Source organism: Clarias gariepinus, chromosome 10 (assembly GCF_024256425.1).
Source record: "Clarias gariepinus isolate MV-2021 ecotype Netherlands chromosome 10, CGAR_prim_01v2, whole genome shotgun sequence".
Classification (NCBI taxonomy): Eukaryota; Metazoa; Chordata; class Actinopteri; order Siluriformes; family Clariidae; genus Clarias; species Clarias gariepinus.
In genome coordinates, this window is record NC_071109.1 from 10,896,590 (window position 1) to 11,040,768 (window position 144,179).

The window sequence follows — 144,179 nt, forward strand, 5'->3', positions numbered from 1 at the left end:
GTTAACGATTCCCTATGATTATTATATATCATTAAATAATTGAATAAAATTTAGGCTTTATCATATTTATTTACACCAGCCATAACATTATGACCATTATGACCATTTTCCTAGTAGGTCCCCCTCTTTGCCACCAAAACAGTAATGACGTGTGTTCTGACACCTTTCTATTGGAACTCAATATTAGGCAGGTGGTCGTAATGTTATGGCTGATCAGTGTATGTCGCCATTATACAGATTAATATTAATTTTCTCTAGAATAGATCAATTATGTTAATATCTGTATTTGTATATGTATTTTAATAAGAACTTAAAGGTAATGGACTAGACTGCGAGGTGAATGAATGTTTTACTGTAAATAAGATGCGTGATAAATGTAATTATTTATTGAACATGTATTCTAGATCATAAATTCATCATAAAGCATGGGCTCTCGTGGTTTATAGCTAATACGTTACACTGTTTGTCAAACACATGTATAAAACTTCAACAGTTCTGTAATGTAGTTATGAAGTATTCAATACGTGTAATGTAGCTGTGATGTCGCCTGGAACGTTGTCAGCTCAGTGCCGTTAGAGAGGCGGAGCCGCCTTTCCCGCCTGCGGCTCGGCTCGCGCTCTCACACGTCATTGGGTGGATGAACACAACTCGAGCACGTGTGCGCTGTTTTATCATTTCAAACTGCACGCGGGCGGGATTTTTCTGTTTGCCCTTTGCGTCACGTGAGTCTGCTTGCCCTCAGTGGGTGTCGGGAATGTGACAGCTTTGAAAAAAAAGCAGGCTGAGTGGTCTCGGTGCTTCAGCGGACCATTTGCATGTGAGAAAAACCCTCGCGATGGGGAACAACGAGTCATCGGCGCTGTTTCCCCAGCAGCTGATCTCCTCCAGTCAAGCGTACAGAGCGGAGTGTCAGGTCTCCATCCGGCAAGGTTAGTTCTGCTTGTTTACCTTTAAGTAAATGCTCTGACATAAATCAAATCATCTGGGAAATACAATTTAATTAAATGCTTGTAAATGCAATACTTACATTTTAGATGTGATAAGAGAATATTAATTCACTCCATGTGGGTATGCTTATAACTGTATATTGATCAGTGCCAGTAAATATTAGTGCCAGATTAGTACCGGATTAGTGCCAGATCAGTTCCAGCACAGTGCCAGGTCAGTACCTGATCAGTGCCAGGTCAGTACCAGCTCAGTGCCAGCTCAGTGCCAGCCCAAGTGCCAGATCAGTGCAAAAAGGAGCAATTGCCCTAAGCTTTCCAGCCACAAAGTCCCCTTTCCTCAGTACAACAATACAATCGTTTACAAAATTGGTTCTTTTATTAAACTATATCTTGGGAAGCAATATTTTGCCTGCAGTCATTTGTTTCCTCATTATGCAAAACTGACACATGCTGAGAACCATGTGTCAAAAGGAGGGATGGCAGATAGTATATCTCTGCTTTGGTGTACTAGAGGCGTTACTATTTACTTTCAAAACATTTTGTGTAAAATGTGTCATTTGTGCTACTAACAACATAGAAATTAAGGAATCAAGATTAGCCCGAGCACACATAATTCAGCAGGACATGTGAAGATGAAATGTGGTGTTATTGTGCAAAACATTTTGTACGGCTTTATCTTATATACAGGCCCATTAAAGGTGCTCCTTACACCACAAACTGCAGTCAAGGTAGCAACAGATTTGTGTGTTTTTGACAAATTTGGCAAAAGCGCTTACTCTTACCTTGTGGAAGGTAACCTACAATTGCATGTGCATTTGTGCATGACCTCTTAATAATGTTCTACTTTTGCACTTGTTATGTTGTTATTATTCTGTGCACTTGAATTCCTTGAATTGTATGCGGGGCCCATCAAACTTGAACTACCCCGGACCCCCCAAAGCTCTAAATCTGGCCCTGATATTGCAACCGGTAAGCTTTGTGAACTCTGTCATCTACAAAAATAGCAAGGACACATGTTAGACTTTCTAGATGCACACAGCACTGCACGCAAGACTCTACACATACAGATTGGAAAGTGTGTATTGAAACTGTAGCAGCATTGTTTACATGATTTATAAGTTGTCTGGATATCCCGATGACTCTCTGTGGCTGTGTATTTATGCAGTATATTTATTATACTGGGTTGTGCTTGACATTCTAGAGACATTTATGTTTGCTAAGTTCATGCATTGTAATCACTGATTAGATCATCCCTCTGTGTAATCTACAGTACATGGATTAAAAGCCCAATTATAATGGGAAGCTGAAAAGTTAGTTATGTTATACAGCAATAGCAAAGAAATGGATTAGGTATGTGAATAGTGAAAATGGATTGAGATATTATTTACTGTACTTAAATGCCGGATTGTTATTGTTTATTTCTGACTAGCATGCTAAATTTTGACATTATAACTTTATAAGTTACATTACTATATAAGTTCTGTAAGCCTACTTACTATATGGACTGATCAGCCTAAACAGTTAGTTAATAAGTCTATGTATTAGAAGTAGGAAAAATGGGCAAGTGTAAGGAACTGAATAACTTTGACGAGGGCCAAAATACCAAGACTAAAAATATTGTTGCACAAACGGTATAATGAAAATGTTAATCCTGGCGATAAAAAAGTGTCAGTGTATAGTGCAGTGCAGTTTCCTGGGTATGGGGCAGTTTAGAAACCAAAAGCAGACCACTCAGAGTCATCTTGTAGACCCTTATTCATCACCAAAAACACAGCAAATGGGCACATTGGCATGGAGCAATAGAAGGATGTGGCCTGGTCCTGGGAAATCGTGTCTTTTTACCTCATGTGAAAGGCATGGTGCTTGTGTGATGATTACCTGGGAAGGCGATAGCACCAGAATGCACTGTGGGAGTAAGCAAGCTGGCAATGCACTGGCTAATGTTCTGCTTTTAAACCTAGGTCCTTGCTTTTATGTAGATGTTACACTATTGCAGATTATCTACACATATTCTTGATGCCAGTGGCTTCTTTCAGCTGGATAATGCCCCCTGACATACTGCAAAATTGTTCAGGAATCAACTGAGGAATATGACACAGATTTTATGGTGTTGCTTTAGCCTTCAAGTTCTTCAGACCTCAACTGATCAAGCACTTGTGGGATGTGCTGGACAAATAATTCCAATCCATGGAGGCCCCACCTTGCAACTTACAGGACTTCAAGGGATCTGTTGTTAATATCATGGTTCAAGATACAAAGCTTTAGACAATCTTTAGAGGTCTTGTGAAATCCCTGTCTGTGAATCAAAGCTGTTTTGGCAGCACTACGGGGACTTACACAATATTAGGCAGGTTGTTTTAATGTTATGGCTGATTGGTGTATGGTCGTATATTTTCACAGTGTTTTTTAAAATCTCTTATTTTCTTCAAGTCTGAAGAAAAACAAAGAATGTCATATTTTCATGGGAATGTTTGTTCAGACTGAGAATGTTGTACCAGAAATTTTTGTAGTGGGACAGGAAGTATTACTCCCAGGGTACTAAACCACTGGCTTCTGAACTGCTGGAGCTGTCCGTTCCCAGGACCTTTCAGTTTGTGGGAACAGTAAAATAGAAACTCTGATGACTTACCAGCGTGATATCTGACCCCTGAAATGCCACTCGTCTCTCTTTTATTAACTTCATCAACCACGAATAAATGTAATAGGGACATTTTGTAAGTATATCACTACTATGCTTTTCATTATTTTCTCATGTACGGGTCATGTAAGTGCACGCATTTTTGTATTAATGCTTGTTTTTGTATGTCCTGAGCGCATTTGGCACTTTGGACTAAGCAGTATTAATGACTTGCCTTGTCACTATTATCCAGCAGATGGCATCTATGATTCTTTGACAAAGCACAAAACCATCATTCCGTAATAATTTTACTAATATGGTTAGAAAGATAAAATATGTGGTAAACCACCATTGGTTGTTTGCACAATGTTTGCACAATGTCATAGCTTGGATATCCTGTCTATTATGGTGACTAGGATCTTAAGTGTTAGGCAGTATGAGATATACTGATTTTCTAGACTTTTACAGAAGGTGTTAGATTTAGGGCCTGGAGCTGCACAATTAGATAAAAAAAAAAAAAAAAAAAACACTTTGCAATTATTTTGACAGATATTTCGATTGCGATGTTTAACTAATAAATGACCATTTTGTATTCAAACGTATTTATCGAGGCTAAATAATAATTGTACAAATTATCTCATTAAGGATTTTTGCCAATGTTTATTTATACATAATTTTATATAACTTAAAATGTTACTTTATTTTTTGCAAACATTTACATATATGGCATTTGGCAGTTGCTCTTATCCAGAGCAACTTATATTTTATCTTATACATATAAGCAGCTGTGGGTAAATGGCATTGCTCAAGAGCCCAAAAGTGGCAGCTCGGTGGTGCTACTGTTTATTTAAGTATTAGAGATAACAAATGCAATTTTTTTTCTCAGTTTAGATTTTAGAAGTATTTCTAGCAGCACAATCCCAACAAATTTGTTCTGTGAGACAAATAATGAAAACTAAATTCTTTAAACAAACAAACAAACAAACAAACAATTAAATACTACATTTAATTAATACTTAATTAAAAGGCTCTTGAAAATACTGCTTGTTTCTCTGTTCTAAATAAAAACTTAGACTGCTACAGGTGCGCCCTCTTGTGGTGAACAAGTTGATAAATATTAGATATGTTAGCTACGGAGAAATATTACGCGATATAATCGGTTAATTCATCATAAATCTGTTGTTTTCCAAAGCGCTTTAACATTGAAAACGTGTCATCACCATTACTAACAGATTCTCGATTTTCATGTAAAATCTAGTTGCTTTTGAACTGCCAGGCCATGCTGTTGATAAGATAAGATATGATAAGATAAAGTAAACCTTTATTCGTCTCACAGTGGGGACATTTGGGTTGAATTTTTATTGTTTATGCCATAATAGTATTATTATGTATTACCACAATGAAATAAAGCACTGTATTAAACTACAGTGGATATCACACATTATATGGTCATGTACACTCAAATTCTTTGTTTCAGTTAACAAATCCACTTTACTGACAACGCTTAAATATTTAAAGGGGCCGGCATTCTTGATGAGTACGGCTCTGTTTGCTTTCATATGGGAGCGGCCAAGATTTGGCTTCGCTTTCCTAACAGACCTGTTAGACAAGCTAGACATGACTCACATCTGCAACAGTCCTTGAATGTTACCCAAGAAGATCAAGTAATTATTTTGTGATATGTTGAATCTGTATCTCAAGACACAAGTTACAAGCAGTTCACATGGTGTGTATTAAAGCCAATTCACAGTGTTATGATCAGGGGAAAGTGATGCAGATGTACACAGCGGCACATGGTGATGTCTTGGATGTTAATGAACGTGACTTTGGCTTAGAGAAGTTCAGAAAGGAAGTGTGCTAGTACACAAGCCATGCACTCTTCTCTTATCTCAAACTAAACTTCCTTTCAGTACAAAAAGATTTCATGTTCAAAAGGGTCTCTGTTCTGGTTTTTTTTTGTTGTTTTTGTGTGGCTCTAAAAAGGGAGGGTGTGTTTTACAGCAAGCTTTACTCAGAGACATTAAGCTACATAGGGTGGTTATAAAGCATGCAGGATTGTGAATAGTGCCTTGGACTAAATTCAGCTCTCATCAATCTTAATACAAACTACATCAGACACGTGTCCAGCTAAAACAGACACTGAGCGAGGAGCATATGCCTGCCTACTGAGCCCACTGCTGATTGTTAATAATGTAAAAGGATCCTTGGAGTTATTAGTTCTACTATCAGAGAGGAAGCTGCCATATTTACAGCTCTCAAAATAGCCTTCTCAGCCAGCACTCGTGCTGTATCAGTGCCCTCTTCAGAAGTGAAGGGCCACGGGAAGTGTCTCTACACACGGCGAGGGGCGGAAAGCAGGAGGAAAGAATGGCACAGATGGACGGAAGCCAGTAGAAACTCAGGGGCTAAAGGTGAAAAGCCAAATGACCAACCTTTCCCGTTAATTCAGTCTCCATTGGGGGAAGGTTACGTGATATACCGTGGTCTAGAGATGATGGCTCATCATCCTTCATTCCGGTTAGATTTGTCAGAGAAAGGAAAAAAAAAAAGACAAAGCACTGGCAATGGGTGAACTGCCAACTGCCTGTTAGACTCATCACTGTGGTTCAAGGAGTTTCAGTAGGTTAACTAACCGCCAAGAAGATCCCTTGAGTTAAATTTTGATAACAATAACATGACTATTAACCAAAGTTCAATCTAAAATAAGAAAAAAAAATCCCATTTACCGTTGTCTAAAAATGTCTGAGCCTTCCTCTGACTTTTTTGACCTAATCTGAAAAAGGCGCCTTCACAATGCTGTTTGTGTTGGAGTGGAGCTTAGGATGAGGGAGCCAAAATAATCAGATCTAATCAAAAGAAAATAAGTGAGCTGCCTTGGGGTTTCCACTGGCCTTGCTTCTGATCGCATCTGCCAATATGCAAGCTGTTACGGGATTCACCCTAGAAAATATACAACACACTATCACTAAATGTTATTTCACACAATAGGCATTGTGTTTCTTCTAACGTCCTAGGAAATTTGTGCTCACTACGTTAAGATTCTTTATTTTTAGAGGACCGAAATGACCTTTTATATTCAATTTACATGTGTTGGGTCAGAAGCCAATAACCTGAAAAAGCTAAACACTGAAAAGTATTGGACAATTAAGCTTGGACTAAAGCTATATTGGACTGTAGTAATTAGGGGTTTAATGGTGTGTGTATTCAAATTTGTACCGTTCAGCACAGGACGTTGTGATCTGGTTAAAATTCTGTTCAATAGAACAGGCAGGACAACATTGAGGACTTCAGCGATATGGGTTTTGTACAGGTTTAAAAAGTCACAGAAACAACAAGTTTATTTAAAACAAAATTCCGCATTCCATCAAGTGCTAATTTCCTGGTACATTTAGTTAACTTATAGAAATTATATATCAAATATATATATATATATATATAAGTATATATATATACTGTATATCATGTCATAGCCTTATTCTAAAATGGATTGAATAAATTTTTTTTTCTCGTAAATTCAGTTGATTGGACATGATTTGGAAAGGCACACACCTGTCTATATAAGGTCCCACAGTTGACAGGTCAGAGCACAAACCAAGCATGAAGTCAAAGGAATTGTCTGTAGACCTCCGAGACAGGATTGTCTCGAGGCACAAATCTGGGAAAGGTTACAGAAAAATTTCTGCTGCTTTGAAGGTCCCAATAAGCACAATGGCTTTCATCATCCGTAAATAGAAGAAGTTCTAAACAACCAGGCTGGCCGGCCATCTAAACTAAGCGATCGGGGGAGAAGGGGGTTAGTCAGGGAGGTGACCAAGAACCCGATGGTTACTCTGTCAGAGCTCCAGAGATCCTATGTGGAGAGAAGAGAACCTTCCAGAAGGACAACCATCTCTGCAGCAATCCACCAATCAGGCCTATATCGTGAAGTGGCCAGACGGAAGTCACTCCTTAGTAAAAGGCACATGGGAGCCCATCTGGAGTTTGCCAAAAGGCACCTGAAGGACTCTCAGACCATGAGAAACAAAATTCTCAGGTTTAATGAGACTCTTTGGCCACTCTACCATGTAGGCCCTTCTCCCCTGCTCGCTCAGTTTAGATGGCCGGTCAGCTCTAGGAAGTGTCCTGGTGGTTTTGAACTTCTTCTACTTAAGGATGATGGAGGCCCCTGTGCTCATTGGGACATTCAAAGCAGCAGAAATTTTCTGTAACCTTCCCCAGATTTGTGCCTCGAGACAATCCTTTGACTTCATGCTTGGTTTGTGCTCTGACCTGACAACTGTGGGACCTTATATAGACAGGTGTGTGCCTTTCCAAATCATGTCCAATCAACTGAATTTACCACAGGTGGACTTCAATTAAGCTGCTGATGCAGAAACATCTTAAGGATGATCAGGGGAAACAGGATGCGCCTGAGCTTAATTTTGCAAAGGCTGTGAATACATAATTTGCTAAAATCTCAAGTTTAATCCATTTTAGAATAGGGTGACATAATAAAAAATGAGGAAAAAGTGATGCGCTGTGAATTCCTTCCGGATGCACTATACATATATATATATATATATATATATATATATATATATATATATATATATATGAATTATATGTAATCTATTATTTATATATCAATTCAGACTTTGCTATGTATAGTAAGTGTTTTAAAATTAAACAAATAAAAAAAAAATCACAGATGCTCTCTAGTATATTACCTAGTGTTGAAAGATGAATTTTGGTAACTAATAAATATATGAGACCAGAAATATAAGTTACCTTCATGCAATTGTTTCTAGTGCCATAATTTACTTTTAGTTTATATAAATTCATTTAAATACTAAATAGTACATTTAGTAGTTACATTTTGCAATTTTAATTTTAATATATGTTAATATATGTTAAAATAATCACAATGTGAACTTTGCAACCCTCGATATGTAGATGTAGGTTTTTTTTGTGCATTCATTATATATTCAAGAAATTATAGCCTGTTCACCACTGTTTATAAATTTGTACAACTTGATATGTTTACATCTTAAAATCATAATCAGTAATAAACATTCTTCACCGTTTCACCCCTACCAGTAGGTCATACAGAGCTTTCATCAAAAACTGGATATTTAAGAGTAGAGGCCGCCTTCATCAGCAGAGGTGGAGGGTGACTAAGTACATTTACTTTGTTACTGTACTTGGGTACATATTCCACACATTTGTACTTCACCTGAGTAGTTTTATTATAGGATACTTTTTTTTACTTTTACTTCACTACATCCTACAGCAAAAGTCTGTACTTTATTTCGCTTCACTACATTTTTGCATGGGGTTGCGTTAAATAACACCTAAGTGGTGCATTGTATTTGAAGCAGGAATATCGCAATTTAATGACTATTATGCCTAACTATGTGATTTGGTAGTGTAGAAGGTGTTTAAAATCAGAAGCAGAGCTGGTTGCAGAAAGCAAATTTTCACTGTCGGGAAACACAGAGAGAGAGAGAGAGAGAGAGAGAGAGAATTACTATGACAAAGGTCATAGTATGTCATATGTACATGATGTGTGTTTTTTATCCATGACTGTAAATCAGAATGCCTGCTATTTATTAAAAGGATCAGTTATCAGAGCGCTCTCTGACTAAGAACAAAGGTTTTATTTAAAGCAAACTGTTGCAACAGGTCTCCTCGACAGTTCGAGCCGAAGAGCCCCGTCTCTTTTCTACAGGTACATTATTCAGTATGGTGAAGCATTCTTTTGTGATGACTCCCTTTCCATTCCCAGGCAGATAATTCTCAAAGCCCTCTCTGTTTTTGCAAGAACACAGGCTCACACTCCCTAGGTCAACCCTGAACTTCTTTCCTTATCACTCACGCAGGAAGGCACAATTAAAAATTTCCATCACATCTGACACTGTATGAAGGCAAACTGCACTGTTATGAGTGTAAAAATAGTGGCTCATAATAATATGAGGGGTAGTGGAAAAATAAGCTGCTTGAAAATATAGAGAAAAAAAAAGAATTACAGACATGTGAATACAGTGTCACTTTAAGAAATCCAGGGAGGTGGATGCAGGGTCAGGCTTTTCTTTATTTCTAAGAACCACCATTCATAAATAGATCTATATGACTGTAGGACACAGGTGTGCTCTTACTATGTGTCTGTTTTTTCCTTTCTATAAATTGAGTACAGTTTGCAATATGATTTTGTACGCATAGAGCTAATAGTATGATGGAACATGTTTGGGATGACTGAAAACATGCTTTCTGTTTTATACTAGGAAATTTCTTTTCTGGGGAAAAGACAGGGTTTGAATTTATGCTGATTTTTCTTTTATAGACTGTCATGTTGGCTTCTCTAGTTGTCATTTTTTTAATCTGACATGAGCGCATATGGTGATTTAGGCAATGATGTCAAATCAGTCCTAATTCATGTTTTACGTGAGCACTGTACTAGGTCACATTTATATTTATTGAATTATGAAGTCAGATGTCAGTAGGGAAGTCACTGGCGTGTTTATCAGCACATGAATAGATGAATGTCTTTCATCGTACTATACTGAGCCAGTAAATAATCAGTGTCCAGAACAGCAGGCCAAAAGCAGCTCATAATGTCTCGACCCCAGCGAAGAGCCCAGTAGCCAGTCTCTCCAGGGGGCCCATTTGCTTTGGCAACAGGGTGTTGCTAACCTTGTGCAGAGTAGATGCCACAAGGTTCGCTTGACTAGTTTAAAGCTGGTATTAAAATAGCACTTGACAGAGGACAGAGCAGCTGGGCATGGCTGTGTGTGTGTGTGTGTGTGTGTAAGAGAGAGAGAGAGAGAGAGAAGTAACATCAATATAATGAAGCACTCAAATGTTGTATTTAAAATAGACCTTTACAATCATGTGATCAACATGATTCAGAATCATTGGCACCCTTCCAGAGAGTAATTCCTATTTTAATTATATTCTAATTTAAATCTGAACATTTGAAGATTGTACAGTACATTCTTCTCAAAAATGTTTAACTCTACATTTTTCCTAGTGCAATTGTTCTTTTATTGCAGTAAAATCTCTCCATCTTCCTTTCTTCTCTTATATTTCTATTTTTATCTCACGAACAGTCATAACAAGCATTTCACTGCATATCATACTTTGGTTTGTTATGTACGTGACAATTAAAATTAGAATTAGAATTTTTTATTTTAATTACAAAGATAAAACAATGATCACGTTTTCTGTTAGCTAAAGAAACCTTGTTCTGAGACAGCTGTCATTACCACTTTGTCTTGTAAATGAAAAATTTAAACGTTTTAGAAGAAAAAAACAATAACTTTAAGATAAATATGCAAAAATAACATCAGGCTTCTAGATGATGCAAAATGATTTTAATTATTAAGGCAACAATTAAAAATTTATTCAGACTACTGATACGGTGTCTTTCAGATACAGTATGAATCAGATACAGAAATAGTCTCCAACTGATATTTGGCAAACTTTTCTCTGAAATCGCCAGATTGTTGCATCTGTAATAATGACACTTATACTGTATATTCAAATCAACACATGTTATGCGCAAACACATAACGACAGGCCCAAACACACACACACACACACACACACAGCGCCTGTGCGGATAAACGGAAACACCTGTCTGTCTGGATTTCTTTTTTCTTTTTTTGAATAGAAGGTTAAAAATCCATTTCTTTCTCAACCTGTCGTTAGGTGTATGCGCGCGCATAATTTGACACCAAATTTGACGTGCCAATTTACAAACACAAAAAAGAACTACATAAAAATAATGAATACAAAATATAAAGTAAAAATAAAACGAATTAACCTGCACTTTACCTTTAAAAAAAGTAACAATTTTACAATAAATCTTTCCGTTTATGCGCGCAGGCGCTGTGTGTGTGTGTTTGGGTCTGTCGTTATGTGTGCGCCCAGGTAATTTGACACCGTGCCGGTTTACACACTCTCTCTCTCTCTCTCTCTCTCTCTCTCTCTCGCCTTTAGTGTGTGTGTGTGTGTGTGTGTGTGTGTTTGTGAACCGGCTCTATGTCAAATAACAGGATTTAATTTGTCGTGATTTGACTTTTTTTTTTAAAGATAAAGTGCAGGTTAATTTGTTTTATTTTTACTTTATATTTTGTATGAATTATTTTTATGTATTTATTTTTTTGGTCTGTGGAATGAATAATTTGAGTTTCCATTATTTCTTATGGGAAAATTAAATTTGGTTTATAAGTGTTTTGAAATACGAGCCCACTTCCGGAACGAATTATGCTCGTAATTCAAGGTTCCACTGTACTGTAGCCATAACATTAAAACCATCTGCCTGATATTGTTTAATTCCCACTTTTGCCACCCAAACAGCTCTGAAACATCCAGACAATGAATTCACAAAAAAATCAGAATGTATTCTGTGGTATCTGACAACAAGCCATTAGCAGCAGATTCTTTATGTCTTGTACGTTGCGAGATGGGGCCTCCATGAATTACAATCTGTTTGTCCAACACATCTCACAGATTTTCGATTGGATTAAGTCATCTGTCATGTTCCTTTACCCATTCATGAACGAAGTTTGCAGAGTGGTTCAACGTATTATTCTGTTTAAAGAGGGTATTGGCATTAGGTTATACAGTTGCCATGAAGGGGTATACTTGGTCTGCAACAATGTTTAGATGTACTGTAGGTGGTACAGAGGTACTGTAGGTGGTTTCCCAGCAGAACATTCGCACAGAGCATCACTCCATTGACCAAATTGACTTTATTCCATAGTGCATCCTGGTGACATCACTTCTTTAGGTAAGTGATGCAAAAACACTTGGGTGTCCTAATGATGAAGAAAACAAAGAAAATAAAGAAAACATTATTTGTTGGACTAGGCCACCTTGCACGATGACAACAGGCTATGATGCACTGTGTGTTCTGACACCTTTCTGTCCTAGTCTAAATTAGTTTATTTCAGCAATTTACGCTACAAGTGTTCTTGTGTAAATTTTTTACATATTGACTAGCCTTTTGCTCCTCACACAAACCTTGGGTGATTATGATCTGTTCTCCAGTTGGACCAGCTTCAATAGCTACAAAGCTCTGTATCACAATTTAGCCCCATGGGATGTAGTATTACTTATAATAGCCCTTGTTCAGGGCTTCTAAGGGGGTCAACGAAATAGGAGTCTGTGAGAGTGCTTATGACATACACAGGAAGACATACCCGTTTGGAGATAGAGTGGGATTATTAATTGGGAAAAAGAAGAGCGAAAACACAACCAGAGCTCCGCCTTTAAAAATAAAAATAAACTTTCTCACCCTCTCTGGACAAGTTGACCCTTACTAAGGCTTATGTGTGATTTTATGTGCTTTTTACAGTTTAACTTGTAACTGAGAGCACATTGTAGACTGGTGGCGTGGCGCTCTCTGTTGCTCAATCACATCAGCTGTTTTAGAAGACCTTAGCTGGGGCTTAGGCTTTTGTTTTTGCCTTGGTCTTGTTTTGGCCCTGATACCTTGCCGGTGTTACCTGATAATCGCATGAGGTATGCAGGTATCACTTAAGGACCCTTAAATAAACCCACCAACAGGTGTTCACGGTGATTGTGCTTACAGCGCTGTCGCCTGACAACCATGACAAGAGTTTATTATATCTACGGTACATTATTTTAATTATTAAAGGGTACTGATATATCTGGTTTTAACTGTACTTAGACAACATCAGCGTACAAGGCATCAGTAAACTGATGACTAACCAGAATATTGTTCAAATAGAGTTCAAACCCTAGAAACCAAATGTTGAGTAACGCGTTTAACCCTCGATCACACAGCTACATGCATGGTTTCAAATCTGCCTTCTTTGTTAAGTCACTTTCGGTTAAATCATCTAGCAAATGAATAAATGCTTATGGTTCATAGGATCTTCGCCAAAAAGACTTGTGTGACTGTGCAGAGTTGCCTTGGTTTCTTTCATACAGGGCACAGAGCTCTTAAGCAATAAAGGCTGACTCACTTTTTAAAACAGCCTACAGCATGATGAGATGTTGCAGACATGGCAAACGGGGTTGCCTGGCCTCTGACTGGATTACTGAAAGATTGAATTCACCTCTCATTAATCTCAAATTCATGTGGCTCTCATTAAATCTTACAATGTCTAAGCCCTGTTTAGAACACATGGCTACATTCCACTGGTTTGCAGAAGCGGAGGTCCCTGAAACAACAGTATAACTTTTCTCGATATTTTTTTGTGGTAAGTTCCCTCAGACGTACCCAGTCACCATTCACACATTTGGAACCTCATGCAGTTTTGCAGTTTGTTTTCCAGGCTGTGGTAGTCAGAAGAACGTTAACATGAGCTCGGAGATCTGTGGTGAACCTTGACCAAAGGACGTCAAATCCCGTTGACCGCCAGGTTGTACAGGTGCCAGTCTTATGCGTCTATGTGTGAGTGCAAGATTTTAAACAACAGTGATTATTTTGGAGAGATGGGGTAAAAAAAAATCGATTCGGTGATAATATTGTGATTCTTTTTTGTGGTAATTAATGTATCGCCACCTTGATTTTCCTTAAAATCATGTATTAATTTAAATTTGTTTGCATGTTGCAGTTCCCCTAAAATGCTACAGACGGTGCGCTCTATACTTCACGCACTGGCAGGCAGCACAGAGTGCGGTTTGTTTAAAATTGCAACAAAATTAAAAAAAAATTATATAGAATCTAGATATTAAAAAAATTATGATACTTATAGAATTGCAATACAAAGCGAATCGCCACCTAGGTATCGTGATAATATTGAATCGGCTGGTCCCTGGTAATCCAAACCCTGTTGTTTTGCATCAGCCAGGACAACACAAAATTCAGATATAAATATAGAAAAAGAAGGATTAATGCATCCAACACCAATGCATGTGACATTTGTGTTCTCATATTGTACGTAGTTATAGTTCATTGCTTATATTATTGACACTGGCAATCATACATCACCACTGCTAAAAGGAAAGTCCTTTCCTATTCTTCGAAATAACCAGAGGCACTAAGAAACTTCCTTTCATTCAATGAAAGATTGCTGATCTGTTTAAAAAGTCACCCAAATCATAAACATTGTTTAGAGTTGGTTGATAATAATAGCAGTAGTAGTCTAGGTTTGTCTACATTCTCCTGGGATTTGACCTTAGGGCTTTGTGTGGCAGCTGAAACATCAATGCTGTTTTGTGATTCTTTATGGGAGGTAGAACTTGAAACTGCATGCAGATGACATAAGAAGCTCCACACAGCGCATTATGTGCATTCTCTTTTGCCTTTGTAGTATTTCAGTGTAATTTTAGTCTAAATTTGTAATTAGTTCTTAATTATTATGTCTCCTTAGGCAATACCACAACAAAACGACCTCGAGTGTGATATTGCTTTTATATCATCTATGTTAACTTCCGGGATTTCAGGGTTGAATACCAAATAACATTAAATAGACAGCTGTATTTGTTTCACCAAGTAGTGCGCTTGAAATGGTTAGAGAGTGATTTGGGATTCAGCCTTGTTTTAGTAGCTAGGTAGCTCTATGGCTCATATTAGCTATAAAGAGAACAACACGGAGGATTCAGAGACACTTGGAACTAATTAGAAGCAATTACTAAGCAAAGAAAGTGTTGTTTTGGATTGCATATTATCAGTTGTGTTTTCTTGCTAAAAATGTTTCCATGACTTGTTGTTGCATGAATGTTGGTTTTGGCAGGCAGCTGCTCTGCCCTCTTTCCAGTACTGCAGACCGTCCCAACCTACTTTTACCCCAGCTGGTGACTAATAATTAGTGTAACTAGATATAGATATAGAGTGATACATATAGTTAATAACTCTCATTCAATCAAATTACCGGGTCAGAAATAACTGTTGTATGACAGATATTTTATTTAGTTTTTCAGAAATTGTAAGGACACTAGCTAAAGATTTTTTTGTATAAATCTTTTTTTTTTTTGATTGATAAACCTATTTTGTTCATTTTAAGCATTTTACCAGAAAAAAACCTGTTCCTAAATGACTGGTGTCATACCAGAACCAGGTCCCTTTAAACTGGTTCACTTACAGTATGGAGAGCAAATGCTGACGTGCTTTCAGGTTCATTTCTAAACTAAATATTGAGCTTTGCAGAAAGTTAATGACATCCTGGCACATTGTTATTTTATTGAAACAAGTTCAATATTTAAATATACTGGACAAAAGGATCAGCTAATCTTATTGTTTCCAGTGTTTTGAGATACCAAAGAACTCCTGACAGTTTGGACACAGCAGTTCAATAATTCATATGTACTTTACTGAATAAAAAAACATGATGTGTACTTCTGTAAAATAATCAGGGTGATGTAAAGTGCAGCACTTGTGGTTATTTTCCTATAACAACAAGTGTCCTATTCCTCTTATACTACTTTATGTTTATACATTAATGTTAAGAGTATGAAAGTGCTCAGTATGAAAAAGCTCATTTTTTTGCACTTTTTCACTGATTGGGGGAAAATAAACTTAGTTCAGGGAATTATGAAGAAGTGAAGGAGAATTGTAGCCCCAAATGGTTAACCACAAGAAATCCAGCAGAGCTACTCCTAACCGCTGCCATAACACTTTTGAGATTATCACCCCACACCACATCTCCTTGGCACCAATAAGAATTCACATTTTAAGAGTTGAACATTGACGCTGGAAACCCATCGCTCCAAATGGTGCCTGAACTGCGCTGTAAAATGTAATGATGTCAAATGGCCTTGTGTTTTCTTTTAATGGACTCATTAGTTGATATTTAACACTGAGCCACTCCATCATAGGGGTCTATTTTATATTACTTATGGTGGACATGAACAGCATTGTACTAGTCTCATATCTTTTACTATTTTTTATATGAGCACATATCTGACACATTTGACAGTTTCTGTTTTACAATGCAACTTTTTCCCTTTTTCTTTTTTTTTTATAAGAGCCTTTTTTGGGTATGTATATAAGCCATACACAGGCATTTTGGACAACAGATATATTTTAAAGATTGTATATGTAGGTTTCGTTTGTACTATTTGTTCATTCATAGAAGACATAAACGAACAGCAACTTTAACCTTAAGTTAAAGTAATAAAAAAGTTTTTATAATTCATGATAAAACATTGGGACAAACATAACAGCTTCCCCTCACATTGCACATGTCTCATGTTTTGCTAATTGCTTTATTTTTTTGGTCCGTCCATGTGCCATCTGGCACATTGGGTGGCAAGTACTCCCCACCCTGGAATTTTCCATGGAAGTTACTGACATACTGGTTACTGACCACGAGTTGGGATGCCAGCTTGATGCCGATTGTCATTCACACACTAAGGGCAGTTTGGGAACTAAGTAGCTTAACCTGAATGTTTTTGGATTGGGAAGAAACCGGAGTACCTGTAAGAAACCCAGCAAGCACGAGACCATGCAAACTTCATGCACATAGACTGTGAAGCGGGTCATTTTTAAAAATAAATATTAGAGTGATATGCATTTTATCTCCAAAATTACTGCATTCTGATATGGTGTTTGCACAGTATCCAAACTGTATCATGTCCAGTTTTACAGACCTAATCTGGATTTTATTTTATTTTATTTTTTACACTTTTAACTGTTTTAAAAATGTAATTTTTTTTTTTATCGCTGTTGTCTGGTATTTTTGTGGTGCTTTCCTATAATGTGCTCACATTTACTAGCCTTGAAAGCATTTTTCCAAAGTGATCCAGTGGTAAACATGCAGCGCTCTCAGTGCTCAGGCCAGTGGTTTGGTATCATCATTGTTTTCAAGTCATTTTTCAAAGTCACAATGTGTTGGGGACATTTGTTCATCTTATTTCATTGTCATGTAGTTGAAGTTGTTCTGGCATCAAAAATCATGACTATGATTATAAAAAAAGCTATAATTTCTGATGAGAAATTATGATTTGAAAAAACACCTAAAACCACATTGTTCCAATATCCGTAACGGTGCCAAATTATTATTAGCACAACATTATGACAACCAAAAATTCCAGCTGTTTTTTTTCATGTCCTTTGTAAGTACATATGTAAGCCTGAACATGTTTTTAAAAGGTTAGAGATGTGTTTGTTAATTTATAGATGAGATAATGATAATGACAATAAAGACAGGTAATTTCTACTAAAATCATTTCTGTTTCTACAGTTCAAACACTCTAATACTCTAGAGAATGAGCACACAAACAAGTAACAAATATAAGTGTGCCAAAAAAGGCTATGCAAAACGTGCAACTGTAATTCCAGTATAATATTGCCAAATAGGTAATTAGTTACTCTGGTTACTTGTTAAGTAAGTGCTGCTGTTAAGCTACACATATAGTATACTTCAAGCTGTAAGAAATTCTGTCTTTTTCAGGCTACATGTATTACACAATTAATTCAATTTTAATCAATTTTATTTATATAGCGCTTTTAACAATGGTCATTGTCATAAAGCAGCTTTACAAAAAGTTTCAAAAGAAAATATTAGGATAGGATTGATCGTTATCAGCATTTTCTGCTGTGATATGGGCCTGTAAGTACTGAGACTGAATTTTGAATCAGTAATTTAAAATTTATCATGATTCACTATTGAAGGTACATTAAGAATTTGGGGGGAAGTTCATGCAACTGTCAACCCTACAGTAAGAAGAAAATCAAATCAAAATCAAATCACTGTTGTCTACTTAGTTCTCTATCTATCTGCTCTAATGGAAGAAATACCGTAAATATAGGTCAATTTAGAGGCACTGGTGACTGACAGTGTACTGTTTCACAAGATAAATTATGATACCTATATTATTATTATTATTATTATTATTATTATTCATTTATTCATTTAATTTTTTTACCTAATGTTGTCAGCTATTTGTTTTTCTTTGGCAAGGGTTCTGCTCTTAATCTAGTCGTACATTTGTTTGAGTTTTTATTTTGACCCATGACAAAATCCATAAAATTTTCCTTGATGCCTTCATGGAAAATTTCTTTGTAACTACCAAAAAACCCCAAACATAGTTAAACCTTTACAGCAAGTAAAAATATCATGAATGTAGCCAAATAATCGACAGTTTCATTAAATAAAATTTTAGCAAAACAAGTATGAGAATATTAAGACTATTTTGAGACAAATTTTGCTATTTTTTAAATGTATATTTCCTCATTCTATTAGAAGATTTTGTTAGTTTTAAACATATATTTTTTTTGAAAAATTGCTTAAAAAATCTTAAATAAAAACAAATTAGTTATACAGCACTGTGCGAAAGCCTTAAACTTCTTCTCATTTCATTTTTTGCTATATATTAAGTCTTAATTGTTTTCCATGTAGATGTTTGATTTCTCATTTTTAATCACCAGTTTTAATTATGCCACACAGTGACCGATCATTAAAGCATAAAAAACATCTAACTTAAGTAAGGTGCAGGAAACAGGTGCAGATGGAGACAGAAGATCAGGCTGATGATTAGTATATGGTGATGCAGAATGCAGAGCAGTTGGAACAGACTAGAGGGGAAATGAGGCTGCTTCTGAGGTTGTTACAGAAACAACCAATTTTTCAATAGTATTTTTACTCAGTTTCTGAAATCTGCATCATTTAATTAAATTTAATATGAAGAAATCAGGGGTGGCTCAAGACTTTTGCACAGTACTGTATTTGTATAAATTTAAGATATATTTTCCCTCCACAGTGTACAGTGTTGTTATTTAAAAACAGTTTTCTATATTGATTTCCATATACTGTACACTCACTGTCCACTTCATTAGGAAAACCTGTATTGCCACAAGAGGAATCTGAGGCTACAGCGAGCGCAGTCTCACTTACAGTGGCCATTTAAAGACTGGAAAAAAAACATTTGTCCAGTCTTCAGCTGTGCATTTTTTTTGACCTTGCACACACTGTAGGTTCAGATTCCTGTTCTTGATCACTAAATAACTGCATGCATGAGCAGGGATACAGCTGTTTCTTTTAAAGTAGCAAGTGAATGTATTTATATTTGTTTCCTGTTGGACAGTTTGTATTTCAGTATTACTTTAAATGTCTATTCCACTGTCATAACCTGTTTTAAAGGCTAGAAGTTGTACAATATTTATACTCTGGGTTTTTACGTGCTTAATTGTAACATTGAATGACTCATTAGCATCCCTGTGCTCTCGATTAGACTAAGCGTGTATGCTTATGTAAACTTACTAACTGCTAATTAGTCCACTATTTAGCAAGCTACTATCTCCAGTCTAGATAGTAGCTTGCTAAATAGTAGGCTAATTCTAGACTCTTGCCCCTTCTTTTGGATGCAGTCTCTATCTACTTTCTACAAACAACCTTCTACGTGTCTGTAACCAACATCATTAATGAAATAAGATTAATAATTTTTTTTTTGCTCAATATGTGGTCCCTCAGACAAAGCAGGACACATTTGTTGTTTTTCTTTTTAATGGTTACATGCATTTCCTTAAACTTAGGTAGCTGTGCATCCGTTTGTCTTGCCAAAGAATGCAAGCACAATAGCACAGCTGGGGGAAATGAGGCCAGCGGTCTACATCTGTTAAAGACACAACCCCGTTCCGAGACCTGTTGGCAGTATCAGCCATGGAACCGCACAGTGCACACTGTTCCCCATATTTCTTCTTTTACCATGTCAGGCTTCATCTAGACTTATTGCCTTTTTTTTTGTTATTTAAAAAATATTACAAGCCAAGATTTAACTTGAATGAGCAAAGCATGTCATCTTATGTTGATTCATATAAGCCAGTATAGGCAATGAAGACGTTTAATGTACATTTCTGTGTTATTGCTTGTTTCAGTGTGTTTTTATAATTATTCATGGATTTTTTTTTTTCTTTGAACAGGCTTCATAGTACAACATCTAAGAAAATCCCATTGCACCGAGTTTCTTCAGAGCACATTGCAACACTTTGTGTATACTGCTCTATTGATTCGATCAGTATTGCGGGCTGAGGCTGACCTTTATTGCTAAAAGAGTACTGGATCAGATATGAAATATTTTCCATATGTAGTTTATGACATAAATGCAGCAGATATTGGTCGCATCACATTACTTTTTGTAGTGCATGTCTTCCCTCACAAGAAGAACACCTGAGGATGTCAGAATCGGTTCATAATAGGATATCGGCTCATATTTAAGCATTGTAACAAAAAATGGGAAAATGGGATTTCCATGTCATTTATGTTAGTATGAATTGTTTTTAAAAAATTAAATAAGATGGATATACTATTGTTGAATTTCATCCACACAGTATTTTAATTACTGACTGCTTGTTAGTAATAGAAATTATAACACATTGCTTTGCTTTTGTTCAATCAGACGAGTCCTATAAGTACTTTTTTAATAAAATAATAGGATAATATAGCAAGTCAAAATGAAGTCATGCTGCATGGATTTTTTTTTTGCTAATTAGATTTAGAAAATAAATTCTACTTGAGGTTTTTGCACATGTGTCTAATGAAAACGGTCCTCTCAGAGGGTGCTTATGACTCACTTTGCCATTAGATCTGCTAGTTGGGGTTTTGGACAAAAGTTCCCCACCACTCAGACAACCACATGCAATCCTCCCAATCGGCCATCTGCTTAGCATTTCAGGAGTGCCTTGGAAACCAAGCAGAAATCAAAAGACAGCAAATCTAACACTTTCCCGTCCAAGGACGATATGATAGGGCAAGCATTTCTAGCACATTCTGACAGCTTTGTTCCCTCAGAAATGCATAGTGCTTCGTTAGTAATGAATATCATCTGTTGCATTGGAAATTGAGTTTCATTTTTTTAACAATGTAAAATCATGAGAACTGTACTCACACAGATTTTGACCCCTGTCTATCAGATTATTCCAGACATGTTTATAGTGGTGCTATCAACTGTTCCAGCAGGAAAGCAGATACTAATGAATCTTAAAACTCAGGCCTCTATCAAGCATGGAATATGGACCTTTTTCCTTTTCAGCATTATAGTGCGGTGTTTGATTATGTGTACTGTTCAACTTATGCCAGGGAAGTTAAAAACCATTAAATGAAACTCTGTAGGAAACCATTCAACTTTGCTGAAGTTAATTTATCGCCAGTAATTTTACTGTGTGTCTAACGAGTTGATTTGGATGCGCTGCTGTGCTCAGAGTCAGGACTGCTCATCGATCATTAAGGGCAACTTATCATGCATCATATACATCCTGTTAGACTGGTAGTACAGCACAAACAAACAGCTGCAGTGTTTGTAATACATTGTTTACAACATGACCAACACTGCAGACACAATCGCTGCCTTACGTGTACTTCCTGTATAATCCCTATGGCGATTGTCGCGCTTTCTTTTCAAACCATGACAAAGATGTTAAAGAATTTCAGTTCAAATAAGGGTTAAAAGTAGAGTTATTTTTAAAAGCGATGAACTTCTTTTGTTAAAGAAAGTAGGAGCACAATAGTTTCCCTTATTCCTTTCTTTTTCCTTTTTTTCATTTGTCCATGCAAACTGTCAGCTGTTTTTTTTTTTATGCAATAAACGCAAAGCTGTTGGCAAATTTGTCTAGGTCACCTTTTCAATAGGCCAACTTCATCATCTTGGAATTTCGGAGCAGCTGACATATTTACAGTAATTCAAATCTTTGCTAATGGAAGGTTTGTTTAACTTATAACAATGTGTTTTGCCAATATATACAGTGAAAGCTTAAAGAGAATGGTTTCCACCTATTTGCACGCAGTGCTGACAACACTCTATCCCTAGGCTAAAGAAATTAAACATTTCTTTACTTTTCTTCCAATTTTTTAACGTCTTTGGAGAGTTGCTTCGGTTTGCCGGCAGTAGAGACAGGTTATGTTTCTCCATATTAGATCAACCAGATCAGTGGAATGTGTTTAAGGCCATCATAGGTTATTCCCTATGGGAATCTGAAAAAAGCCACTGCTCTTCTAAATGTCTATGCGCGCATGCTAGGTGACATGCTAGATTTATTGTAAGCGTATGGAGATACAGAGCGCTATTTACATTGTTGTTGAAACAGAGTGCACAAAGAGACGGACAAAGGCTGTTCCTTGCGGGATTTCCTATTCATCCGGAAAATCACTGACTGGACTGCTTCGCCACAGTACTCACGTTTCGACAGCAGCCTCCCGGTTTTATTCCATCATTTCCGGTGAGACCGATTCATCTCTCTCACACCCTCTTACAATAATCTGGACTTTGGACATTCTACACACTAACACCCACACAGCTTTCAATTGTATATATTTTGTAAATAGTGTTTTCTTTGTTGGTTTTGGCGCACCTTTTTTGTTTAGTTTCTGTATAATACAATTTTGTTTTTTTTCTAATTGATCGTGGTTTTGTCGTTCTTGTTCACTGGGTTTTAAAGCACTTCGACAAGACGATAAATATCTTTCCTTTTAGTGTAACTTCAGTTAACATCATTTTATCTGAGCATTACAAACTTGCAAAAGATCCCAGCAGTCAAGGAAGGATGGGATGGGGGCTGGGGTGTGGAGCAGGGAATTTCCTCATAAAGGACTTGTGTAACTCCCTAAAATGTCCACCATTCTTAACAAGCTTTAGGAGAGCATAAAACTTCAAACATAACTTTTCTCAATCATGATTTGCCCTTTAAGTTATTTTGTTAACTATTGTGTTTTAGAGCTCTCTGCTTGAAAGACTGCTGGTCTGTACATCTCAGTAGGAGTTTGTCTCTGTTCCAGAAATCCAACTATTAAAAGGCACTGCTGTTAGCAATTTCAGGGCAAGGAGCACAAAGCCAACCCATGCTGGTTATGGTGAATGTGACAGACGGATGTAACTTCAACAGCTGTGACACATGTAACAGCCTGACACGTCTGGGCAGATGACTTGAAATGCAGGTTCCAAATTTTCTGAGCAGCACAGGCATAACCCTCAATCACGCAAAAATATCACTGATATGTTTTCGGCATGCTGTGGGAGGGGTGGAGGTGGCAGTGGCACTAGCTAATTATGTATAGACCAAGTAGGCCAAATACATTTTCTATTTGATTTATTCCTATCACTTGATGGTATTACTAGTGTTTGGGATTTGGTCTAAGTAGAATATCACAAAGAATTCACGTAAGCCTGAACTAGATGTGGGTTCAGCAGGTAGCATTACTGCATCAGCTCCAGGGTTGTCCCACACATTTAGGATGATAATAATGGTGGGCATTATTATATATTATATATTATTGGGCATTGGTGGCTCAGTGGTAGTCCATGCACGAGGCCTGGGTTCAGAACCCACCCAATGCCCAAACCCCAGCCACTGGATGCAGTGTCAATCCAATGACTGGATAAAATAAGAGGGTTGCATCAGGAAGAGCAACTGGCATAATACCTGTGCCAAGTTGCTGTGCGGATCGAATGGTCTGCAGTGGCAACCCCTCGTTGGCAGCAGCCGAAAGACTAACAACAACATACAGTATATCATATTACTGCTTAATGACATCGTGATATGCCTATTAAATAAGCATATAGTGTAACTGTAATGTAATGCCACTATGCATATCTCCATGTAGCACTTGAGCTGGCGTCAAGGACTACAGCACATTTGCACTATTATTATCAATTAATTCATTCATTCATTCATTGTTCATACTTCATATCCTGCGAGGGTCTGGAGCCTATCCAAGGGAGCGAGGCACTAGGCAGGGAATACCCTGAATGGGGTGCCAACACATCACAGAGCACAAGGTCACGCACATTCATACATCCAAGCACACACTACAGGGAAGACAAAACAACCTCCAATGAATGTCTTTGGATTATTGGAGGAAAGAAGAGTACCCAGAGGAAACCAACTAACCGCAGGAAAAAAAACATGCAAACTATGCACACAGACCAGAGACGGGAATTTAACCCAACCTTGGAGGTACATGGTGTCAGTGCTAACACCTAAGCCACCGGGCTGCTGCCGTAATAGTAGTACCTCATGGCACATTGTATTAACTGCCACCTTCCAACTTTCGTGAAACAATAGATTACTCACTCACTCACTCACTCACTCATCTTCTATACCACTTTATCTTGTATACAAAGTCACAGGGGGCCTGGAGACTTATGGCATGAACAGGGTGCCAATTCATACACACACTACAGGCAATTTTGGATGTCTTAGGACTGTGGGAGGAAACTGAAGTACTTGAAGGAAACCCAACAAGCATGGAGAGAACATGCAAACTTCATGCACACAGACCCAAATCGAACCCTCAATCGTAGAGGTGCAAGGAGACAGTGCTAACCACTAAACCACCATGCCGCCGCACTATTATTATTATTATTACTAGTAGTAATTCATGGCATGTTTGAACTCCCAACTTTCTTGCTCAATAGATTGGATTACTTTTTAACTCTTTGCACTGTACAGTACAGTCAGACTGTGAATGCATGTGGTTTCCCGTGCATTCATTTATTCATTTATATTATCATGCATTTATGACAACCGACACCGTGCAGCTCCCCAATGCTTGCTGCGTGCTGGTGGTGTGCAGTGCGTATTGCTTTAAAGTTGTGAGAAAGATTTGAAGGGAAGGTGCGGGGGAGGAGGCGGCAGTGCGCCAGCAAGGGTGAACGGAGCGAGAAGAGCTGCTCTTCTCCACACTGGCACATGAAGATGAGAAGGAAAGCCACGGCGCTCCTCAGCCTCCTCATGAGCACGCGCTTAGCGTTAACGGTGCGCCGATCGGCTCGTGACCTTCACTCCTAGATGGAAGCACGCGGAAGAGTCAGGATCCACTTGTCACGAGAGGAGATCGATCGCTCGGAGTAATGGGGAATAGCGCGCCCAAACCGCTTACAGGTAAAGACACGGACACGCACGAGCGTGACACGCATTATAGAACGGGGGAAATGCGAGCGCGTGCATTCAGGAGCGCGCCCTAATTTCTATGCTTGTGCTTTTTTTTTTGCATTGGGAACTATATATGTGTGTGTGTGTGTGTGTGTGAGAGAGAGAGGGGGGGGGGAGAGAAGATAAGTGCGTGGGATGAGGAAGATGAGAGCTGACAGAGATGGCTCACCGACTGTTGATTATTGAGTGTTAAACCCATGCACAACCTCCAGCAGTGTTAAATCCTACAGTTTTTATACTGTATGAATCCAGCTGGAGTGGTATTCGGGAAGCACTGTAGATAATCATATAGGTGCTAATTCAGTACCAGAATCCCTATAGGTTCAGTCCCTTATCTCGCACCTTCAGGGTTGGGGGTTCGATTCTCATCTACAGTATGCTCTGTGTGCATGCAGCTTCCATGTTCTTCCCGTGCTTTGTGGGTTTCCTCCAGATTCCCCACTCAGTCCAGAGATTTGTGATTGCCCGTAATGTACGATTGGGTGCATGAGCAGTGTATGCGCCTGTGCCCTTCCATGGCTTGGCACCACATTCAGGCTGTTCTTCACCTTGTGCATTGAGTACACAGGAGAAGCGCACAGTAGTCAGGGGTTCCTTTTTTAGCCTCCTATAAAATGTTTATGTTAGACGGTGGATTAATGAGCCTGTGTTGCGAAGTGTTTGTAATGATGAATTTGCTGTGTTCACATGAAGATAAACACCGGAAAGAAAGACAGAAGACATAATTGGGTTTACTATAAGGGAGCCACATACCTTAGTAAGAGTTTGCACTAGCCAGTGTGTGTAAAAAGTTATCAGCGGGTAGAGGGTGGAGTTTGAAGATGTAGATTTGTCAGATATTATTTAATTGACTTGGGAAATAATCTGGCTCAGTCTTCAAATAACAACCCCTCCCTATTGTGTATACAGATTTGTCTAATGTAGGCCACCCAGGAATCGACTGTCTTGTAGTAAAAGGTTTTTAATGTGCAGGTGTCTTTTTCTATTTCTATAAAGTGTGGCCTGATGTGATGTCTTACTTTCCCTGCAGTTTTAAAAGAGCGCACGATGCACAAGAAAACATGTAGATGCGGAACAAAACACCACAGGTTATTACTTCACAGGCTTTTTATGGCAGTTGACTGTCCTTGTTCTTCCGTCTATTTATGTTATTGACAAGTATGTTCGGCTGCCAGCACTTATATTACCTTAACATGTATTTTTAGAGCAGCTATTGTTACTCTAATACATCCTTGTGATTGCGTGATTCATTTCGCTTGTGGCGCATAACCTCATATAAGGCCTATTACTGTAGAATCTATATGAGAGAAAAAGGAATCTAATGACAGTGTTCTGGATTGTCATAGCCTTGATTGATCTGATTCTAAATGCTGATTTCAGACATGGGCGTGGTTATTTTGGGATTTACCGTAATACTTAATACCCTTATATGAGAAAATGACTCTAAGAAGCATTAGTGCTTATTAGGAAAATGGTAAAGACGATATTAAAAGATGTTTGTGTTAAATATATATTAGAAATTATATTTAGAAATATGACTATGTATTAAGTAAGAGGAGAAATTCAGGTCAGATCTTACAAATGCCTCCATTGTGCTTGTACAGTAAGTATAACAGGATGATGTATATTAATAGCATAGCAAATAGTATTTATGTTTCAGGGATAGAGCAGAACTTTAATTTCAGCTCATGCTGTGCCGTTCCCATCCTACGGTAATCAATTGTGCATGAATAAATTGCATTTAATATTGCCCAATGATTTTTGATTGATGGCTCTACACAACGCACAAAGGACTAATAAGTGACTTACTATGTGACTGGCAACACCACATTCGCAATGATAAGCAGATGTGCATTTTTGGGAATTACAATAGAAGAATGTTTGGGTTTTGTTTTGGACGAGCATAGGGGGGAATCACTCATGGGTAATTAATTTTTGGTTATGGATATACTGTAATTTCTTGAGCTCGATTTGATGGGTTTTAAATTGATATTGATGGCTGAGACAGAATGTAGGATTTATTTAGGTTTTTTTTGAAAACCGCATGAGGATCTCACGATCATGGTTAAGGAGTTACTTAGTGGAAATAATTCAGATTTAATTCGATTCCACTCATGCAATGATTTATATTTGGAGAAAATTACAAATTATGATTGAACGATAATTATTTCCATTTCGTAGGGTTAGGCAGTACTACAGTGCTGGATGCAATGAGGCTACATTATGTGCATAGATTCCCAGAGGAGAGTTTATCACAGAAGTTTCCTTTCTAAAGAATAAAAAAAGTATACTCAGTGAGATTTCTCACTCTCTGGTGTCTCTGCCGTGACATGCCCTTTCTTTTAATTACCAGACCAGGCACTATAATACAGGAAACATTGGACTACAGCTTTCATTATGTCATGGTTCACATGTGCGTAGTCCAGCTGCAGAGTGATTTATAATTCAGACATAACTGTGGGTGTGATGGTGTTAGGATCAGGATAGATTTTTATTTTCTCCAATAACACAGATTTCACATGCATGCTTATTTAAATTCGGTGTTTATTAAGAAAGATTATTTTTTAAAGAAGAACTATTTAGGAATATGTGAGATCAGATTCAAACAGATTTCCAAAACATAGAAATAGCCCTTAATTACTTCATCACTATTATCTAACAACTAGCAAGTCTGGTAAAAAAATAGGGAAAAGCCTATTAATATATTGTTTAATTAAGTGAGTGATTGTCATACATAATAAGTACACATTAAACTGAATTATGTTCATTTGCTCAACCAATTAATTTATGATTATTATTGTTTTTGTTTTAGTGTTGTTGTTGTTTTTTTTTTTTTTTTTTAAAGACAGATATTGTTATAGTTTAAAAACTAATTATAGTTCAGTATAATAGTCATTATTGATCATTGAAACATACTGTATTGTGAATTTGTATCAGATCTGTTGTAAGGCATATTTATTTTAGAAGTAAATTTACAGATCACATGAGCCTGTGCAATTTGCGTTTCATTCGAAGCCTTGTGGTCAATTTTGTCTCCTTGGGGAAGTGAACTATGAAGCGATCAGCATTTTTCAGTTCCTTCATTTGTGAAATCGGTTACATTCGCTGCGAGAAAGTCAAGTTAAGTTTTTCTGACAATTGTCTGTCATTTCATTAAAATATACAACATAAGGTTAAAACAGAATGCGATTTTTCTTCATACACATTGCAAAGCATCTACCGCAATGCAAATGCGAAGCAATATCGGATATTTTGCATCACGTTAACATTCAAATATAACAACAAGTGTCATTTCGACTTTCGTGGCAAGTGATAACAAGGTCTGGTGTTGTTTCTTGACTGCTCACTATTCTTTATGTTTTAAAACCTGTTTTCGACACAACATGTTAAAGCTTGCAGTGGTTGCTCCTGTAGAACTCTGACAGATCCACAGAACGGCTTTCGCGAACGTACTCGAGTAAGGTTCGACAACTGGACTGTAGCCACAATGCCACAGTGCCTATTTGCCGTCACATCAAGCAGATCTATATTTGGAACGTGAGCAAAACCCTGCTGTGTTTCACAAGTGGAGTTCAAGGCTCTCGTTTCGCTTTCGCCTGTACACAGAGTGGCGGAAAAAGGGCCCTAAATCACACAGCTTGTGAGGAGGCGACTGGAGTTTTTTTTTTTTTTTTTTTTTTCCTGCCTTGCACCTCCGATCTATTTATGAAGTAAACCTTTGGTCTCCCAACAACATCTCTGCAGACTGAGATGTTTATCAAGTGTTAAAGAAAACTAAAAAAAGAAGGAATGTAAAGCCAATATTACCAGACTTTATATAATATTTGGATCATTTTTTTTTTTTTTTTTAGCATTTCTTTAAGAAACTACAGTACATAAGAATCAGATGAAACTAAAAAGAGATAGAATCATTAAATAAATCTGGAACACTAGTGAGTTGGAAGGGAGAAAATGTTCTGTAGCTCCAAGCGCCTGGTGTAATATGATTCAAAGCTGTCGTATACAGCTGTCTTACAGTTTTAAAAGCTATGTAAAGGATTTTAAACAACATAATCATATAAGACTTTTAGCTAACCTGCTTAACCGAATTATTCCTTATGTCCTGGTACTAAAGGAGAAAAATGACTTTTTGATCCTCTAACAGAACACAACATGACTGGAACTTGATTGGAGTCTGACTTGATTCACCTACACCCCTGGCTATGCTTCATAAATACCACTTTGAGAACCACTGCTTTAGAGGCACTAGGCCTGGCATTGCCATCCTGATGTACAGGTAGAACTGTAAGACATTAGTCATCAGTCTACCCTGGTATGATTTTTTTTTCCCCACACTACTTGAGTGTTCTGTTCTCATTGAGTTCAGTTTAGTTTAAAAAGGAAACTTGGTGCCTTTCATAGAGATTTTCATAGTGGACGGTCTTGTAAATCTCATAAGTTTCTTTGTATATTTCAGTTTATTCTGCTTTAGAATAAATACGCTAGCTTCCAGGTACTGAGGTTAAAAGTCTAATAGCTTTAAATGAAAATCTATTGCGCTAGCGTGTACAATCGCTTGTTCCACAGACAAAGTAGTTGGGATGGGAATCACGATGGACAAGCCGAAATGATATTATCACCAAACTTGGGTGGCGATTCTATTCGTCTTGCGATTCTGTATGTATTATGATTTTAAAACGAGTCCAGAGTAGCTATGAATTTTTTCTAGGTTGTGTTACAATTGTAAACAAACCCGAGAAATAATTTGCTCCCGCTGAAAAGAACGTTACACTGCCTGCAAATTTGTGAAAAGTTTAGAGTGCACCACCTGTAGGATTTTAGAGAAACTGCAACATATTACCACATTAAATGCAAAAAATAAAAATGTATAAAAAAATAATAATATATATCAAAATAATTTGGAAGTCAGTGCGGTGATAAAAGAATTACCACATAATAGTCTTGTGATAGTTAACTGAATATATTTTCTTAATTTATTCCAAATAGTGCACTTGATTAGGAGTTAGAGAGAGTTTGTAGATCACCTTAGTCGTTACACAAAGGCAATTTGGAATAACTTGGAAGCAATTACTGAGCATAGTGTTTACGATGACATAAAGTTAAAAGATGTTTTTTTTTTTTTTTTTTTTTGATAATAGTGCACTCGTAATTGGTTTTAAATGTGGGTTTTGGCAGGTAGCTGCTCTCTCCTCAGTACTGCAGACTGTAACGACCTACTCTTACCCACACTGTGACCGACAGTTAATGTCCTTAATAGTTTTTAGAACATATTGACACAGAGTGATACCTATCCCTGTGCCGTTGCTGTCCATTATTACCACTCGGAACTAAGTGTTGTACAGTATTATGCACATTGAATATCATGATTGTGAGAACTTGATTGATTGGAGCACTCAGACCATTTATAGTGATGGCCTTCCAGTGCAGGATCATGGTTTAGAATGTTATTACATTAAAACATCACTGAGATGGAAAGCACTGATAATAGGATTCAACACTGAAGCAAGTTAAGGGGCTTTTCCCGAGAACGGAACCACTGCAAGCCCCCGGGATCAGTTCAGCCTAGACTGGGGTCACTGCTAATTTTTTTCTGTTATTGTTGTGGGAAATACAATGCACTTATAAACACATTATTGTTTGCATTTATATAATGTGAATGTGTTTTATATGTGCAGAGATTTATTTGCATGGATATTTCTATTAGCACACTCGATCTGGATTTCTTCATATAGACACACCCAGCATGGATTTCAGAGCTCGGTCTATGTTTTGCTCAAGACCAGTTGTTCGCAGTGTACAGCGCAATTCTAACTGCTAGCGGCTTGCTCTGATTTTTTTTTTAAACGGCTATATTTGCCTTGGCTGCTGGGAGATCTGTCAATGCTGTCATGTCCATGGCCTTTAGTGGCGCTGATGGTATGCTATTGTTCCAGGCGTAAAAGCCTTTTCCATGCTGTTAACCACCAAGATCATGGCCAAAGGCAAATGTTCTCCTCATGTTGTCCATTAAAGTGAGATTGGGAGGGTATATTTATCTGGCCAGCATTAGCAAATGTGTGGGATGTCAGAGGGAGGGACGGGACGTTGTGGGAACTTTTTTCCCCCCTTCTTTTTCTCCCCCATCGGAAGCGAGTTACAGGAATAATGCTCTTTAAATACAGCAAAGTCTACTTGGACTAATAGGTCAGAGTCTCGAGAGATTCTAGGGATTTCAGTAATTGATGTGTGACTCATAAACGCATTGTTTTCTCTAAGGAGCAGCTGTTACTTTTTGCGGCTGATGTCATGTCTTATTAACAAAACGTTCAGCTTTGTTTTCATATTCTGGCACTGAATTAAAATATCGCATTTAATCCTTATTAATAGCAGGGAGTAACATGTGAACTCTGGTGCACCTCTTAGATTTTACAGTGTCATTTATTACTAAACAAAACATTTTGCAATTTGGCAAAGCACAACTATGTCCCATTTGATTTGTGTCTTTTTAAATGTACAGTAATAGTACTAAGTATACATATTGGGCATAAAATATATACTATAATAATGTTTTGTTATTCCCTACGTTTTTATAACAGTTTCTCAATTTCATCTTGTAAAAGCCATTACATTCATGTGTGCCTGAATTTTCTTTTTGCTCTAGTAGATGCAAACCTACAGCACCGCCCTGTGGCTAATCGCCAGTATTACATTCTTCCTCATGGCACGGTGGAGAGGCGATCATCTGCACTGGCTGTTAATCTGGAGTCTCCACGCTTCCACCCGCACGCCAAGGGCAAAAACATCCGTCTGGATGCCCAGCTGCGACGTGCAACACGCAAGAACAGCTTCTGCCATGGCCTGACGTTCAGCCAGAGGCCCATCCGTCTTTACGAGCAGGTACGCTTGCGCCTGTCGGGGGTGCACTCAGGCTGGAGTGGCGCACTACGCTTTGGCTTCACCAGTCTAGACCCGGGTGAGCTCACCTCATCCGACATCCCCAAATACGCCTGCCCGGACCTGGTCGCACGGCCCGGATACTGGGCCAAGGCCCTGCCAGAAAGGCTGGCTGCAAAGGACAACGTGCTGGCTTTCTGGGCTGATCGGCACGGCCGCGTCTTCTACACGGTGAATGACGGTGAGCCTGTATTGTTCCACTGCGGCCTGAGTACTGCCCGTCCGCTCTGGGCCATCATTGACATCTACGGCATCACGCAGGAGGTCACACTGCTTGGTAAGTGCTTGGTCATTAATCAAGAAGTGTAATAAGTATACGTCTCCCATTTGCTTACAACATTAAAAAAAAAAAGAGTAACATTTTGGAAGTAGAAACCATTTGGTTAGTGGACCAGGTAACAGCGTAGGTAATTAAACAGAAGGATATTTATAGCATGAGGAGACTTCTGATGAATTCTAACAGCTGTTCATAAAAGAGCCATACTCACTGTACAGTATTATGGTAAATCTGGACCCTTAAAAAAAAAAAATCAGCATAGCAGTTTGTATGTATTTCCACTGAGTCTAAACTGCTTTAAAGAGGCCCCTGAGGACGGCAGAATGCCAGAGGGACAGACGTCATGATGACAGAGGTGCCGATGGTCACTATCACGCCTTGACAGGCGAGCGGCTTTAGTGTGTGTGTGTGGTACAGTGCTGGTTCATATCCTGCACCTAAAGCAAAATACACACACAGTGTAGGAGGCCAAACAGCACTCTTTCACTCTCCTATCCACTCTGTCTCATTATTTATCTTCTGTCTGTCGGTCGGCGTGGCCATATTTGGTAAGAGTCGCCGTGGATCCCGGGAGAGAGAGAGAGCCTCGCTGGGACTGATATCCTGGGAGGCCACAAGTCTGCCAACTGAGTAAAACCAGACCCATGCAAATGTTGTGTCTAGCTTGTCAGTCAGGGCCTGCACCTTGATCCGCTTGTCTGATCTATTTCACTGGGAAATTAAAGAAGCAGTTTTACTGTTTTATTACAGCCCTCTGGTGACTGTATGATGTATTACAATCGTAATAAAACCTTTGGACATTTTGTACAACCTCTCTGTACAGTACAAGATGCATGCATTGTACATTGCCTTTTAGGGGAAACGGCACAGCAGAGAATCTCTCGTCCGTTTAGATTAATAGAGAAGTTTCTTTGTGGTAACTTATGATGTTAATATATCTTAGAAACATGTTGTTTATTTTACTTGTATTAAAAGTGTCACATGGAGGGTTCTTTTTTAAACAGAAAGTGTAACACCTGACCTAATGATTTTCTCTATTCTTCCAGAAAGCACGTTCGCCGACAGTACAAGCTGCCTGAGCGTGGCACGTCTCAGTGCCTACCTGCCTCCAAGCAACCATGACTCAGCAAACTACAGCAACAACCAGTTAGAAAGCAACCAGGCTGCCAAGATGGCTGCCTTGCACCTGAGCAGCTCCTCGCAGCTAAGCCCGTGCTGTTCCTCCTCATCCTCTTTCGGTGTTCAAAGGTTATCCCGTGGCCTTCCCTCTACCCTTGATGCCGACCTGAGATTTCACCCGGTGCGCGGCGGTGACGTACTCCTGTCCAGCGACCGCGCTATGGCCTGCGTCCACAATTCGGATGGCATGCGGACTTTGGTGTTCAGCGACAGGCCCATGAGGCTTGGTGAGACTATGTTTGTGGAGGTGAGTCACATGGGCCCGTCTTGCCTTGGCATGCTGCTTTTTGGCATGACTTCATGTGACCCGGGCACACTGCACGCTGCAGAGCTACCTGCTGAGCCTGATGCTCTCCTAGATCGTAAGGAGTACTGGGTAGTGCAGCGTGGACTCCCTGCGCCTGCGCCTGGTGACGTGCTGAGCTTCAGGCTTCTGCCCGATGGAGAAGTGCATCTTGGGATTAACGGGGTAGCGCGTGGACGCTTGCTGTGTGTCGACTCCTCTCAGGCTCTGTGGACCTTCTTTGCTCTACGTGGTGCCGTCAACCGACTCAGGATATTAGGCAAGTGTCAGTGTGAGGTGATCTTAAAATAATCATTAGCTTTATTCAAACATTTTTAAAATATTTTCTTTTGCATTTTATTTAAAATAACCTTTAGGCATAATGTTAAATATTAGTGCAGGATAGAGAGAGACAGGTTATTAAGTGGTCTGAAATAGAGCTCTGCTGTGAGAGGGATTTGCTTGTTCCTGTCATTCAGTTCTCTTGTCGCTGGAGAATAGGCGTTTCTGGCCTGCCTCATTAAGCAGGTTTTCTCCAAGGCTTTTTATACCCCCAGAAATAGCTCCTTGCTCATCCTTCAGTCTGCCTTATTATGGGATGCTATTTTGCTCTGTGTTATTGCGCCAAAATAAAACCCTGAGCCCAATTATGTGATTTGTATGGAGCGTAGGCTGGCCATGCGCTCACACAGACTGATACATCAGTCGACAGGGTATGCTGGTGAAAACGCAGTTAAACAAATGGCATGTCCTGTAGGATATTTAGTGTTCATGGCATTTAAAGTGTAAATATTGGTGTCACAGGGCTAATTTTCTGGCAGAGTAGAACATGTACATTGTGGCTATATGTAAAATGTAGGGACGAGTGTTTACTTCAGAATGATTCATCTGTAACTTGACGAATGAAAATCACCTAGAGCCGCTGGAAAGCACAAGGTTTAGGGATATGCAGATGCACGGAAACTAAGGTGTACACTTCGGAACTCTGTATGTTCAGGTGATGTGCATCAGGCGAATGCTGCGAATGGTTAGGAAGTCAGAAAGTTAGAAAGCAGGTGATTCTACTGCCAGTTTTGTTTATAAGTGAATGATGCATTTTTGAGTGAAAGAAGAATTGAGATGCAGCTCTGCTCATCACTGTGGGCATGAACTGAACACTCACTTCGTATAGGGTTATGTAACTATATATAGCAGTAGAAATATGACATTGCAGAGCTGCAACAATCCAGTATTAACTCTGATATTGATTTCAATAATAATCAATCAATCAAACTATCACTCAAGTAAGGTCTAAAAGTGAATGCACTTCAGTTGTAGATTCTCTCTTAGTATGCAGGGTCCACATTTGGTGCTATAAAATCCCAAACTTACAATTCTGGTTGACTTTCATACCTAATATTACAGAATCTGCGATTTAGACCCCAGCAGTAGTTACTCTTGATGTTTTCACATACAGTCATTCATGTATATCCACTTATTTGGTGGTGAAACCATAATAGGGGTCAGATCTTACAAAGGATATAATTTCATTATTAAGAACACAGCCCCAAGCTAACGAACACTAACTAATGTACACTATATGGACAAAACTATTTGGCCGAACCTGTTAATTATTGAATTCAGATGTTTCAATCAGGCCTCTTATCCCCAGTGAAGGGCAATCTTAATGCTTTAGCATCCCAAGACATCTTGGACAATGCTATGCTACCAACTTTGTGACAACAGTTTTGGGAATGCCCTTTTCTATTGCAAAATGACTGTGCCCCATTGCAAAGATCTATTAAGACATGGTTTGATGAGTTCGGTGTGGAAGAACTTGACTGGCCCACAAAGAGCCCTGACCTCAACCTCATCAAGCCCCTTTGGAATGAACTGGAATGGAGAGTCTCATTCTCGCAAGGCCTTATCTAACATTGGTGCCTGGCCTGATAAATGCTCTACAGAATCAATGGGCACAAATCCCCATAGAAACACTGCAAAATCTTGTGGACAGCCTTCCAAAAAGAGTAGAAGCTTTTCTGTTATGTACAGTGAAACCTTGGATTACAAGCATAACTTGTTCAGGAAGTGGGCTTGTATTCCAAAACACTCGTAAACCAAATTAAATTTTTTCCATTAGAAATAACAGAAATAGCAGGCACTGTGTGTGTGTTTGGGTCTGTCGTTATGTGTGTGCTTGCGCGTAATTTGACACCATGCCGGTTTACAAACACACGCACATACACATACTAAAGGCGAGAGAGAGGGAGAGAGAGTGTGTGAACCAGCACTGTGTCAAATTACGAGTGCGCACACACAAAACGACAGGCTGAGGGAGAAAATGCGTGCACGGATGTTGATTATACCAGTAAGAGACGCACACTAAGACCCTGCAGCGGAGATGATTACCCACAATCACGCAGTGCAAGAGAGAGGAAAAACATTAGCTCAGTTGTGATCACGTGACGCTCGGCGTCACAACAAAAAACGCATGCTACATGATACTAGGTACTCGTAAACCAAGACTTGCTCGTTTTTCAAGTAAAAATTTATTAAAAATCTTTGCTTGTCTTGCGGCACATTTACAAACCGCGTTACTCACAATCCGAGGTTTCACTGTATTTGGATACAATGTAATTGCAGGATTGCCCAAATACTTTTGCCCATACAGTGTATCTTAATTGCTTTATATATATTAAATATCTAGCTAGGGTCACCACCCCTTAAGTAGCTGGCTCGACATGGTGCAAATAAAATGCTTGTGTGACCTCATCTATGAGTGTGTGTGTATGTGTATCTCTATCATGAGATACACACTGGAGCACTGACTCACCATTTTATAGGATCCAGATTTCTTTCTTTAATATCTTGTCCTTGATTTTCATCCTTGACTATCATCCTTTAGGTGCTTAGAACAAGATATTTGATCAAATTGATTTTTATTTCATTTTGGTATCCACCAAATCTGGAATATGACCACAGAAAACACAGGCCAAATAAGCCTAACTTGTAAGTTTTGTAACAGTTATGCACAAGTATATACCAAACCTCAACCTTTCTCTGCGTAGTGAATTAAATTGTCTCGCTCTCATTTCTCAACATTCAAGGAACACTGCAGGCAAGTCCATCCACGTCCCCCTCTGTATCCCATGGCACAGCGTCTGATGACAGCGACTCTGACCTGACTTTTAGTGTCAATCGATCCTCATCTGCCTCTGAGTCCTCCCTCGGTAAGTGAACATACAGCGCTCTGAGTGTTCATTTTAGAATAATCTATCTGCTACATCTAGGCTTCTCTTTGTAGCTAAGCTTACACCCTTAACTGTCACCTTCTGTTCAGGACAAAAAGGAACCGTTTAAAATGTTTTACTAACATAGATAAGATTTTATTATCATTTTATGTAGCAAGGGAAAATTAATGTAAGTATGATGTTAAAAAAAGATTTTTGGTTAAATGATACAAAACCTTCAAATGCCTTTGAAGAGGAAGAATTTAACTGTTTCACTGTTGGACCTGAAATCCTCTGCCAAATAATGATTAATTATGATTTCTACATATTTCTAAAATAAAATAAAAATAAAATAAAATAAAATCTAAAAAATTAAAATCTAAAATAAAAATTTTTTAAACTCATTCTCATATTTTTTAAAGTAATTGTTTTAGCTCCTGTCCCATGACCACTCTGTCTTGTACAAACATATTTACTTTTAGTAGGACTCACCCATTATCGATACCTTTTTATGTTGTATACAAGGTCGTGGGGGGCCTAGAGCCTATCCCAGTAGATTAGGGCTCGAGGCAGGGTACACCCTGGATGGGATGCCAATCCATTACAGGGCACACACACACTCACATGCTACAGGCAATTTGGGAACGGCAGTTAGCCTAATCTCTATGTCTTTGGACTGTGGGGGGAACCAAAGTACCTGAAACCTCTCTAATGTTCACAGGGAGAACATTAGGGTTGGGTATCATTTGAGTTTTTTATGATAATGGTGCCTTAACTGTGCCTGAACCGATACTTAAAAAAAACCATTAAAGAATGCCTCAAAGTATGCATAAATATAGTAATTTGTATAAAATATAGTAATTGTATTTAAGTACAAACAACCAATGTTCATACTACCTAACACAAGTACAATAATGTAGCAAAGTGTGTTTAGCTTAGCTAGCTAAAGCTACTCGTTGCCAACAGAGCAAGTGTGACTACTGCATTCCGGTGCTCATCGGATGGTCTGATTTGCGGAGTTGTGCTTGTACTGTAAGTTGGAACGTGAAAACAACATGGACACTCGAGTTACTGCAACGATTAGTTGGATTTGTATTATTAAAGATTTCCGACATGTGTGCATTTCCTTAGTCAAGAAATTTCAATATTTCAATTGCATTTAAGTGGCACCGAAATCTGTGTTCTGATCGGGTTCTAGTACACACCAGTTATATAGGTACCGATGCCATATTAACAGCGGGTTCGGTACCCAATCCTAGAGATCTGAACCTAAACCCCGGAGGTGCAAGGTGACAGGGCTAATCACTATGCCTCTATCCCAGTAGGAGGATTGGTTTGTTTTTGGCATACAATAAAAATATAAGTGTGTGAAAGGTCCATTGCTGCTTGACGAACAGATCATTTACATGGGTAGTTCTGTAAACTGTAAACACTGTGTGTGTTTGTTAAATAACCCAATATGCACAGCTATACTGTACAAATACATGCATTTACTGTACACAGATACCGAGTAGTCATTTTGAACTGCAGAATAGCAGTAGTGTATTGTTAATGATGTATTTACTACTGTAACTAAATCCTGTGATCTATGTGTTTGTGCTCAGTAACAGCCCCCAGCTCTCCTCTTAGCCCCCCTGTCTCGCCCAGCCTGTCCTTTACAGAGATGCCACTGAACACCAAGAGCGGCGAATGCACCGTGTGCTTCGATCAAGAGGTGGACACTGTCATTTACACATGCGGACACATGTGTCTCTGTCACGAGTGTGGACTCAAGCTCAAGAAACAGATCAACGCTGGCTGCCCTATCTGCCGGAGACCCATCAAGGACGTGATAAAAACGTACAGGCCATGAGAGGACTCACAGACTCAGAACCCAACAAGCGGCTGAGAAACGGCGTTCTACTCTGAACCGAGTTAGCATTTCAGGACTGTTCTGTAGCTTTGACTCCTGTAGCGTAACCTCACTCTCTATACCCAACCCTATTCCCCCCCCCCCCCTCCTCCCTTTTCCTACCCAGTTCAAAAGCAGTGGATTGTTGTTGTATTTTTTAATTATTATTATTGTTCGGAACAGCAGGTTTGTCTGATGCTCGCTCAGACATTTTAGTGCCTTTAGTGACCTTCGTCTCAAAAGCAGCGCCTACCAACCTGACAATCATATTTGATAAACAGAGATATATAGTATATACAACTTTTATCAGAAAGACCCTGAGAGGCTTTTTAATCAATAGAACTAACAGTAAGTTGTAAAGAGATAATAATGAATAATTATTTTGGTTTGGTATTTTAAAAGTAAATCTATGTGTTTCCAGTTGTGTTAAATGGATAATAAAGGAAATCTGTTCATTTGTACAGTAAAAGATGAGAGGACATTTATTGCACTTGACTGGGTAAACTGTATCTGCAGATAGACGTCATCTGAAGGCATTTCTTTATGGACAGCGACTTTATTTTAGGGAGATACATAAACTATATTTTTTGTATGAAAGCTCATTTCATTATTATGGTTGTATGATTATGTGAAATGGTATATAACCAGTATAAAAATGCATTCTTTTATTAAGGAAACCCTTGCACATTTTTAATTTCACACACAATCTCTGCACATTTAATAGAATATATAAACATCAGGTCAGTGTAGAGGTGTAAAGTTTTAACCACACAGCACACAAAACGCTAGAAAAGTGTTCCAAATAGGCCAGAATTTCGCATTTTAATGTTTTCGAAAGTTGTTTTATTATTATTAGCACTGTTCCATCTCGTCATGTTCCAACTAGGGAACGTGGAGTCCCGTGGTGACTATTGTGTTTATTTACATTTTGTATGACCAGGTAGGACCTCCAGTCAATATTCACACACAGTCACACACTACGGGTAATTTGGGAACGCCAGTTAGCCTAATCTGCGTGTTTTTCAACTGTGAGAGGAAACAGGAGAACCCAAAGGAAACCAACCAAGCACATGGAGAACATGTAAACTCCATGCACACAGACCCCGACATGGGAATCGTACCCAGGACCTTGAGGTGCAAGCCACTGTGCCACCATTAGCACCTCTATAAACTAATAAACCTGCCTTTAACACATGACTGAGGGTTCTAGGCTTATTTCAGGGTTTTTGGAATAAATAAAGTTTTGCTTCTTTAATCTTCACTCTTTTTTGGGGTTAAACATTTTATACATTTTATATATATTCTCCCATTCATCTTCTATACCTCTTTATCCTGTAGACAGGTCATAGGGGCCTGGAGCCTACCCCAGGAGACTTAGGGCACGAGGTGGGGTGTCAATCTATAAACTGCAATATGCAGCTATAAAATGTACCATTTTGTATTCTAAAGTATTTATCTAGAATACCAGCAAATAATGGCACAACTAAACTCATTTTTGAGGATGTTTGCCAATAATTATTTATTATGTAATAAATGGCAGACTTTTATAATTAAGCACCAGTTCAGAAATATGAATTAGATTTTTATTTGATTAATTGTGCATCACTACGGCTATAATGCACACTAGATTATTTAGACTATGTGTTGAATAAAGCCTCATTTTTTAAATAACGACTCTAGATCCACCTGTCACAGGCATATTAAGGGCAAATTAATCTTTTTTTGTCATATTTAGACTCATGCAGAGAGAAATGTTATTTCACTTGTGTACCGAACATACTGTACATAGTTGTACATGAAGAAGCGGTAGGGTCAGTAGCTCATTATTAACAGTCAACACAAACTTTTATTTACTGCAGCAGGAATCTTCATTTCTTTATTATAGAATTAAAACCCAAACATTTTTTTTTTTTTTTTAATTGCATATTTTCACACATTATATGTCCAGCTTGCACATATGCTGACCATTTTAACACAGCTGAAGTGGTGGTGTTTCAACATGGCCCATGTTTCACTATGTAAGTGTTGACCAGCCTGTAAAAGAAAGAAAGAACATCGGAATAAGCACTCAGCTTAAACTTGCTGCAATGCAAAAATTAAATATGATTGTACTCTATATGCATGTATTTGTTTTGTTCCTCTGAAAAGAAAGGCATATTAGGAGTTGGTGAAAGAAAGGGCCCCTCAGCCAAATTTTTTTTGTTGTTGCCCTCTCAACACACTTTGGTCAGGAAATTGAGACCTGTACAGCCCTTGATTACCCAGTTCATGCGTATCAAGAACTGGGGCAAAAAAAAAAAAGCAGTGGTCCCCATGGATGCAATGGAGAACTGGGTTAGATAAGGAATGCAAGAAACAAGATTATAAGATTTTTTTTGTTGTTGCAATCAGTAGAGCATAGGTTCACAACCCTGTTCGTGCACCTAGTTTTTCTGTTCCCAGGAAACCTGATAGAAACTGTAAAATGTAAAAATGTAAAGGACAGGCTTGGGAAACTGTGCAGTAGGAACCTACCAACAGAGCATGCACTCATTTGAATAGGTCTTCCCATCAGCCCCGCACACAGGTGTATAATCACGTGTGCATCCCCTAGTCTCATACTTCTCGCAAGCAGGCTGTCAAAACAAACAGGCATTGCATTACGGCACACTCAAACCACCGCAAACAGAAGAGAAATATTGCTTCTTCACCCACCTCCACTTTATTAACAGGGTCTTTACCAGCAGCTGCTTTTGTCAATGCTAGAAAGAAGTAGTGGAAAAACATTCATTTCAGCCTAAAAACTACATACAGTATACTGTACACCAGTGCACTGGGAAGCATCAAGAGTGCATCCGTTTACATAGATTTTTTTAGTAGATTATTCTTGTTCGATCTAAACAGTGATCCTGCAGAGTATACAAAAAAAACATAAGCTGATGTTTTACATGTTTAATCCAGATCTTTATTTTATCTAAAAGATCTAAGACACTCACCAGCCACAGAGAGAAGTAAGAGAGCGATCTGCACAAACATGATGAACTGACTCAGACACTGAAAAGGTTGTAATGAGGGTCAGGTCTGTGCGCACAGTTATTTATCACTCTGCCAAAAGGCGGGGCTCGAATTTTGGCAAAGATCATGAAAGAGTCATTTCACAATAACATATCATATCTAAGATCAATCTAAGAGTCATTGATGTCTAACTTGAACTATTTTTTTGTGCAGAATAACAGAACACAATCATAAGAGGGAAAAGGGGGTTTAAAAACGAAAAAAGAAAAACTATAGAAGAAAAAAATGGGACATAGGAAATAAAAATTCTAGACCACGTCACTCATACTTCCAGAGCCAAAATATAGAATGGGTAAGTTCCGAGTACAAACTGAATGTGCAATTTCCCGACAAGGATCAAGCTTTAGGGAGCATTGCTGCTACCTGCTGGACTAAATCGGCACCGGTGAAGAGTCAATAAGCGGGATCTCGCAAAATGTTCGCGAGATCTCATGAAATGTTCGCGTGATCTCGCAAACAAACAAAAAAAGCAAAAAAAAAAAAATTCCTCGCATTTTTTTTTCAAGGTGGAATTTTTTTCCGCCCATGTCCCTTTAGGGGCTCAGTGGAAATAACTCCCAGCAAGAACAAAAAAAATTAATCACAAGTCCCAGTTTTAATTAAACACCACTCATAAAAAAAAGAATCACACTTATTATAGGGTAATTTGCACACGGCTAAAGTCACTAAAGAACTGGCCTTATCAATTCTCAAACCACTCATCATACCATATTTTTCACCCAACCAAAGTGGCTAATCTTTGCTTTTGGATAACCCAGATCAAATCACTGCCCCACAGGCTTGTACGGTAGGCACTAGCCATGATGGGTACATCACTTCATCTGCCTCTCTTCTCAACCTGATGTGCCCATCACTACTTTTCTACTACACAGTTACACAGTTGTTTAGTCCTAAAGCCTTGAGCTCTCTTGACATTGTGCATACCTACTTTCACTATTAAACATAGCTGTGAGTTCTACCTTTGTGTAGGAAATATTTGATTTTAGATGTGTTTCATGATATTCTGTGTGCATAAGAACAGTGTTTTTCTTCCTTTTCTCACGACAAGAGCTGCACTTTCAATTAAACATTCTATAGTAGTTTATGTTAAAGGTCGTAAAACTGTTAAACGCTCGTAAATGCAGAGCTACTCCTAAATTTATGTTCTTCTTCACCTTATCTTTTAAAAGCATTCCAGATCGGATGTAAACACTCCTGCATCCACCTTTTCTTTGGTTCTTTGTGTGTGTGTGTATATATATACTCCTGTCTCCCACAATAAACTTTGAATGTCTCACTGAGCACTGACTTGTGTGTATCATTGAGGGGTTCCCTGGATCCAGGCGGGACAGACAGAATACAGGCTGAGCACTGAGTAGACAAAAGGAGGTCTACCAAAATTCAAGAAATCCTTACAATTTGGGGGCTCGTCCGGGATACCTCTAATCAGGTGAGTGCTGCTTTTTTTTCTCTCTATAAGGATAGAGCAAGCACGCTCACTGTTTTTTGGTATCTGGACCATATACGGGGTAGGATTGTCTAGAGGCTTTTATGCCTGTTTAATGCGCGCTCGCTTCTGAAAGGTTCCTTGAACTGAAGCATAGTGTGGAAGCTGTATTCTGTTGCCCGCTCTTTGTTATTGTCTTTGTTGAGCTCTTTTGTTGTCTTTTTGTTGTATTGTTTGTTGTTTGTTGAAGATATTGGTTCTTTCTGTCGCGGGTTAATTCATATTTATAAAATGGGTAGAAATGAAAGCTATTTGGGATAAATATTTAGACATAAAAGAAACTAAAATACAAAAGAAAAAGATTCCAAAGGTCACACCCGAAATTAAATTCAAGCCGCCTGTTCTCTCAATCTTTTCGGATCCCTCCTCCATATCATGCTGACATAGTAATATCAGCATATAACCAACAAATTATTGAGAAAATCTATCCTAATTTGAATCCCACTAATCCTTTTGTGAGCTGCCCATCTGTGCCTGTCTTCCTTGTACCCACAAAACCGTGCTCACCTTCGCCGGAAGGGTGTGCCTCAGGAAAGGGAAAGACACCCAAGAAGGTGTCAGGACGAACTCCTTACAGCCCTCTTTCGGATGATCCCGAGGATACGGTTGGTGAGGATGATGATAACTCGGACTATGAAGGTCTGGATGAGAGGTCTCGCCCCAAACCTCGACAAGAAAACACTGCGTTTGTTTTCTCTATGGGACCAAAGGGTCCAAAAATCCTTCCACCATCTGTAAGCACGCTGAAGGACATTATTAAGATGTTCCCTTCTCCCAACAAACCTTTGCATTTTGTTGATATGCTGATAAAGGCTTCTAGGCACTGTCAGCTCGTGGGTGCGGATTATCTCTTCATTTTGCAATCAGTTTTGGGAGATGGATATGATGGGACTGATTTGATAAAAATGGTAAAATGCTTAGACTCTAAAACAGAGAAATTGGCTGTAGTGGAAAAATTTATGACATAGATGAAGGAGGATGACAAAAAAAGAAGGAATATCACTTTCATTGGGGTAATTCTAATGAGGCTATGAAACTCTTAAAAGATGAGCTAACTACTTATCTTCTCGCATGTCAACATGCTAGTTAGGATTTGTCACAGGTAACTAATTGTAGACAAGAAAAGAGTGAGACTACATTCAAGTTTCTTGAGAGGTTTCGAGAGACCTGGACCCTTTTGGTATGCCCGTGTCTGAAGAAAACCCTAACCCACTTTTCTTTACCACCTTCTTGAATAATTGTCGACATGAAATCATGAAAATTTTAAAGTTGTAATTGTCAGATCGTTCTATTAAAAAATTAGGTGAGCGTGTTGGAACACGGGAAGGAGATGGTATTTTAGAAAACAAACAAGTGGCATGTTTGTTTGTGGAGAGTAAAGGATAAAGAGGTAGAGGAGGTCTGCAGGGTCAGAGCACACCGTGTAGGTCTGGTAATTGTTATTACTGTCATAAATAAGGTCATTGGGCTTGTGAATGTCGCACAAAGGCCCGAGATGAGAAACGTAGTGGACAAAATGTGTATACTCAATTGAATGATGGTCAGTTGCATCATGCTAATGGGGTGTTTTCTCCTAATCCTTCAGGGATGCAGGTAGGAGTATATGATGCATAGGGATGCCCGCAGAGTTCCAGCCCCGCGATGTTACTTTGTACTTTCGAGTGATCTCAGGTTAACGAGTTGCCCTTTATAGAATTATGTATAGATGGTTCCGTATTCTCTTTCTTGGTGGATACAGGAGCTACAATGTCGCTCTGAATCGTGATTGAGATGCTGCTCTCGAATAAAAGAATAAGCTCTGTGGGAATTGAAGGGATTGCTCAACAAAATTATTTCACTTCAAAGGTAACTGTATCATGTCCTTTAGATAAGGGAATTTGTCTCTCTCACCGTTTTGTTTGTATGCCTGATTGTCCTTTTAATCTGTTAGGTCGTGATTTGATGAGCAGACTACACGTCCATGACTTTTTCTGGCGCGAACCTCACTGTTGTAGTGCCTGATTCAGTTCCTTTCTCCTACCTTACAAATATGCGTGTAAGTAATAAGTAATTGTTTTCTTTCTTCACAGAATAACTCTCATCCTGCTGCCCTTAAATGTGTGCCAAGCAGTCTGTGGGCTAAACACAAGGATGAGGTGGGGTTAGTACACTGTGACCATGAGACCATGTGCTCGCCTATCTCAGGGCTGTGGCCACCTGTACGGTGATGGTACAAGATGCTGAGAAGATTGTTCTCTCTCATCTTTAATTTTGTATGTTCTATATCAGGTTAAACAAGTGCTACAGAACCTTCAAACACATCATATAAAGGCTTAGGTCTGGGTATGAGATTATTCTTTGTTCTATAAGTAACTTAGAGAGAAAATCCACCTCTTCTTTTGACACCCTCGAATATGCTCTGGCGCGCTTGATCAATGCACATGACGATACGCTAGTAGAAACAGATTATGACTGCTGTTCAAAGATTTTTCACTCCTCTAGTATACGTCCTGATATGTCTTCTACATCAATAACTCTACGGAAGTGCAAGGAAATTTGCTAGCTGATTGTTGCTAATTAAGCAGCCCGAAAACAGATTTTTTTTTTCCTGATTAGGATTTGATCAATACATCTTTTTTTGCTAGCTCTTTGATTCCCGATGTAGATTTATGGTCTTTGCAAGCTTCAGCCACACTGAATGATTCCTCTTTTTGGCAAGCTCAAGGTGCCTACGTTGCTTCTGATAGTTTATGGTATTGTGCTGATGGTTGTTTGTGCCTGCCATCTCATTGTCTTCCGTTCCTCGTGCGTGAGTTCCATGGTATTACACATTGCGCACGAAGGGGGGTTAAAGAAGATATGAAAAAACTCTTTTGCATAGCCAACATGCTTGGAACAATTGATTCATTAATATCTAGATGCTTAGTGTGTGCACAGAATAGGTTCAAATTTCTTCTGGTTTTGGTCAACCAGTTTTCTAGGTGGCTGGAAGCTTTCCCATATGCTCGAGAGAATGCAAAGGTGGTGACCCGAGTCTTAGCGAAAGAAATAATATCTCGTTATGGCGTGCCTCATGCTATTGACTCAGATAACAGAACATGTTTTACATCACAGGTAACACAGAATTAGTGTAAATATCTTTCACTGTCCTGGTATTTTTACATTCCTTATCATCCACAGTCGTCAGGTATAGTAGAAACAAATAGGACACTGAAAGAAAAATTGACTAAAGCAATGCAAACTATGGGAGTAAAAACTGGGTTGATCTGTTACCTGCTGTTCTAGCTGAAATGAGAATGACACCAAGAAAAGGCGTGCACATGTCACCACATGAAATTATATTGCAGACCCTTTCCCGTGCCATGGAGAAAAGGTAAACCCGCGATAGGAACAACTGATCTTGATGTACATATTGCTGAATATTCTGCTGCTCGAATAGATACTCTAACAAAACATTATGAACAAATTGTTGATGTGACTTCAATACCCTCAACAAAACCCACACATCCTTTTAAAGTGGGAGATACTGTTCTGGTAAAACCTTTGACCCCCAGAAAACTTTGTTTATTTTACAACTAAATTTTACTAAGTGTTTAAGTGATCTCCCAACTCCCAATAAATATTTCAAAACAAAAGAGTAACTTCTATATCTGATTCATATTTATTTTCATAACTGCCGTTGTTCATGGCTGCTCACATTAAGGGGTTGCCATCATCTGATCAACACAGGATTATAATGCCAGATTCCTGGGTTGGAACACATGTTCTAAGGATGCTCTGCTTCTAGGCCATGCAAATGACAAGTGACAAGATACCAGCGAGCCAACGATGGCCATTCATTTAGTAATAGTACGGTTCTAAAAGGCATTTTATTAAAATTTATTCATGTATATGAAAAAGTCTTAGATGGTCAAAAGAACTGATAAAATCACCTGAAAGGCTCTTGTCACAAAGGAAATGTGTAATCCATGCTAAATTTTTCATTTTTAGTTGGATTTTATTGGTACAAATCAAATTCTGACCAGTAACCTGGAAAAAGTCCTGTAACCATGTGCAGTTTTGGGAAAAAGTTTTTTAATATGCCATAATTTATTATATACATAATTATATTTTTCACTGAAGTTTAAAATTTTTTTGTATGCTATTCATTATTGTTGTTCTTAGAAATATATATTTTTTTAATTGATCAAAATCTATATCAGCAGGTCAAATAAATAATCAAATACATAAATGAAGGAATCAGCAAAGAAAATAGCAATTGTGACATTATTTAGGGAATATTCAGTTTCACATGAAACAAATTTCAGTTTTACATTACCTCATTAATTTTTTTAATAACAAAATGCTTTCATTGCTCTGTACACATCAAATTCTTGTATTTTTCATATTTTTAACATTTAGCAAATTACACTGGGTGTTTCGATAAAGTGGTGTTTAAAGTCAGAAGGGTTTTCTTACTGAAAGTGCTTTTGTAGGTTTTAGCTGGCAGCTGCTCTACTCTCAGTACTGCCAACCATACTAACCTACCCTCAGTTGTTATGCTTTACTGTATATCACCACTTGTGGAATGTCTCTTATCCAATCAGATTACTCGGTCAGAACTTATTCTTGTATAATATCAAGCTGCTTATGAGCTCAGATGTCAGTACAAAAACATACAATTCTCCATCCAATCTAGCAGAAATGTTCTTTAATATATACTCTAAGTGAGAATAAAACCCCAACAGGCAGCATGGCGACTTAGTGGTTAGCACTTTCGCCTTGTACCTTCTCGGTCTGATTCCTACCTCTGCATGCATTGACCCTGTAAACAGGATAAAGTGGTATAGACAACAAGTGAGTGAGTAAACCCAAACACATACAGTGGTGTTCAAAATAATAGCAGCGTGTTGAAAAAAAGTGAGTAAAGCTGAATATCCATATAATAACTTAATTTTAATCACAGAAATGCATTTGACACCCTGCACGTTCTATTCTGCATCACAACATGAAGAAAAATGTGCTAACTGGGTTATTAGTTTAATGTAAGTGAAGAAAAAAATATTAGTCTGTTTAAAAAAATAGCAGTGTGGAGTTTAATTATTCTGCGAAAAACAGGTGTCAAACAAGTTCCCCTTATTTAAGGATAAATGCAGAAAATGTTGTCCTGTGCATTTCTCTCTGAAAAGTAGAGGAAAATGGGTTGTCCAGACAGTGTTCAGAAGAACAGCGTACTTTGATTCAAAACCAGAGATGAGAAAACATACAAAGAAGTGCAGAAAATGATAGGCTGCTCTGCTAAAATGATACCAAATCATTAAGCTTTAAAATGGAGACCAAAACCAGAAAGAGGTGGAAGAAAACGGAAAACAACCATTCGAATGGATCGAAGAATAACAAAATTCACTCAAAGAACATCTAAAGTTACGTGTTAGTACTGTTACTATTAGAAGACGGCTATGTAAAGTCAAGCTATCAGCAAGAAGCCCCTGCAAAGTCCTATTGTTGAAAAAAAGACATGTGCAGAAGGGGTTACAGTTTACCAAAAAACACATTGACTGGCTTAAAGAGAAATGGTGCAATATTTTGTGGACTGATGAAATCAAGATTGTCCTTTTTGGGTCTAGAGGCCGCAGACAGTTTGTCAGGTGACACCCAAACACTGAATTCATGCTTCTCGTACTATGGTGTTATGCCTATTTACCACATTTCAGGGATCATGGATTAATTTGAGTACATCAGAATACTTAAGGGGGGGGGGGGGGGGGTTAGGTCACGTTGCCTTATGCCGAAGAGGAAATGCCCTTGAAATGGGCGTTTCAACAAGACAACGAGCCCGAACACACCATTAAGCCAGCAGCATCTTGGTTCCAGACCAACACGATTAACGTTATGGAGTGGCCAGCCCAATCCCCAGACCCTAATCCAATAGAAAACATGTGGGGTGACATTAAGAACGCCGTTACAACTAACACCTAAATATTAGTTCAGAGATGCACAAGAAAGATTAAACTTAAAGCTTTTTTGTTTCAACAGTAAATTCATCACTTTATAAAGATGAATGATGACACTGCTATTTTTTGAACAGGATAATATTTTTTTCTTCACTTACATTAAACAAAATACATTTAGCACATTTTTCTTCATGTTGTAATTCAGAATAGAACGTGCAGTGTCCAATGCATTTATGTGATTTAAATTAAAAGTCATACGGATATGGAGCTTTACTCACTTTTTTCAACACACTGCTATTATTTTGAACACCACTGTATAAGGAAATATACAAAATCATTCTGACTTAAATTTGCTGCTCTGCACCGATCTAATATGCTGATACATGCCATTATTGTCTTCTTTGTAAACGAACCATGTTTCTACTCAGCTTCCCTGTCCTGCTTATTTTTGTGGTTTTCCTGTTTGTAAGAAACCTGATACAGCTAATCAGCCAAATAACTTAGAGCAGAAAAAGAGAACAATGCTAACTTAAATACAGTCAAAGCAGAACATGCAGTCATTTGGATAGGTCTTTTTTCTTTTTAATAAAATTTTATAACACCATACTTTAATGAACTGGCTCCATCAATTCTCAAGCAACTCATACCATTACCACAAAGTGGCTGATCTTTGCCTTTTGATAAAATTTTTACCATAATTACATTTTGCACATCATTTGTTCTTTAAAATCTGTTTAAGTAGCATGGTGATGCACATTTGCATTGAGAAACATTAACAATGCACTTATTCTACATATTGTGCTATAATAATCATAAAGAACACCCTTTAAGCATTTATTTTGGGGTGGATTTTGAATTATTAGTAATTAAATAAGCTAGTAACGCATCTTATTTCTAAAAAGATATTCTTGTTCATGTAACTAGAGCTGATGCAAATTATAGAAATTATATTGCAGACCCTTTCCCGTGCCATGGAGGAAAGGTAAACCGGCGATAGGAACAACTGATCTTGATGGACATATTGCTGAATATTCTGCTGCTCTAATAGATACTCTAACTAAACATTATGAACAAATTGTTGATGTGACTTCAATACCCTCAACAAAACCCACACATCCTTTTAAAGTGGGAGATACTGTTCTGGTAAAATCTTTGACGCCCAGAAAACTTTGTTTATTTTACAACTAAATTTTACTAAGTGTTTAAGTGATCTCCCAACTCCCAATAAATATTTCAAAACAAAAGAGTAACTTCTATATCTGATTCATATTTATTTTCATAACTGCCGTTGTTCATGGCTGCTCACATTAAGGGGTTGCCATCATCTGATCAACACAGGATTATAATGCCAGATTCCTGGGTTGGAACACATGTTCTCAGGATGCTCTGCTTCTAGGCCATGCAAATGACAAGTGACAAGATACCAGCGAGCCAATGAGGGCCATTCATTTAGTAATAGTACGGTTCTAAAAGGCATTTTATTAAAATTTATTCATGTATATTAATAAGTCTTAGATGGTCAAAAGAACTGATAAAATCACCTGAAAGGCTCTTGTCACAAAGGAAATGTGTGATCCATGCTCAATTTTTAATTTTTAGTTGGATTTTATTGGTACAAATCAAATTCTGACCAGTAACCTGGAAAAAGTCCTGTGCAGTTTTGGGAAAAAGTTTTTTAATATGCCATAATTTATTATATACATAATTATATTTTTCACTGAAGTTTAAAATTTTTTTGTATGCTATTCATTATTGTTGTTCTTAGAAATATATATTTTTTTAATTGATCAAAATCTATATCAGCAGGTCAAATAAATAATCAAATACATAAATGAAGGAATCAGCAAAGAAAATAGCAATTGTGACATTATTTAGGGAATATTCAGTTTCACATGAAACAAATTTCAGTTTTACATTACCTCATTAATTTTTTTAATAACAAAATGCTTTCATTGCTCTGTACACATCAAATTCTTGTATTTTTCATATTTTTAACATTTAGCAAATTACACTGGGTGTTTCGATAAAGTGGTGTTTAAAGTCAGAAGGGTTTTCTTACTGAAAGTGCTTTTGTAGGTTTTAGCTGGCAGCTGCTCTACTCTCAGTACTGCCAACCATACTAACCTACCCTCAGTTGTTATGCTTTACTGTATATCACCACTTGTGGAATGTCTCTTATCCAATCAGATTACTCGGTCAGAACTTATTCTTGTATAATATCAAGCTGCTTATGAGCTCAGATGTCAGTACAAAAACATACAATTCTCCATCCAATCTAGCAGAAATGTTCTTTAATATATACTCTAAGTGAGAATAAAACCCCAACAGGCAGCATGGCGACTTAGTGGTTAGCACTTTCGCCTTGTACCTTCTCGGTCTGATTCCTACCTCTGCATGCATTGACCCTGTAAACAGGATAAAGTGGTATAGACAACAAGTGAGTGAGTAAACCCAAACACATACAGTGGTGTTCAAAATAATAGCAGCGTGTTGAAAAAAAGTGAGTAAAGCTGAATATCCATATAATAACTTAATTTTAATCACAGAAATGCATTTGACACCCTGCACGTTCTATTCTGCATCACAACATGAAGAAAAATGTGCTAACTGGGTTATTAGTTTAATGTAAGTGAAGAAAAAAATATTAGTCTGTTTAAAAAAATAGCAGTGTGGAGTTCAATTATTCTGTGAAAAACAGGTGTCAAACAAGTTCCCCTTATTTAAGGATAAATGCAGAAAATGTTGTCCTGTGCATTTCTCTCTAAAAAGTAGGGGAAAATGGGTTGTCCAGACAGTGTTCAGAAGAACAGCGTACTTTGATTCAAAACCAGAGATGAGAAAACATACAAAGAAGTGCAGAAAATGATAGGCTGCTCTGCTAAAATGATACCAAATCATTAAGCTTTAAAATGGAGACCAAAACCAGAAAGAGGTGGAAGAAAACGGAAAACTACCTTTCGAATGGATCGAAGAATAACAAAATTCACTCAAAGAACATCTAAAGTTATGTGTTAGTACTGTTACTATTAGAAGACGGCTATGTAAAGTCAAGCTATCAGCAAGAAGCCCCTGCAAAGTCCTATTGTTGAAAGAAAAGACATGTGCAGAAGGGGTTACAGTTCGCCAAAAAACACATTGACTGGCTTAAAGAGAAATGGTGCAATATTTTGTGGACTGATGAAAGCAAGATTGTCCTTTTTGGGTCTAGAGGCCGCAGACAGTGTCAGGTGACACCCAAACACTGAATTTATGCTTCTCGTACTATGGTGTTATGCCTATTGACCACATTTCAGGGATCATGGATTAATTTGAGTATATCCGAATACTTAAGGGGGGGGGGGTAGGTCACATTGCCCTATGCCGAAGAGGAAATGCCCTTGAAATGGGCGTTTCAACAAGACAACGAGCCCGAACACACCATTAAGCCAGCAGCATCTTGGTTCCAGACCAACACGATTAACGTTATGGAGTGGCCAGCCCAATCCCCAGACCCTAATCCAATAGAAAACATGTGGGTTGACATTAAGAACGCCGTTACAACTAACACCTAAATATTAGTTCAGAGATGCACAAGAAAGATTAAACTTAAAGCTTTTTTGTTTCAACAGTAAATTCATCACTTTATAAAGATGAATGATGAAACTGCTATTTTTTGAACAGGATATTTTTTTCTTCACTTAAACAAATAATACATTTAGCACATTTTTCTTCATGTTGTAATTCGGAATAGAACGCGCAGTGTCCAATGCATTTATGTGATTTAAATTAAAAGTCATACGGATATGGAGCTTTACTCACTTTTTTCAACACACTATTATTTTGAACACCACTGTTTAAGGAAATATACAAAATCATTCTGACTTAAATTTGCTGCTCTGCACCGATCTAATATGCTGATACGTGCCATTATTGTCTTCTTTGTAAACGAACCATGTTTCTACTCAGCTTCCCTGTCCTGCTTATTTTTGTGGTTTTCCTGTTTGTAAGAAACCTGATACAGCTAATCAGCTAAATAACTTAGAGCAGAAAAAGAGAACAATGCTAACTTAAATACAGTCAAAGCAGAACATGCAGTCATTTGAATAGGTCTTTTTTCTTTTTAATAAAATTTTATAACACCATACTTTAATGAACTGGCTCCATCAATTCTCAAGCAACTCATACCATTACCACAAAGTGGCTGATCTTTGCCTTTTGATAAAATTTTACCATAATTACATTTTGCACATCATTTGTTCTTTAAAATCTGTTTAAGTAGCATGGTGATGCACATTTGCATTGAGAAACATTAACAATGCACTTATTCTACATATTGTGCTATAATAATTATAAAAAACACCCTTTAAGCATTTTGGGGTGGATTTTTAATTAGTAATTAAATAAGCTAGTAATGCATCTTATTTCTAAAAAATATTCTTGTTCATGTAACTAGAGCTGATGCAAATTATAGAAATTATATTGCAGACCCTTTCCCGTGCCATGGAGGAAAGATAAACCCGCGATAGGAACAACTGATCTTGATGTACATATTGCTGAATATTCTGCTGCTGTAATAGATACTCTAACTAAACATTATGAACAAATTGTTGATGTGACTTCAATACCCTCAACAAAACCCACACATCCTTTTAAAGTGGGAGATACTGTTCTGGTAAAACCTTTGACCCCCAGAAAACTTTGTTTATTTTACAACTAAATTTTACTAAGTGTTTAAGTGATCTCCCAACTCCCAATAAATATTTCAAAACAAAAGAGTAACTTCTATATCTGATTCATATTTATTTTCATAACTGCCGTTGTTCATGGCTGCTCACATTAAGGGGTTGCCATCATCTGATCAACACAGGATTATAATGCCAGATTCCTGGGTTGGAACACATGTTCTCAGGATGCTCTGCTTCTAGTCCATGCAAATGACAAGATACCAGGGAGCCAACAATGGCCATTCATTTAGTAGCATGGTGATACGCATTTGCATTGAGAAACATTAACAATGCACTTATTCTACATATTGTGCTATAATAATCATAAAAAACACCCTTTAAGCATTTATTTTGGGGTAGATTTTTAATTATTAGTAATTAAATAAGCTAGTAATGCATCTTATTTCTAAAAAATATTCTTGTTCATGTAACTAGAGCTGATGCAACATTGTGGGGGGGATGAGTAAGCAGGAACATACAAAGTTGAGAAAAAACCTCTAATCACTGTCAAGTCATGCACATTTTAAAACAAAAACACAGCTGCGATATAACTCAGATAAATTTCCTGCTAGTTGACAATTTCATTCTATTTATATAGCACTCAATTATTGTCAAAAAGCAGCTTTACAAAATAAAATAGCCATGTAAACATATGGACATTTTATGCTACATTGTACTAGCTAATTTCTGAAATGTGGGAGCCAGTTTGTGCTTAAACAGGAATTTTACAAAAGATTACCCCAAAGTTAATATAATTACAAAAAAAAAAAAAAAAAAAAAAAGTGTTGACATTTTATGGTGGCGACATCAGTAATCAATGTCAAAGCTTTAAAATATAAAAAGTAAAAAAACTTAAAAAAAAACAAAAAACCTTGAGCAGTAGAACTGAGTCTCATAAACAGGTCTTTGGAGTTTCAATTGGCCACAAGATTACCTGACTTTTTTTTTTTTTTTTTTTTAAGAGATGGCTGTAGATGTTGACAGTAACTCAGGACACAAATTCAGTAAAGTAAAATTAGACTAAAAACAGTCATTTGACAGCCATTAATTAATGTACTTATTTTACTTGGCAAAACAATAGGTGATCATTTATATTTAAATTTATTTTAAGCCTTTGGAAAATGGGAACCCTTTGTAGACAAGGATTTTCTCTGGTTTAGTGGGGTCACCATAAATCAGTAGGATTGAAAAATTGTACCAAGTTACAGCTTATAAAATTAATTTCTGAATCTTAAAGAAAAACATGTGCTGGAAAGGTTGTGTCCCAGAACTCTCAAATGACTGAAGTACAATTGTTAAAGCTGCTTAAAGGGACAGATGTCAATGTCTGAATACAATTCTACACCAAGTCTGGCCTTAAAATTCACTTTAATATACAACTGCAAGTAAAACAATGAAAAGATCAAATAAAAAAAAAATTAAAGGATGCACTATAATGCCAGCTCACACATGCAGAGAATATTTTAAAAGCTGAAGTGGTGTTTTCAACATATGCCTTCTTTCATTATGTAAGCATTAAGCTTATTGTGCCTGGAGGGAAAAAAAAAAAAAAAAAAAAACAGAGTTAGAGGTAATGCATTGCAATATTGCATGCTGTATTTTTGCGTTCTTTATGGATGTGTCATATTAAGGAGTTAAAAAAAAAAAAAAAACAAACAAAAAAAAAAAAAAAACACTTCTGCCCAGCTCCCGCATCCTGCTCTTTTTTTAGTGGCTTTCCATTTCCCTGGTACTGTACAACTAATTAACTGATCAACTGCTACAGAAGAAGAACAGGGTTTAAAAACGTACCTATTGTCAAAGCAGAACACGCACTCGTTTGGATAGGTCTTCCCATTAGACCCACACACAGGGGCATAATTGCGTCTGCATATTGGGAAGATGTATTGGTGACAAGTAGCCTGGTAAAACAAACAGGAGTTATGTAATAGCAAAGCCTAGTAGCACACCGATTATGGGTCAAATCAGTCATCCACCAACCTCTGATTGTACATCACCCACAACAGCTCCTGTTACACCTGAAGAACAGTGTTAGCAGTCAAATTATTCAAAAGATAAGTGTATATGCATGTGCATTGAAGAGCATGGACAATACAACCTGAGGCTTTTAAATATATTCTGGCCAAAAATGTTAAATACTCTAGATGTACCTCTTGTTTACTTAAATCATAACCATCAATACTATAGCCTACCAGTTACTTAAAATACATCTTCATCTGTAGAAAGATCAGAATACCAAGCAAAAGACCAAGCCAAGATCAATGGGCTAACCCAGACCTTTATGTTCTTTAAGGTCTAAAAGACTTACCAGCCACAAAGATAAGAAAGAGAACGAGTCGCACAAACATGATGAACTTGACTCAAATGCTGGGAAGAGGCTGGAATGAGGATCAGGTCCTGTTTCACCTCTGACAAGAAGGTAAAGTATATTCGTAAGAAACCCACAAAATACCAATAAATTGTATTTGGCACAATTGCATTCTCAGAGGCACGACCTTTTTTCACATTTAAATGGTTTTCCTGATCCCAGCACACCTGATCCAATCATTTAGATAATTAGCAGGCATTCCTGAGTTTAATTGAATGTGTTGAGTCTGAACAACATAAGAACGGGGAGAAAATGTGACCTAGTGTGATCTCCTTGCATGGCTCTGTGGTTTCTTGCTACACTTTGCAAAATTGTTTTTAGATCTGATTAAAATGTGGTATCTTGACACTTGTATGTTGTGAGGGACAGTACCACCCATGTGGTCATTGTATCAGCTAATGCATTTTGGTTGTGGCTCTATAGTTTTTGAGCAAAACCAATTAGTTGTTCTTTTGTGAATTGCTTATACAGTATTCATGTTGGCCTTACTGTAATATCATTCTTTCATTCTTTTAGCTTTGTGTTATTAACCACATAAATTAAGTTTCTTCTTGTTTTTGATATTTTGGTCTGTCTATGTGCCACTGGGCACATTGCGCGACAGATACTCCCCACTCCCCACAGAGATATATCCATAATTTTTATTGCAGTCACTAAAGGGGTTGGGTTACCAGCTCGATGCCCGATTGTCATTGACACACTACAGGCAATTTGGAAATGGCAATTAGCCTAACATGCATGTCTTTGGTCTGTGGGAAGAAACCAGAGTACCTGGAGGAAACCCATCAAGCACATGGAGAACATGCAAACAGGAATCGAACAGTAACAGTACTTTCTTAAAATTTTATATGAAATGCTTTTATTGTGTAAGTCACTGTCAAGTGACCAGTCTATGTGTTTTCCTGGAATGGATTTGTACTCAGATGTGACAAGGATCCCATTGGATGTAATGACCTCATCAGGTCCCACTTCACGTAGCTTCCATTGTATATATTGTTGTGTTTCTTATATTTATTATATGTGTTTATTATAGTGCAAATATCTTGTGTTTATTCTGTTGTTTTGTTCTTTTGTTTATTCTTACATTTCTTATTGCTGATGGTCTCTGAGAGCTACCAAACTAATTTTGTCGTATCACTACAATGACAATAAAGTCTCTTTATCTCATCCATACTGATACAGTTGCATCTATTGGTTTGAATGGAGGTCGATCTTTTCATCCACACACAGTTTTTATGTTTAATGACCTGTAGCTTTGCAGTTGATTCTTTTGGCTGGCCCCTATAACATAAGACTCATTTGGTTTCTCTGACTGGACATCTTGGTGAGGAGAGGCTGTGTGGGGTGTAAGGGGATAACATTGTGCCTGTCATTATTTGTTTGTGTAATGTACAGTCAATACCCATAATGGCTGCACATAGAATAATTATTTCCATCCAAACAAAATGTTATATTTAGGACTCATTTCAAAAATATTATCACAAAGGTTCATATGTATACTAAAAGTATAGGCATAGGGCTATGTACACCTATGGCATCCGCAGCGGGAATGTACACTCACTCACTTGCTTATCCTGTACAGGGTCAAAGGAGGCCTAGAGACTATCCCAGGGGACTAGTGGCACAAAGCGGGATACACCCTGGATGACACACACACTATAGGTCATTTTAAAATGCCAAATTAGCTTGTAAGTCTTTGGACTGTGAAAGGAAACCCACCAAGTACAGGGAAAACGTGCCCTGGAGGTGCGAGGCCACAGTGCTAACCAGTACGAGAGAGAGAGAGATGCTGCATTCCGAATAGCAAGTAGTTCCCTGCGAAGTGTACAGTACTGTACAGCGGATTCGGCCATGTTAAGAGAGAAATGCTCAGTTTTAAATTAACTGAAGCAAGAAAATACCATTTATGGACATGAAAAATTTCCCATAATTCATTGCGCCTCGCTGGAGTGTGAAAATATTTTTTTTTTTTATATATTTATTATCATTATTATCGAGGATGATATCATTTTAATATGATACAATAAAAATTCGTCATTAATATAATACTTTAATTATAAAAACCAATCTAATCAATAAGTCTGTACTATTACACATGCGTGTAACTGTAAAAGTAATGCACAAAGAACGTCTGTAATTTTACTTTAGTAAAATATAATAGTGTATGCTTCGTAATAGTTTTAGTTTTGTTTCAATAAATAACAAATATTTAATTTTTGTAACGTGAAAAATCCCCCAACAATTACGTTGCCAGGGTAACGCACGAAGGAAGTGACGTCTGCGTTAAAGGTTTTTTTTTTTTTTTTCGTCGAAGGAAATGACATTCCCTTCAGGGGGTAGGGAGTAGTGTGTACCCTTTGAAATATACTGTGGAACGGGACACAGCCAGATAGTTCCTGTGGGAGGGCCTTTTAGCCTGGACGCCGCCATTTTTTTTTTGTTTATTCACGGTTGCTGTGTTCTCGCTTCCGGGGAAGCACTAAAGCAGGAACATACCATTTATGAAAGCTTTATTTCATTAATTGCGGAAGAAATATGACTCGTGTTGTAAAATTATGACCTTGTTGTAGGTCTGACTTTCCTACACGGTAAGCAGCAAAAGTCAAATTACTACAAAAAGAGCTCGTGGGGTTTAGTGAGTAAACAAGTGCAGATCAAGATCCAGTGATCATTTTCTTAATGTCATTGGAACAAACATTGGTCCTGTTACTGGACAGTTTGGAGATCAGTGCTGCTATCCTAATAATACATATTCCTGCTGTAGATGGATTTATTGTGTCCTGATGATTGTGTTCCATAATTCAATGAACACTAGTTTGTATTTTTTTTCTATAATACTGTATGCTCTATATCAGATCAAGACTCACTTTACTGTTTACTGTTTTCATGATAAAGCAGTAGTTGAGCAGTTTTTACAATTGTTTATTATAAGAAACAATTAACCCTCTTGTTAGATTTACAGTGCTTGCAAAATGCCCTTATCAATCAGTATGTGACCTCACACACATTTCCTGCCTAAACACTAAGATTTAATTTTTTCGATTTTAGCATGTATAATGTAATATGGAATATAAGTAACTGATTTAGCAAACTAGCCATGTTCCTTATATGGTGGTATAGAAACATCGATTATCTATAACATACTATAACATATCTATAACAACTATCTGCACTAACGATGACTAGGTCCCTGTTTTGCCACCAAAACAGCTACAGTATGGCCAATCAAGGCATTAAAACCACTAGACCTTTGAAGATGTGCTGCGGTATTTGGCACCATGCTTGTGAGATGGATTGGACTAGTTTTTTTTCAGCACATCCCACAGATGCTTGACTGATGCTTAACTGAACAACACCTCAGACTTTGTGTTGTTGTGTTCCTCAAACCATCGCTCTTGAATCATTTTTGCATTGTGGCAGGGCAGGGTCATTATCCTACTGAAAGAGGCAATCACAGAATACTGTTTTTATAAAGAGATGTACTTGGTCAGCCACAATATTTAGGTAGGTAGTATATGTCAAATTAGCATTGAAATAAAGATCAAAGGCCTGATGTTTTGCAGCAGAACATTGCCAGGACCATCACACTGCATCCCCGCTCCCCATGCTTCAGTGAGCCATGACCCTGTCGCGGGCTTTCTGGTTTACCTTCCTTGGACTACTTTTGGTAAGTTCTAACCACTGAAACCAGGAACATCCCACAGCTGCAGTTTTGAAGTTGCTCTGACCCAGTCAAATCCTTACGCTTGCCCATTTTTTCTGCTTCCAATATGCCAATTTCAGGGACAAAATGTTGCATAATAAATGCTGCATAATTTATCCTACCTACTTCCAGGTGCCAATGTAACAAGAAACTCAATGTTATTCACTTCACCTCGAAGTGGTCATAATGTTATGGCTAATCAGTGTATACTGTAATTATAAGATACGATATATCTTTACTTGTCCCACAGTGGGTAAGTTTCAGTTACTGCAGCAAAGAAAAATGTGCGAACATAAAGGAGGGAAAGTACAGTGTATAAATATAAAAGAAAAAGAAAAATTATTGTTAAAAAAAATATATATACACAGTACAGTGTATGAATACAAAATAAAAAAACAATACAGAGGTTACACTTTCAATTAAATTGCATTAGATAATATAAACTGGATTCCAAAAATTTTTCCCTTAAAATGATGTATTTTCTCAGTTTAAACTTTTGTTCCGTGATTTATGTTCTATTCTGAATAAAATATTAGAAGTTGGCACCTCCACATCATTGCATTCGGTTTTTATTTTCACTATTTGTATAGTGTCCCAACTTTTTTGGAATCCGGTTTGTATAAGATTGGACAGTTTAAAAAGGTGTTATTGGACAGTTGCTATTGCACAAAAACTTTAGCTATTGTTACCATATTGTGGGATATTGTAGCTATATTTAAGACTGTAACAATAATATATAACAGTAATCACAGTGTTGGCAGGACAGGGACTGGTTCACTGGGAGCAGCTCTGATTGTACAGTCTAATAGTAAGTCTAATAAGATAACATTTTTAATACTACTTGGTGTCAGGGAATATTTGGTAGAAGTGTACAAGAGATATAATCTCACATTAAAATTTTTACTTGCTTTTTTAGGTTAATTGCTATATATTTGATCATAGTAATGTCAGCTGTAATAACAAACATAGAATATAGTCAATTGAATGTATTGTCTGTTAAAAATACTGTTTATTTGCTAAGATTTCTTTAGGATAATCTGCTGTTACATGTCTGTGCATCATTTTCACACCATGACATCATTGTCACATAATGTCACAGGTTGTAAAAACTTGAATGATTGAGGATTTACTGCCACTTTCTTTTTTTAAATAATGTTTCCCAGGTTGATGTGTGAAACAGCTAAGTGCCAAAGTCCTCCAAAAGTGGTAGAAGAGGATGGATCAAGAAAAGCGAGATAAGTTGTCAGAGTTGGTGGAGGAGCTGACTACTTCTGGTGAACCACAGCTGAATCAAGCAAAAATGAAAGAAGTGAAGAATATTTGCAAGTACGAAGATTTTTATTGACTGACTTGCATGGATTGTGATGAATATTAAAATCATTTTTTTGTACAAATCCAGTTTTCATACCAAGTGTGCACAATACCTACTATATACTGTATGTGATGTCATCCTGAATAACCCTTCCTCTGTACAGGCTTTCCAATGACTACATTGATCACTTCTATCACCTTGTCATGATCCAGCTGAATCAGGATCACGCCGAGGTTCGCTTCTCTGCCTTCCAGATGACTACTGAGCTTTTCAGTCGTTCGCATCACTTCAGAGCTCTTTTGGTGACCAACCTTCAGGAGTTCCTGGAGCTAACGGTAGAGACAGACGTTGAGCAGCCGTTGCCTCCGCCAAAAGAGGTGGCCAGGAAGTTGAAGACCCAAGCCATACAGACTGTACAGGCCTGGCAGTCTACCTATGGGGAAGCCTACAAGAAGCTGGCTTTGGGTTATCACTTTCTGAAGCAAGTTAAAAAGGTTAATTATGTCAGATGCTTAAATATAAATGACATGCCCACTTAGCCCAGGCTCACTGCTGTAAAAAAGATCATCAAACAAATTTTAATATTACAAGTGGTTCGCTGAAAATGGTTTTGTAACATGTCAATTCCTTTTTTTCTTGAATTTTTTTTTATATTGCAGCAGAACATGTTGCTTTTCGAGATCTATTAGCATGCTTCATTTGTCAGACAAGTTTTATTTAAATGTTTTATCGATTTAACAGGTCTGGCAGTAATCACGTCTGAGTGTAACACAGAAAATATAACTTAGCTTTCCAAAAAAAAGGCATTTAATTACAGTTCATTTATGATTTGGGGGGGGGGCAATTATATTTCCATAGCTTTCCCCCCTAATAAATAAAAAAAAATTTTAAAAACTAGTTTGATGATCTCAATCATTTAAGTGTGACAAATATGCAAAAAAACATAACTTCAGTTAAATACAAATGTTTATTTAGTTTGTAATTAAAGCAAGACTTTGAAGGATATTATTCCATATACTGTACAGTATAAATACAAAAATATTCATTTTGAAGTTATGCAACTTTATGCGGGTGCGATATAGTTACTCTTGTTCTGTGTTAAAAGATTTTCTATTTGTTTCTGTTTATATTGTGATACTAGGTAAAATAGCGAAGAAAACTTGAGAACAACGTAAGTGGATATGGATCCTAGACTTTTTGATAGGACACAAGTAGAATTGACAATAATTAAGCATGTTGTGAATAAGCATCCTGGAATAATCACAGTACAGTTTCTATTAGAAAATAGATTGGCTTCCTGTGCAGGTCCAGGCCTGCCGCAACCCTGCACAGGAAAAAGCATTATAGAAAATGAATAAAATTAAATGGTTGTTATCCATTAAATATATTTTTCAGGTCTTGTATTATTTTATGTACATGCAGACATGTTTCCTATCCATGTGCCATTCCCCCAGGTAGTTAAATTTTTTATTATGTGTCCCTCCTCATTTTCCACAGGTAGACTTTCAAGATGTTGAAGCTCGAACACTGTCTGAGCGAAGGAGACGGGAGGAAAAACAGCAAAGACTTGAGAGAATTTATAAGGGAAAGCTTGAAAAGGCCAAGCAGGAGATGGAAGGTAGTGCTTGTGTTGTTATAGCTTTAGAAGTAACTTAAACTATTATAAAACGAATATGTCAGTTTTTATTTAAGCTGCTTGAGTACATTTTGTGACTGCATTAACATTTTAAAAACAATTTTAAATAACTTTTCCCCTCAGAATTGACTCCGGAGATTGAGGAATCACTGACTGAGATGAACAACTGCCTGAGCTTGATCATGCCAGACAGTTTTAATTTTTTTAGCACAGAGAAGACCACTGAAGTTAGCAGTGAACAAAACAAGGACACAGATGTTTACGATGAAAAGCCTTGCTGCAGCAAAGACCTTAAAGAGGGTGGAAGGACAGCAGAGACAACGGAAGGGGAAGAGGGAGAAGAGGAGAATGAAGAGAAAGAGGAAACTAGTGGCGAGAGCGACATGGAGGAGGCTGTGCAAGAGGATGTGTTCATTCGCAGCTCTGGGCTGATGTCCCATTCTTATCAACTCGATCTGAGTGTGTCCTCAGGTTGGTTGACTTTTTGCCTCCTGTCCACATTAAAGTAAAACATGTCCACAGCCACAACTTTTTTTTGTTGGTTCTCGATGCAGTCGCCTCTTTGGCAAAATGTAGAAGACATTATATATGTCTGTATAATGTAATCATACAGAGCTGTGAACATTAACTGTATTTAACCTCTTTCCCTTTTATTTTTTTGCATATTTGTCACACTTAAATGATTTAGGTCATTAAACAAATGTTAATATTAATTTTATTATAATAAGTAAATACAAAATGCAGTTTTTACATAGTAATTTCATTAAGTAAGAGGAAAAAAGCTGACCAAACCTACTGTACCTGACTTTTTGTGAAAAGTAATTGCTCCTAAAACTCTTCTTATATAACATTACATTGACAACAATTATATACTGTATTTTAATTTCCCCAATACACCACAAGTTAAAATGAAAAAACAAAAAAAACAAAAGCAATGACACTATAAGCCTGTATCTGAGACACAATCTAAACATTAGAGCTCAAAGTAAATTGCAGTTAATAAAGTTATTTGTGTCTGAATTAGTTACTTTTTGGCATAAAGCAGGAGTTTAAAGCATGACTGTTACTTGATTAACTGTAACAAGATGTGCCATTTAGCACAAAACATTGGGCCTAATTTGTCAAGCTGAACACAAACAGATTTATTCGTAAATCGTTTGTAGGCACAATCACAAGAAATTGGGTATTCATGAAAATTTTATTTCAGGAAAAAAGAAAGTTTGTATCCTACTCTTACCGTTTAGTGTGTATGAATTAGCTTTGAATCATATAAATAATGAGTTTAATGATGAGTGCTCTATATTATGCTGTCAGGTTTAAATAGTCTATGTGTTTCATTTATACATACAAATTTAATGAGTAAAATTATTAAAAGAAATTTGATTAAATGAAACTTAAAGGTCAGTAGATATTAAAGGCACTAACTGATAAACTGTTAAATATGAATAAAGTCATTCAGTTAAAAAACGACATACAAAACATATACAAACCATATATAAATCAATACCATTTTTAGTTGTTCATGAGTGGTGTCCAGTCTGGTATGTCTCATGCTGCAGTGTGAAGTATGCTCTCTTACAGTATGTGCCATCATCAGGATTCCTGTGACGCAGGATTCACTGTACATGCCGTCTTATTCTCTTACTTACTGACATCAGGGAGGGCTCATTTAAACATTCTGGCTGTCAGTCATGTAGAGCCTTTTATGAATCCTGCAAAAAGTTTACGTTGAGGCAAATATTTACAACCAACCAAACTAAAAGTTAGATTTTAGTATTAAAGCCAGTGTACATAAAATAATCCATTAATTCATTTTATGAAAAGAAAGTGACTTATCCAGTATATTGTTGATCAAAGACAAGTTATTTTGAATTGTTTAGGTAAGTGTGACATAACATGGTTGATTTTCTTTTTCTTTTCTTTTTTTATCTCTTCACAGATTTGAATGTGAAGGAGACTGAGGAGAATGAAGCAGTAGTAAACACTATGAAAGATTTGCACAGACTCATCAGTAATAAATACCTCCCTGCCATCCAGTCCTGGATTCAGGTAAACCTACATAGACTTAATCCTATTACCTAGAATAAGATAAACTGAGGAAGTTCTAGTAACAGCATTTATCTTTTCATAGAATTACCTGATTTGCAGGTGTACAGTCGTGGCCGAAGGTTTTGAGAATTACATAAATATTGGAAATTGGAAAAGTTGCTGATTAGGTTTTTATAATAGTAATTTGCATATACTCCAGAATGTTATGAAGAATGATCAGATGAATTGCATAGTCCTTCTTTGCCATGAAAATTAACTTAAACCCAAAAAAACCTTTGCACTGCATTTCACTGCTGTCATTAAAGGACCTGCTGAGATCATTTCAGTAATCGTCTTGTTAACTCAGGTGAGAATGTTGATGAGTACAAGGCTGGAGATCATTATGTCAGGCTGATTGGGTTAGAATGGCAGACTTGACATGGTAAAAGGAGGGTGATGCTTGAAATCATTGTTCTTCCATTGTTAACCATGGTGACCTGCAAAGAAACGCGTGCAGCCATCATTGCGTTGCATACTAAGATTGCACCTAAATCAACAATTTATAGGATCATCAAGAACTTTATGGAAAGAGGTTCAATTCTTATTAAGAAGGCTTCAGGGCGTCCAAGAAAGTCCAGCAAGCACCAGGATCGTCTCTCAACGAGGATTCAGCTGCGGGATCGGAGTGCCACCAGTGCAGAGCTTGCTCAGGAATGGCAGCAGGCAGGTGTGAGCGCATCTGCACGCACAGTGAGGCGAAGACTTTTGGAAGATGGCCTGGTGTCAAGAAGGGCAGCAAAGAAGCCACTTCTCTCAAAAAAAAAACATCAGGGACAGATTGATCTTCTGCAGAAAGTATGGTGAATGGACTGCTGAGGACTGAGGCAAAGTCATTGTCAGATGAAGCCTCTTTCCGATTGTTTGGGGCATCTGGAAAAAGGCTTGTCCGGAGAAGAAAAGGTAAGCGCTACCATCAGTCCTGTGTCATGCCAACAGTAAAGCATCCTGAGACCCTTCATGTGTGGGGTTGCTTCTCATCCAGGGCAGTGGGCTCACTCACAATTTTGCCCCAAAACACAGCCATGAATAAAGAATGGTACCAAAACACCCTCCAACAGCAACTTCTTCCAACAATCCAACAACAGTTTGGTGAAAAACAATGCATTTTTCAGCACGATGGAGCACCACGATGGAGCATGGCACATAAGGCAAAAGTGATAAACAAGTGGCTCGGGGACCAAAACGTTGAAATTTTGGGTCTATGGCCTGGAAACTCCCCAGATCTTAATCCCATTGAGAACAAAAACCCACTAATTCTGGCAAACTCCAAGAAGTGATTATGAAAGAATGGGTTGCTATCAGTCAGGATTTGGCCCAAACGTTGATTAAGAGCATGCCCAGTCGATTTGCAGAGGTCCTGAGAAAGAAGGGCCAACACTGCAAATACTGACTTTGCATAAATGTCATGTAATTGTTGCTAAAAGCTTTTGAAACGTATGAAGTGCTTGTAATTATATTTCAGTACATCACAAAAACAACTGAAATAAAGATCTAAAAGCAGTTTAGCAGCAAACTTTGTGAAAACTAATATTTGTGTCATTCTCAAAACTTTTGGCCACGACGGTATTTTAATTTTGTATATATCTTATTTTCTTATACACAGTTTTATGCAACTGATGCAGCAAGCTAGTAAGAAAAATTCATACACTGTTAATTGACATTTGAATTTCTGTACTAAAACATAGATTTTAATTTACTATAAAGCAGCAGTTTTTTTGTGGGTACAATTACTGATCTGTATTTTTGCACAGTTCATCTTAATTCTATTCATTTTAAATATTAAAAGAAAATTAACTAAGAATAAAAAAAAAAATTGGTAATTTTGGTGTGTACACACCCTTCAAGTTGCCTCAGATCTTGAGGTCAGAATAAATATCTAAAGCCTCAGTTGAGGCTTTGGGACATTTCTCAGGTCAAGAATTGTCATTAAGCCTATCATGTGCAGATCTTAATACTGTAAATCTTATGACTCCTCAAAACTTTCTAACAGTGAATAACAACAGGCTCCTCTAAGTGGCTAACTGAGGATCTAAAAATTAATCAATTAAAGTCTTGCAGTTAGGTTGCAGTTAAGGTTAAAAAAACAAATCTAAAGGGAAGAATTAAATCCAGGAAAATCAACAAACTCTTGGAGTAAATTAAAAAATGCACGCTAAACAGATCGGCTTCTACAAAAAAAGAGTTATCCTATACTTTAAAATCTAAATGAACTACTGCAAGAAACACAGGCTGTAGATTTTGGATTGGCCCCTTACACTCCTCTCTTGAACATCATTACCTGACTTCATTAAGACTCAGTCTGATTCTGTTCCAAAGTTTACTATGTTTTAGTACCAAATTTAATGTCAAGTAACAGTGTATGAACGTTTAAAAAAAATTTTTTTTTACTAGCTTGCTGCAACATGTGCATAAAACTGTGCATAATTTTTTTTGGTGGTGCACACGTACCTTCATTCTCTTAAGTAAGAATTATGATTGAACTCCAGGTTTTTACAAAAGTCGGTGTGGAGGAACAGTTGATGAAAAGAACCACTGACCTCAAAAAGTCTCTTGAGAAGGTTATGAGGAAACATGATGAACTTCATATAGACTACAAAGCAAGGCAGAGAAGAGTGGTGAGTCACTTTAAAGTTTTCTTCTCTCTTTATGCAAGTGCTGACTGCCATAGTGTCCCTTTTTTTGTATGTTTCAATGACTTTGCCAGAGGAGGGCGCCATTTCACAACACATGAGGACGATGCTTTGAGGACCTGTTCAGGGGCAGATTTGCAATGAAACGATGGCGCTTTAATCTGAATTTTGCCATCTTTGCAGCATAACGATTTTAGGTCATTGATTCTGGAAATGCAGTATTGGCAAATGTTATAGATGCTGAATGTATCATATTTCACTAGAAGTCACATTCAAAGACATTAAAATTTCACTATAATTCCAGGCACTCAGGTAAATCTTTAAAATGATGGCAAATAATCCCAAGTAAAGTGCCACAGCAATGAACAAATTGAACACTGAGCATTTGCAATTGTGCTGACTCTATCACTGAAGCACAATGCATCAGAATTGAGATTAGCTCCCCGAGTGAGGCAGGAGGCTGTTAATGGAGATCGGCGCGCTGCGGGGGCTGAATGGGACACACCTAGCAGCTAGGAGACACATCATTATGACACATGATATCTGCCTTTAACTGAGCAAAAAGGAGCAAGCTTGTGAGCGTGAACGCAGGCAAGTGACAGTGACAAAGCGTTTTACTGCACCCTGTAACGGTTTATCACTGTCAGCGGCCATTTCCAATGCAAAAAGCCAAAGCTTTGTGATAAAGCAACAACTTAAAGTCCTTTATCATAATTAGTTTTTCCTTTCTACCCTTAAAAGCATTCTATTACTTTATTTCCTTTATCGTGGCCCCGACATGGGATCGAATTTCTTTTTTCTTTTTTTCAGCTTGGTAAACTCCTGCTGTTAATACTGTTAATACTGCTGAAATAAATAGTAATATTAAATAATAATAATAATAAATAAATAAATAAGTTTAATTCATATTTGTGTCATAAGTTGCATTCAAATTTTAATAAAATTATTTCAATTAAAGATGATCAGGGCTTGATTATCAACAGTAACTAGGGCTGCACCATTTGATAAAAGAAAATCACATTGTAATTATTTTGACTCATCAATTATTTTGATTTAAACTGCGATATTTAACCATTGCATTCAAACCTATTAATGTAGGCTAACCAGGATAAATAAATCACAAATTATCTCATCAAAAGGATATTTACTAATATGTATTTACTGTCTCAAAAGTATTAAAAAAAAATAACAAATAAGACATCTGAAGGAAATAAATGTTGTTGTTATTATTATTATTATTACTATTATTAGTTCTACTACTATTAACAATCATAATTAATGTATTTATGATTTGTTATAAACTCTTACAGTGTGCATTAGATAAATGTAGCGATTGACATTTCAGGCAGCAATGTTCAGCTCTGCTGTGCTGCGATCGTACACCCTCCATTTAATTATTAGTCACGGGGAGGGGTCGTGTTAAGCACCCTGAATTTGTAGAGCAGCCACCTTTTCAACTTCCCAAAAGAGGTGCACGTTTACCATTCGGCCAGGGGGAATACTGCATTGTTTACACCGATAAGGCATCTTATCAGGATGGTGTGGAGCAATAATTGATGGGTCTCAGTGCGTTTTTTTTTCTCCCCCTCCCATTGGCAAACGTAAGATAAACCATGTCTATCTAGGTTTCTTTCTTCATTCCAAACCTATCAGGGATTCTTTACAGTGTGTTTTGCAGGACTTGTAGAAGGGTAATACCTTATTAAGTTGGATGTAAGCAAAGGGCTTGGCTATAAAGTACACATGATTGCATTTTGGATCCAGGTTAGGGTAACTTTTTTGTTTACGTTTTTAAATCAAATGTTTCTTTACACGTTTATTCCATTTTGTACTGTACTGTCTGAATTATTGTTATTTTTTTAGCATCCAATGTCCCTTGTTTGTAATGCATTTCCTTGTCAAATGCATAGCTTGCCTGAATTAAACCCCAGGGGAAAACTCTTAGGGTTTCTCGGGGCTTTGAGGTCTCATTTACCGCAATCCCCAGGTGGCAGGAGGCTCTGAGAACGGCCATTAAAATGTGGTATATTAAGAGACCTCCATCCATCAGCTACTGTTTATCTACATCGCACACATTTTCAGCAACCATCACACCAATGTCACTTTTGCTTACCTTTGATCACTATTTAACCTTCATTTGACACAGTAGCAGTAGATAGACTTTTTTAAACAATTATAGAAGTTTTTTTTTTTTTCATTTCATTTAAACAGAGCAAAACTGCACTTGAAAACATTAATATAATTGACCTAGTTGCATACTGTTGCAAACATCTGTTTCAATGAATTTTTTTTTCTCTCTTTGTATTCCTGAGGTGCTTGTACTAAGGTTATTTCGATTAAAGGCAGACAATCCCCACCTACAAGAACATGCATCTCAAAATAGGCTTCTGCATTTTTACTACTATAATGTATGCAAAGTTGTGTGCTCCCAAAGTGAGTGCTGTCTTGAAGAGCCGTCTTTGTGGCAAAGGAAAGTTAAATTATCTCCAGAGACAATAGCACAAGGTTCTCTGTTTCGTGGTTGCCCGGTGCGCTTTCGTGAGCCTCCGAGCATTTCATTCCATTCAGTAGCTGGCGAGGCTGCCAGTCCATACACCTGAGTTATTGGTTTGCTGTAATAATTTGCAAGACCTTCCCGGTAAGAGAGGAAAATTAGCATATAAATAGCAGATGCACGGAGGCCCATCACAGCTGAGTACATTTAATTTTTGGTTTATAAGATTGAATGGGTTTTTAAATGCACAGCCATCAAACTTGGCCAAAGACAAATGAAGTCGAGAGTTCAGTTGTCCGAGGCTGCCTCCTTGGATCTTTTTCTAAAAGGATAACAGACTTGCTTAAAGGAGTGCGAGCAGCCGCTGCTTCCCTGGGCCTGTAGTAATTGAGATTGCTTACAGGGTTAATTAGACCATACAAAATATATTGGAGGGCACAGAGAGTGCTTTGGCCCTGCTGGAATGTGTTTTTCCTCATAAGTGGTGGATATTTAACCGGAACCTCATTATCTGCCCTCCTTCCTGCCAAGGAGATGGAGGTTGACACAGCCACCGCACAATCAATAGCGTTCACTGCAAATGTCTTTAAACGGTCTATTTACAGCACCTGTACTGTTTAATATTCACTTTTATTCTAATATGCTCTTTTGGTTAACGCTTGGAAGGCTCCTCTGAATTGCTATAAGATAACATCTTAGATAACTTTTTTCTTTTTTTTACATTAAACATTTATTTAATTGATTTCTTAAAATGCTTTTACGCTTTATGAAAAAGCTTTCAACAGGCATTTTATAAACTTTAAAAAGTGATTTTTATATATGGAAGCGGTCCACTGAAATGACTTGATTTTAGAAACCAGATATGTCACATTTAAAAGGTAATAAATGCCCAGAATTATTTTTATTATTTTATATTTTACATTAAACTTACAACTTACAACTTAAAATAAATTAACATTAAAATTAAAAATAGTTAAATAAACTTACATACCTTATATGCATATGAAGTACTTTTAAAAATAAAATGTAAAGACTTTCTTTTTACTATATAATTCAACACTTACATATATAGAGGTATGTCTACAATAAATATTATTAGCAGATACTGTCGTATTTAAAGTATTATTTAAAGCTTTTAGTAATATCCATCCCACTTCTTTATAATCACATCTTTATAATCACATTAAATCATGCACCAGTATAGTTTATAGTTAAAAACAGTTTCATTATAAGAAGAAATATATATGTGAGTGTAAGAACACTCTAACAAATAGACATTTTTATCCAGAAAACTGAGGGTGGAAAAAACATGGGGAAGAGAAGGGGGGAAAAATGTTTATTCCACAAAAGTTATCGAGGCAGCCAAACAAATCGTCTGTTTTAAATGCAAAGGGGACACTAAAAGGTGGAGTCCATATGTTAGCCAGGTCTTTGTCAGCAAAAAGCCACCATATAGAGAGCAATTCTCTGCAAAGCTTGGGCTCCTGCGGAAGACTTACAGCGCTGCCATCTCGAGCTGGCAGTGCAGATGTTATCATGGCAAAATTAAAGTGAATTAAAAATAAAATAATGTTAGCCGGGTAAGAATTTCAACTGTGCCAGTAATCTTGTTCCACAACTTTTTAATCCATCAAGACTAAAAAAAAGTGCTTTGGCTTAAAGAAGACTACACTTATAAACAAAATTGTAATCTCGTTTTTTTTTCAGTGATCGCTGGCTAGAAGGAAATAAAAAAACTAAACAAAAAAACTACTACAGTTTGAAATAATGCTTTAATACTTTAAGCCTTTTTTTCTTCAGTTCCAATTTAGGATGGATATTTACTTTTTGTGATAGTTTTGCTGTGTAAGATGGTGACTGTAGTACACACTTTTACATATATATATATATTTTTTTTATCTTTATTGAATGAATTAGCAACAAAATAAAAAACATTTATTTGGAAAAAACCCACATGTTATAAACACCCCTTAAAATTATCACAATTCTGTAATGTAATGTCTTTTTTTTTTACGTAGAGTCCGTGATTATGTAATGGATTTTTTTCATGTATGCAACCGCATTAAAGAGATTAAACTCTTTAGGTAATGAAAAGATCAGGATTGAGCAAACACTGCTGTTTTGCTACCCTCCAGTACAGAAATTTGTTCAGTTTATGCCTTGCTTTTTCCTTCACTTTATTTACCGTCTCATTACTATGTAAAACATTAAACAGAAGTGCTGAATAAGTATAGCTGGGTGTTCAGGTAAGGATGTGTTTTCTTGCACAGCTCCAGTAAAAGAGCAGCTATCAGCCTGTACCGTGTGCTTCACTCACCCAACGCCACTGCTGCAAGTAATTGAGACCTCATTCAAAGACAGTTTATACCTTAATCTGCAATTGTCAACACCGCCCGCCTGCAGTAATGAAAAACAAAATAAAAAAAGAGAGTGGAGAAATAAAAAGGAATAGGCAAAGCGCGTTTTGATCACCCTTTAGTGCCTGATATGGAGGTAATCATGAAGGCAATTAAGCAGAATAAATGGGGGAAAAGCGTGCTTGGGAACCGCATCTCGTGCAATGCCCTCAAAAGGGAAGGGCACACACATTATGTATACTGTTTTATGAAAACGACTCCCATATTTAAAAACTGGCATTCTGTTATGCATTGTAGCGCAGGGAACAGTTAAGCACCTTTTGAGTAAATTAAAAGGCATAAATTCTGTTTAGCGCCGACGCACTGCCTCCCCAAGCTCATGGCCTGCTGTGCTGAGCGGAGCGGAGGAGACGAAGGGATGGGGGGGTGGATAAGAGAGAGCCTTGGGTTGCTTTTCACCTTTCATAAATTCCAGCCTGGGGATTTTCTATAGCTAAAAAAATAATAATTTGCAGGTTGGCAGCTCATTGTTATTCTGCGTAGATTGATGGCGGTCATTTATCCAGCTGGGGAAGTTAAGCGCTCCTGTCATTCCTGAAGAGCATAATTGGGAGGTTCCACAGGTCAGCAGCAGTGACAGTTTTCTCTTTTGATTAGTGTTTGAGTGATAACAAAACTTACAGGCGGCGTGATGGATGAGCACATGCAGCCTCCAGGCACGAGAGGTAAAAAGACACAGAAGCTCACCTGCTACCTTAACACAGTATGTAATATGCATTACAGTTTAAATCTGTTCCAGAATTATTGGCACCCTTCTTGAAAGATGTAATGTTTTCAGTTGTAAAGATATATTTAAAAAAGTATATAATTAAATGTAAACCACACATTCCTTAAGTATAGCAAATCTTTTTCTATAGGCATTCCTAGAATGGTGACGAATATCCGGTGGAAGTCTTTCTTTGAGAAGTCAACATTAAAGATGCTCTTACACTCACTAAGATAATCACTAAGATGAAGAAAGAAATTTACATCCTTCTTACATGGTTAAAATCTGACCCTATGAATTTTTTTGAATATATTGCATATTTTAAAAACATTGATTTTTCTTTCCTAAATTTTGCATATACATTTCTGTGTTGCTATAGAAGTGTGAGTATCTTGTTTAGAAATGTTAAAAATCTGCCTTTAATCAACTTCTTGGCAGAAGCAACCAGATAGAATTTTGTATTCGAAACTTTCCCTTTGATGGAAGACAATCTAATTTTACATGTGTTTAATCTCATATTTGATTAAAAAAATTAAAAATTATTAAACCGTAGGCAATAAATAGAGCCTCTGGTTACTAAAGACAGTTAAAAAAGTGTTTACTTAAAAAATATATATATTTAATATATGTCATTGCCAGATGTCATTCACAGATTTTTGTATTGTTGCATGTACTATTTTTGCACCCAATATTTTTTTGTTCTTTATTTCTTTGGTCTGAGTCATTGAGCAGATTCATACATTGAGATTTAAATTTCACACCAATACAAGCAGTTTACAAAATGTCAGATGTTCTGCAGAATAGTTACTCACAAAGGTTTTTGCTTTGTAGGGAAAATGTGACAAATTAATATGAATGACTTTCATTCCGCACAAGTTGACCAAGATTATAGCATTCTTTGCAATATTTTTTTTTCATGTTTAAATAGTTTCTGAGGTATTTAATCTGTTTCAAATATCTCAAAATCTGATGTTGTGGAGAACTATGAGATTTGAGCAGTTGCCAACTTCCTAGTAGCCTTAACCCATTTCTAACAAAGCCTTACAGCAGTCAGAGCCTTACAACCCAGATCTGCTTCAGAGCAGCTTTTAGATGGCCTTATCTGGTGCCTGGTGTTGGGGTTGAGCTCCTTAAAGTGATTGCGTGATTCGAACACAGAGCTCAGACTGAGAGGTGAGAACTCTCATATCACCCAGTGAGCTCTTTTCTTTCTCAGCAGCCTACACAGAGCCGTTATCAGGTACACCTCCACCTGGGCTAGCTAAGATAACCCAATATTACCTACATATCTGTCAATCTCTTTGTTCAATTCCCCCCCCCCTTTTTTCGTACTCTTGCTGTTTTAACACACAGTTTGGATTTTGAGGACAGATTTGTGCAGCACTTGTATTCAACTACTTGTTCCAAGGTGGTATTGTCTGCCTCATGGTTCTCCTTGGTGATGATTTTTTACAATTTGCTGATTAGGTTTGAAAGAGCTGTTTATTCCCTCTACATTCTGCGAGAGAGAAAGACAGAGAGGGAGAGAGAGAGTGAAATTTGCTTAAGGTGAGCACCGTATTACGTAACCACAATTAGACGGAATAACATTAGATGGCCTACCACCAGGGAAAAAATGGGATGTGGTCAACTGGAAATTCTATTATGTGCTGGAATTAAAATGTAAAGAGGTCTCGCGTTACTGCGTAGTTTGCTGTTCAAGGTGCTATAAATCTGTGGAATTCCCCGAAGCCGTAGTCAATCCCATTTGTGTGTTAACCAGGGACAGGAGTGTTAAAGTTGTGAACCATGTATTGCAGTATGTGCGTGCAAATAACTTTGTCTTTGTGGTGTTACGTTGCACAGAAGGTCAGTTGTAAATATTTTTGTCTTTTTGTTTTTAAAGACACGTAATCACAGGTGTGTTGATAATGACACCCATTATAATCCGTGTCTTATTGCTTTTCCTCACCAGTTAAAGGCTGGGGAAGATGATGATGAAGAGGATGATGACGATTTTGAAGAGGTACCAGAGAAGGAGGGTTATGAGCCACATATTCCTGAGCATCTGAGGGCCGAGTACGGTGAGTTTGTTCAGGTGCAGATGAAGACACATGCACGCACACACACACTCACTCACAAACTCATTAGACATCAATAACTGCACCCAAAAGCCCAATAATCTCTAAGGCCAATTGCGGTGGTGGGTGAAGGGTCATTTGAATTTAAAACCACTATTTTTAAACTGGTTTTGAATAATAGTTTCTAAAAAAAAAAAAGTTTGTTTAAAAAAAATTAAATGATATACAATAAATTTGATATAAATATAAAATGTTAATATATGTATTTATTAGATATAATATAATAAATTAGATTTAATATAATAATTTTCTAAATCTAAATCTTCTTTAAAAATTAAAATTAAAATTTTATTTGTCACATACACAGTCATACACAGTACAAAATGTAGTGAAATGCTTACACGACTGCCAGTGACCTTAAAAAGAAAATTAAAGCTTATAATAAGTCATAAATATGAATAAAAGAAATACAATAGAAAATTTAAATAAAAAATTAAAATAAAATTAAAATATTGAAAAATAATGAAAATAGAAATAAACTGTATAAATAGAAATATAATGGTGAATATAATTTTCACCATAATCTATTAAAAAGCTTTAAGAGATAACTAGAGGTTTGTAATATTTTATTAGATTTTTTCTTTACAAATTACTATTAAATACCACATTCCTTTTAAGTACTACCATCTATAATAAACTCCAGTGTTAGTCCAGTCCTTTTTTTTTTCTTTTTTAAGAGTAATGAATTCGTTTCCATCTGGTTTAAATCAATTAAACCCCAAATCACCTGGGGCATCCAGTATAAATCTGTTTTGACAGCTGACTATTTGTTCAAGCAAACGACTCCATCTGTGCAAGGACAACCATATTGACAAGAAGCTGCACACACAAAGCCAGGGGGTCAAGCACATAACCTAAACACCAAAGACAGTATTTGAAAAAAAAAAAAAATCTTGTACAGTGTATAATTTACAGCTGTTTTAGCTAATAGGATCTACCGTATGCTATGAAACTATGTTAAGGAACACCCTGTATAATTACTGAAGAGCTTGTAATAACTGTATATACTGTGTTATGTGGTTTTGATTGTTGTCAATATTTGTTCATAAGCCTTCACGGTGATTAAATATGATGAGTCGTGCAGCAGTCGTGCGTAGCGAGATATAATTCTATTATTTGTTACATAACGCGGCCACTGTCTCTCTAGCAGTATTAACTAAAGACTCATTAGGGTGTAATTTCCATGGAGCCAAGCTGCTTTGATTAGTAAAGTATGTAATGATCAGTGTGTCAGCCATGCCAAATTAACAATGCAGCGGTGTTAATGAGCTCCCATTAGCTCAGTGTTGTAATTTACAACATCCACCTGCCTTTAGCATGGATGGGGGGGTCGGTGAAACCTTTTGGGAGCATCTATTCCCACACACAGCCAGGGCAGGTTTATTCAGAATGAAATAATCTGTTTTTTCTGAACAGGCTTGTGCTGAACACTTGAATGAATTGGTATGAATGAATTGGATTTTGTTTAAGGTAATATTTTAAAGCTTTTAAACAATAAAATGAGCTTGTTCCCTGGGAATCTGTTCATTTGGCTCAGTACAAAGAGAAATATTGTTTTATTTGGAAGGCATTTCTGTCCTTAACTCTCTTGCATTCTCTCGCTGTCCCTTTTGCTGCTGATCTTTTTATCTATCCCTTTATCCCAGCTTTTCTGTCAGGACGTTATCTCTTTCTCAAATTTACATTTTAATTACAAGGCCTGCTGAACTCAGAAAAATCAATAATGCCACCATTGGCAGCACCACTCTGTGTCTACTGCTGGGCCTCTCTATTTCCTCTTATTGATTTATCTCTTTAACACCTGCAACTTTATTGCTTCAGACAAATAGCTACCATTTTGGTCAATTTAAACAGAAAAAGAAAGGATTTAGTTGTATTTCACGATTGCGTGGACCAGATCCTGGCTATAATGCCATAAGTCATAGAGAGTCAATAAGACCAGATTAACTGTATGCCTGAGGGACAAGGCTTAAGAAAAAGTAAAAGCCTTTGCTAAACATTTTGTTTTAACCCTCAACCACAGTCTGTGTCCTACCCATAAGAAGATAGTTGGTTCATACTTTGTGTTTACATTGTGTGTACTTCCTGCACTGTAATCTACACTCATCATATCATTGATCACATTCTTGGACACTTTTAGACGCCACGTTTACAAGTGTGTTATAGTCAGAAGGGTCAGGATGGTTTCCAATGTCCTCTGACGACGTTTGAAGTTGCAGGCTTTGGTCGTAAACTTTGCATGGTTGATTGTCCACAAACCACAGAGTGGTCAGGTGTTCCCTAATCAGATGCTTAAGGGATTTTCACCACCCTTTAAAGTTCTAATTTGGCCTCACTTCTAAGCTTTGTGAAAGTGTGCAGGTTTGGAGTCAAGCTTGGATCTCAGTGTCACTCTTAAGCTCAGCTTAAGCTCCTGCATGCCCTACTAGACACCCCCCCCCCCAATTGCCCACCCAAGAGACATATTATAGGAGGGTTGCTGAAGTGCATGCAGTAATGTGAGCACCCTGTTAAAGATTGAAGGTTTTCCCTCTTATCTATAGTAAATTAAATTTGGCAAAGTTTTTTTGTCTTTTTAAAAAATTAACCAAATAGTTGTTTCTATTTGCTTAGATATAAAATTGAAGCATTCATAAAATTTCTGTATAAAATAATGCATTCAAATTATTCTATGTGTTCTATTGCAATATATTCCGAGAAATCTTTCATATGTTTTTTAGATGTTTAACACAATAACAATAAACTTAAAAATAATATAATTTATTTAATAATTTAAAAGCACCATGTCAGTAAAAGCTGATGCACACGTCAAGAGCTCACTGGAGGTTTCTCATTTAATTCTTTCAGGTCTCGATTCAACATCATCTTCATCTACTTCTGTGACTAAAATAAAGCCATCAAAGTCAGTGGAGAGACCTGCGGCTCCACCCATCTCCTCAACTCTCAGCCGACCTAAAAGCAGGAGAAGTGATGAAGAGCAGGACCCTACATGTGCAGCCGCTACCCTGCGTGTCCTAAAAGAGAAAGTGGCCACGGCGTCATCTGCGAGGTAATCAGGGAAACATCTCAGATTGGACTCCATATGTAATTGATTTGTAGTATTTTAAACTAGTTTATCCCGGTTACTTGATTATGAAATAAAAATGAGATTTGATCAATTTGAATGTTTAACTTTATTAATTACAAACTAAATTTTCATTAACTCTTAGGATATATACAGTACGCATGTGTGTTTTTTTATATATAAGACAGTTCTTATTGAATTTTTCTTTGCCTTTATCCTTTTGTGGTTCTAAAGTGTCTTTGGAGGCTCTGCTAAACCCACCACTAGTTCCATAGAACAGGGGGAGGAGAAGGAAAAAGCTCCTGTGATTCCATTTGGTCTGGATCTCTACTACTGGGGAGAGGAACAACCTACCGCTGGCAAAATCATCAAGTACAGCTAGTCCTTAGAATCTTCTTAAACAGAGCTTGGAGAATATTATTTTTCTTGATCATTCCTATATTTTCTGTAAAACCATTAAATTATGTTACTTTGACATTTCACAAATTGTTTCTCAGCTGTAGAATAGTAACTGCTTCTTTAGGAAATGTCAGCATTTCTGAGAGGTTCAGGTTTGTCATGTCCAGTGGCCACTAGAGAGCAGTGTTGTCTGCTCAAGCGCATTCAAAACCCTGTGCATCCTTTCATTTTAGATAGCCTCAGTTATACCACTAGCGCTAGATATGATATTTGGCCAGCACAGATTTTTAGAAAGTAGAAAAATGTGACAACAGATGGGTTTCTTTATATTTGGTATACTCAGTGTGAGAGTAAAATCCTTGTGTTGCGTCTGGTTCCCAGATACTCCTCCCAGCACCAGTTCTGGGTGCCTAATGAAGTAGAAGAGGAGGTTGAGAACAAAGAGCTGTCTGCACAAATGAAGTCCAGATGCATTACCTTTGCTGGACGTTTCCAACCTGTGGAGCACAAGTGCAAAGCCCCGATGCCCAATGGCTCGTTGTGTGAACGTCAGGACCGAGTCAAGGTAAGACATAGGGACACATAGCTATGTACACAACTGTGTTGCAAACGCAGGATATTGGAGCATTTTGTAAGCATTATTTTTATTTTTTTTAAGTGTCCATTTCATGGCTTCATAATACCTCGGGATGAGATTGGGAGGCCAATTAATCCAGAAGATGCAGCTCGCCTGGCAGAGGAAGAGTATAAACGCAGAGAGGAGCAGCCAGGTAGGACTTTAAATACCTCTTCTGTCAGTTGGTGAGATGACAGCCGGCTATAGTAGGACTTGCCTTGGATAAATTTACCATTGTGATTAAAATAAGCATATGAAAAGCCTTTTTTAGGAAATGTATTATTTCTGCCATGTTGATTGAAAATTATTAGTCCAAAGAATCTTTTATTGAATTCGTCTGAGAGAACTGATGTCATTTTTAACCCGGTAAAAGCAATTGAGTTTGGAGTAGGCCGCTGTTCCGGTGTCTTCAAATCCTTCTGTAACCAGGCCAAATCCTAAACACCTATTACCTTTACTCCTTCCTCATGGCACACGTTGAGTAGATAAAAGACAAATCACAGGGCATTGGAGGGGAGGGCCACTCCTGGAAAAGATGAACTGATGAAATCCCAGTAATCATCAATACCCTGATAATAGGATAGGCCGCATCTCTCTCTGCCCCTCTTTCTCCCCGGCAGACACTCTCTCTTTTTCTCTTCGGCTGAGTTGGGCGCTAAAAGCCAATTAAGCAGCGGCTCCGTGCTGTCAGTGGAGCGTCGGATGTGCTTTTCTCTGACTGCACTGACTTGTTAACAAACAGGTATCTGAGACAGCTGACTTCTGATGCCCGCTGACCACTGGCTTGTGAAATAGCATCTTTTGTAGCTAAGTACACTATCGATCCCCCACCTCAACTCCATCATGCCCACTGCCCATCTACACACCAGGCGTTACGGTAACCACAGAGGCACCCCCACTCGCTCTCATATGATGCCAATGAGTTTGTGGCTCCAACGGAGGTCCATCAGTTTACTTACTGACCAAAAGCTTCCCTGCTGGGCCATTGATTTCTGTTTCAGCACCTTGAAATAAATGTGCATCTTCACATCCCTGTTTGCTGGGTTTTTTTATTGAATAAAGGTGTTAAAATGTTTACTGAAAAATAAAAATCTAAACCACAAATAAATTTGGTTATTGAACTGTTTTCTTCTTTTATGATTGTATTAAATTTTGCTTTTTAAAAAATATATATATTTCTCTGTTTTTTTTTTCATGTTCTTTCTGGTCACATGAGTTTGAATGTACTTGAATGTACAAGTCAGACAAGCTAGGTCGAATCAAGAACAGATGATGTGGATTGTGTGATGATTTGTATGATTTTATAGTTTTTCCATTGCTTGACTTCAGGTTCAGGTCAGCATAGGCACATATGAATACAAAATATAACTTCACACAAGAAAATCTATTTATTTGCAAGTGAACAATTAAATAAAAAGGTTTTAAAAAATCTTGTATTTAGGGCTATGGAATGTATTAAATGTATGTGCTGGCAAATAATAAGAAGGCCTATTTGGTTATTGATTTGTAATGAATGCTGACACTTATTTTCTCTCATAAAATAAAATGCCACACCATGTGCATTAAGCAGCTGCCACCTGCTTAATGCACATGTATTTGTATGTGCCCATGTGTGTGTGGGGGGCCCTAGCCTTCCTAACACAGCTGGAGCTGACATGAACTGTTGACAGAGCAATCAGCCCTGCTGTGCTTCATTCAACAGCTTAACTTAATAAGAGGCCTGTTCTCTCATTTTCAGAAGAAGATTTGCGTGGAAAGTTTCTAGATCATAGATCTAGATCATCCTAACAACAGCAAAACCAGAATTTTTTATTAATTTATTTTTATTTTATATTATTTTCTTTTACGTTTATATTTATGAACCTAAGGTTAATATTAAATATTTATTAAATTAACTAAAATAAATATTTCCTAAAGAAAAGATTTAGAGGTTTGATGAATTGAGTTTAAATACGCCTGAGCAGTCTTGACTACATTTTGGTGGAGATAGGTCCTGCACTCTACCACTGCATGTAAAGATAATCGAAAGTCAGCTTTTATTTGAAAAATTCTTGTGGTTTGGCTTATTTTAGTTTATATTGTAATATTAACACCAGTAATTTCCTCTCTGTTGTGCTCAGACTGGAGAGATCCAGAGCTCATGAGGGAGATTGAAGCAGCCACGGGCGAGGATCTAGGCTCTTCTAAAACATACGGAAAGGGTAAAAAGGCTGGGAAAGGAAAGGGAAAGAAAAGGAAACATCCCAACCTCACAGACTTGAAGCAAACTGCCAATACATCTCGGTCAAGACTAGAAAAGAAGGTCTTTAATAAGTAAGCAGACTGTCCAACTGTCAAACTTTTCTGCCATAAGAAAATTTATTTGATATTTTAAATGAAATGATAAACTTTCCATTCCTGATATAAAACAGTACAATTAGCTGTGTTTATGTTGCTCTGATTACTGTTAACCATATTTAAAATTGTTTCCTGTGTTTTTGCAGAAGCTCTATGAGACGAATAGCAGAGGTCATGAACAAGATGGACACAAGAAAGCATGAAAAATTTGCCAACCAATTTAACTATGCATTAAAATAAGATTCAGGGTATTTTGCTGTCTAAAAACTGTGCTCACAGCTCCACACAAGTGTCCAAAAATAAGCTTATGTCTATGGTGCTTTTTAAAAACTGTGGAATTAATTAATATTTCTTTGTTTTGTGCTGTCAAATAATGTTTGCAATAATGTAATGTTTGATTTCTGTACATTTTATAATATCTTACTGTAAAATAATGCTTGCCAATATATTATTTCTTCTTACAAATGTAGTGAAGGTTATCCTTAAAAAATGTTATGTTATGAGATGCATTTCTTATAAACTGGATTTATTGCATTAGCATTTGTATTTAAAATGGCAGTAATTTAAAGTGATTTTTTATCTTAAATTTTCATATATCTATTTATTCCTTTAAATTAGTAATAATAATAAAAAGACAGTTGTTTTTTGACATCTATATTTGTACGAGATTTGTGTTTGATGGTGTTTTTCTGTTGTAGTCAGGTCCTTATAAGCTTTTCTTCTGCAGTTTTGCGTTTTGACTGTTTACTGTGGTGTTTGAAGAATCGGTGTCTTGGTTTATTGTGCAAATAAACTGCATTCAGAATAACTAGTCACAGTTTCAGAGTAGCGCATTACAGCTCATCTGGGATTTACTTGTGCTTTATCCGTGATTTGTATCTATTAAGGATTTCTGAAAATAGGGCAAAAAAAAACTTGATCTGACAAAAAGTATAGTTTTAATATTATAAAACACTGGATTCCTGCCATGTCTTAACCAATACCTTATAATGCCTAATTATATATACACAAGTTAATTGGTTAATGTGCTAACGGAATTGTAACAATTTAATGGGTTACGTTAATTAAGTTAATAATGTAAGGGTGATGTCCAACATAACTACAGTAAATTACATTATTATTATTATTATTATTATTATTTGCTATTTTGAAAAGAAGAAAATAAAACCCAGAATTTAAAGCACATTTCCTCATAATCTATTTTCGTATTTGGACAGTAAGTCGATTGGCATGAAAACTTCAAATAAAAAACAACTTCTTCTCATTTATTTATCTATAATTATTATTATTATTATTATTATTATTATTATTATTATAACTCCTTATTGTAACTATAACACTAAACTATGATTAGAACTCGAATTAAAGAATCGGTGTGTTCATTCAAAAGTGCTTTTTTGTAATCTGTAATTATTAAACAATGTCTAAAGAAGTCCTTTTACTCAAAGAAAAGAAAAATAATAAATCTGTAGCTTATAAAAGTAAAATGAATATAATCGGTATTCCGCAGTTACACATACGTCAGGAATCTTAAACAAATATTTGTTGACACGTGACGTAGGAAATTAATTCTCTTTTAGATAAATCCCAAATGGGTGTTCGATTTTCAAAATTATTTGGTGTTTAGTTCAGATTATAAAACGGGTCTGGGAAGGGTTGAGAACTTCGTTAAGATAAACTGTCTCAGGTCTGAGGTGACCATCGGATCCAAGCTACAAGAAAAACAATGTAAATACAATCTAAAAAGCACGACCAAGCAACACCATCACAAACTTGCAAATCCATCCATGAGCATTGTTTTCGAATAAAACTTGTGGAATCGAAGTAAAAATCAAACATGACCGCCTTAATAAATCAATTCTGAATTCTGAGTTAAAGTTTTTCAATGTTGGTTTTAATAATGTAGAACATACATTATTAGCCTAATAATATTGTACAGTATTGTATAAGCAAATTATATAATATTATTAAAAATGATATACAAATGAATGACGGTGAGATTTAAGAATGGAGAAATTGCCTCGGAAAGTCGTATTTTAAAAAACGGTTTTATTTAAATTCTTTTCAAACCAAACAATGAAATAGCATTTAAATTTCGAAATAAATAACCTAAACATTTAAAAAGTTTAAGATAAACCTTTCACAAATAATTTTCACAACTGTTTTCAACATGGTTCGGATACATATCTTTTTTTTATTATTATAATTCCCAACTGATTCCATACTATTTTTGCGTTTGCATTCAAAATTAGTGCCTAACATATATTCATGAGAATATTTACAGTCTGAGCCAGGAAATGCTCACATATAAGTGATTTAAAACCAGGCTAAAAGTAACGAAATAACACTTTCTGAAATCAAATGAAACGAATTAGACACAGGATAACTGGGGCTGTCTCTTGTGCGTCGACGTGTCGTGCGGATTCTTTTCAGGTGTCCCACACGCCATCGAGCCCATCAGCAGTTTCTTTTTCGAATTTTACCAAGTCTTCTCTCATGCATGGAATGCTTTGGAGAAGTTAAACTAGCAGAAAGTGCCTCGAATGAGAGCTACGCATCCCTCCGTCATCACAGAATGAAAAGTGCGTTGCTTATGATGTGCCAGTTCTGAGGGGTGTTTGAGATTTCGATGTATTTACAGAATAGTGTTCTTACAAGTGCGGCGTGTAAAAAGCCGGGGCTCCGTACGTCTGCGAGCTCAGCATGAACGGGGAGAGTACTGCATGACTGGGCAGGAAGGGTAATTGAGTCGTGCACACTAGTCCTCCAGGTGTGTGACTCGGGTAGCTGGTGTGCATTGATAGGTGACCGCTCATGGGTGGAGACGGACTGAGGGGACTCAGGCTGCCCAAACCGGCGCCCGGTCCGTTCGGTCCTCCTCCGCCACCACCCGTCGGAGCGCTAGTGTCTGCACCCGGGTTTTGCTTCTTCCACTTTGTCCGGCGGTTCTGAAACCAGATTTTTACCTGCGTTTCCGTTAAACTCAGTGACAGGGCCAGATTGAGGCGCTCGCAAACGGAAAGGTAGCGCGTCGACTTGAACTTGTTCTCCAGCGCCACAAGCTGCTCGTATGTGAACGCAGTCCGAGCTCTTCTGGGCTTTCCGGACTTCGAGTCCGAGCCGGAGCGTTTTCTCTTCGGCTTTCCTTGTTGGTTCTGTCCATTGGAGGAGGACTGCTGGTTCTGTTGGCTGCCGGGACTCGGGCTTTTCATGACCGTATCCTCGTCCTCTCCGTCGGCGTTTCCGGTGAGAGCGCTGCTGCTCTCCTCGCTGCACAGATCATCCTGCATCTCGCTGTCCGTGTGATTCCCACGCGTGAAGTCATTCTCACACTCTGAAGATCGGAACACGAAGTCATCCTCTGCTGAAAAACAATTTGCAGTCATGCATTATTTATATATTTTTTGTAGCCTAAAATTAAACCATAACATAAATAAATCGATATCAATCTAAGTGTTGTTAGGGTGAAGAATCGTAGGGCAGTTTTGAAAATGTATTGTTACTTTTGACTGTATTCATAATGCACGCATATGTTACATGTTACAACATAATATAGATTATATATATATATATATATATATATATATATATATATATATATATATATAGTTGTCTTTGAAACAATAAAAAAACTAACAGATATTAAAAAAAAAATCTTTTAGCAAAAAAAAACCCTGATGTTTTAAAAAGACTGTTATGAAACAGTCCTGCAAAATCCTGACAATCCAATCCAATGAAATACATCAGAGCATGACTAATGCAACAGTTTGTGTATTAATCAGTAAAAAAAAATATACACTAGAATTACACAAAAATGATGCACTATGGACTTTATATGAAATCTAGATTAACAAAACTAATCGAGCACAACCAATATTTCTATTTTTTCTCTTTTTTTAAGTGCATAAAATGAATTGCACTTGGATATAAAACTTTTATATACGTTTTAAATACGTTTTGTTTACTACTGCATAAAATTAATCAATGCCAGTTTTATTCTAAAATAAAATGCAATATTAGTGTTTGATACATAGATTAATTAGAAACAAAATAGCCCATTTAATGCATTCACTTTGCCGTTTGAACCTGGTTTTCAATGTGTAAGTTATTTCTTATTTTGGAATCCAGTACTAGCCCTCTAAGTTCTAAGAACAGTCTGTAAATATTATTTAAATTATTGTCCAATTAATTGCAGAAACTATCATAAATATATCCCTGTTTGAAGTATCAGTACATGTGCTTTCTAGATTTGATTGAAGGTTTAGTTCACATCAAGGATACTTTCTCTTTATTTTCACTATTATGCCTGAGACAAAGCTATGCAACATCGAAAGAAAAAACAATTAAACTCCTTCGATCAGTTCATTCAGCGCTGATTGGCGCGTTAAGGACGCCGGATAATGGGGAAGATCGGCCCAGAGTGGCATGTGCAACGGACAGGTCGATATCCTATTATCGAATCGAGTATATCTCTTTCAGGCAGCTTGCAAACTCCTCCTCAACATCTAAATTATAGGGTCAAATTTCGGATAATTACACGATTTAAGCCAGTTATACTTATTAAGTGAGATATCGATCACGACGCTCTAAAACTCCAAAAGATGCACAAGATAGAGCAACTCCATGCACTAGGTCCAGAAACACCACTCAATTCGTTTGCACACAGTCCAAACTTATTGTGCATTTCAACTTGCAAACAAGTTTTATTTTTACCTAATAATTGTCCTACAAAATATCGTTAGGGAATATGTTTTTTTTTTGCAAATTATTCCTTATTTATTATTGAATTATTAAACCTTTCTCCAAACAGTAAATACATTATTACACGGAGATAGTAAAAGTTCTCATACATTCACACTGACTGGAAGCGTTTAAAAATGCATTCAATCGTATATATTTCTTCTTTAAAAATGTTGTCGCTTCAAACAAGTAGTTATTGTTATTGTTATGTAATAACAAGTAGTTATTGTTATTGTTATGTAATAACAAGTAGTTATTGTTATTAAATTATGCAAATTAAGTTAAATTATTAAATTATTCGTTTTACTTAACCCTCCCACAACATTTACTCTAACTTTTGCTTCCACTATTCAAATTGAAAGTCCGTTTGTCAGAAAGTGCATATTTATTTAACACTTACTTAACACTCCAGACGATTTCTTACAGTCGTAGTCTTCGGGATATGCTTTCTGGTCTGCTGCATGATTTGATTCTTCGCCTCTGTTTTCAGTCCCAAACCCACAGCCGGAGTCACAGCCTGTCCGGCTGAGTGGCTGTCTTTTGCTCGTGAACTTATTTGGGTCCAAAATGTCCAGCACTGAGAAGGAGGTGGTCCGAGGAGCGCTGGGGGGCGGAAGTGCAGGTGCGTCCTGGCGCGCGGAGTTTTCTCGGCTCTCTGCCTGAAGTGCATCTCTGGCTGCGGGGCAGGAAAACACCGCCAACTCACCGGAAGCGATGCGCTTTTCCGCGTGCGCCTCCATATCCATGCTTTCCGGGGACGCGACCACGATGACTGCTGTTTGCGCTGCGATACCGGTCGCAGGCGGTTCGATGGAGATGTCGCCCACCTGCACTTTATCCCTATTCATAGCTTCTCCCACTAGAAAACGGATTCGGCTTAAAGCATACCGGGTATAAAAAAGTGTGTGGCGCGCTAGATTCCTCACACTCTCAGTTCTGTGTGCATCTAGATCCTGTTCAGGTCTGTGTGTCGAAGTGGACAAATGCCCGCTGGATGTTGATCTCTCTTGCTCTGATGCTTTTTTGGGGGGATTTTAACCACCACCCCCTTCTTCAATTCTCCCCTTCTTCACGCACTCCCCCCACGTTCCCGCCTGTGCGCCCGTTTGCGCGCTCATCCCTCCCCTCCCCTCCCCTCACTTCCCCTCCCATATCCTTCTCTTACCCCATCCGAAACCCACGCATAAGCGATACGCCTTATTTATGCATTCATATTCTACCGTGAGCCGTAATTGGCTACAAATTAATCCCGCGCCTCTAATAGCCTATTATCTCCGTCTGCGGCCGTGAGAAGCGGCGGAGGCGAGCGGCGCCTGAGCGATGATGTGGGCCGTTGATATACGCAGCTGTCAGCTCACTTTTAACGTTAAGACCATTGGACTGGAAAGTCACTAAATAGGCTTATTTTTTCACCTTCCTGCCTTTCTTGCTTGCTTCCTTCATTCCTTCCTTGTCGAACGGGATTGGGGAAAGGATAATAATTGTTCCAAAATACATTTATGAGGAAAAAAAAACAGAGGCTTTAGCTAAAAAATTAGGAATCAAATTAACTAGTTAGCATATTCAATTGAAACAAACGGCACCAACTGAATACCACACCAAAAATAATAGATTTAATGATTTTTTTGCAAAGAAAGATTGTAACAGTTTGCTGCAAACTGCAGTTGAATATCACTATAACATTGTCTTCCTGAGCGCTTTTAACAGCCTGAAGTTAACTCCTTATTCTTTCCAATAACCAATTATGTAGCCATTAAGTCATTAACAGACAAATTAAGCTCCCTGAAACACAGTTTCTGCAGGTCACCTCTAGAAATGCGCCATCTCCAAATGCAAGTTAAAATATCTCCTTAACTTTCAAACCACAAATTTACAAAGATTAGTCTAATATGGTAAAAATCGCCATGCAAAGTTGAACAAAATTGGATTTCTAGGTCGAGTGGGTGACACATACAAGGTCAGTTCTTTGCAATTACCGAGCGCAATGATCCTGTGGGAGAAAGAAATTAAAAGTTGGGCAAAATAATGGGTAAAACAATCAGCTGTAATTTTAGTCCGGAGGAACATGATTAGCCCATCACGAGCAGAGTCACAGCGCGGGAAGCACCAGCAACATAAAGCGGCGTCCAAGCTTTAATTCAACACCTATTAGCTCTTAATCAGATCTGCAGAGCAGTGAGACAACCACTTTAACGGGCTTTCCCCCAATTACAATCTATAAACTTTTTTATTATTAGGGCTTTGCTGAAATAGGAGCCAAAAAACAAACACATAAACAGAAAAAAAAATTGACATGAATAACAAACAACAAAATTATTGGATTACATATTGATGTTATTAATCTTTGAATGACATTAACCATCTCTGAGATCTATGAATAACACATTTCATTGCCACCAATATAAAAAAGACACTGTATGTATATTACATTATATTCATCAATAGGCATTTTACTTATCCTAATTTAGACAGTTTGACTCTCAGAATAACATAATTTATTTGTTTCATTTAGGTTGTTGTTAGTTGGAAAATTTCCCATTGTTTTCCCCTTTTGAATGCAATTGCAATGGAATTCCATATCTAATTTTAAATGCAAATAAACCTATAGTCAACGGTACAGTTAAGTAATACACTGTATGTCTCAATGTTAACCAAAACACTGACAAATTAAATACAAGCAGAATTATATACCTTTATATGTATATATACTGTATATACCCGGACATAATTTGTACTCAACCTTAAACTAAACCTTAAATCTCCTATTTTTTGCTTTAAAATAGTTTTTCGAATGATACCCATAAAAAACAAGTCATGTGATCAAAAGAAACCACATAGTACCTTAATCCTTAATTGCCTTAATCACACTGACATAAGTGAAAACAACCTCAGTTAAATTTGTACGCAAGCTATAAAAACTTACAAATGTCTCTACACACTCTACACAATACAGTTCACACAAACTCATCATTCTGGTAAAATAAACACATAAACAGACAAATACAAATAATACAACACAAAGTTGCTTTTGGAAACCTTCTCTATGTGAACATGGGATACATGGAAGTACTCAGGCTTGGAACTGAGCCAGACTGGAGGACTTGAATCACTAGGGGAGACATGTCTGTGTCATTAATGAGCTTAATTAAGGTTAATGTGCTACGCTGAACCCCCCTGATTATTGAATTAATCTGTTCACAGAAATTAATCATAATTACAATCAGAAGCTCAAATATTGTCCATCCACAAAAAAGTAGTCTCTTCTGCTTCTCAAGACTGGAAAGCTTTAGGTAAAAACACTTATTCTTTATGCCATTGATTAGAATGAAGCAAGAAAAAATGCCATTAATGCCATCAAACCCATCAGCCATAATCATGAATGGTAGTGGAAGAATCATGTTATTTTTCTATACCTTTTCCAGCATGTGTGAAACAGCAAATGACTCTGTCAAGCAGACAGCAGTGAGCTGAAAGCAGGTCTGTGCTCTTTAACTGAACACTACCATTCTTTCTTTACTGTAACATCCCCTGTCATTTTACTCTGTAGATAAACTACTGTGCTTTTAAAGAAGTCTGAGAAAAGACAGCCTTTAGTCAAGGCAGTGGCCACAATCTAACGATTTTAAATGAGCTCAGAGTGGTAAAAACCTGACAATTCCCCATCATGGTGGCAGATGACGGTTAAAATGACCAGAAATCAATATTCTGACCGGGTGTCTCCTACTGATAAGGGAGGCCAAGACAATGTTGACTATTAAACTCGACAGCTTGAGATATTACACTATTAGTTATGCTATTTTTAATAATCTATAATATTTGCGCTATAGTTAATTAATTATAGGGCTCAGATAATATCTCAAGCTGGGATGAGGTCGGAGGGGTCTATTAAGGCTGGTAATGAGAAAGGAGAAATCTAATCTAAGGGATGAGGGGGCTGTGAAGGAACAAATATACAACCAGTGACATCAAACACAGAGAGAGAAAGAGAGAGAGAGAGAGAGAGAGAGAGAGAGAGAAAAGAAAAGGAGAGAAAAAGAGACAGTGCTACCGTATATGTACAAATAATGAGGACTTTCTGTGTTCAAGGCATTATTTTTTTACAACGAATATAATAGGGAGTTTCCTAAAGGAAAGCAGCCACTGCTGTTTGATGCCAAGATGTGCCAGCTGGGGGCATACTTCTCTTTGTTCTAATGTCATTTCATGAAACCCAGTTAACATACCCAGGGGAATAATTACATTGCATTACTCTGTATGAATATGGATATACATATGTCTGGGATTACTGACATGATTTTGCCAACAAAACATTCAGAAATATATTTTTGAAAAATGTAGAAATGGTATGAATTGTTATTGAATTATCAGGCTTTTACTTTATTCCTAGGAATAGGATCAGTTCTTGGCATAAAAAGTTGTTTGCGTAAAATTTGGAACTTGATAAAAAAATCATTTATAGTTATTAAATGATCTATTTCCTGAAGTGTTACATTGACTTTAAAACACACATGAGACTCTCTGCTAGTGGTAAAATGAATATCTTTCTACACTTTAAGCACTAGAGCCTTTATTGAGATGAGAAAAATGTGTGGCCTCAGGGAGATCATTCTGATTACAGTTTGTGGGTCTCGGTTATTGTGTCCGCTTGTGATTACAGTGTCTCAGTCAATATGCAATACGGTTATTTGACTCAGTGATAAACATTCCCAGGCATGTGAGGCAAACCGACATCCTGATGACAAGCGGAATTTGTTTCTAACCAGTGCTGGTTGCTGATTTCTCCGTCTTCTCCACCATTTGTGTGTATTTATGCACAGCGTATGTGGTATCTACAGCTGCACTTGTGGCTTTAAATTTTGTCTAGTGCCAGACAGAAGTAGTTTAAATGCATTGGAACCCAGAGACCTATAAGCTTAATTAATAGACAGATTCCATGCAGTAAATCTGCTGACGAATCACACTTTTATGGCAAAAGGGTGAGAGGACAGTGCTCTGGGGTTCTGGGAAGTTCACATAAGAGCACAATCATCTGATCAATCAGTCAATATTCATTTGGGCCTGCACCATTCAGAGAGAACAATCATGTCACACTACACTAAATTTAAACGTTTCCAATGATGAAATTTCTCACGCTATTAGGATACACAATAATCACCAAATAAGACAACAAATAGCATGACAATATAATAAAATGATGTGGCTATGACCATAGCTAACAGCAATGTAGTGTCTGAAGAAAAGAACCACTTTTATAAAAATTAAGATATTATAAAATTCTACTAGAAATGCTAATTCATACAAAACCGGTGTCAGTCTGATTTTGGTCATTTCTAACTAATTTAGATTTTTAAGAAATTACACATTGCATTTTAAGGGACACACTTAAAGTACGTATTTGGTAACACTTTATTTGGAGGGTACCTACATAGGGCATTATAAGCATTTATCTGGGAGAATTAATCAAAAAAGAAAACACACATTATATATATATATATATATATATATATATATATATATATACAGTATATACAGAACAGAACAATCCTCATTGTCACTGGGTCATTTGTCTGTATATTTATCTCAATATCATAACTTTGCTTTTACTTATGGCACATTCATGGCAGTTGTAGAAAGTAAAGTAAAGAAATACTGTACATTGCAGACCTATAAAAGCAAATTTGAAAATTAGAAATAATTCATTTGGCCGGCATATGCTCTTTGCAAGCATTTTTCAAGTTCAGTAAGAAAATTCTGTGGAGAGATCAAGGGGTTCGTTCATGCATAATTTTCAACTTAATATTAACTTAATTAATAAAGTACTTTGTAAGGTCTTCTCTCTTTCACAAGAAGACAAAGCAACGCACTTCATAAAAATGTATGAAAAACTGAACTGAATTGTTCATCATAGTGGAGGTTTCAAGGATTCTGGGTAAATCTAGAATGACCAGAACACCAAACAAACAAGCTGTATTTACAGTAGGTCTTGTTCAACACCATACAACAAATTATATAAAATGTAAGTTATTCCCTTAATTTAAAAAAGAAATTTATAAAAAAGATTGATTTAGCAGCCAATAAAAAACATTTCAGCTTGCTGGAATCTGACATCCTAAAAATTGGATTCCTCTTTTATTGGATTTTTTCAGCTAAAACAAGCATGCTTTCCTTTTTATTTGCTCAGTGTTTTACCAAAGCTCTTTGGATTTAAAAGTGACACTGAGTTAGAGATGGGCTTACAGTCTACCCAGAAATCAATAAATGAAGCTAACTCATGAGGACATAACAAACATTAAGAATTCTTCTTTTTTTTAGTGTGTAAGTGATTGTACACTTTACAAATAAATACACGTAGACAATGCTTTGGATAAAAAAAAAGTTCAGTTTAGTATACACAATGCCTGTACAAAAGAAAACTGTCTTCCTGTGTGGGTATAAAGAATAATTTCAGATCTGATACTGCACAGTAGTCGGCTCATCTTACAAACGGTTCGCATGTCCATGTCAAATTCAATCAAGCTGCTGAAATGTTCTGACTGTGAGCTTTAGCATAGATAATTAAGACAAGATGTTCTTCTCTCAAGCAATTATATAATAGTCTGAACTGGTAAATTACATCAGTCACTTATTTTCCAGTTAGTGAATCTTTTTTTTTTTATTCGTAACTGTGCTGTAACCTGTATTTCAAAACAGCATTATCTAATTATTATTATAATTTTTTTTAATGATAAACTTTTTATGTATCTGTACATGATTTAAAGTGGGATTAGTGTTACCCCATTTTATTCGTTATTATACGCAATAAATTTACTATATTTCAAGTACAATTGTAGCAAGAATTAATTAGATCTATGAGCCGATTGTGAAAAAGGAAAGACCAATAAATCCAAGTGTAATCATCGGTGGTTTGTGATTACTGGCCTCATTTATGGTTCTACTGCCCTTCACAGGTTTTCATTGCTATTGTTAAATGAGATCACCCCCATTAAGAGCCTAATTAACAATTAACATAAACATAATTAGTGCGCAGTGACATTTCACTTGTTACATTGTTGAAATCTGTTTTTAGAAATTGCCCTAGGAGAAATTCTGTCACACTTGCATAATGGCAGCACTTTGTCACAGCAGGACATTGACAGTTTGCACTGCGTCTGGCGACATTGTGAACTGTGATGGAGCTGTCACTGAGAACGAAGAGAACAACGCTCACCAGATCATACCACCTTCTGCTAGAGTGTAAAGTAGTCACAAACTAAAAACTCTGACCAAAATAAACAACAGTAAGGTGCAAAGTAGAAGAGAAGTGTGGAACAGTAGTGTGGAACTTGAGACAGCTGCAAAGAACCAATCATCTCTTAAGTTAAAGACTATAGAGACTGTATACACAGACTATTAAACATTTTATAGTTGTTTTATTGTAGTGCAAAAATATTAATAAAAGGAAATCAGTCTTTATGTACTTCTCTTAAAAATTAATTGAAACTTTCTTTACTGAGTTGATACATCCAGATTAATGGAATCTGCAAAAAAATAGTTATTCTGTTATCAATTACCCTATAGAAGCTAAAAACACCCAATCTCTCAACAGGTTATAGGAGAAAGTTCTAAAATTATTCTTACAGAAAACTTGCATGCATATGAACATATATGTATGTTTATTGGAGTTGACTATACAAGTCCCATATAACAATGGTTGCATTACTACAGTATAAACCTTGCAGCTGGAACTTTTGTTGGAACTGTTGTCATAGAAAATCAGTCAACATGTTTTTGCCAAACACAATGGCGAGCTCTGTAGCACCATGATATGAAATCCAAATGTAGGTTACTCCTGTAAATAAAAAGTAAAAAATTTAACAACCCTCTACTTAAACAATGTTCTCTTTCAAAGACTTCACTAAACATATTTTGTTAAAGAGAACCTCCACTCTCAAGCCTTTCATTTTAAATAGAATGGCAGGACTATTTGATGCTCACAGACTAGATTTAAGGCAGCAGTGGCGGTAATCAGCATCTAAGGATCTGTGTCAAGCAGAAATCAGTTGCATAAAGTCTTGGAAAGCAAAGTGAAGAGAACCTGACAGTCAGCATTCACGTGCTGACAAAATCAGTATCTGCCCGTGGTAAACCGTTTGCCTTGAAGACATACAATAATATGCTTAGACAAGACAAATCTGACTGCTAACAACAGGCAGGCAAAGGAAAGTTGTCTTGTCTAAAGCATGACTGTCATACAATTGGTTTAAAATATCAAATCTACTCGTACCTCCGAGTCGAACTTTACAGAATTATGACAAATAACATTTATGTAACATATCATTACAGGAAATAAATGGACTATGTTTGCATTTACAGGGAATCTAAAAAAAAATAGAATATCATGAATAGGTTTATAATTTAACTTAAAAAAGCAAAACTCATATTCTAGATTCATTACACATGAAGTGAAATATGTCAAGCCTTTTTTGGTTTAATATTGATACTTTACAGAAGATTCTGTGTTAAAGCATATTCATGGAAAGTTGACTGGAAGTGGGTAAGAAAATGTGCAAAAGCAACAGGGATGGCTGGAGCCTTAAGATGATTGTCAAGCAAAGCCAATTTAAGAATTCGGGAGAGCCTCACAAAGAGTAGAGGCTGGAGTCAGTGCATCAAGAACAATCATGCATGGACATCTTCACAAAATGGGCTACAACAGTTGCATTACTGGTATCAAGACACTCCTGAACAAGAGATAACATCAGAATTGTCTTACCTGGGACAAGAAGCAAAAGAACTAGACTGTTGCTCAGTGTTCTAAAGTCTTCTTTTCAGATAAAAGTAATTACTTTGGCATTTCATTTTAGAAATTAAGGTCCCAGAATCTGGAGGAAGAGTAGAGAGACATAGAATCCAAGTTGCTTGAAGTCCTATGTGAAGTTGCTACAGTTGAGGATAATTAGGGATGCCATTATCATCTGCTATGCATCTGCTGGTGTTAGTCAATCAGCGCAGACATCTACAAGAAGATTTTAAAGTACATCATGCCTCTGTTGGTTGACCAGCTTGATAAAGTTGCTAATTTCCTTTTCCAGCAGGGCTTAGCACCTGCATACAGTGCCAAAACTACCACTACCTTGTTTGCTGACCATGATATCAGTGTGCTTAATTGGCCAGCCAACCTACCTAACTTGATCTCAATAGAGAGTCTTTGGGTCATTCGTCAATGAGAAGATGAGAAACACCAGACCCAACACCACAACAAACTGAGTGCTGCTATAAAAAAACAATCTAGTCTTCAATAATGCCACAGCAGTGCCACATGATTGTGTCCAAGGCATGCCACATTGAAGCAGCAATGTGTGCTAATGCAGCCAAATAGTCACTGTATAAACTAACATAATTTTTTAGAATGTCTGTATACAAAACCTTGTTTTGATTTCTCTTAAGTCTAAAGTGTTTTAAACAAATACAACTGAGCTGTTAAAAATTGAGGGCCTTACTCAAGTACCTTTACCAGTGGTTCAGGCTGAGCTTGAGGCCTCTCGCTGAGCTGAGACCTTTAATTACTGAGCCATGACTATCACATGCTTAGTGTTTATACATTTTCAGACGATTTTAATTACATGAAACTGACGGGAATCTTCCAAATTGTCATTGCTTGTTTAAATGTATACAATTTTATTTTATAAGCACAGGGTGGCATTAGAACAGTGCCACAGGCTGTACCTGTGCTTGTGTTTTTCTTGTAAAGTTATAAATCTCTGTTTAAAAATGATCACAATAGTTGGAGAACTGGTGGGTTGGTGGTCAGTGTGGTGATACGCTGCAATGTATCGCCTCAGTTGGGTCCTTGGGAAACACCCATAACCCTACACCTCATACAACCCAGCCACTGCATGCTGCATCGGTCCCAAGCCTGGTTAGAAAATTGAAGGGGTTGCGACAGGAAGGGCATCCAGCATAAAAACTCGTGACCCCTAGGATACAAGGGCCAAAGCCCAAGAAAAAAGACACACAGTACTATAGCAAGAGCTTCTTAGCGCAATTCCTATTTGTTTCATTTTTGGTCATTTGGTCAGAATGTCATTATGTCATCATGGTTTGAAACTTCAGGACTGTTGTGAGCTGGACAGAGATGGACAAATCAGTTAGCTAGAACTCGCATCCAAATGATTCTAGCTTCCATATGTCAGATGGGTAGAATACTGAGAATAATGTCTACTGAGCATACATTCTTTTTGGTATATGGCTTTTCTCTCTGTAATACATGGTTTAAATTATTATGACTGTACTTTCAACATACAACTATATCAATTCTTTGAAGTGCATTAGTCTTTAGTAGCTCAATGAAGCAACTTGAAATCATTTTTTGTAAGTCCAGAACAAAATAACTCTACAGTGATCATGCAACGATGTCAAACTCAAGCAATTATTTATGCAGAAGTGCTGGGCAAACAACACAGAGGGAGTTCATTGCAGGTGACAGGATGATGCCATGTCTGAGTCAATCAGTCTGCCTAAACTGCCTTTGCTGTAGCAAAGCTGTTTATCAAACATTGCCTCTGTCTCAGATGGGAATTTCCAGACGGTCAGCCATGATTAATATAATAGGCGGACCGAGGGCCAGTCTTGGAAGTCTATCAGTCTAAATATTTGAGTGACAAACAAAGATATGCATTGTGACAATTTTTTTTTTGTTTTATTTTGTTGTTCATATCCCAGACAGCTAATAGAAATGTTTCAACATTTGCCACATATCCAATGACCAGCACACTGTAGTGAATGAAAAGTAAAAAAATCTTGCAAATCCACTGTACACTTCATGGAGGGCAAGTACTTAGTGGGATTGTGTCAGTAAGGCCTGTAACGGCATCTCCTGCTTCATAGTGGCTCCTGTAAGAGGACTGGAACAGCACAGCCTGGAAAGCTTGGTCTCATCTTAAGCCCACTGGAAAATTTCTAATTTCCGTTTGGTGGGTGAGCTGTCTAATTGCTACTTAGTTTCACCAGTCAAGTAATTCAGCCCAATCTCTTAAAAGCAGCCACTAGTAGTTAGGCTTCCATGCCAAAGGCTCGGCTGAACAATACTGACATCTCATCACAGCTCTCCGGCTCTTGGAGAGAAGTGCGAATCAGGGCTCTCTCCTCTTGAATGGGCAAGCAATCTTCAGAAAATTAAGTCTGAAAAGCCAGGGAAGAGCCATGCGATTCATCATGACAGACTCTGTCGGGCAGAGGGCTATTAGAGGAACTCACGCTGCATGGTTGCCATGTTGTCATCTGTGCAGTGGCTGCATCAGAAACTGATGCGCCTACTAAGCCATGATGGTATGGGACGGCTGGCATTGACACGAAGTTGTGTGCCACCATACGACAACCGCGACTGTCTCATTTGTCAAATTGGTGAAAGAACGTCTCTATCTAAAGTGAAATTGCAGCAAGAAATGTATGCAGCATTCTGGGGGTTCAGAATTACATTCACTGTCATGTTAAACATGAGTGTTTTTTTTTGCGATTATAATATGTCTCATTAAGCTACAATGATACAACACCAGCAATGGAAACTAAACATCTAAGTATTATGTTTTTGCGAGGGGTATGCATTTTAGTATTATATTGTCCTTACACCACAAAGATGAGCTACATTAACTTTTTTGATCACTAACAGTGTTCTTTATTATTTACAACTTTATTCGTAAACGATTTTTATATTTGTGTAAGAAAACACACCGCCTGGCTTTTCTTTCAGCTTTATATCAAAAGTAAAGCTTTTACCAATATTATTGAACCTTCAACATTTATGCAAATATCCAAATAATGGTAAGAAATAAATGGCAGCCATTGAATAAAATAATTATAATTGTACGCATTTTTTCTCTGTACATTTTTTAAGTATTCTACACTGCAATATATATATATATATGTTTTTTTTTCCAGTTTATTTCTAGCAGTTCTTTTGTTCAACAGCTTCCATAGCATGTGTAATAACTAACCATTATTAAGATTCAGATTATTATTAACTAATCATTATTAAGATTAAGGTGTTTTTAGGCCTTTTTCTTTTTTGTCCTGTATAAAAAAAAATTTGAAAGTGGTTTGTCCGGGTCAAGGTTGTGACCATCTTGTACAATTCCTGAGACATGACTACAGACTGGATAAACTTGACTATCCTCTGCTTAGCTAAATGAGATTCCTAGCAAAAGATCCACAAATGAACCTCAACTCTTTTAAAACACCGTATTAGCCTAAATGACCCTCTTTACCTGTAAGGGAGCGTAGCAATCAGAAAGCACTGTGGCGTGGAGTAAGGGCAGGATAAGAGCTGCTTAACAATAGAGGAGCTTTGGCTTAGCTCAGTGGGTTAAAGAGGCCCTGTGAGGAGGAACCTATTGATTTTAATTACACCGAACAGCCCTTGGGGACACAAGGACTTTGGCTGTTTATTTAGCCATTGCTTCTCGCTGTGATTGTACGGGCTGAGATAAAATCAACCTCCTAATTATTACCATAATAAGCTAGAGAAAGGCTGCAGGCCCTGTCCTTTCTATTTAAAGACAAACCACTGAGAAGAATAAAAAGATAGAGTCGTCAAAATAGGCTTGGAAAGACAGCTACTTTAAACAGAAGAATTCATAAAACATATCTTGTATTTATATTCATGTTTACGTCTTAAGTTGTGAATTAAATGCAGTTCGTACAGATGAAGTTTTTCAAACCTACTACTACAGATAATGTGTAAACTGTGTAAGTGAACACAGGTTGGTTGGAAGGGACCTCATGTCATTGATGCCTCTTGCAGAGTATATCAAGATTTCTGTGCCCTATGACTGGACGAGGTTTATTCCATAGAGGTTCAATTAGATCAAGATCTTATAATAGTATGGACCAAGGTCAGATGGTAGCTAAGATTGCACTTTAGAGAATGCTGAGCAGCGAATTACCCGAATTTGGACTGACTGAGCATCACATTGCATTTGCTAACATTTGCAGCTAATGGAATTTTAATGGAAGAATATCGTGTATACTCAAAATCTAAAAAGTAACTGCAACATGTACGTGACTGCAAAATATAGAGGCCTATGCTTATCTTTATATCCATTAATGTATCTGTTTGTTTAATTAGCTTATATATATATATATATAAATATTTTTTTTTGCTTCTGATGCATGCACGTATCATCATTCAACAGAATTCTGTAAGCCATATTGTCAGTGCTCTCATGAATCAGAGGATATCCCAACACTAGCAGAGAACACCACATTTTAGGACAGAAGCCCCTATCCTTTAAATTCGACAGTGGCAAAAGCAATCCACTGTCAGACAAGAAGCCCTGTCCTTCAGTTTGAGTCAGCCACCATGCCTAACAGAGTGAAATTGACCTGTATTAAGCCCCCCTCACTCTGGCTAAATTATTTGATCATAGGCCCTGACAGTTGTTTGGGTCAGTAATTGCTTGTTTATTGGGCGAGAGGGAAACTGGTCAATGGTGGGCTGAGGACAGGCATGGAAGCTAACAGACAGGTCCTGGACCAGTGCTGGTCGCCAGAGATAAGCCATTCAGATGGGCTGCAGGGGCTCTATCTTACGGCTGGGAACCTGGTAATCTGCCCTCTTCTTGCCATAGGCATCCTAACACACACACACACACTGCAAACAGGCCTGAGAATATTACTGGCCTTACGGCTGACATGTACCTTGTACAATTTGATTATTTTCCACTTGCACAATTACTCTCAAATGTCAATTTCATGGCAGTCAGTTGGAGAGATTACAATTACAGGGCACTGGTCAGAGTTTTATCCACATTCCTCTTGTATGGGATAAGATTCCATGGAGTTTTTGTCCAACAGGGGTACAATATAACTGAGAGATATTTAAAAGGAACAGTGATTTTAATTGTTGTTTATTTATAGTACATATGCACCCATGGAAATTCTAGTCAAACACATTTAAATGGATGAATGAAACAACAAGTTTCCATTTTTATACAAAAAATGTCAGTATTAACAACAGATATGACTTCATTTAGCAAAGTGGCTTTACAGAATGCTACCATACAGTTGAGATACGGACAGAGCAACAGGCCAGCCGGAGTGATACATGCACTGTTCATGTATTTCGTGTAGCGTGAAGCATGATAACCCTTATACTGCACCCTTGCAGGCTAAGCCTAGTGATCATGGAACTACAGCTGCATGAAACACTCCCAAGGCTTTACACCCACAGCTCTCTGTATGTCTCTTCACTCTACCTCCCCGGATCAGATATAATGTTATTCTTGTGTATCATCCACAATAGTGTCAAACACTAGCTCTCTCTCTCTCTCTCTCTCTCTCTCTCTTTCTCTCTCTCTCTCTCTCTCTCTCTATATATATATATATATATATTCACAAGAATCCCATTTATGCACCTCTTAACCTACAGTATTTACTCAGACCATCATTTACAACCAAGAGCCTTTATGCAACACATGCAGATAGTGCTGGCTTTCTGGTCCCTGACATCAATAACTCTGGGTTATCAGTTTGGTCGTCTTGACGGCTTCACTGGGGTCCCTGTAAACAGCCTGGTTGTGTTCATGTGTTTCTGGTTAACATGGACCCTTTCTATCCACCTTCTCCATTCTACTGCACTTATAGTAGCACCATGGGCAATTTATCTAAATCTTCTTAAACAGTTTTATCAAATCTGGCAATCAGGCGACTGGCGCATGGCGGTGGCCTCAATCCTAAACACAGCAGTGCAGATTTTAATTTTAGAAAGATTAATGTGCTTCGCCATCCTAATGCTGCAGCTCTCAGTTATCTCTTCCGATGTCTATCAGCTAATTCCTACAGTTGGGCTGTAAATGACCTGCATTTGTCTGCACTTGAGGGCCAAAAACACAACCCCAAACAAGACACGTCAAGAGCAGAAGAGAAAAAGGAATTGAGCTATTTCCCCAAATTTCCTCTAAATTAGAAAGTGTCTGCCCCACTTGCACCAAGTACTTAAAAGGCTGAGAAGGAATCTTTTTCATTACTGGGGAACACTTCCCACTGGGATTTGACCAAACACTGAAATGCCACTGCTGAGGAACACAACAAAGTGCAATATTTACCCTGAAAGAAACACACACACACACACACACACACATGTGTATATATATAGAATATATATATATATATATATATATATATATATATATATATATATATATATAGAGAGAGAGAGAGAGAGAGAGAGAGAGAGACAAACACACCTTCAGACTTCAACAACATAGAAATTCTATAGTAGTAAGTATTCACAGGATTCAATAGCTAATAGATTAAAGGTTTAGCACCAATAACTTGAAGAACTTGTTTTCTGTATGATATTATTAGTCTAGTCTTTAACCAGACCATTTCAAAACTTGTATTATTTTATTTTCCCACCATTCTGATGTAGATTTACTGGTGTGCCTCAGATCATTGTCCTGTTACATCATCCAATTTTGACCAAGCATTAGCTGTCGGACAGATGGCCGCACATTTGCTTCTATAATATTGTTACAGAGTTCATGATTATTTTATTGACTGCAAGGTGCCCAGGTCCTGTGGCTGCAAAGCAAGACCAAATCACCACCCTTCCACTGCCATGCTTGAAAGTGGGTATAGGGTGTTTCTGCTGAAATGCTGTTTGGTTTTCCTCATACATACCACTAATTAAGGCCAGATAACTGCACTTTAGTCTCTTCTGGCTATTAAGCATTGTTCCAGATATGTTTTTTTCCAGATGCAGTTTTGTGAACCTCAGCCATGCTTCTGTTTTATTTTTAGACAGAAAAAGCTTTCTTTTGGCAACCCTTCCAAAAAAACATACTTATTCAGTCTTCTTCTAATTGTGCTGTCAAGGACGTTAACATTTAACATGTCCAGTGAGGCCTATAAGGTCTGAGATGTAGCTCTATAGTTTTGTTTTTCCTCCGAGCATTGCACGGTCTGACCTTGGGTCTGACCCTGGGGTGAATGTGCTGGGACGTCCACTCCTGGGAATCTGCCTTAAATGCTTTTAACTTGTGAACAATTTTTCTCACTGTAAAATGTTCAACTCCAAATTGTTTGTTTCCAAATTGTTTTATAATCTTTTCCAGACCGATGTGCAGCAATAATTGTTTCGCAAAGAAGATTGCTTTTGTCTTTCCCTCTTGGCATTGTGTTGACACACACATGAATGCTCCGCACACCTGTTGATACTTAGTTAATTAAGGGTTCATAATTAGCAGCACCTCAGAGTGAAACTTACTCTCTTAAATCCTGTGGAATCAGTTAGAGGGTAGTTTGTACTATTGTAGTTTTTCTTTTTGATTAAATTTTTGTTAAATAAATAATCAGACAGTAGAAAAATTTACATTTTTATTTTTTATAGAAAAACATATATAATTAAAAGAGAAGGTTTTTCTTTTTCATTCTAGAATTGTGGGTACATTTTGGGTCTCCGAGATAAACCTTTTATTATTTTTCAAAAACAAAATATTTATTAAAAGAGTTTTGAAAAATTACGCAAATTATATCAAGCTATCACTAAAAATAATGTTTATATGTGTATTTAGGAACATTTTGTCATGAAAATATTAAATTAAAGACTCCCTCTATACCTATTTTTGACTGTCTATGCCTCCTGAATCATACATTCAGCTTCAATTATCATGAAATAATTACGTCTAATTTTAATCTTTTTTGTGTGTTTACTCTACTAATTTATGTAAACAGTTGCATAAAACATCTACTTTCTGTATTATTTGTAATTTTAGTAATTAAAAAATACATTTTGTGTCTGTCCCTATGTTCTGGTCAACTCTGGTAACTCTTATAAAAAGGCACAACAATCTTTAAAGCACTGATAAAAAAAAGCATGTGACTTGCTCCAAGTGATGTCACTTCCTCTGGCGGGAAAATCTGGAAGGCACTGAGGTATGTCATTATTCCTCTCTCATTAATTTGTACAAAATGTGTAGGATACACCAATAGTAGATTAATTATTTGTCAAATCTGTTATTGTGATATTTCAGTGAATCTCTCATTCACTTTTTTAAAAACAATAATATGATGAAAATACATAAATTTCTGTTTTATACATGCCATGTGGTATCTGGTTTGAGGTTAGCATCTTGAGCTAAAGCACAAAATGGTGAAAAATGTCAACTCTGTTATTGTCAACTCTGTTAGAGGTTGACAGATTTTTCTGTTCGTACTTTGATTTTCAGAATAGTTTCTAAAAATCTTACAAGTTTAAGATCAGCAAATATTGAAAATATTAAATTTGAAGTGTGTTCTATGAAAATAAAAAAGTTTAACATAAAAAGAAAATACTATTTTTTGTCTTCTTTTTCTATTTGAAATGTAGAATGTTATATTTATAACATACAACATATATATATATACAGGTCCTTCTCAAAAAATTTGCATATTGTGATAAAGTTCATTATTTTCTGTAATGTACTGATAAACATTAGACTTTTATATATTTCAATTCATTACACACAACTAAAGTAGTTCAAGACTTTTAATTGTCTTAATATTGATGATTGTGGCATACAGCTCATGAAAACCCAAAATTCCTATCTCCAAAAATTAGCATATTTCATTCGACCAATAAAAGAAAAGTGTTTTTAATACAACATAAAGTCAACCTTTAAATAATTATGTTCAGTTATGCACTCAATCCTTGTTTGGAAATCCTTTTGCAGAAATGACTGCTTCAATGCGGAGTGGCATGGAGGCAATCAGCCTGTGGCACTGCTGAGGTGTTATGGAGGCCCAGGATGCTTCGATAGCGGCCTTAAGCTTATCCAGAATGTTGGGTCTTGCGTCTCTCAACTTTCTCTTCACAATATCCCACAGATTCTCTATGGGGTGCAGGTCAGGAGAGTTGGCAGGCCAATTGAGCACAGTAATACCATGGTCAGTAAACATTTACCAGTGGTTTTGGCACTGTGAGCAGGTGCCAGGTCGTGCTAAAAAATGAAATCTTCATCTCCATAAAGCTTTTCAGCAGATGGAAGCATGAAGTGCTCCAAAATCTCCTGATAGCTAGCTGCATTGACCCTGCCCTTGATAAAACACAGTGGACCAACACCAGCAGCTGACATGGCACCCCAGACCATCACTGACTGTGGGTACTTGACACTGGACTTCAGGCATTTTGGCATTTCCCTCTCCCCAGTCTTCCTCTAGACTCTGGCACCTTGATTTCCGAATGACATGCAAAATTTGCTTTCATCCGAAAAAAGTACTTTGGACCACTGAGCAACAGTCCAGTGCTGCTTCTCTGTAGCCCAGGTCAGGCGCTTCTGCCGCTGTTTCTGGTTCAAAAGTGGCTTGACAGGAATTTTTTGCAGGTGTTTAGAGTTAATTAGTTGATTCAGATGATTAGGTTAATAGCTCATTTAGAGAACCTTTTCATGATATGCTAATTTTTTGAGATAGGAATTTTGGGTTTTCATGAGCTGTATGCCAAAATCATCAATATTAAAACAATAAAAGGCTTGAACTACTTCAGTTGTGTGTAATAAATCTAAAATATATGAAAGTCTAATGTTTATCAGTACATTACAGAAAATAATGAACTTCATCACAATATGCCAATTTTTTTAAAAGGACCTGTATATATATACAGTATATATATAATTTTTCCCCTCTACTAATAGTTAACTTATGGATCAAGTACAAGGTTAGCTGATTCTTACAGGTACACCATATACGATCCATTTTAATTACTATACACTGTTAGTTGCACAGCCAAGAGTAAAATTAAAATGGCAATCACAATTAGAAAATGGGCAAGTCAATTACAACGAATTAGCCAGAGTTAGGAGCAAGGAAAAAATGTTTCATTTGCACTTTATTAATTTACAAAGGACACAGAACAACGACCAGGCTACATCGTCCTACGATATGCTGCAATAATCTTAATAGGGTTCTCCCTCATTCAATTTCTTCCTGTTCTTTAATTACACAATTACAGCTGGGATATAGAATGAATAAATGATGCACTCGGTTTAAGAAAGCTTCCATCCCAGTACATCTTTCTTCTTTGTAGAGAAACGAAGCCGCTCGCAGTGTGGCCAAGAGGTTAACACTATAATCCCATAAATTTACATTTAACAGCATGCATCTCAGCTTCTTTCCTTTGTTTCTGAAAATCACTTTGTGTTCTGTCGGCCCAGTGGTGTGTATTAATGCTGACTGCAGAACGTACCCTGGAGAATACCAAAGTAGGCCTGATGATTTTCTATTATCATAGGGTTCTTGCATTTTTTTCTCTCTCGCAGAAATACATCTGTAGCAGCGCAGAGTGTTTTGTGGTGAGGTTTGGCTACAGGACAGGGGGTGGTGGGTCACTGACTCCCTCTTATCTGCTACATAATAAAATTACCAGCTTCATCTGCTAGCCCCTGCGCTCTAAGATATGTTTAATTCACCAAACATGAAGAATTAATTACATATCTGCATTTAAAAGGATTTCTCAACCAGGCACAGGATTTAAAAGACTACACTAAGCATGTCAGAATGATATTACCAACAAAAGAAGCCTGGTGTAATACTCTCTCTCTCTCTCTCTCTCTCTCTCTCTCTTTTTTGTGAAGCTGCAATTTTGCTCTGGAGTTGCAAGCAAATGCTAGCCTTGGTTGGAATTCTTTAGTTCAGCTTCTGAACTGGAAAGGGTTACAATGAGAGAAATCCCCATCAGTGATGTGGTCAGTGGTCAGTGGAGGACTCTGACCTGTCTGAACTCTGATGACCTCCACAGCTCAATCTGCTCCAACTCACTCCACTCAAGCACACCAAAGCCTTGTTGCAACACAGTGTGCAAAACACAAGGGAATTGGTTAAATTGCTTAAAATGCATTTAAATAATTGGTTATAAAGTTTATATCAAATTGTTAAAAAATATATGATTTTGAGAAAATAGCTACACCACTTGCGAAAATAAAAGCAAATTATCAAATTGGTTGCCTCTCACTTTGTAGCGGTTGTCTATAAATTAAATAGTAAAGATAAGTGGTGTTAGGTCTGGTTGTAGTTAATTTGCTTAAAACCAATTGAAACAAACTTCAGTAAAATGCCTATGGATCCACATTTTTGTGCCACTTTGTATATGCGTCCATTCATCCATCTAGGAACCTCTGTAGTCCAACTAGGGACCATGGAGGCCAATAGTGACCATTGCATTTATTTCCATTTTGTACGACTGTGGAAGCCCTTACATTCTCATTCATCCATTATGGGCAACTTGGGAACGGCAATTTGCCATGATATTTTTTCAACTCTTTAGACTATGGGAGGAAACTGAACAACCCGGAGTAATCCCACCAAGCATGGGCAGAACATGCAAACTCCATGCACACAGACCCAATGTGAGAATTGAACCCAGGACCTGGAGGAGCAAGGTAAGAGTGCAAACCACCACAAATATAATATACAGTATACAATGTCTTGCAGCTCTGGCTCTTCTAAGCATGACTCCACAAGACCTCTGTTGGTGTGCAGTGGTGTCTGGCACCAGGACCAGCGCCGTGTTGCAGGGAGGTTAAATCTAACTTGTTTGTCCGGCACCTTCCATGGATGCTTGGTCAGATTAATATCTGAAAGTCTGGAGAGGTCTTAGAACTCTTTGCCTGTTTAGCCCCAGATGCAGAAGGCTGTGATAGTGCATATATTCTATTGTGGCCACCATTTACTTTTTGTGCTACATTGGCTTTTCTGAGGTTTGGACCAGATGGCCTTTGGTCCCCAAAGCCGTATGTGCCCATGATCCTTCCACCTGTTTACTGGTATATAATGATGTCAATGTTATCAATGTAGTCAATGTTATTCAGTTCACCTGGCAGCGGTGTTATTGTTAGTGTTGTGACTGATCAGTTATCAGTTCATGCCTCACAAGGGTCATGCCTCACAATTTGATGATTGTTCTCAGGTCAATTTTAAGCTCAGTGTGTCTGTGTGGTATTTTGCTTGTTTTCCCAATGCCCTTGTGGGATTCCTCATACCTTCCAAAAACATGCCAGTTAGGTGAATTGTCTTCGTGTGACTGAGTGTGTATGGCGACCTGAAACAGAACATTCAGATTGTATTTTCCTCTTACAGAAAGTATTCCTGACAGGGGTGCACTTTACCTTATAGGGGGCCTACTGCTAAATAGCAAATAACAATGATGAAGAGAAGGACTAATTTAATTATCAGAGGTACAAGCACATCACCTTATACATCAATTTAAAACCTTTTATTCTTTTTTAACACATACATAGTTTTTTTTTTCATGATCCAGATAATTTTTTTATTAACAATAATTGCTTATAATTAGGATAATAAACTAACAACATATTATCAATTATATAAAATAATCGTCAATTTCTAATGTAATTTTAGTTGCTTCTTTAAAAATCAATGCAACAACCCAAAACCATGAAGACAGTCCTATCCTCTGCTGATGCAGACAGCTGCTCTTGTGACTTGTGACTTCAGTCGCTCGATAGTTCAGGACTGGAGTTTCCTACAGTCTACCTGAGCCTCCAATAACGACCCAAACTCAATTTTACCTTTAACACATCTCCTGTTATACTGAACTTCCAGTCTCACACAGTATGATGCAGATCAATCCCTGCTATCCGTTTTCACCCAAATGAGGATGGGTTCCCTGTTGAGTCTGGTTCCTCTCAAGGTTTCTTCCTATTACCATCTCAGGAAGTTTTTCCTTGCCACTGTCACCGTCGTCCTCGGCTTGCATATCAGGGACAGTCTTTTGATTTTGATTCATACACGTTCACATCTCATACAAACTTAAATAATTCTTTTGATTGTCTAAAGCTGCTTTCCGACAATGTCAATCGTTAAAAGCGCTATACAAATAAAATTGAATTGAATTGAAAATCATCTGATCATTAAACCCACTGGCTCCTGAGATCCACCGTGACCCTGATTAGTCAGGATAAAGCAGTTGTTGAAGATAATGGAACTAATGTTGAAAATGATCCATTTATACACACAAAAAATAAAATAAAATTGCGATTACGGCGTCTAATGAAAACTGCCAGCTTTTAAAATGAGCTTACTTCACCCACAAACAAAAAAATAACAGGTTGTTTAGGTGTTAAATATAGAGGGACATTTGGAAAAGTGTTGGTTAAAAAAAAAGCCATTCAAGGCACTAACAAAGCAGGGCGTAATAGACTGAGCCTGCCATTATCCATTCAGCATGAGTAATAAATTACTTGGCTAAAGCATGCTATATACAGCAGCAAACTCTGATAGCAGCTGAGAGGGGAAATGAAATTCAGCTTTTGCTGAAACATTATGATTTATGTATTTGTAATATATGTCTGTGCTGTTTGTATGCATGTAGTTCTTTGTGTGTGTGTGTGTGTGTGTGTGTGTGTGTGTGTGTGTACTGAATAGTAAAAGAACTAGCAGGGTATAGCTTATTGATATAGATAGTGACATCAGCTAATCCATTTTTGGTAAGGCTGACAATGCAATTCCAGAGTCTTACAAATTACATTTAAGTGCATTAGGTACTAAATAATTTATCCTATTGGTCACCTTAAACATTTACAATTTTTAAAAATTTTATTGTAAAAAGAAAAAAAAACATAGAGAAACAAGCTTAATATAAACTTTACAATTGTACTATAATATCGTAAATACTAAAACACTCCTCTATATAGGTGAAGCTAAACAATCTTTATCTTAACAATATAAGAAAATCCATGCACCAAAAAATAAAATAAACAAATATAGCCACAGCGATCACTGTAGTAATGGGGATACACATCATAAAAGAAAATCCATATTTAGGAATTGAGGAATTAACTTTCCGCTTTCCTTAAGAGTGCAAAAAGCAGCATGTTTAGAGAGATAATACATTCTCATTAGAAAGCGAATTTTTGCAACAAACAAATTTTAGGGTTTTCATATCACATTAAGATTGAGTCCTGCTAAATCTCACACGATTGTCAGAGCCTTGCTGCCAGGGGACATGAGCTAATGGCTGGAAGTTAAAGTAGCTGCAGTCAATTGACCTGGGGGCAAATCACTTGACCCTGGCTCCCTCAGGCTTGCACTCAGATGAGCCTTCGGAAAAAGTGACATGTACATGCAATACATTTATACACAGCAAAATAATCACATCGGACACTCACACAGCACGTCGACACAAAAGGCCCCAGTAGGAAAAAACAAATGCACTGCTATTAAGATAAAGCTGGTTCTATCGTTAAAATGGGAATTCGTGATTTCCTTGCTATTGATACAAAAAACAAAGAAAAAGAGATGAGGATGAGGGTGTATCACTATCTCTCGCTCGGTCCCACTCACACTGCTGCTGAGATACCTTGCTTTCATGATCCAACTGCAGTCCAGGTCAGAGAATGTAGCCACTGCTGAAATTAATACAATGTACTATGTTTCATACTGAGGTGATCAAAGACAATATCAGAATGTATTACACAGTGTTTTTTAATATATCTTTGCAGAAGTTCGGCATTAGAGGGGGATTAATGTAGCCATGGTTGTCGTTGGGGTCAGGCACAGCGGGCTGGCTTTCAAATGTGTGTGCTGATCCCTACAGCCCCCCCTTTGTAATGATTTCCTGAGAGAGAGAGAGAGAGGGGGGGGAGGGGGGGTGTTTCGGGGGGCACCCGACACATTTAATAGTGTATAAGAGAGAATAGTCGGTATGAATGGAACCGAATGTTTATATCAAAACTTTCTCCACATTTAAAGGGATGCATAAGTAAAGGCATCAACAAAATAATAGTACTTCATATGAAAATAGTTTTTTTTGTAAAAATAGTTATGAACACTGAACAGATCTTAGGTAAAGGGAAATATTGGAGTGTTTACAGTTATGAATAAAAGTATTTAGATAACATATGCCATGTATTATAGTTCTCCCAGTGCACAAAACAGGTGATTTCACTCAATAGTTCGATCTGGCTGATGGGTCGTGCTGATTAAAAGACTGACTATGGGACTATGGTATTCAGCTTCTAAAGCCATGGCCTGGGCCATCTCCAGACCTAAACCCAACAGCTGATGGACAATGGTGAATAAGGCAGTGACAGTTAAGAAACCATTTTCTGTACATGATCTTCAGGCAGCAATACAGCAGCATGGATGTGCAATTGACACCAAAGTACTGTAGACGTGTTTTTGACCCAGCCGGATCCAGCAGGTTTTAAAGAATAATTATTTAGTAATGAACACTTGTGTTGTTTTATAGCTATATACAGTAGCTCTAACTAATTAGGCTTATTATCTTCGTTGTAATTATTTAAAAATTGGATAATGTCATTAAAACACTGAATTTCACTTCTGTGATAATAATTTTGTTCACTACTGTAGGTAAATCTTAAATTCTGGCTAACATGTTCTCAAAAAAAAAAAAAAAGAAAAGAAACATTGTCCTAAAAATGCTAAATAAATAAATAAATAAAATAAAATGCCAAACCAACAGACAGAGAGATATAACCCAAACCATAAAAATTAAATACATCACACTCTAACCTCAAACACAGGAGATACGTTGCATGCGGCAAACACACTGAGTTTTCCCCAAAGGTCAGTTTTTCAGTGACCTTAAACTGAATTTGTATTTGGATAAATACCTTTGTGTTAAGTTGTTACATTAAAGGGGAAAAAAAAATATGAAAAGACCTCAGTTATTTTTAGTGGTAATTAATTACGTAATTTAGCTTTAATGACAACATACTCAAGCCGGCATGGACCCCACATGTTTGTGCGAAACCTAATTTTTTTAGAGTACTATTTGAATATTTGAGTATACAGTATGTGAGATTGCATGGGGAAAACTTACATGGTCAATAATACATTTAAAAAGGGACTTAGAAACTGTTGTTAGTTCAAGTGGGATTTCATGTTTGTGAGAGGGGTATTTAGCATTTAATTTTTATTTATTTAACATAAAGCTTTACCACTTGCATGAGAACATTTTTTTAAATTAATCATTTTAAAATGAAAATAAACAATAAAAAGAAGATAAGAAAATTTTCTTTTTTCTTTTTTTTAATGATCTTGAATGAAATTCTGATGATTCACTTCGCCCTTAAAGTTGAGGAAAATTGCACTTTTTTTCTAGAAATAAATTTTTTAAGACCTGTGTTTAGTTTGAGTGAATGTTGTAAGATAAAACTTTAAATTTTTATAACCTATAAGGCATGACTCATGACCATGTGTTCAAACATTGATGCAAACATAATATGATTTTTAGAAATGTTTTTAAATGTATATTATTATTATTATTATTATTATTATTATTATTACAAGCCTTGCTACTGTTTTATGTCTTTCATCTTTCTTTAAAAATTATTTTACCTTCACTTATACTCATTATACCCCGTCTCGTGCCCTAAGTCACCTAGGATTGGCTCTAAGACCCCCGCGACCCTGAATACAGGATAAAGTGGTATAGAAGATGAGTGAGTGAGTGAGTTATACACATTTTAAATGCAATCTTATCATGGAATCTCCTTCAAAGCTTCCTAATAACTCAAAAGACATGAAATGGGAATGTCAGAATAGAAGTGAAGTACTTTATGCTCTATGCTCAATTTCAGTCATTCTCAAAATAGTAGACCTTACAAAGAGACTGCTAATTTGTACAGTATAAGACTTCTACATTACTTCTAAATCTGGTGCCCTCTAGTGGGAAATGTCACAGTCAAGTCAAATTGTCTGGTTTATCTGATTGAAGCAAACCAACATGTTGCAATGTTTCTAATGAGTGCTTAGAATAGTTGTAAAAAAAAAAAGAAGTCAGGTTACATTGAATATTGCTTTCAATCCTGTGACCTATTTTGTTTAGAGTTGGTTAATGCATTGTAAGTTTATGGTGGGCCGACTTTTCCTTATTTTGATCTTGTCTGTTCTTTTTTCCATAAAACGTGACAACACAGGTCCAGAAAACTGAAACGGAACTTATTTTTAAGAGCGCTATTAAAACTACACAGACTGTTAATATGACCAAATATCAAAAATCTACTACCATAAATCATATTTAATTACAAATTTATTAATTTTAATGAATAATTTAGTAATTGTAGCAGACCTATTCAATACAAGCATTTATAGTTTGTCTCCTAATAAAAGCCGTACTATGGCAGGTAGTAACTGACTTTGGTGCAAAATATGGGCTTGGTGCCAGTCCTCGTCATGCTTTGGCAAGCTGTGTTGCTTGTTTAGAGCAGAGTTAATCAGGCAATAATTATGACTGCTGTGAACAGAAGGAATTCCCACCAATTAGCCAGCCACGCAGCAGAGCCCCGGCTGAGACAAGAGGCCCCATGCTGGAGCTACAGACAGTCATTAGCTCACTGTCAAATCAGCATAGACTCAGAAACACAGGCTCGTCTGCTTTTTGCTGTGTTGAGTAATCCATGCTGGCTACGGACAAAACCTTGTCTTCATGATGCTAGGTTTTGTTTCTTTGGATTCCTGTACTGTATAGAGTGTACATGAATATATTTGAAAAATGAAGAGAAATCAGTGACGAACAGCATCCTGATTGTATACACTTTGTGTTGAGCTGACACAAGCAGCCCCATCCCTATTCAGCTTTATTAGTAATGTGTTTTAGCAAGCGCCCAGTGCAACAAGAACTTGCACACACAGATTCTGCCTCTCGCATGTGCAATCCCTCATGCCGCGAGGCCCCTGCGATAGCTCTTTCGTGAATCAGTGATCCTCTGTGTTCCAGTAGCGCAGGACTGCCAGTAGATACAGGCTATTTAAATGCTCCATTGGAGAGAGATTAAAGTTTATGCAAGGTCACTGGGGATGTGATAATTATAATCACAGGTTTTTGGCTTGGCAATGACAGCCATTTGTTATTTTCACTTGAGTAATTCCCGCGGCCTGAGGATGTTGACAAGCGTGCACTGATTTAGTGGCCTGCAGACCCCCTCCTCCCCCGACGGCTTCCCCCCCTCCGCCAGCCAGCCAGAGCTGAACCAGACCTGAGCCAGAGACTGACACTCCCAGTGGGACAAATGCGTCTCTCTCCCCCCATTATAAAAAAAAAAAAGTAAGAGGGACACAGAATTCTACAGACGTAGATCATTAGTAAAAGTACAGAGCTGGTTGCCTATTTAGTGGTAAGACAGTTTATTATTAATCTTAATAAAAATAATAATAATAATGATAATAATAATATTTTTTTATAAAAAATATTTTTTTATTTTAATAGTAAAAATATTTTTAATGTAATAGTTTTACAAATAAAATAATAAGCTGATTAATTAAAAAACTATCAATAATACATTGTCTGGCAACGATATTTGTCATTTTAACAAATTGTACAGTGTCATAACTGGGAATTGACACTACTTTTTTAAATAGTTTTCATTATTTGATTTACACCATATGGCTTACATTCACTAAGAGCATACTTGATATTGTAAAACAAAGTGCAACTGGCCAAATAAAGTTTGTTTATTAGTCCAAGGTATAGATTTGCAGCTTACTATATTTTGACTTTTCAGTAAAACTGTGGAACATATATCTCTTCACCAGCACACAGAGGACAACCAATTCACCATCAAGCTACAAAACAAAATAATAGAAAGAAAGAATAAAAAAAAAACATTCATTAGGGATTCAACTTCAAGGGCCTTAATCCCAATTGGTTTGGTAAAGAATCTGAAGGCAATACAATTGCACAATTTGCACACAAAGTGGTCTGAATTGATCTAAAATAAACCCTCAACTTTAAATGTGCAAAAAAGACTAGCAGATAATTACATCATTTAGGAAATTGATTACTGAGAAGTCAATGCAAGCACTTTCGGAAACTGAAGATAAACGACAACGGTGGCCATTTTAAGGGAGTCCATTGACGTTGACGATGACCAAAGAGAGATTAAATATTTCAAACGCCACAAAAAAGCTGAGGAGAAAAATCAAAGCGCTTCAGGGAGGACAATGGAAGACAGAATTAGGACCAACAAAAGATTTCATTAAGCCAAACAAGGCTTAACTACAAAATCAATATGTCATAATTAAAGCTAGAGGCATGCCTTTAGAGTAGAGAAAAAGGTGAGGTAAAGGGACTTATTTGGCCTAAATGATGGTCAGGGTTATTAAGATTAAATGATAAATGCATTTCCTGCACAAAAAAACTATTCAATACGTACTTTATTTTTTTCTCCTAGGCAATTGGACCTCTTCTTTTGAAGGAAGTATCTAAAAATAATAGCTGTGGATATTCATTGAGAATACAGATGAGACCTATGAAGTCCAAGGAAATACAGGTTATAGGAAGCACACTGAGCAGCCTGACAATTACCAATTAATTTACACTCATTTGTAACTCTAAGTCATATCAATTATCAGAATTGCTGTAATACTCATTTTACACACACCACAGATATCTGGTTATAGATAGGGGCATCTGCTAAATACATATATTCTGTGAAAGTAGATGAACTGAAAGTTTCTTAATAGCGAGATTCCATTTCGAAAGCTCTGACAGCTGTTTAAAGAGAATCTGGTTAATGTCATTGTGTTCGTCTCCATATAACTACAGTCAATGACATGCAGATATGGTTAACAATAGCACTTTTCATTTTTTTCCCCCAGATTTGTACGGTTTGAAAGGACTTTGAAGTTAATAATGTAAATCATGGATGAGCAGAATGGTATTTCATGAGCAGAACCTGGATCATTCTTGGTGATGTCTGCTTTTTAGGGCTCATCTGGGTGGAAACAGGTCATAATTTGAAAGGGGAAAAAAATCCACCCTGGGCAGAGAAAAGGAGTTTAATGTATTACACTCGAGTGGGAGTATTGAATAGCAGCACATCCAGGTGACAAACGCACATTTGTTCTGCCTCATCAGAATTTTATGAAAATGGTGATACAATCAAAAGACACTGTTAGTCTCTCTCTTGTTCGCATCTTTAGACGCATTCATTAATCTATATTTGTGGGGGTAAAAATTATTTTACCTGAATTTTACCCCTTCTCATTTAACTTCCAAAATGTACACGTGTACAAGATTTCAACCTGCTCTGATGTACATTCCGAGATAACAGGTCTGTCCTGTAGGTCACACAGTCTAAGGTTACATACACACCCCAGGGCCTTTATTCTGGTTGATGCACACATTGTTTGTGCAACACAATGAGCGTTTTATTTGTTCCTATTTCCATTAGTTAGCTGTTAATGAATATAATAATGAATGCATATTTGTTAGAGGAAATGAGAAGCAGTTAATACAAAAAAAATCTTCTTTAGGTTTTAGTATAAACTGATACCTTTGGGGGGGGAATATATATATATTTTTTATTGCTGCATTAACACCAAATTACCAACTAACCAAGGAATTACTTAAAAACTCTTCATGCCTATACCAGAAAGCTCTATTAAATGATAAATACCAGCTTAGGAATCAATTATAAAATGACATATGTACTCAACATAAAGCGTTGTGTTAATCTGTAGTGGATCATGAGAATCCCTCTACAGAAAAGCAGCTTTCATTAGTGGTCTGGCTGGTAGTTTGGGCTGAGGCAACCAATAGGGTGAGTGGAGGGGTATATCTCTACGAGAAATAACAAACGAGCCCACTCTACTGATAAGAAGAGCTGGTCGCCGGCTGCGCAATGATAGTGGGCTTCTGGTGCATCTATCTAATTTTCAAGGGTCAGCCTTCCTCTGCATCAGTGCTTTGCTGAAATGCAGAAATTAATGCTACCCCCAGCACACTAACATTATGGAATTTTGCTTAGCCTCTTAGTAGTGCATATTCCATTGTGGCGTGTGGTTTTTAAATTATATACTATCATCTCGCATTGAATTGGTGTGAAGTAATTTTCTAATGTAACACAAAAGATGAAGCAGTATTAAATGTTTGTGGCATCTATCCATACAGTTAAAATACCCATTGTTTTACCAGCAGTCATGCTTACAGCTCAGTATACTTTGCTCATCTAACAAACAATAAAAAAAAAAAAGAAACCTACATTTGCATTTATATTTTGCCATTTTTCAGACTTGCTGAACTCGACAACACACAGGGTTAACAAATGCTCATCCTGGTTATGCATCCTTAGAGGCAAACTTAGCAGGCCTCAGTGAGTTACGTTAACCCTTGCCTCTTAAAGTCACCACATTTTCTGAAGCATTAATCTATGAAATTAATCTAAGTTTGTATTTCACCCCGACACTGAGGGCTCTAACCTCTTTGCATGCTATTTTATAGAGAAGATTTTCTTGTTTTTCAAACTGTCAGCTTTTTATACTTCCATGACTAGAACTGTTTTTTTTCTTTCTTCCAGAAGCTGAATATAGTGTAATGGGGTGTAAATAACACTGCATATTAAATAATTTCTGAACGGATTTTATGAATTCATCATAATTTCCGACATAAAAAAAATGCAATCTTTTATATAACATGCAATTCCATTGCTTTTACTATACTGTATCTTTCCCTTTCCGCATAAAAAAAAACCTTCCCTTATAGGATGTGTGGAAGTAGTGAGAGAGCTAATGCCATTATCTCAACACCAAGATGCAGCCTGGATTAGTGACCAATGTAAATGAGATATGAGAAGGGCTCTGCATTAACAGCAGCCTTTCTTTAGCGGGATGGCTCCAGCAAATAGACCAAGATAAGGAAATCCCTGTAATTACATGGAGACACATTGGTCAATTCTGCTCTATAAGTACCTGAGCTCTCCAGCCTCGCCATGGGAGGGGCAGGAAAAAGCACCAGGAAGTGTTATCCTTGGCAATATTAAGTGATTCTGTGCGATCAATAGGAATACATGGAGCCGAATGTAAAGATGAGCACTGGACGCCTGGGCCTTTTGTGTCTTGCTATCACTCCATCATTTTTTGGTAATATCATTTCTGAATTAAATTTTATGGCTCATTACTTTCCTTGACAGACAGTCTGTAAGTGGAATCTAAAGTAGGTACAGGCTTTGTGCCAGGTCAACGTTGTTAAGATGTTATTTATTTCTAATTGTCTGATAATAAAATACTTGGCTCTCAGCTCTGGAATTTACATATGAAGACTCAGTCACCATTTAGTCAAAGTACTCTTAATGAACTCCTAATAGAACACTTGCTTCAGTAATAAGCATTAAAAGAGGCTACTAATAACAATTCAGGTAATCCTTACACTGACAGTACAAATATTGAAAAACTGTTATAAAATTTCAAAGCTGGGTGGGGTTTTGCATGTCAGGTGCTGAAATGAATACATGATTGGATTGACAAACAACCATCAATAACAGTGTTAAACATTCATGATGAAGATTTGATACAAAAATGTTGCCGATCAGTTTGTACATCTCAAGTGTAAATACAAAATGATTTTAAATAAAGCTTAATGACATAGCACTGCTTTAACCTCGAAGTAACTATTCTGAATATGGCATACTCTTGTTTGCATATTTGCACAAGCACTTTATGTTGTCAAACATAAAGACAAAAACTGTAAAAGCCGTTGTCTGTAAAAAAAAAAAAAAAAAAAAAAAAACCTGTGGATAGTCTTCCTTAGCTAGTTAGTTTTTGTTAATTTATGTTGTAATTTATGTTGCATGTAGCACCTTGGTCCTGGAGGAACGTTGTTTCGTTTCACTGTGTACTAACTGTATATGGTTGAAGTGACAATAAAGCCTACTTGAACTTGAACTTGAACTTGTACTTCACGGTGAACAAAGAAGCAAAATGTTAATTATCTGAATGTGTCCTAAACGTCACAGTAAGACTAATTCCAAAACCTACATTTCCAAATTTTTACTATCAATTTACAAATCATCGTAGGCATTTGGGAAAATCATGGCATGTCAGGTTGACCCGCACAGATTCATAGCGTGCCTGCATGGGCTATTTGTGGCAGACTTCTACCTTTTTTATGATGCGTGGGCTTGACATAGGACTATTGCTCATTTGTGGCCTTCTCTAGCCAGTTTTAGCGAATTGTAGCCATACAGTATATATGTTAACTTATACACCACAAGAGCAGTCGAGTAAATACCCTGTTTTTGACATTGTGGTTTTAGCAGCTTTAATGAGTATTTTTAAAAGCTCCTTTTATTCTGTTTGCTTAAACAATTTGGGCCTCATTAGCTTAGTATACATACATAACTAATTAATTGGGATTGTGCTGCTTAAGCTGTTTCAATACAAGTTAACTTGAGTTAACAGTGCATCTTTGTATCATTAATTATGAGTTGCTAATCAATAATTGATTGTTAATGTGATTAATTATTGGTTATGATTGTGCAAAATTTGTAATTCTAGTAGATATGCTGTAGATAATTTTATAGAGTGTTGGCATCAAGGCAAACCCCATTGAAACATCGAAATAGCAATGTATATGTTCAGCACCACTGCATGCCAGTTTAATGTAACCACAATATGTCAGATGGTTTGGGGCTGTGAAAACTCCAGAATGACTCTTAAAGCCAATATAAAATAAAATGCATGCAAATGAAAGGTTTTTATCTGCACACAGAAAATCCAAGGAGATAGAATCTTAATCAGAGATTAATATTGAGCTGTAATCTATAATGTAAGATATTAATTAAATTAAGCTGCAAGTGTAAGTGTTGTAGTACTTGAGATTCTTAGGACTTACAGCTACATGTCTGCAATTGTTTAAAAACATCTTTTGCATTTCAATATTACTAGAAGGCTAGAAAAAAAATAAACAAGCACAATTTGGGTGTCTAACCTGGGGTTCTAACCTTCCAACCCTTTAATGCAGGTTGTTGTGGCAGGACACGGCTTATAGTAAATCGTTTGTTGCACTATAAAATAGCTTTCGCCCTACACAGTTCTATTGCACAATGATTTTTAGCCATCGAGTGCTCAGTCTATTCCAACCTCACTTACTGGATCACGATGGTCAGTCATCCAAATAGCACACCGAGAACCAAAGTTGTGCTCTCTCTTCACAGATAACTTTGTGAACAAGAGAGCTGTGTGAGTCCCTTAAGATTCATTTTCTCTCAAGTCCATCTTATGGATTTTAAATTGAACCCATTCTAGGAACAAGATGACCTTTTCTGGATCCAGTTCGGCTCAACAGACGGCAGTGAATGCTTGTAAAGGGACTCTATTAGGATGACAATTCATGTCCTAGCTATGTAGGTTTCATATTCAGTATAAGAAATTTCTTTTCTTCCCAGGGGGTCTTACTAGGACAGATTAAACGAAAACGAAGCACAGGTTTCTAGACGTAAAACACATCAGAAATGAAAATCAGTAATGAATGAGAGAATTAGTTTTAGCTATTCTTGCCTCACTGTCTCAAGTTTGTGAATATGAATGCAAAGTACAAGATATTTTTCCCCCCGTGCCTATCGTGTGTCTATCGAGCCGCATGATGGCAATATTTTTTTTTTAATTAAATTATTCACTTTTTATATATTTTATCAATATTTTGAGTGATTTCCAGAAATAAAAACATATTAAAGACAGTGTAATATACATATTTTTTTAGTTCGTTTGCTATCCTTAAACATGGTCACAAAATGCTTTCCACTTTCTTGTGGATTCTCAGGTCCTTGGCTGTCACAAGGTCAAAGGGAAGGGTTTTAATTGCTGTGGGCTGCTATGCGCTTTCATGAGCTCCACCATGATAAATTGCTCATTGGTTGAAAAGCTAGTCTATATAAACAAGCTTATCTCTTCTCCTCTGTAATGAAAAATGAGTTGTGAGTATCATTGTTAATCACAGTAATTGTTAATGTTAAGAGGGCTGGATTTCCAAGTCTCCTCATTATTGATTTAATTTTTTATTTATTTTTTATTTTTTCACTTAACCACTCTGCTTCTATATCTTCTATATAATTTTCCTGATTAGTTATTTTTTGTCCTTTTTTCCCCATACAAGCTATCAGGAAAATATAAAGAATTACTTGCTAAGGATGCATGAAACATGAATTCACCGCAGATATGGTATAAGCTTGCTTATTTCTCCTTCACTGGCAGATTAGTGACCCCCACCACTGTTATCAGCAAATAGCCTAGCAATAGAAAAGGCTAATTAACTATAAACCTCTAATATCTAAATATCAGTTTTTTTTAAGCAGTTCATGTATTGTTGCACAAATAAGGGGTAAAGAACCCTGACATAGCCATACTGAAATTATATAAATCTGTGCTAAGACTACAAGAGATGCAATTAATTGCATTTACACAAAAAATGTCATTAATGCTATTCATTTACTAACACTGTGGCAAAGTGCCCATTTAATTAGCTATAGTAATACTAATAATATAATAAAAACTTGTAGTAAAACTAATACTAATAATACAAATAATTAGTAATTTTTTTTGTAATAAGCATTGTATACCTTTTTTTTTTTTTTTGCATAACTATTGGATTGGCATCCTGTCCAGAGTGTACTCCAACTCGTGTCCTAAGTCTCCTGGGATAAGCTTCAGTGTGAGTGAGAGTGAGTACTGAGCTCTAAAGCTTTGCATGCTGAACTAACCCTGTTAATACTAACTGTAATGCTTTGTGCCACTTAAATGTGTTAGAACACCTATTTGGATTAGTTTTCTATTTACATTCTGTACAGCAGGCAGACATTAATAACAACAGTCAGTTTCTGCCATCAAAATTATTTGTAAATATTCACGACTGATTTGCAACCTTATCAAGTATGTGAGAATCTAATAAAATCTTTTAATGAGAAATCATTTTGAATTGCAAGTGTTGGGAAATGTTCTTTAATAGTAACACGAACTAACCATTGTAACCACTATAAAATTCTGTTCTTATATGTACTGTATATGTTTTAAATGTTAAAAAATAAACATGGTCGTTTGGCTTATAAATGCTGGTAAAGTAAATGCAGCTAAAGTTGACCATAGACAAAGAGGAAGAAGATTATTTTAGCTTTTGTAATTAAAATAAATATTGTTTTGGATTAAAACCCTAGTGCAAGGCTGTTTTCTCCAAAATGTGCCAGAATATCCATATAATTATATAGCATGTACTGTATATAGCACGTATTCTGTGTATATTTATATATAAGTTTAGTCTTAAAAGTAAGACCAATGATTCAATATTTCATGCCACAAGAAGCACAATTGCATTGGTAATTAATTAGCTCACTAGCCGTTAAAACAAGCCTTGTGCTGTAACACAGCTGCTGCTCTGATGTTGCGCAATGGCAAGTAATTAACCTTTCTTCGGCAATGGGATTCGCTACAAGATCATCACCATGTTGATGAAATAATTATTATAAATTCCATCTCTCCGTTCTGTTGACATTGTTAATTACTTGTCAGTAATCAGCTACTCCTGACTGCACTTCCGTGAACTGCCCTGGCGCAGATGAGAAGAAACGTTCGAACCAGGCTCTACTGACTCTGATTTGGGTGCATTCCTTGTGACAGTGGCACCAGCACTCATAATTAATTATCTTCTCATGCAAGATTTGCTCCAGATCACAGACTCTCCCCCATCTAATGAGATGGCTTCTCCAATTATCTCGAGCAGGGAGGCAATGCTCGCTTGTCAATAAATCAGGGAAAGCGATGGCGGCTCATTGAGACTAAATTTCAGAAATTATCCTATTTACAGACATGCCAATAAAGCATAATACTGTGCTGAATACTCTTAAACATGTTCACTCATGTTTCTATGCCAGTGGAAAATGGTTTAAGAGGTTTAAGAGCCGGTTTTGTTTTGTAGGGAGCAAAATGAGGACAGTATAGAGGGCATTTAGCTGATTAATTTGCTGAACCTTTAGTTAAGGGGTTACAGGAAACAAGATTCATTTATAGCTCTAAAATATGGTGGATAAAGATGTTATCAGGGATGCCTAGGTATAAATAAATAAGTGGGAAATTTTTATAAATAAATAGTTACAGTTAGCATAATCATTGAGGAAGGGGGTGTGTACGTGATAAAAAAAATCTGTATTATTATGAAAAATATCACCAACTTTCATGTTTCTCCAGTAAGGCTGGTAAATGATACGGCCTGAGACAGAGGAGTATACATCCAAGTGACAGAAAACGGTGTTTGTGAAATGTCCTGATCAGAGCTGTGTATGCTACATTTACTCTGCTCTCCTCTCATCATTTTCATCATGGTAGACATTTCTCAATTCAACCATTTCCGACTGCCTGAGACAGTATGTATCTTTACATATTTGTGGCTGTGCGTTTTCATTTATCCGCTTTTTCCTCATTACCTCTCATTTCACGTTCTTTGACTTTGATGTAGCCTTAGGAAGGTGTATGTGGCAGACTTGAGGATGCCATCATTAAAATGGTCAAATTTAAAAACAAACAGCAAATCTACATGTCCTGGGTAATGTAGAGAAATACTGTATTTATTTATTCTCACTTTTGTAATAACTATTGGGGTTTACAGCAGTGCTATGCATTACTACACACATGAGTTGCATGAGTATGGTATACTCCATAAGTAAAAGACATAATGCGAAAACCCTTTAGCAATTCTAAATACAACACCCTGCCCAGAATAGGACTTAAGGTCTACCTGCATGATTTTAATTAAAGATAAGTTCCTCTTTGTCTAAGTCCATGCTTAGGTTACTAATCTGAATTCAATACATCCATATGTTGCACATAGAAGGCTAATGTGTGAACAGGGAAAATATTGAAACCCATTGCATTTAATTTGGCTCTGATCAATTCAGATTGACTGCACTTAACATGCAAATGCCTCACAGGTCAAATCTGCACTTTCTTCTGGTTTTGGCTTTAGTCATAATGAAAACCCTCTTTTAATATGAGCATGGTCTCTCTAAGCTTTTATATATTAAAGCACAATTTAAAGTGTTATATAATGCACTAGCGCTACTGCATGCTTGATTATAGATCAACACAATCATTTAAACAAAACCCTCCCTTACAGTTTTTAAAGCACATAATCTGTTCAATGAAATGCTATGTTCAATTACGTACATACTATGAAATGTTAAAGCAGGGATACAGATTATCACAGGTTATCAACTTAGTTACTCAGATAATGGAGTTTAAGCAATAAAAGCTTACTAATGTAAGTGTATGATGGTATTTAATTTGAATGCAGAAAACTGCTCTTTAATGCTATAAGGCATAAAACACATCCACTGTATGCTTGTATAATAATTTTAAATAAAACATAAAAAACAATATTTTTTCCTCCGTTCTGTTTATTTTTTACTGCTGAATTTCAGAGTATGTTTTGAATGATGGCATATTCATAGAAAATCAGGACAATTAATGATACAAACTAAGAGTGTATGCTGGAAGGCTGAACGAAAGCACCAGAATCAATAAAAAAGCCACAACCATGCTGTCTCTTTGATATTTTCCCAATTACACATTTCCACACTGCTGCTCTGTAAAAGCCTGTTTGTTAAGACTGTAATAGATGAACACTCAGCAGTGTTTGATCAGGAGTGACTGGAACAATCGCAGGGTTTACAAGGTAAGCATTCTCAAATTGATTTGTTAAACACCATTTTTAAAGACGTTTTGGTGCGCTGGCGGTGTAAAGGGCTGAGGCAGTGGTAATTACAGCCTGTATCTGTGAATAATTTCATAACACAGCAAGCTAGTTTGCCAGTTTTCAGAGGCAACAGCACTTTGTGTTTCCCACTGAGACACATCAAGGAAGCTTCAGATCTTTAATTTGTAATCATCAGCACTCAGTCAGACATATTAGTGACTGGAAAAATAAAAAGTGTGGATAATACTATTAACAACAACAAAAAGCTTAAATATTGTTGCTAGCTTTAGGACAAAAATGCGATCATCATGCTCCACAAAGACCTCCTAGGGAGAGCAAATAAGGTGGAATAAATGCAGAAACCCGAATCCTTTATTCCATTAGATAATAAAATCCAAGTTAGTATCCAAACAATTTCCATGTTATCCAGGAGACTAAATTTGAAATAATAACATGGTACATTAGCAAGTATAAGCATTTATAAATGTTAATTTTTTTGGATAAATTAACTAACTCTATCCATCCATCCATAGATCTAGGAAAAACCATGTTAGGATCTCCCGTCAACATTCACGCAAGCATTCACACACTTTGGGAAATTTGAAACACCAATTAGCCCAATCTGCATGTCTCTGGATTGTAGGAGGACAACTGAGTACCTGGAGGAAACTCACCAAGCATTGGGAGAACATGCAAACTCCATGCATGAAGGCCCGTTGCAGGACTGGAACCCCGGACCTGAAGGTGCAAGGCGACGGTGCTAACCACTAAGCCACCATGCCGCCAAATTAACTAATTATAGCTGGAATTTATTGCATGCACTGAGCATTGATGGCAGAACTATTTACTAGAAATCAGAAAGCTAGATCTATTGATATTTGTCACTTCTATTCATCCTACTTTAAAGATTTATACTCAGGAAACAGCATAACAGTATCAATTACCAAAGTATTTTAACAGTCACAGTGGTGCTAATATATCTGAGCTACCAGGCTATTTAATACCACACAGCACAATGAATAGCATGAACCCTCTACCCCTTTAAAGAAAAATAAATTCTCTAAAGTAAAGTTTAAAGAAAATGATAAGATAGTATTACCCACTGAATCTAATCTTCTGTCCTTTCTTAAAAAAAAAACTGATAATAGAAAAAAAGACAAAACATATGAGGAGGAAATACACTGCCCTTAAAATGTGTCTGGAGCAAAGGAGCAAATAAAAGAAAGAAAAAAAAAGTCCGAGTAGTTGCAAGGTCGCCTCTGGTTGGCCACTGTGAGCCACGGTGCTGAGCTTTTTCCTGAGTGAAATGGTGTGTGTTTATGGGGGAAAAGACACCAGTCTAAAGGATGAAATTGAACAGATTAGCATGAGCCGCTCTGGTTTTGATTGCCTTTGACTGAAAATATTTGAAAGCCACCAGGGGCCCCTCAGATGTTATGATATGGTCAATTCAACTCCCAATGTGTTTTGCCACAGGCTCCTGTTATAGAAATCGAATTGATATTTTGTAAACTTCATTTGCGGATAATGTGATCTGACAGGGACAAATGCACAGGCGAATTGTTTTCAAACCGACTCCAAATGAAACTTATTACAGGGTAAATGTGGATTTCTTTGTCTTCTCTCCTCTCTCTCAGCATTGTTCGCGGCTCGCTCTTAGACCCTGAATATGTATCCATTTTCAGGGTAATTGAATTGGTACTGTCATGTGTGGGGGCCAACAGATTCGCACGGCGGGGCGGATGGCCCGAGTGATTGAATTGAAAAAAAAAGGGAGAAAAAATTTCCTTCACCATGAGCCCACTAGGTCACAGTGTCATCATAAGATAGACACACCTCACTGTTTTCTGATTACACCGACGGCCCCAATTGTCTTTCCAATAATCTGCCCCTCTGATATAATGCAGACTTTTCCAATTCTGCCGCCTCTGGCCAGACCTCAGATGTGTTACATATTAATTTCCTTCCCCCGTAAAATTTGCTCAGCTTTAGTTCAAATTCAGTTAGCTGGATTGATGAAAGTGGCAAAAGGATACGACGTTTACTGATTCTCCCTTTTCACCTTTGATTAGCTCCACTTGTGAATTATTCCTTTGCTGTCAGTGTGCTATTAAGCGGCTGGAAAAGCCGAGCTTCAAGCTCCAGCCAGGAGAGCGAAAATAAGGTGGCCCACAGTCTTAGCACTGCAATCCTGCCACCAGTACAGGCTCTGAGACCAGACTCTTTACAGAAAAGACTAGATTTATACGCATTTGTAATTGTAGTTTTGTGATTACCTTTAAAATGACTTTAAAACATTTTCCCAAAAGGTTTAATTCAAGCACTTCTGTCTGTATCGTTGTTTGGTGATCAACAATTTTTCTGCTCATACTATTATTCCCCTTTTTATATTATATGACAAATAATTCATTCATTTCTATATTTTTAAATTAAACAAATAATACTTAGATGCACTAATCGTTAAAATTACACCACAACCCTTAGAACGTACAGTAGGAAAGCATATAGCCAGACCAATAAACTACATGCTTTCTTGATTTTACATTTACCTCCTCATTTAGCCTCCTTTGTTAGTGAGTAAACAGCAGCTTAATTGCCTCTCATGTTAAATTATTTTTTATGGACATTTAGAGGGCATGTAATTGCCATGGCAATAAACATCGACCTCCGTCTCCCGGACCTGACTGGAATCGCACTATAAAAACCATCTCTGATGGCAACCTGCCAAACTCCCTTGATGTTAGCGAGCAGTTTGTCATAAAATGCTAATTGCTTATTGACTAAAACCCTATATGGAGATAAGAAGACTGGGTACACAGCAGGCATAAAGCTGCCGATATCACGGATCATTTGAACATGTGATGAACTGAAAAGACTTAGAGGAAGGATGAGCTTTTGCTCGTAGCTCATTTAAGCATGCAGGGAAGGAACTTAAAGATTCGAGAAGCTGGACAAACATACAGCCAAGAACAATTCTAAAATACAGCTATATTTTGGACATATTTTCTTATTAGCTAAAATCTCTTTGACACATATTAAATATGGCAGATTTAATAGGAATACTTGTATCCCAGTCCATTAGCGCAATTATCCATTCTGACAGTTACAAAAACATGCAGATATAAAGTCATCCCAGATCTTGGCTGATACTAGTAGAACCTGATGTGGTTTCCTGGTACACCTCAATATTTGGCATGTTGTGTATTCTGAGATGCTTTTCTTCTTACCATGATTGTTTAAGAGTGATTATTTGAGTTATTGTTGTATTCCTACTAGCTTGAACTAGTTCAGGTATCTTCTTACTTGTCTCACTCCACAGAACCTCTGGCAACAAAACAATGCTACGGAAAAGAAATAAATCACACAGATCATACATTTGTGCACTGCCTCCATAAGTTTGGGTGACTGGATGATTTCATAAATGACCTGGGCCCGTATTCACAAAGCATCTTAAGCCTAAAAATTGCTCTTATGATATTTTCTTAGAATTTCCCCTTAAATTTAGGACTAAATCTTAGTAAAGATAGAAATTATTTACAAAATAACTTAGCCCTAAAAACAGCTCCTGCTGTACATATGTTCCCACTGAACATAAAGCTAAAAGTCAACACTGCTCTTCTGTCCAATTTGGTTTTCTTATTCTTTTACTTGTCTCCATCTCTCTTAGGTTGTTCGTTACTTACCATCCAAAAGTGCAACTTAAACAGACTCTCCTGCAACCATCTAAATTGGTAAAAGCTGAGCCATTTTGCTCGCATCAATCTGAAATGGATTACAAGTAATATAATCAGAATGGTAAATAAATGTAAGAACTTAAATATAGAAACTACTGCGTGGAAATTGGTTGCTTCAAAAGTAGATACATTTTCACCATAGTCTGTTTAATTTACTTTACAAATAAGTTATTTAGCCTATAACAGACATTTTGCATAAAGTAGACTGTAGTCATGATTGCACAATTTCTTTATACGATATACAAAATATAAAAACATTATGATTTTACTGTCTGTTCTATTATCATGTAGTCTATTTTTACAAAAAACACATTTTACGACCTTTGCAGAAGTCAGAGGTTATTTATTATTACTGTATCAATCAGGCCCCGTCCCTGAATTACTGAGACATGCCTAGCAACGGGGTCAACCACACCTCCTCACTAAGATAAAGATATTTATACTTTCCTTAGAGAGAGTTGCTGAGAAGTTTCCTAAATGACTTTTAGTCTAGGATTCCAAACTAGGACTTTTTAATCTAAGATAGGAGCTCTCTGAGAAAATTCTAAGAAGCTTTGTGAATACAGGCTGATGTACAGGTGTTCCCAATAAAGTGGCCAGTAAAATTCACATAACTTGTCAAGTGCAGGCTTTTTTTTTTGTCCTTTTTTGTTGTCTTTTTTTTTTTTTTAAATGTCAGCCAATTTCTAACAAAATACCATGATTTTTACAATATGACTTGATCAATGTACATTAACAGATCACCTTAAAATAATCCTCATACACAAGCAATAATCGGGGCATTGCATTAAACCAATACAGAAATGTCTAGTAATACTGTACCTTCCACCACTCACGAGCAGTCACAAAACACTGTCTTTACTATCCATGATCATATGAGTCTTTAAGAGAAATTCATACTTAATGGAATCGTAAAGAGCTTTTAATGATAATGTACCCTAAATTTCAAATGGTGTATTAACTGAAAATATTGAAGTGTTAAGCTAAGTGAACTGTTAATGGCTTTATCAGCTATGGATCTCTAATGTTTGCAGAAAAACTCTTACATTTAAACCAAATAAGAAAGCAATGATAAGCAACGAACTCAATAAATGTAGTTATAAAGATCACTAAGCACTTGTTGGGTTTGTTTTGGTTCACTCTAAAATGATAAATGGTGCCATATTACAATACCTAAAGGTAAAAATAGTACATGCTCTACAAATATTATAAACCAGAAGCTATGGAGGAATTCGAGCTTAGAAAATATGCAGTAGTGCTGCTCATGAGGTACTTTAAAGGTCCAATATATTTCTATTTTTTCAATTCTTAATTGGGCAAGGAATCACATTTGGTACCTATATATTGTGTATATATATGTATATATTGGGCAACTCACACATTTATACACTCACACACACTAAGGTGTAGTTTCATATAACTAGTTTTCTTTTTGGAAGATGAAAGGAAACCAGTGAACCTGGTGCAAAACCTATAAACAAGACAACATGTGAAACTCCAGACAGACAGTAACTTGTGCTCAAGATCAACCCAGGCACCCTGGAGCTGTGAGGCAGCAACAGAACCCGCTGTGTGCCCCTGTATCATGTGGTAATCTGAGCAAAGAATCAATTTTTATGAAATCACTAAACTTACTGCCTCCAGTTATGGCTTGGGAATAGTGTCCTCTGGCAAAATCTATACTTGTTTAATGTTATGTGAATATGCTGCAGCAAGCGGCTTACATTTGTTACAACCATTAAAAAAAAAAAAAAGTGGACTGACTAAATGCTTGGGCATCATCAGACTTTTATATGCTTGTAATACCTGCAATTTTAATATACATAGTGAAAAATATATAGTACAGAAAACTCATATCTGCTTATTTTACTCATAACTACTTTTTTTTTTAAGGTAGCACGCATGTGAAGTATAACATATGGTAGAGTCTGGACGTATGCTAGAGTCTCTGTAGCAGAGATTGTGATAAAGCCCCCAAATGTTATCTACCATCTACTATCTAAACCATCTAACCACTACTATGTAGTGAATTCTACTGTAAGTAAATGATATGATACACATATATCTCCTATGATCATCAACTGGTGACTAAAAAGGAAGACCTCCATGTTTCCACCCTGACACAAATCAAAGTGATGCATCTTCCAAAAGTGGGTGCATGCAAACAGTGCCTTGGGCAGACTTAGATTAATGGCAAACTTTTTCCTGTTATACTAGAGATCAGGATGCACAGAGCGCTTACTAGATAGAGATAAAGTTAAAACCACACAGATATATAGACCCTCACAGGCCATGGGGGGCTATTATTTCTGCTTTATAACTATTGAATAATTTTCCTCGAAGTGACCAGGCTTTTACAGATAAGAAAAAAAAAAAATGCGGATCTAATTTGACATTGTTCTCCTTAAGGAATGGCTTTGTTCACATGTGTGTAAATGACATCATCATTAATATTTCCATTAACTTTACTTGGAAATGGTTCTGTATTTTATATGCTAAATTTGTGCATAAGCTATCAATGCTTGACAAACTACAAACTAGGAAATACAATGCAAGTATGAACTAGAAAGCATTGTTTTCAGGAAAAGATGGTTAAGATGGCTTCTCTTTTCATCTTTTCTGTCTGTCATGGCATGGGACCAAGTGACTGGCACTGAAAAGACAGTGAGTGATACACTCTTGTAGCCTGGCACAGTGCCACCCGCTCACCTTCTCTTGGCATCGTTTCCATCACAAATGAAAAAAAAAGGCAGGCCAAAAACCAAGCGAGAGAAATGAGATTCCTATTTTTCCATTTATACAATGGTGATAGCACGTTAAAAGACAAAACATTCTCTGAAGATAGAAGATACAAGCTGGGGCCGATAAGGGAGTGTCGGGCCAAGTCACTGTGGTGCTGTGACTATTTCATCTTCCATGGTAACTTAAACAGCAGACAAAAGCCTTCACACTTCAGAGCTCACTGCCAGCATGCCAAGATTGACTGGGATTGTAATAATTCATAGACTTTCAGCCTCTTTTCTCTGAAGGTGAGTGAACGTATTAGACACTGATGAGGTAACCACTGGGCTTCCACTGATGGCCAGGCCTCTCCAGACTGCTGCATGTGGTCAGTTCAGATAGTCACTCACCTGGGGAAGAATAACAGAGCTGGCCAATGATGTGGATATCACTTACGGTTGCACCAGGGGAGCATGCCATACTGGTGGCAATAATGTCTTGGCGTGCAGCTTGTTTTTGTCAGTTCATTCATAGAGAGCATGTTAGGGCACCATGATATTGGAGAGATTTGAAAGGTGCACATGCTGAGCATGCCCTTGACCTGAGTTTATTAATCACGTGCTTTAGATGCGGAATAAAATCTCTTTCGTTACTAATGTATAACAATGTATATATGAATGTATTTTTATATATAAATCTCATATCCAGTTTTGAACCACCATACTTATCTAGATGTTAATGACTAAAAATGTTTTTTAATGGAAGCCTTAAGTCTAAATGTTTTATAGATTATATTATTATTATTATACTATCAGTAAAAAGTACAGCCAGTATGAGACACTGAGCCACTGTAATATTTCAAACAAAATAACTTGCCCTTAGTGCCATCTAATGATGCATTTCTGTGCATATTTAAGAAGTTTCAATCTTTGACTCTTGTACATTGATTTAGGAGGCGACACAGTGATGTAGTGGTTAGCACTTTAGCCTCGCTCCTTCAAGGCAGAGAGTTCAAGTCCCATCTTTGGATCTGTGTGTGAGTTTTAATGCTCTAGCTGTGCTTGCTGAGTTTCCTCCGGTCCAAAGACATGCAGGTTAGGAAAACTCACATTTCTGTGTGTGTGTGTGTGTGTGTGTGTGTGTGTGTGTGTGTGTGTGTGCCCTGCAATGGATTGGAATCCTATCCACCGTGTATGCATCGCATGTCCCGTGGGCTAGGCTCCATGCCTCCCGCGACACAGTATATAAGTGGTATAGAGAATGAAGTGTGTGTGTGAGAGAGAGAGAGAACATTGAGATACACTCCTACACTTTTCCTTTAAATCCACACTGTTACTTTTAAAGAGACTTCTTTTTCTCCTTGTTGCATTCAATTATCAATCATTTTGTTGAACAACTCTATACCTGCTCATACATACATTTACCCCATTAGCCCATTATTTGGCCAAAGCCCAAAGATACAGGTAAAGCATGTTAGTTAATGTTCTAATCAAATAGCCAGATTGGAAAAATATGGAAAATGGTTGCTGTTACCAGATGGACTGGTTTGAAAATTTCAGATCTGCTGATCTTCTGGACTCTATACACACAGTAGTCTTTAGACTTAAAACATAAACCACCCTGTATGCGAAGAGTCTGCTTGCTGAAACCCAGCATCAGAGGGAAATTACCAGACTGGTCTGAGTTGACAGGAAATCCATAGTAAATCAAATAATCACTCCTTACAAATGTGTTGAGAAGAAAAGCATCTCATCTGTGGCTGTCATGGGCACAAGCTCATCTAAACTGTAAAGTGATTTATTTATTTTTTTGGTCCAGTTTGGGTGATCTTGTGCCTATGACATCACCAGGTTTTTGTTCTTGGATGAAATGAGTGGAACTCAGAGTGGCCCATCTACTTTAAGGTTTGATGGTTGTAAAGAGTGATTAAGAGAGTTAATATAGACTTTCTGTCAACTCAAACCAATCTGGCCATATTCCCCTGACTTTTCATGTCAACAAGATATTTCCATCCTTAGAGCTGTCAGCTCATTGAGTATAAGTCTGCCCCCGCCCCCACACTTTTGCAACCAAAACATTAATGACCTATGTGTTCTGACTCTTTTCTACCAGAGCCAGCATTATCCTTTTGATTAATTTAAGCTAAATTATCTCTTCTATTCGATCAGAATGCACAAGCAAGCCTTCCTCATGTGCATCAGTGATCCTTTGACGCCCATGATCTTCTCACCAGTTTATTGCTTTTCCTTTTTTGAACCAATTTCCGACCTCCTGACCACTGCAGACCGAGAACATTCTCCAAAAGCAGGGGTTCTCAGTTGCCCTGACCCAGTTGTCTAGCCATAACAATCTGGCTCTTGTCCCAGTAGCTAAAGCATACTGTACGCATCCCCAGCAGAGATGCTTTGCCCTTCTGGGCCACCATAAATATCTTGTTACAATGGCACTTGGTAGTGAGTGGGATATATTAAGTAGCAATCAAACCTTTTTCCCTGAAGTCAATGTGTTGGAAGCAGAAAAAATAGGCAACCATAAGGATTTGAGTGACTTTGACAAGGATCAAATTGTAATGTCTAGACACCTGGGTCAGAGCAACTCCAAAACTGCAGTTCTTGTGGGATGTTTCCAGTCTGCATTGATCAGGACATGCCAAAAGTACTCTAAGGAAGGAAAACCAGTCAACCAGCAACAGGGTAATGTGCAGCTAAAGATAGCTCACATACTGTACTGTACAATAGAAGAGCTACAGTAGGTTAAATCTTCTATGTTTAATGTTGGTTCTATTAGATTGGTGTCAGAACACACTCTGTTTTATAAATGATGTATATAAACCAGCCTTATATTACTAATAACATCCATGACACAATCAATTTTTAACTCATTTTTAACTCTAATGTTTGACGTGAATAACTTTGGACCAGTATCTGCCTGATTTTTTTAATGTGTCTCTGCTTCATAATTAGCTGATTAGACTGTGCAAAAATATCCAGGTGTACACATGGATGGTGAGTGTATGGTACTATTATCTCTATTGTTAACAATTAATATTTCTCAGGCTTGCTTCAGGCTTGACTGTTTTTTTTTATGACATATACAGAATGCTTCTTTACCGGGGAAAGTTAACCTTGTGGCATTTGTATCTCTGTCTGCTCTTCTAAAAGTTCATCTGAGGCCAAGATGGAAGACAAGCAGTGGTGGGGGCTGGGCTGCTTATTTTTTTTCCTATCCCTGGGGAGGAGGTGCTGCTTGGCTTTATACTGGAAACCAGGGGTCATCAACTGTTGGACCCCCAGTTGGTTGCAAACCCAGAGAAGAAATTCAGGACTGAACACATAGCCCCGAAAACATACTGTAGTCGAACAAATCAAAACTGGCCTTAAAATAAACATACATTGATCTGTCCATTCATCATGGAAGATTCAGTTTTCATAGTGTACGTGTTTTCATAGTGTAGTTATGCTGTGTTGCACTTTTGTTTCTTTTTCTGGAAGATTTTTGCGGCTTGTATGTGCATTACCTTCGTTCTGTGTCTTCCGTATACTCTGTCTGTACACTGTAAACTATTGAGTTGATTGGTTCTGTTGAGTAACATGTGTAGCCACGCCTACCTCATGGGAAAAAGCGTTAAGGGGGTGGGGGGGGAGCATTAGGTGCTGTGACATAATCTGGCATATTACTGCTTCTATTCATTTTAATTAAATTTATGGCGGAGGTTTACTTTCGAGCAAATACCTACTGTAAGTACTGCCAAAGTTTCAACAAATTCTGTCCAGCCACATTTGCGTGATGCTGTGATAAAATCTGTCTAGACAGACATACAGACAGACATACAGACAGACATAAGGATTTTTTTCTGGGATAGGTTTTGGGTTCTCCAATGTATGAAACATAAAGATATTGGAAAAGCGAGTTCTGATCAATGCTCAGACAAAACATTTCTTTTACTGTATTTACATAAATTTAGCTAAAGGCATCTCATTGACAAGGGAAAGATTTTTCACAGATTTTCCTAATTTTATATTTTAATCCTCTTTGGTCTGATTACTGGAGTGGCAATGGTTTCATCTACTAACTAAATATTTAGAGAAATATGGAATTCTTAGATTTTATTCTTCCTCATTTTTAGTTCGAATAATATACTAATAAAATTTTTGTTGAATGCTATAAAGACATACACTTAAATTCTCATATATATATATATAATACAAATAAATAAGCAGTGAAAATGAGTCTCAGCTATAGTGTGCATATCTGTCCACAATTCAGTGCAAAAAATGAACAAGCAATATAGAATAAACAATATTAAATAGTAAACTGGTGTCGTTTAGAACATAGCATCTGTCTACTCACTAACTTTTTTCTCACCCCCCCATCTTATCATCATTAGCTGTTGGATACAGGTATCAAATAAGTAGCCTTTACAGTGGGCCATTAAAGTGTCATTTGGCCAACTGTGCATGAAGAGCTTTCAGATAAGGTGCAGTGCTAAGGCAGAACCAAGTTTTTGAATCATAGCCATCCGCAACGTGCTTAAATCACACTCCACACTAAAGCAGTCAAGGATTTCATTAAAGAGGAAGTCATTCAGCAAGACAAATACTTTCAAAATGGAGGGAGGGTAAACATCAACAGAATGGACCAAAGGGTTGAGATGTAAATGTACATTAAAGGATTTGTAATTACGGAATTTTGTAGCTCATTTATTTATTAATTTTCAAATAGAAAATTCCTGTAGGCTTTGAGATTAAAATAAATAAGCATTTACTATCATATAAAAAGAACAGGCTTATATGAAATAAATGAATTCTTAAGTAAATGACTACAAGTTTGATCTATTAATAGGTAATTAAAATGCTCTTTGAGAATGAAAGTGTACTTTATTTGGATAGAACTAAGAATAAAATATCCTGGATAAAAAACATAAACCATTTAAGACAGAAAAATACATTTCATGACAGAAAGTGAATGCTAGAATATTTTTATATTTTACATCCAACAGTCAAAGTTCAACTTCCTTTTTCATCTATAAAACATGACAAATGATATTTGAAGGGCGATACATCTGGTTCTATAAGTGATCGCACAGCTTTCTGATTCCAGACTAATTCAAATGTATTCCAGCAGCTGGCCCTCACCACTTTTGCGTGTTCTTTATCATTTTTGGAAGTGAAAAAAATGATATTCCCTCCAGGCATGTGAGGGTGAGATACAGGTTATGAATAGCGCTGCCTTGCTGAATAAACTGCCTCGGCTGACACAATCTGCACCGTGTTGTGACCTGCTTCACATTTGTTAAGAGCCACACACTGAGCAGAAGCTCAACACACTCCAAAAGCTCTCAATGCCACTACATTACATACATCAGAGCAGGGAGATAGCATCAGCCATACTACTCGTTCATGATGCGCTGCTTGTCAGCAAAGTAGCGCAGCTCTGAATAGCCTCCCAGCAAGTTTTTTAAACACACTAAATCAGTCCTTGAAAGAAATTTATATTTTTTCCACTGATAACCCCATTTCCAGCAAGTATTCATTGAAATGATATAATAACTGACATGGAAGGAACAGACAGTGCAAAAAAGCTATTTGATAAATAAGGTATTTGCAAGTTCCTTTGTGGCCTGCCCTTTTATGATGGGAGGAATTTAAGCGCTGCAAAAGGCCGAGTTAAATTGAATGCCAAAAAACTCCAAGCTTGTATGTCTAAAAAGAAATTCAATTAAATGGGATTTTAGTGTTCTGAATTCATGGGAGTCTTTGCTCAGCTGATAAGGGCTCCGCCAAGCCGAGACCACCTTTATGCCGGCGAACGATCTGTTCCCTCTAAACGTGTAATCCTTACTCAGAGCACAATATGGATAGCTGAAATATCAATGCACCCAGGATCCAATTTAAACACATCGAATCAACTGAAGGGGGACAGTTGGAGATGGACTTCCTGTGGCTTAGAGAAGACCACACAAGATTTAGTGGTGCTCCTGAAAAGGAGTAAAGCTTTAATAATGGTTCGTGTCCCACTAGTGGCAAACAATCTTTATTATACGTCTAAAGAGAGGATTTTTCCCCCCTATCTTCCTTCTGAATGCTTGAACAAGTAAAACAAAATGAAGAAAGTTACAAGGTAAAGTATGCATCACAGATTGCAGAAGCTAATCTACTGCTTATAGCTTCAAAGGGTAAACAAGGAAAGATCAATTTTTTTAATTCTTTAACAATTTTTAAAAACCTGAATGTAATTTTTAAGACTGGTGGAATAGATATTGTTACGTTGGATGTTTATCCATAAGGAGATTATAGATTTAGACCATGTACAGTATACAGCCAAACACAGCAAAACCTACAATCAGCTGCCCATAAATAGAAGTATTACTCAAATGGCATTACTGGGCATTACTTAGACACTTTAACAGTTTGCAAACAAAGGTTAGGTTGTTGTTTTTTTTTGTTTGTTTTTTTGAGAACATTAAACAATTTTATTTAAAGAGCATGCCAGACAAACTTTTCATCATGTTGAAAGGTGTTCAGCTTTGCATTGATTGTTTAATTTGATAATATGAATACACATTATATATAGTTGGTCTTCAAACCTAATAATATATTGGATATTTTCAAACCTCTCTGAAATAAGACCCATTTAAGTTCTAAAATCTATTTTAAAAAAGTGCACTGTCTAGCATAAAAGTCATTTTTTGAATTTAAATGTGTTTCAAAAGTGTCAAATTATTGCCCTGAATCAAGCAAAGAAAACAAGTGATGAGATTCCTGAAATGACTGGAATTGGGTTAAAAACTGTCCCACACATTAATAAAAATATGTGGGCAGAAAAAAAATCTGAGATCACATAAACCATTGGTGAAGTTGCATTGTAAAAGAATCGACAGTAGAAATCACAGCTATTTATAATATTGAAAGTAAGAGCATTTCTCCATGTACAAGGTGATGAGAAATCACAGGGGATTAAACAGCTGTGGGGCCATAAGAAAGAGTGATGGTTCAGGGTAAGGTGATGCACCCATCATGCATAGTGCCCGCTGTACAAGCCTCTGGGTGCAGTGTTATGATCTGGGGTTGCTTCACTTGCTTAGGTCTAGGCTCAGCAAAATTATGAGGCAATAAATTGAAGTCAGTTGATTACCTGAATGTACTAAATTACCAGATTATCCCATCTATGGATTTTTTATTTTTTTTTACTTTTCGTTTTGGGAGTACGAGGAACGATTTTCCCACATGAACTGGCCACAACTGAAAGTCTTTGGGCTGTGCTAGAGAAGACTTTATGGATTAATGACTCTCTTGTCATCAATACAGGATCTCTATCCATCCATCCAAGTACTTCTGTTGTCCAACTAGGGACCGTGGAGGCCAATGGTGACCAATGGAGGCCAGTTGTGACCATTGTATTTATTTCCATCTTGTACGACCGTGGTAGGACCTCTGGTCAACATTCACACACATTCACACACTTCAGGCATTTGGCAATGCCAATTGGCCTAATCTGCATGTTTTTGGACTGTGAGATGAAACCAGAGAACCCAGAGGAAACCCACCAAGCACTGGGAGAACATGCAAACTCAGAACATGCACACAGACCTGATGTGGGAATCGAACCCAGGACCTGGAGCTGCAAGGCAACAGTGCTAACCGCTAAGTCACCGTGCTGCCTAATACAGGATCTCAGACAAAATTTTTGGCAAATCTGGATGAAAATAAATCTTGTAAAATTTCATAAGATTGTTGAAACTATGCCATAGGGAATGCACACCATAATCAAAACTAAAATAGATCCAGAGTATGCCTTGTAATCTTTCTTTAACTGTGTTGTGAACCAAATTAATAGGAGCCACTATGTTTTGATTTTTAAATTTGACTTGTGGTCTAAATTTGATCTTCAGTGCATTAATGACATCATCATAAACCTGAGGAAGAAACAAATTCAGGACACAAAGATAATAAAGGAGGCCACTATAATTGCTTCAATAACAGAGTTTATGGAGAGCGTCCACCCCTTAACTGAGTAATAAAACTAAAGGGCTATTGTAAAATTGAGTCTGTATGGAATCAGGAATCAAAGACACAGGAAATTACACAATAAGAAGTAAGGTAAGGCATAGAAATAATAAAGATGGTTGTAAAACATAACAATAGAACAAAGGTATTGCATCTTTTGTTTATATAAAAATAGAAAATGAAGTCAAAATGCAAAATCAATGCAATTTTTACTGCAGTGATAAAGAATTACATTATAGAAATTTAAATTTACAATTTCACACGAATAATTAAATGTTTAAGATTAGTGTTAATTAATAAATTGTACCAGGTGCACACAATGACCAGTCATTAATGTTGCTAAGCTGTTGGAAGGCTGATTCTGTGCAAATGTTTTCACTGCGCATATAGCAAGTTACTAAATGAGCGCATTCTGTTCTATTTGAAGATTTAATTAAACAAAGCCTATTAAATTACTTGCTCCATTATGTATTTTAGCTACTTTAGTGTGCACTGTGAACGGCTTACCCTCCACCTTTTTAGCAGGCTGGATTTAAGTGCCTATTTGAAATCAATTTCTCTAATAATGACCCTAATGAGCTCATCAATTAAGCTTGCCATAATGGGATGTTAGTGTGTGGTTGAAGTTATCACTTTAACTCCGACGCTAATTTCCATGCTTCATCTATCAAATGTGATCGGCTAATATTGTTTTGCTTCTGTCGGAGTTGATATTCAGATCACGGGGACAAAGACGAAGAAGAGAATCAAACTCGTATAGTATAGAGTAGCCTATACAGTAGCAGAGGTTGGAAAACATTTTGCAGCTGGGACAGCATCAAAACATATTTATTTTATTAACACAGTCCAATGATTCAGAGATATCAGACTATAACTATAAAGATTTTGCAGGTAAAGAACAAAAATTCCCCCTCCAAAAAATTGCTGGATCTGATGGGCATAGAGTCAAAAGGGCGTCTCCAGTACTTTAGTTGCACTTACTCAAGTCATGCCTGTTTGATTGCTTTCTGACCACCATGTATATACAGTAAGAAAATGTTTTGACTGCAACTGCCTTCTTTACTATGGTCTAACAGTTTTCTACTGGGTTTAGGTATGGAGATGACCCAGGCATTGGCTCCAGAAGCTAAATAACCATAATCACCTATTTTGTGCAAATGGGGTACTATAATACATGGCAACATATATATTTATACAGTATATATATATATATTATATTTTTTGGTTTATCATTTTAACTATGGAAAAAAATAAACAAAATAAACAAATTTTAAAAATGTATATAAATCACAGAGCAGTGGATATTCTTACATATAAGTCCCCTGGGCGTCTTCAGATCATACTTTGGGGACCATTAGCCAAGAGAGCTAAATGTGACCCAGCTTGTAAAACCCCATCTAAAATCTTTTTTTGTGATTTATTCTTTTCTACATAAAATTATATGTAGTTGATTTGACACAAAGAACTCATTAATTTAAAAAAAGGAATCACAAATAATGACTTTAACTGGGTTTTTACACACTGGGTCACAAATAACAATGACGCTGGATATGCATGCATGTTCAAGCAGGAAAATGTAAAATTAGACTTTACAAATGTTGAATCTGTACATAAGTTTTATGTTTTTATTACTACTTTTATCTAGCGTACTGTAAGTGAATGGTGCGTATCAGCCCAGTATTCAACCCAACTTATGCAAATCAACCTTGCCTCATTTACATAAGCAAGCTTTTCAACGGCCGTTCCACATCAGGGATTTCATTATTTGCCTTCTTTCGGAGACGTTTATGAGCTCTGCCCTCTTCTCTGACCCTCACCGCACACATGCTCCCCAAAGTGCACCCCTGTAATGGCTACGACAGGCATATACCCCTAATGCAGATGTAATGTATGCTTTGGTTACCCGCCAAAAGTGATCTCTCAAACAGTGGCCCGCTGAGTATTTGTTTAACCCTGGAATTTGAAGGGCTACAAAAGAGCTGTTCAAATACACCTCTAGGTCAAAAAAAAAATTTTTTTTTTTTTAATCACAAAGCATGCCACAACACTTGCATAACACAAGAGCCAGTTCTGTAAGGGGAAGTTACATGAAGAGACCTATCTCCACAAGGCGGTTATTATATTTAGGATAAAATATTTTAGCCTTGTGTGGTGTACAAATACACCATGTTAAGCTCCATTTACTGCATTACTTATGATACAAAGATTATTAATAAGATATGCAGGGAAAGAAATAACCCATAACAGTTATTAAAAAAAAGTGTAATAAAAATGGGCATATTAGTGGAAAAAGAGGTAAGAAGATTTCTGTATAACCATGGAGAAGCACTGGCTTTCTTTAAATAGTTCTTTTAACTTGTACCAAAATTGTATATTAAATAAAAACTCTTTATTCATATATGTAAGTCAAAGAAACCCTTAAAATTCTAGTCATCCACTATGATATACATATATATGATTTATACAGCCAAAATTATTCATGACACTGTGATTAATTGATACTTGCCTGCGTGTGATGAATTGATTTATTACATATTTCCACAGACCCATTTATTATTTCATGGTAAACATGCTAAAAGGAAGTCAGAAAAAAGGCTAAATGAGCTCAATAAACAGAACTACTGTTCAGTTTGTTTAAGTGTATCAAGCATTTAAGTGGCTTTTCATTATCCTAGCTATAATTTGATTTAAATACAGGTAACTGACTCACCATATTTGCTCTTAAAATTTTAAAGTTTGTACACATATGAGATGATACAATAAAGTGTTTTCCCATTACCAAGACATTTCCCAGTACTGACATTCTAAATTAATTTAAAGGATTAAACAAATGATTACAATAATTATTAGAACATCTCTACATTTTAATATAGGTATATAACCTTTGCTTTTCTAGGCATGTACTTTTGCATAAGTCAACTAACCAGACCAATTCTACACATGCAAAACACTTAAAAAATTCAATTTAAGTAAAACACTGCTATAGAAAATGATGTGATTTCATAAAATTAACACAAATCAGTTAAAGAACAGTTTGCAAGCTGTTAGTAAACATAACACAGTGAAGGCAGAGGCTGTACATCAGTGAAGCCGTAATGAAATGCAAAACCCCGCCTCGCTAACAATTGGAGGCCTGTGTAGCAGCTTAGCCTGTTGGTCCAAGGCTATTCGTCATAATCAGCGACACTTTTCTCATTAGTAAAAAGCCATTACTGCTCGACTTTATCAGTCACCGAGCGTTATCGCTGCAGCGGCAGCAATCCTTGCATGCAGTACCAGGGATGGAAGCTCTCACTGTGCTTTAATAAGGCTCCCATTTCAGAAGTCTGCAGTCAGGTGTCAATTAGCACTCAGAGTTAGCAGAATTAAGCTGCGGGAGAACATCCGTAATGGCCGCTATCAAACATAAAGCTGCGTTCAATTCCTCATGATCCCTGTTCCGCACTTCTTTTCCATGTGTTTAGTATGTACCGGGCCAACCATGGGAGTTCTGAATAAGGCCATTGTTAGGCTGTCAGGAAGACAAGTGAGGTCCCAGTACGGCACTTTTGGGACGACGCCTCATAAGTACCTCTGAGGTTCACACCATGATTAGATCTGACAGCATAATTTCTCCAAGTTCTGAATGAAAGAGAGAGAGATGAGGATAAAAGCTGATTTTTATACACGGCTGAAAGATAATCCAAAAAGCCCAGTCAAAAAATCGGACTATTCCTGTCCTGATTGAAGTTATCGATTTCTAGTTACGTCAAAATAACACAATTTATTAATATAACCAACCACCCCCCCCCCCCGACGAACACACACATATCACACCATTATATCTATAAGTACTTTTTTTTTCTATTTCTTTATTTCTTTATTATTTTTTATTAATTTTTAATTTTTTATCTCTGTTAAAGAGAACTTTGCATGTAAATGCACATCCTGACAATGAAAGATATGCATTCTAACTCCAACATTGCATAATGATGAAAGAGAATGTAATCTTTGAGATGATAATACCCAACTGCAAATGAAGGACCAAAGATTCTCCTTTGAGGCTCTATTTGTTCCCATAATGCATTCGAGCAATGACACAACAATAACAACGACAACAACAACAACAAAAAAAAACTCAAAGTAGAAATTCTAATTTCACCACAGACTGTTCCTGAGACCACAGTACCATTCAAAGCAGGTAGTACTCATGTGCTGTGCCTATTTCGCACTGTGATTATGACACATGCACTCATGCACTCCGGCAAGCAGAGGTCATTATGGCACGGCCGACTGGTTTGTAGGCATGTAATTAATACTTTAACGTTAACATTTCGGCGGCCATGGTGGTGAGTGAGTTAATCACTAGGGGCTAGGGCTCTGAAATGACTCTGCTTTACGAATGGCTCCCCATCTCCCCTCTTAATCTGTATTTTACGAGTGAGAAACTTTGCATTATGCAAATCGCTGAATGGGAACAGGTGACATTTCGACGGCCAACAAGAGCAACGGCCCAGTTTGGTTTGGGACGCTGATTCAGACATTAGTATCTGTCAGTGCTGAGTGCCCAAGCTTTGATATGCATAGCAGGAAAAAATCTCATTTATCCAGCCCATTTTAAGGTGGAATGTTAGAGGGAATGTGTGTATGTTGTGGATAGGAGACTGATTTTGTGTGTTTGTGTGACTGTGTGGACCATAAGCCATATAGCCAGCTTATATACAGAGGTTTTTTTTGGGAATAGAAAATGATGATTGCTATTATGAGTGCTTATATATTTATATGTCTTCTATAAGCTTATAATCAACTATTTGTAATTGCATACTGGGAGTCAATCCAAATTTACAGAGTGACATAAAACATAAAAACAATAAATTCCATATTAATTTTATCCACAATGCAATATATTTCTTGTTTGATTACATGATGTTATATGTATGATTTTTGTTCTATAGTGATAAAGCATACTATATAACATTTCACTACAGCCTACATTATGGATTTTTCTTAGCATCACACAATCAAAAACGGGTGGTTGAGTGATTGCTAAAGTGCTTGTGCTTATTTTCCATTTCATAAATAAGAAGCGAGGAACTGTCAGGTTCCACCTTAAATGAGGAGCATCAGCCCAAGCTTGGTTGCCTCTGGCTAATGTTTGCGTCTAATAAAGAACAAATCAGCACCCAACTTGGCTCATCTGATCATGTAGTCAAAACTGATGATCAAAGAAGTCATAAAGATCCCATTTAATCTTTTGCCTATCTATCACACTGATGTCTTCATCCTCTTTGTGCAGCTGTAATATCAGCCCATTATGAAAGCAAAATAGATCTGGCGTGCATACAAGGCGA

At 37.1% G+C, this 144,179-nt stretch overlaps 5 protein-coding genes across 11 annotated transcripts; 2 read left to right on the top strand and 3 right to left on the bottom strand.

The window, feature by feature from the left end:
• Positions 1 to 666: 666 nt before the first annotated feature.
• On the top strand, positions 667 to 40,350 carry neurl1b (neuralized E3 ubiquitin protein ligase 1B). 5 transcript variants are annotated; one of them, XM_053506399.1, is made up of 6 exons: positions 667 to 928; positions 1,850 to 1,916; positions 32,022 to 32,591; positions 33,638 to 34,333; positions 37,140 to 37,262; positions 38,867 to 40,350. In XM_053506399.1, exons 1-6 carry the CDS (start codon positions 836 to 838, stop codon positions 39,112 to 39,114), a joined length of 1,797 nt encoding a protein of 598 aa, XP_053362374.1. In that variant the 5' UTR covers positions 667 to 835; the 3' UTR covers positions 39,115 to 40,350. The 5 variants fall into 5 exon arrangements, with proteins under 5 accessions (XP_053362374.1, XP_053362376.1, XP_053362375.1 ...); XM_053506401.1 differs by lacking the exon at positions 1,850 to 1,916 and having other exon boundaries at positions 668 to 929; positions 32,025 to 32,591; positions 38,867 to 40,349; XM_053506400.1 differs by lacking the exon at positions 1,850 to 1,916 and having other exon boundaries at positions 669 to 929; positions 38,867 to 40,349.
• A 409-nt stretch (positions 40,351 to 40,759) lies between these two features.
• On the bottom strand, positions 40,760 to 42,215 carry LOC128532174 (trypsin inhibitor ClTI-1-like). The gene is made up of 4 exons (XM_053506404.1): positions 42,129 to 42,215; positions 41,848 to 41,894; positions 41,668 to 41,768; positions 40,760 to 41,187 (listed from the first exon to the last, which is right to left on the bottom strand). The coding sequence occupies exons 1-4, from the start codon at positions 42,166 to 42,168 to the stop codon at positions 41,148 to 41,150; spliced, it is 228 nt and encodes a 75-aa protein (XP_053362379.1). The 5' UTR covers positions 42,169 to 42,215; the 3' UTR covers positions 40,760 to 41,147.
• A 13,444-nt stretch (positions 42,216 to 55,659) lies between these two features.
• On the bottom strand, positions 55,660 to 56,794 carry LOC128532203 (trypsin inhibitor ClTI-1-like). The gene is made up of 4 exons (XM_053506436.1): positions 56,617 to 56,794; positions 56,289 to 56,326; positions 56,100 to 56,209; positions 55,660 to 55,838 (listed from the first exon to the last, which is right to left on the bottom strand). Exons 1-4 carry the CDS (start codon positions 56,654 to 56,656, stop codon positions 55,793 to 55,795), a joined length of 234 nt encoding a protein of 77 aa, XP_053362411.1. The 5' UTR covers positions 56,657 to 56,794; the 3' UTR covers positions 55,660 to 55,792.
• Positions 56,795 to 59,120: 2,326 nt separating this feature from the next.
• uvssa (UV-stimulated scaffold protein A) lies at positions 59,121 to 82,961 on the top strand. Of its 3 annotated transcripts, none has more exons than XM_053506117.1 (15): positions 59,121 to 59,264; positions 60,240 to 60,343; positions 61,543 to 61,705; positions 61,855 to 62,185; positions 63,189 to 63,309; positions 63,451 to 63,798; positions 65,267 to 65,376; positions 67,902 to 68,030; positions 75,617 to 75,725; positions 78,630 to 78,831; positions 79,081 to 79,218; positions 79,627 to 79,810; positions 79,904 to 80,015; positions 81,982 to 82,174; positions 82,345 to 82,961. In XM_053506117.1, exons 3-15 carry the CDS (start codon positions 61,596 to 61,598, stop codon positions 82,436 to 82,438), a joined length of 2,181 nt encoding a protein of 726 aa, XP_053362092.1. In that variant the 5' UTR covers positions 59,121 to 59,264; positions 60,240 to 60,343; positions 61,543 to 61,595; the 3' UTR covers positions 82,439 to 82,961. The 3 variants fall into 3 exon arrangements, with proteins under 3 accessions (XP_053362092.1, XP_053362094.1, XP_053362095.1); XM_053506119.1 differs by having other exon boundaries at positions 60,243 to 60,343; XM_053506120.1 differs by lacking the exon at positions 60,240 to 60,343.
• A 1,747-nt stretch (positions 82,962 to 84,708) lies between these two features.
• Positions 84,709 to 87,854, bottom strand: nkx1.2lb (NK1 transcription factor related 2-like,b). Its single transcript, XM_053506426.1, has 2 exons — positions 87,339 to 87,854; positions 84,709 to 85,562 (listed from the first exon to the last, which is right to left on the bottom strand). Exons 1-2 carry the CDS (start codon positions 87,784 to 87,786, stop codon positions 84,850 to 84,852), a joined length of 1,161 nt encoding a protein of 386 aa, XP_053362401.1. The 5' UTR covers positions 87,787 to 87,854; the 3' UTR covers positions 84,709 to 84,849.
• Between the last annotated feature and the right edge of the window lie 56,325 nt (positions 87,855 to 144,179).

What these genes read in the sequence shown, in the direction of transcription:
- nkx1.2lb (XM_053506426.1), bottom strand. Translation starts at nt 87,786, where the DNA reads ATGAATAGGGATAAAGTGCAGGTGGGCGACATCTCCATCGAACCGCCT. An exon ending in GAAATCGTCTGGAGTGTTAA is followed by an intron (nt 85,563 to 87,338) that starts GTAAGTGTTAAA and finishes ATTGTTTTTCAG; the next exon opens with CAGAGGATGACTTCGTGTTC.
- uvssa (XM_053506117.1), top strand. Translation starts at nt 61,596, where the DNA reads ATGGATCAAGAAAAGCGAGATAAGTTGTCAGAGTTGGTGGAGGAGCTG. An exon ending in AAGCAAGGCAGAGAAGAGTG is followed by an intron (nt 68,031 to 75,616) that starts GTGAGTCACTTT and finishes TTTCCTCACCAG; the next exon opens with TTAAAGGCTGGGGAAGATGA. An exon ending in AACGTCAGGACCGAGTCAAG is followed by an intron (nt 79,811 to 79,903) that starts GTAAGACATAGG and finishes ATTTTTTTTAAG; the next exon opens with TGTCCATTTCATGGCTTCAT.
- neurl1b (XM_053506399.1), top strand. Translation starts at nt 836, where the DNA reads ATGGGGAACAACGAGTCATCGGCGCTGTTTCCCCAGCAGCTGATCTCC. An exon ending in CAACCGACTCAGGATATTAG is followed by an intron (nt 34,334 to 37,139) that starts GCAAGTGTCAGT and finishes TCAACATTCAAG; the next exon opens with GAACACTGCAGGCAAGTCCA. An exon ending in TGCCTCTGAGTCCTCCCTCG is followed by an intron (nt 37,263 to 38,866) that starts GTAAGTGAACAT and finishes GTTTGTGCTCAG; the next exon opens with TAACAGCCCCCAGCTCTCCT.
- LOC128532174 (XM_053506404.1), bottom strand. Translation starts at nt 42,168, where the DNA reads ATGTTTGTGCAGATCGCTCTCTTACTTCTCTCTGTGGCTG. An exon ending in CTTACTTCTCTCTGTGGCTG is followed by an intron (nt 41,895 to 42,128) that starts GTGAGTGTCTTA and finishes ACTTCTTTCTAG; the next exon opens with CATTGACAAAAGCAGCTGCT. An exon ending in ACCCTGTTAATAAAGTGGAG is followed by an intron (nt 41,769 to 41,847) that starts GTGGGTGAAGAA and finishes TTGTTTTGACAG; the next exon opens with CCTGCTTGCGAGAAGTATGA.
- LOC128532203 (XM_053506436.1), bottom strand. Translation starts at nt 56,656, where the DNA reads ATGTTTGTGCGACTCGTTCTCTTTCTTATCTTTGTGGCTG. An exon ending in CTTTCTTATCTTTGTGGCTG is followed by an intron (nt 56,327 to 56,616) that starts GTAAGTCTTTTA and finishes ACTGTTCTTCAG; the next exon opens with GTGTAACAGGAGCTGTTGTG. An exon ending in TGGGTGATGTACAATCAGAG is followed by an intron (nt 56,210 to 56,288) that starts GTTGGTGGATGA and finishes TTGTTTTACCAG; the next exon opens with GCTACTTGTCACCAATACAT.